Genomic DNA, 144,179 nt, shown 5'->3' on the forward strand with positions numbered 1-144,179 from the left:
TAAAAAGAGAGAGAGAGAGAGAGTCACCAATGGTGATTTGACGACTATAGTTATTGAAAGGTGTTAATCTCTCCATTAGGGAATCCTAAGTTTGTTAGTAAGGGTAATTACGTCTATCGAATTATTAAAATCATATGATATTATTATTTGATCATTGAATATTGGATTTTAATAATCCCTATTAAATGATATTGGCCGATAATAATCCCTATTCATTTTATCGCCACTGGCGGTCCCAAATTCAAAAAAGTTGGCCCAGGCCCCACGTTAAAAATGACTTAACGGCGTTATAGTTTTTCGTGAATTTCAGACCAGTGTTTTAGGGCTTTTGATCGTTAGGAGAATACGAGTCGATTGGTGTAAAACTTAGTGGCGATAAAACGAATATGGATTATTATCGGCCAACACCATTTAATAGGGATTATTAAAATCCAATATTCCTTTGATCATTATAGTTAAATTAATAATTTTGAAGATCATTTAATATTTTAGTAAAAATATTAATCTTAGAATATATTGCTTGAAAAACATCGTATATAACATCATAAAAATTGGTAATTCACTTATTTGATCACTTTAAATATGTGATATTGTCTGTGCAACATTCGATCCCCAAATCGCTACATACACAATGCCATTTACAAAGTATTAGTGTAACATCTCTAAATTTTCAATCCAAATTTGACAATTAAGTAAAGTTGAAGGATTAAAATTATTCCCTAAAATTAAGCGTTGGAAAAATTTAAATAAAGAAAAAAAGATCACTATAAGTAAATAAAAATATTTCATAACTAAAGTTATCTTATGTTAAGAATATGAAATAAGGAAATTTCATCCCACATTGAAAGATACAAGAAAGTGGAAGCATTCCACATAGGTATAAATAAGGAAGTTAAAACTCATCCCGCATGAAAAGTGGTAAAGAAATGAAAGCTCTTTATAAGAAAGAGATTTTCCATAATAATATTCTTATATGCCTAGCATGCACCCAGTGGTCATAGCGGAGGGTGCGAAGCAGCCGACGAGCACGGGAACGGGCACGGGCTCGGGCGATGGGCGCTTTGATAGCGCACTTTGCACTTCGCTCGCATCGCCGCGAGTCGCCTTAGTATTTTTGGACAATGGGAGTTAGACTCGGAAATGACAAGCTAATAAAAGACAAGGGACCAAAAGTGAAAAATGATATTTAGGGACCCATCGCGCAAGGAAACGGCCATCACGTACCGCGATGGTCCGTGATGACTGTGTCACGACCGAGTGACACGTGGCAGGAAGTCAGACCACATGGCGACACGTGTCAGGCCACGTGGCGTCCATGCAGAAATGGCGGCGTCGCGAGACGCGACGGCCAAGGAAGAGTACCCATCGCGTACCGCGATGGGACCCGAAATCAACTGTAAAAGGGGGCTCACGGCACATTCATTCTCACACCAAAAACCATTCTCTCTCTAGAATCACTCTCTCACTACCTCGGTTTCCGTGTCCCAACCCGACAATCGTTACCTCGTAATCCGTGCCATACATCAATGATACCTCGTAATGCGTGCCACCCAAAATAACCCAACATTATATCTCGAAGTACGTGCACGACATGATGACCACATGCCGCCTCGTTTTGCGTGCCAAGTATCATAGTGCGTGTCAATCTCTGAGGTTACAGCAGTTTAAGCTCTAGTACGCTTTAGAGAGTAGAACTGCTGCTCAATCAATCTTAGCAATCAAACTCCGAATACCCGTGTAAGGTAGGAGTTCTGTCTATGTTATTATTTTATTATTATATTATATGACTTGGACCACAGTCAGGGATATAACCCAAACCTTGATCATAAATATGTTTACATAAGCTTTAAGCATACAATGATTATATTAATGTTTCTTTACAATTAAGAAACACATATTTTTCATTCATAAGGATATAGTCAAAATATAGTTTCTTCGCGATTAAGAAACATAGTATTTAACACAAGGAATATAGTAAAAACATTGTTTTTTTATAATTAAGGAACATAAGATTTTATATTTAATACTAGCAATCAATGAATGTTTCTTCTTAAAGAAGAAACAGATTATAGATGTTTATTCATGAAGAAGAAACTCAGCATACGATTTGTAAATAAACAAAAAGACTATAGGTCTAAATATTTCGTTCAAACAAATGATCAATCAAGGTTTAAGGCTATCAAAACCAGACTAAGGGTCTGTAGCCGGATCAGATGACGATCCGGATATTTATATAAACCTATTTTATAATAGGTCAATCATCAATCAATCAATCATTCACAGTCAAGGTTTCAAACGAGATCACCATATCATTCACATCAGACAATCACAGGTGAATACGTTAACCTTTTCAATCAATCAAAACATATTTATACTCGATAAGATAAACGGGTGTTTGTCTAACGAGTCAGTCAATGTTTGGATCCAAACATAACTGTTCAGTCCATCAATCAATGGCCAGGGAGGCCGCGGGCTAACGGTCATAACTAGTTCTCCTTGTAGGGGCTATACGCATATAGCTCGGGGGAACAATTGTGTGTGTGTAGGGGAATGGTACAAAGCCTAGATGTGGTCGTGCATTTGCTGAGTGTTAAAGAAAACTATAATTATATTGTAATTGTCATTCAAACACCACCAACCATGGTGAAACTACTGAATGCATCCGCAACCTCGTTAACGCTGTTTTGGAGCTCCATTGAGTCGGAGGTGCTGCTAAACGACAACTTTTGCATGTAGCACGGAACTAGTATTCGACACCTACACAGTGCTTAATAATTGTTTCCAAAATATGAAACGGCATATTGAGCAAACGGGACTCCCTTGTTGTGCTATAACCTTCAAGGTTAACCGGTCTTACTGCTATCGTGTTGTCCTTGTACTCCTTTTCTTGCATGTTTTCGGAATTACAAGCTTCCAACCTACACAAAATATGAAAACAAAAAAAATTAAAGAAACACTATTTAGACAACAACTTAAAAGATGCACCATAAATTATCTCAAAACGGATAAAAGCAATACGTACCCGTATGCAAGCATTTTCCACACGAGCCCATGGCTTTCTTGCACAATACAAGACTTTGAAGGCAGAGACATGGTTCTATCTTTGACATGGAAGGAGCATATTTGGTTCATGTCATCAAGAATATGTACATAACCCCCAATATTTGAGGCAACTACAGACTTGTATAATGAGTAAGAAGGGTTGCCGTTGGCAAAATCGATGAAAAATGCAGCATCGTTGAGGTCTTCAATTTCTACCAGCTGCATCGAATTTAAACACAGACACCTCAACAGTCCTCTCCGTTCCATACTCAGGGCATGATGCGATGTAGAACAAATCAGTCTGAGATCCTATAAGAAAAGGAGTCACGGAGGGATAATAATTAGGGTTGACCCGGGGTTCTTTTACAAACGGCTGCAGGGTTATGACAAGTTCTTTGCCTTTCACTATAATGTCAACCTGTATGAGAAACGGGTAGCCCGTGTGCGAGTTTATGTCGTATACCTTACCATTGAAGCAAGTTACATTCATAAGGTAAGAACCATGTATACCGGTCATGGTCCAGAGCTGTTTAGCATATGACATTTGAATCCATTTGAATTTTTTTCTTGTACAGTCTAGCCGACAAAACACAAATGTAAACGTTGTGTCCGGTGCTAACAGGAGGACCGAACCTTGTTCACCAGGAGGAGACGACAAACAACAATAGTAAGAGTATTCAATCTCATCATCATCATCATCATCATCATCATCATCATCATCATCATCATTAAACACCAAAGGTGGGAGACGAATTAACTTAGAGGTGAGCGGGTTCCAAAGCGACCACAAGACTTTGTCCGGAGTGGAGAGAATCACCCAGCCATGGAAAGATGCTTGGATTTGTCTCCCCTGTAGCTCTTTCATTCCAAGTTGATTGTGATTATAAGATTCCAGGTTTCGAGCAATAAACGAATCGTACTCTGCGAGCGGGCAAGACGAGTTATCACAACAAGCAGTAATCTGCTTTGGCTCCATGATCTAGCAAATTCTGATCAAGTGTGACTGACTATATTAATTAATAATAAGAAAAGAAAACCAACACAAATCTTTCAAGAAAATTAAAAACAAAAAGGCATTACAAGTTACAATTGTTTGTGGACCAATTTCGAGTTGTTTAAAACAGATTTAATTAGTTACTTGGATAACAGCGGCTAGCGAATCGAATGATTTACCTTACAGTAGGGTACAGAGGTGTTGTCTTCGATAACCAACCAGAGCGATGATGATGGGTTTAAGGTTAAGGGGGTTTACGGCGCAGAGTAGCAAGCAACCCTAAGTCTGGTATCTCTTGTCTTCCACGGGGGTTAATTTAAAACCTTAAAAGGGTGTTTGAGTTGAGATCATTGTCGGTTGGAGATATAGGATGTACTTTACTTTTTTCTTTTGCTTTTATTATTATAGTTAAAATATGAGTAATAATCTGTATCTTTTCCTAAAATTTATTTTTTATAAAAATTATCTAAAATTTCCTTCCGTATTTGAACCCTTTACAATTTTATAATTCTCTCTTATATCAAGATATTAGATAAAAACCTCCTCCTCTTCTAGCCCCACCTCCTTCCAACTTCAATGTTAGGGAGATAGATGCGGTGGCGGATTAGATGTAGGTGGCAAAGAAGGTTGTCGGAGGACATGATGATTAGGTGACATGGGGTGGGGAAATACAAGAATGGTGGTGTGTAGAGGTGGGCAAATAAACCGGTTAACCGAATCGGCTGTTAGGGCATAGAATTTATGCTGAGGATACTCTATCCTTAAGTGACTTATGGATCAATTATCCCTGAGATATGTTCCACGTTGCCAAGGATCAAGGATCCTCGGTATTGTTTGTTTACTAACGATTGTGTTCGAGTGGTGTTGTGATCAATAGGTATAACGGCTCTATGACCAAGTCCACCTTATATCTCGCTACTGGGCACTTCTAGCACGTGGTCAAAAGGCGTTGAAGGAGCTAGTGGAAGAGTGGCGGATTTATAGGGAATATAGTTATAGATATTTTTATTATTTATTGAGATTATGATCAATTAGGTCATTCACTTGTTTACTTCGCACATACCAGATACACTGAGAACTCTCTCTAGCAGTTCACCCACACTTAGCAATCTTGTAAGCATTGATCATAATCTCCACCATTTGTAAACCAATTTTTGATATTAATAAAGTGGTGATAGACAATTGTCGTCACCCGGGGTTTTTGTGCCGGCGATCCAAACAAGATCGAGGGTTTTTCCTCGTAACAAACCCTCGTGTTTGTGTTTACAATTGCCTCATAATCGTTATAATCAACTTAGAACCAAACATCACCTTACAAATTTGGTTACTTGACCCTTAAACGATTTTTGACAAAAACAATTTGGCGCCCAACGTGGGGCGATTGGTGATATAAATCCAATATAATTTGAGCGTTTTAAAGGCGTTTTCGAATCCGTAAAAGGGGTTTTTCAAATTGAACACGTGGGAATGATTTAGAAACATAAATCCAATATTTTATATATTTGAAATGTTCGGGATATAAATCGGGTCGGTTTACGTGATAAACGAATACACAAACGAATACAAATAAAACCCGAAATTGACGAATGTCACATTAGTACAGGAAGAGGATGGAGATCAATCCAATTCCTGAAAGACTCAAGGAAGCCTGTCTATGCAAGGGCTTCTAAGTTTTCCTCCCTATTCTGTTACTTCTTTTTCACACTTAGTTAATTTATTCAATAGCCAATTTTCTTGTAGTAGAAAATTCAAAAAATTAACTAGTGATTTATATAGAGTTGTCCAACCTTATGATAAATCCCTAAGGGATTTTGTTACAAGGTTTGGCAGGGAAGCCCTAGAGATTCCTAATCTTGATATGGCTACGGCTGTTGAGGCATTCAAGATGGGACTACAAAGGGGCTCCTCATTTTATGACAATCTTGTGATGACTCCATGCAGGACGTTAGATGAAGTAAGAAACATGGCACTCAGGTTCATAAGGCTAGAGGATGATAAGAAGGTTCAAGAACGGTTAGAAGCTCCAACAAAACAAGAGTCACCTAATCGGAAACAAGGATCCTCATTTAGGAACAACAACTTGAAGCCTTATTCCAAATTCAACAATCAAAATGTCCGAGCTGTTGAAGAAGGAGACGATGATAATGAAGATTATTCAAGTGTTTCCGAGTATTGCTTCTCTGTTGATACTCATGGTTTGATTTGTGCCATGAATGATCTTGGAGAGAAAGGAAGGTGGCCTCGGTAAAATGAGAAAACAATGACCTTCAAAGGCAAATCCAAATGGTGTGCATTCCATGAAGATTTTGGCTATCAAATCGATGATTGTATCGGTTTAATGAGGGAAATTGGATACCTCCTAAGCAAGGGCCATTTCAAGGAGCTCTTAGGAAGAAAAAAGTCAAGGATCCAGGATCCTGAAGATGTCTCACATAAAGCAACTCCGCCCCCACCAGATGCACAAGTCATCAATTTCATCTCCGGTGGCTCGGATATATGTGCAACTTCCTTCTCCTCGGCCAAAAGGCATGCTAAAGAAACAAAGTTGGAGAATGGGGAGCGACCATTCATCTCCACTACCTTGACGACTAATAAGAGAATCTTCTTTGTTAAAGAGGATAAAACAAGCATCCTGGATTCTCATCATGACGGTTTGATAGTAACTCTTTTTTAATGCTAATCATTATGTAACATCCCCAAAATTTTGGTCGAAATTTGACAACTTAGTAGAGTTGGAGGATCAAAATTATTCCCTAAAACAAGTAATGAGAAAATTTAAATAAAGAAAATAAAACCATTCTATAAGGAAATAAAAATATCCCATAAATAAAGTTATCTTATGTTAAGGATATGGAATAAGGAAATTCCATCACACATTGAAAGATAAAAGAAAATGGAAGTATTCCACATGGGTATAAATAAGGAAGTTAAAATCCATCCCACATGGAAAGTGATAAAGATTTAGAAGCTCTTTATAAAGATATAAAATTCCATAGTAATATTCTTTTATGCCTAGCAAGCACCCAGTGGTCCTAGCAGAGGGTGCAAAGCACCCGACGCTCATGGGCACGAGCGATGGGCGCAATGTGGCTCTTTGATGGCGCACTTTGCACTTCACACGCTCGCATCGTCGAGAGCCGCCTTAGTATTTTTGGACAATGGGAGTTAGACCCAGAAGTGACAAGCGAACAAAAGACAAGGGACCAAAAGTGAAAATTTTGAATTCAGAAAGCCATCGCGCTACGCGATGAGCCCAGGACAAAGGTCATCGCGTATCGCGATGGACCTTGATGAGTCAGCGGACACGTGTCAGCTTGTAGTATGGCGGCGGAGAAAATACGGCGCCGCGATACGCGACGAGTTTACCAAGACCCATCGCGTATCGCGATGGGCTGCGAAATCAGCCTATAAATAGGAGGCTCATGGCTCATTCATCTCTCACACCAAACCTTTCTCTCTTTAGAATTACTCTCTACCTCGATTTTCGTGCCACGACTCAACAATCGTCACCTCGTAATTCGTGCCATATACCGACGACACCTTGAAGTGCGTGCCACCCAAATATAACCCGGCATTATATCTCGAAGTACGTGCACGATAAGACGGCCACCATATGTCACCTCGTTTTGCATGCCAAACATCGTTTTGTGTGCAGAGCATCGTAGTGCGTACCAAGCTTTGAGGTTCCGACAGTTTAAGCCCTAGAACGCGATAAAGAGTGTAAGTGCTGCTCGATCAACCTTAGAAATAGAACTTCGAATACCCGTGTAAGGTAGGGTTTCAGCCTAAGTCATTATTTTATTATTATATTATATGGCTTAGACCATAGTCGGGGTATAACCCAAGCCTTGATCATAATTATGTTTACATAAGCTTTAAACATACAAAGGATTATAGTAATGTTTCTTTACAATTAAGAAACACATAATTTTTCATTCAAAAGGATATAGTCAGAATATAGTTTCTTCTCAATTAAGAAACATAACATTTTATATACATATAGTTGAAACATTGTTTCTTTATAAGTAAGAAACATAAGATTTTACATTCAAAACTAGCAGTCAATGAATGTTTCTTCTTGAAGAAGAAACAGATTATAGATGTTTCTTCATGAAAAAGAAACTCAGCATATGATTAGTAAATAAACAAAAAGACTACAAGTCTAAATATTTCATTCAAACAAATGATCAATCAAGGTTTAAAGCTATTTAAAACCAAACTAAAGGTCTGTAGCTGGATCAAGAAACGATCCTAACATCTATCGCACATCGCTGGTAGCCCAGCCAGTTAAGATCAATTGTTATGGGATGGCAGGTCACGGGTTCAAACCCCTGCCACCCCGTTTTTTTTTGTTATTTATACATTTAAACCATTTTATTAAATATAATAATAATAATAATATGTATTAAATAAATTATTTCATTAAAAACCGACCTATAATATGGGTGTTTCCCGCATCTTTCATCTGTGTATTAATTTTTTAAATATCTTAGTTAGAATTAATTTTTAAAAATTATACGATTGAATATCGAGAATGGTTTTGACTTTTTTTTAAAAAAAAATTTACCATAAAATGTTTGATTTAGTACATACTTTTTTAAAACAATATTTAACTATTTATTAGAACATGATATATTTGTGATATATTTTAAGGTTATAAATGTCCAAAGCCATATGTTATGGACATGTTTTAAAAAGGTTGAAAAAGAAGACCAAATATGAAAATATGTATTCATTTTACCAAATATTTGTGATATATTTTAAGTTTTTTGAGCAAAAATGTATATTAAATCATTGGTCTTTTAACAAGTTGTTGGTTTTGTTTGAGTATGGACAATGAAGGCGGGACAGTGTGTAGCCTTTAATTGACATGTTACAATCAAGTTCTTTGTCCTAAAATAATGGCATGCATGAAAAAGTCACATGCATGAAAAGTTAAGATTCCCATAAATGTTGTACACACAAAATAAATAAAAATAAAAATAATCACATGCTGAATTAATTTTTAAAAATTACACAAAAAGTAAAATATTACATGTGTTGAATTTAAAGTTACAATCTACGTAATTATTTAATGTCTATGCGGATGGCGGATTAGACAGCCACCCATGCCACAACCAACTGGTCTTGGATGTCTTCGTGATTGTACACGTTTAATGTACCTGCCAAAATGATAATGAATGCAAAAGCTGATGTAGTGCCATTATGTAGCTTGGTAATTCATGGAAGTTTTCATCCTAGCTACCGTATATGTTTTCGACGACTTTTTTCCTGGAAGCCCAAGCCTTGCCGTAAGTGATATCAACATTCAGTTTCTCTTTGATCAAAGACTGAATTTGTTTCACAGTATACGATAAATTTGCAAGAACTTGTTGTTGGATGTGGGCTGCTACATTTTTTGATCTTAGGGATCGGTTGTTGTTGCGAGAAACAGTGGTGCAACACGAGTGAAACGGTGTCCATGTTGACATTTTGAAACAATTGGAATCTTTTAATTTTCTTGTCGTGCATGTCCAAAGACATGGTTGAGAGGTATCGCGCTACTGTTTGTTTGCTTGATACTTTTACATTTTGCTGTGAGGACTTTGGGTCGGGTTTCTACCATAAATATCTTTATGTTGTGGTTGATATTCCACATTCTAACGGCGTAATCAACTTGGCCTTTTGAAGTGAAATACATATTTAAACGTATTTCTGGATCTTTTTCGTCCCAAAACTCCATTTCATCTTCCGCAAAATTATCCATGGGAATAGAGTATTCATCCATTCCTCTACCAACAACATTGAGTTCGGGAAAATGGGTAAGTCCCTGACTTTGTTGTTGAGGCAAAGGAGGGAGTGGTTCGTCGTCCTCCGATTCATATTAAGAAACAGATGGTTCACTCTCTGATGTGTCTTCAATTTCTTTAGCAAGAGAGTATTACAAAAAAAAATTTATGTATTACCATTTACAACATTTTATTGAGTATAAAAATAATTAAAAAGGATCTAAAAAGGAAGTATAATAACCTTCATCGTAGTCTTCAATGATTGAGGAACTGCCATGCTTATGTTGTTGCAAGTATGGAACTACCGTCGTCCACGCCACATGAATTTTACAGGTGTAACCATGAACAAGGGAAGCTAGTTGGTATATTAAATACATATAACTTTTTTGGTGAATATGTGCGGTATATGAACCTCCATTGTATTCATAGTAGAGTGTTAACTCTTGATAACAACATTGACGGTCCATTTGAACACATCTACTTATGTTGTCAACCAACTCGGAATAATTGATATGTTGAGTAACTAAGAACGTAGTGCTACGAGTTCACGTAGCACCCAGAACAACCCCTTGTGTGTATGACACTTCTCCATCATAATATAACTGTACTACAAAGGTATTGAATGACAAAGAAGAAGATATTTGATGCTTGAATAAGGAAGTTGAAGGAGGATTGAATTAGAAAGTGGTAGGATGGTGGTATTTATAATTGAATGAGGAAGTTGAAGGAGGGTAAAATTTAGGGTCAAATTTTATTATATAAAATATTTTACTATATAAAAGTAATACACATTATGTAAAATATTTTTATATATGCATACATGTTTACATATGCGTACATACACAGAAGAAAGATGCGGGAAACACCTATATTATAGGTCGGCTTTTAATGAAATAATTTATTTAATACATATTATTATTATTATTATATTTATTAAAATGGTTTAAATGTATAAATAACAAAAAAAACGGGGTGGCACAGATTTGAACCCGCGACCTGCCATCCCATAACAATTGATCTTAACCAGCGACGTGCGATAGATGTTAGGATTGTTTAAGTATATACTGAACAGAAGGAATCCAGGTAAAAAAAATATTCTTAATCCGCTATTGGGAATGGCGGATTAGGAATAAATATTATTATTCCTAATATGTCATTCCCAATAGCGGATTGGGGAATTATTTTTTTACTTGGATTCCTTCTCTGTATATATTTAAACAATCCTAACATCTATCGCACGTCGCTGGTAGCCCATCTGGTTAAGATCAATTGTTATGTGATGGCAGGTCGCGGGTTCAAACCCCGGCACCCCGTTTTTTTTTTTTGTTATTTATACATTTAAACCATTTTATTAAATATAATAATAATATTTATTAAATAAATTATTTCATTAAAAACCGACCTATAATATGGGTGTTTCCCGCATCTTTTGTCTGTGTATTAATTTTTTAAATATCTTAGTTAGAATTAATTTTTAAAAATTATACGATTGAATATCGAGAATGGTTTTGACTTTTTTTTTAAAAAAAATTACCATAAAATATTTGATTTAGTATATACATTTTTAAAAACAATATTTAACTATTTATTAGAACATGATATATTTGTGATATATTTTAAGGTTATAATTGTCCAAAGCCATATGTTGTGGACATGTTTTAAAAATGTTGAAATAGAATATCAGATATGAAAATATGTATTCATTACCAAATATTTGTGATATATTTTAAGTTTTTTTGAGCAAAATGTATATTAAATCATTGGTTTTTTAACAAGTTGTTGGTTTCATTTGAGTATTTGAGTATGGACAATGAAGGCGGGACAGTGTGCAGCCTTTCATTGACATGTTACCATCAAGTTCTTTGTCCTAAAATAATGGCATGCATGAAAAAGTTTTCAATGCATGAAAAGTTAAGATTCCCATAAATGTTGTACACACAAAATAAATAAAAATAAAAATAATCACACGCTGAATTAATTTTTAAAAATTATACAAAAAGTAACATATTACATGTGTTGAATTTAAAGTTACAATCTATGTAATTATTTAATGTCTATGCGGATGGCGGATCAGACAGCCACCCGTGCCACAACCAACTGGTCTTGGATGTCTTTGTGATTGTACACGTTTATGTTCTAGATCTTGACGTTCATCATCACTTGGTGGACTTGAGCCTTCGGGTTGAGTCAGCTGTAAGTCCAAGCTCATTTGAAGCGGAGTTAAATGTTGGTAATGCGGTTGTTGTACACTAACACCAATGTGACTTTCGTCAAAATCGGGTCCCGTTTGTACTCATTTGTATTCGTTTATGATCCATTTATCATGTAAACCGAACCGTTGTGTAAACCGAAACTTATGATATAATCAAAATGATGGTTTTTATGTTACAATATTGTTTTACACTTTTTGGGTCTTGAAAACATTCTTTACGGGCCTTAAAACGCGTTAAAATCACTTAAAACGAACTTCGGGGGCTAACTGTCATTTTTGAAACTTTGTAAAGTATCACTAGACCAAAATGTTCCTTATGTTTCCTTATGTCTCCTTGTTGGTTTTATTGTCCAACGAATCCGAGTTTTAACCCTTAAATCACTTGTTTAACCAAATTTAACTCTTCCTAGAAATACAAGGCCATCTCTAACATAAATCTTTGCTCATAAACTCTTTCATCACTCAAATTCAAGAATCATTCAAGGTTATATTCATGTTTATGTCGGGTTTGACTTTCAAAGTCAAACTTATGTAGTTTTTTCATTTTAACTAACTTACTAACTCTTATTAATACTTGAAGTATATGGCACACCATATATATAATATACACCCCTTGTTACCTTTGGTGGTTACTTTTTCGGCTCCGGTTGGTTAAGTTTCGGGCCTCGTAAGGCAAGGCTTCATGGAGAACTTCGTGTTCTTGATATATATATATATATATATATATATATATATACACTTATAACTTGTTTATACATACTAACCATGTCTAACTCTTGCTCATTTTGGTTTGTACATCATATTTATGAAGTTCCATGGTTATGGGATTGAAGAGACTAGCCTCGGTTTAACCGTAAATAGCTCTCAACCGTAAACTGAACTTTGTTTACTAGTTTTTGCTAAATAATTGTTTAAACATGTTTATTGTTAGATTTAAGTTTCTAAAATCATTTTTATAAATTCTATGGCTATCTAGTTTGTAGATTCTAAACTTGGTCTTAACCCGAAACTAGATCCGAACCGTAACCAAACTTTTGTTTAAAGATTTTATTGTTAACTTTTTGGTTGTAAAACTCAAGTTTTATCAATTATAATTATTATACAAGTTCTTTGATATTTTGGCATGTGGAAACCATCTATGAACTTATTGTGAGATGGAAACCGAACTAAACCGATTTTCACTCGCTTAAGACATACAAGTGTGCTTTTAGCTATCAAGACTTGCATATTTCTTTAAAAAATACTTTACAAACTGATTTTAAATAATTTATTAAAATACCTGGAATGTTGAATCCAACTTGATCTTATAACAAAGTTGGACCGATAAAACCGAACACTCGCTTAACGTGCGTTGTTAGTTCTAAAACAATAGGACTACATACTTGGTTAAGTGTTATTATATTTTATTGAGTTATCTCATAACATTTATTATTCTGGAAAGTTGACTTTGGGTTTTACCAATTACCAAGACCCGAACCAACAACCCGAACACTCGTTAAAGACCCGTTTTAGTATCTTTATTCCAAAGGGACTTGCATTCTTGCATTTTTATTCACCGTATTACTTAACATAGGTTGAGTAAATATTAAGGTTAGATACTTTAACCCGGTTTCGAGCAAACTTACATTTTTAAAGGATTATTATTATAAGCTTCTTAAATAGTTACATTTTAAACCTTTAGCTTTAATTGTTTATATTTCTCAAGCATTTATTTATTAAAAGACTTCTAAAACAACTTTTCTAATTCAAGGCTTTTATTTTATTTTAGGCTTTGCTCGTTAGACCCGTTCTTCCGATTACCCGACTTTTCCGAAATCAAGTTTCTTAAATATATGTGAGTACTTTCATACCCCATTTTCCATCTTTTGTTTTAGGGGGTGACATTTCATACCAATTCAACTAAATGCTTTATACTTGAATCTTAAACCGCAAACGTTATTGTATACTTTACTTAAATAATTGCTCGATTTGGTGTTCTATGCTTACAAGATTATATGCCTATGTGTTTATCGCTTTTGGTTGGTGGAACTATAAATCCTAGTCTATTTGGCAACCCCTTATAGCAAGGTGTCGTTAACGTATGCTATTAACGATAACTATAAAATCCTAGACTATTTGGCATCCCCTTATAGCTAGGTGTCGCTAATGTGTTTAGCGATATTTATTTATCCAAGTTATTGCTATTATTTATTGTTTTGTATACGAGATTTGTGGCTTTTCTTACTATATACTTATATGCTCAAACTTATGAACTGCTCACCAACCTTTGTGTTAATAAACTTTATTTTATGAAATGTTACAGGTTTGCATATAGGTTGACTCGAGATCATGGTGAAAACGTTGTCAAGACCTTTCGGTTATTAGAAAATGAACAATATTTAATTTGCTATGTTTTGTTATATTTTTTTGTGACTATCTCATGAATATTGTTATTTGACATTTTCGATGTTGTGAAATAAAATGAGTTTGTTAAATATCGTCGCTTTAATTAGTGTCATGCGCTTATGGGAAATCGTTGCACCTCGGCATGTTCCGCCGCCTTTGGTCGGGGTGTGACAACCGGAATAATCGTAACTCTGGAAGTGTCCCAGGTTGTTCGTGTAAATCGCAGGGATCATATAACTAGTAGAAGTGCAGTTCCAATTGTTTTCTTCGTTGTTGTTAACATTCGACTGGGTACCTTGTTAAATGCTTGATGATCCATGTCCAACATTTTGAAACGAAGGTCGATAACCGGCTTGCCAATCAAGTGTAGGGCCTCCAAAATTAGAGGGACCCGCCCCATAGTCGGCAGTAGGACGTCCAAAATTCGAGGAACCCGCCCCATAGTCGGCAGTAGGGCCTCCAAATTTGAGGAACCCGCCCCATTATCGATTGATGCCCTTCCGAAATTCGAGGGACCCTCCCCATAGTTGGTTGTGGCCCATCCAAAATTCGATGGACCCTCCCCCTCATCATCATCATCAGTAACAGGGTTTGCCCGAGGTCTATGTCGACCACGACGCCCCCGAGCACGCGGAGCACGTTGGGGGAGGGTGCTATCATGTCTCAAATCCGGTTCATTAGTCTGAATATATGAAGGCTGATCAACATGATTAACAAATTGAATTAGCTGAGAAGCCATGCCTTGGACCCCTCCAAAATTTTCATAGTAATGTTCAGGCCCATGCTCTGCATACTGATTGCTTATTGACTAATGTGACCTAGTCCATCCACCTACAAAACCAAAAATTAATTAAAACCCAAACGCATTACTTATTTATTAAATTTAATTTTACATTAGTAATTATACTAACCAAATATCTTGTCGTTTCACCGTGATCATCGAATCCAGTATGTTCAACACTGGAGACGTGCCTCGGGTCCTTTATATATAACACAGTTTGTCGATGGAACCAGTCATTGTAAGCATGGAGTGCCGTAGGCGTGTTGGTCGGCACGCGTTGCACCACATTTGCGTGTCCATGGTTCCAATTATCGACATACTCGGCATGAAATGCAGACCAGTATGTGTGCCCAGCCTCTCTTTCCGTACTGTCTTACGAGGTATCCGAAGCACTTCATGTGATAAAGAGATATGGTCATGTGACAATCGTCAATTTCAGGTTAACTCCGTTAACTCAACTCCGTCAATTCAAACTTAAGATCACTAAATCTATAACGCACACTTCATTACATTTAACCTAGGGTTTAAATGACGCTTAACACTTACTACATGTGTAGTCTTTCGGGATTTGCACCAAAACGCAAACGAGTTGACGCAAACGATTGAGGAATAAACGAAAAATGACAAAACAGTAATTATGTGATAATTATGTGTTAGACTTATGTGTTACGTGATAACATGGTTATGAACATTAACTCAAGATGTAAACTAGTTAGTTAAGTTAGAAAAACAACAATTGAAAGTGGAGGGACTTGAGTGTAACTTGTATGTCTATAAATATAGCCTTAATAACTTAACCCTAACTTATTATCACAAACCCCAAGCTCCGATCGGCCTCCTTCCTTGTGAACCCTTGGCTGCCGTCCACCTTATACACACATTCAACCAAGAAATCAAGCTTGTGATTGAAGAACTAGGTGCTAGGAAGGTATAATTGATCATCCTATACATTCTTGTTGCTTGATTTTGATGTTGTTGGGTTAACCACAAACCCTAAGCTGCCGATTTTGTGTATGTATATAGCTAATATGATTGTGGTTGATTGAATGATGATTTGATAACTAGATTGAATCTTGTTGCATGTTGATTGTTGTATCTTTGATTTGAGTTCAAACACAAACCCTAATCAAGTATGTAATATGTAATTGATGTGCATGGATGGTGTTTATGGAGTCTAGAGGGTTATATGAATGCATGATAGTTCATAGATTGTTATTATGTTGAGTTTGGATGCAAACAGTTTCTGGACAGAATGTGTATATGATGTTTAAGTGACTGTAACGAAGTGTAAACGTGAAAATTGGTTGAGATTATTGGTACTAAAGTAAACTAGGTTGAGTCTAGTTTCTATGAAGTATGAATTTGTAATTTTTGGACAAGTAGAAGTTAACTTTTATGAATTTACAAAAACATTGTGCAAAGCTGAGCTGTTAGACCTGCTGTTAGGTTGTGTTGTAAATGTTATATCTCATGAACTACGAGACCAATTGGGTTGGTTCCACTTCTGGAAGTTGACTTATTGAGTTAGGAACCTAACCCAAGTGGTCTTGCATTTATTGGATATTTCGTTTAACGGGAATTGCAAATAACATTCTGTTGCGCATGAATTTGACTGTTATGAGTTTGCTGTAATGATTTGATGATTGTGAGAAAACTATGAGGAATAAAAATGTAATAAAATATGTTCTGGAAACCTAAGACATATGTGCTTCTGTGATGATTTTTGGTAAATTAATTGAGATGTTATGATCGGTGAAATAGTACAATCTTTCTAGTAGAATTTCTGTCTCGGTGAAACTAGCTGCTGAGTTGTGTAAAAATGCATGAAACATGATACTTGCTATATAATTGTTATGTTTTGACCAAAATACCCTTGCGGGGAATAATTGCTAATTGATTGCCATGATTTGACCAAATTGCCCTCATGGGGAATAATGGCTAGTTAATTGTTATTTGTTGACCAAAATGCCCTTACGGGGAATAACTGCTGGTAATGTACGTTATGAATACATGACACGTATATGATTGCTTACACATGTGATGTGTCACAAAAAAAAACACTTGTTAAAGTCACACACGATTCACAAACGAAACACGAAACATGTTATGTGCATAGGTATTATGTGCCGGGTCTAGAGACTCGATAATATTCCGACACTTAGAAAAATCTCTTTGTTGTTTTAGAACGCTAGAGAGAGTTTTTCTGTGACGCGCATCTTGGTGATTTAATTTGGGAAATTCTTCGCAAACAGTGAGTTTCACTTTCCCCTCTTTAAACTGTTTTCAAACGCTTTTCACTTGGGGGAGATAACATACTCCACAACGCATTTAAGATTTTGTTATAAATTATATATCACTTGTAAAGGCTAAGTGGCAAACGAAACATTTGAAGTCCTACACATCGAACCGGTTAATATTTTGAATAGCGAGTCACTGTTGAGTAGTACTACTGGGTTTGACAAACCCCACCCAACGCTAAACTCGACTGGAGGTCGAGCGGGTGTAATTTTGGCTAACACGTACCATGGTCTGGAGGACCTGGTGACAAGGCACTTATTAAACGAGTCAGCTTCGGTGTCGAACACTTAGTAATACTTGTTGTATAGACTAGCTACCTATCGATATATAATTGACATAACACTATCTGGTAACGCAAAACGCTGTAACGCTGTAGCGCACAACGCTGAACGCAAACGTTGAACGCAAACGCTGAACGCTTTATTTTTATTTAAACTTGTGAACTCACCAACCTTGTGTTGACACTTTTAGTATGTTATTCTCAGGTAGCCGAGGCGGGCGCGCGGTTTAGGAACATGCATTGCTTGATAAACTTTTAACTATGCAAACTTAATTTTAACTGTTATCCTTGGTTTTAAATCGTCCTGCGTGACGTAACGTTGTTTCTATGGTTTTACGCTTCCGCACTTATTTTCATTTAAACGTTTTTATGGTTTGATTATAACTGATGATTCCGATCCTGTTAGTTCACACCCTCTGACGGTAAAACTCCGTTAGTGGATTTTGAGGGTGTGACAGATTGGTATCAGAGCCATTGGTTATAGCGAACTAGAAGCTGCATGCATACTAGACTATAACCGCGACGACCCATTAGTTATAATGATACGCACTGCATAGGTTTGTGTAGTCTTGTAATCCTATCTCTTTACCTCTTTCACTCATACGCGCGCGCATATACGGCTTACCTGTAGGAATGTCGACGCCACCCTCATCATCATCCGATTCGATGACGCATGCTCACGGGAAGGAACCGCAGTTACCTACCGCATCGCCACCCCGAGTAGTCCCGGAACTCGAAGCTCCCGCACCGAAGAGGTACCGCCTATCCGGAGGCATTTAAGAAAACGACATTAGCTGGGAATGGTACCCTAACATGATCAAACGTATGGTCTATCACGAACAAGTTCCCCCGTTACCTCACCCGAACCATCCTGCTTATCCCAACACCCTACCACCCATAACCGAACCTGTAGAGCGAGTTCTCGCAGCTGTCGTTTCTTGTTTGGAGCGTGATGTGGGTTACATGCGCTATACGAGAGCCAACGTTTCCGGACTGTTGAAGGACGGAACCGAGACTAAGGAGGAGATTGCCCGCATGGCAGCGGCAATGAAGGAAATGCAAGAGGCTAGTGATCAACAGATGATGATTATGATGAAGATGCAAGCCGAGATGATAGACTTGCAAGAGCAACTCCAGGTAGCAAGGACCCGAACCGAGATAGATCTAGAGCATTGCGATGTCTTACAAATGCAACTTGCTCAGAACGCAGCAGAACCTGAGGCAGAGCCTGAGAAGATCCCGAGGAGGAACCTGAAGAAGAACCGGAGGAAGAACTGGCTGAGGAAGAGGCACACTCAGAGGTGTCCTCAAACGATGTGTAAATGTGCAAATTCTTGGATTGGAACTAGCTAACGCTATGAACTGGGAGGAGTTCAAAAACATGATGCGAGAGGAGTATTGTCCGAGAGAAGAGATTTCAAAGTTGGAGTCGGAGTTTTGGTCACTGAAGATGGTGGGTTTGGAAATTGAAGCCTACACTACTCGTTCACACGAGTTAGCGGTGATGTGTCCGCGGATGGTAGATCCGCCGAGTAAGAGGATTGAAATGTACATTGATGGGTTAGCACCGCAGATTCAGGGCATGGTGACGTCTTTCAGACCAGCCACGATTCAACAAGCGATCCGTTTAGCTCACAAACTGACGGATCAGGCTGTGACCCAAGGTGCGTTACCACCTAGGGGTTCGACCACTAAGGCCCGTGACAACCCGAGTAACGACAACAACAGCAACATCAACCCGAGCAGCGGAAAGAGGAAGTTTGACAACGCCAAATCTTCATCCTCGAACCTCCCACCGCAACAGCACTACCGTAAGCCCGAATTCACTCGGAGCTTTAACAACCAGAGTCACAACAACAATAACAACGGTAGCGGGCAGGGTTCGAGCGGATATGCTGGGAAATATCCGAAGTGCAATAGGTGCAACTATCATCATGTTGGCCCGTGTAACCGTGTCAAGTGTCAGAGATGCGGAAAGATGGGTCACCAGGCGAAGGAGTGTAGAGGAGACCTTGCGGCAACGGGTGCTCCTAAGCCACCTATGACGACGAAGGGATGTTTTGAATGTGGGCAGGAAGGTCATTTCAGAAAAGATTGCCCCAAGCTGAAACAGAATGACAACAATGGAGGTAATGGAAGTGGCAGTAGTGGTGGAAGCAATGGCAAGGGAAGAGCGTTTGTGATTGGGTCGGGTCAAGCCCGCAATGATCCGCACGTGGTGACTGGTAAGTTCCCTGTAAACGATTATTTTGCTTCTGTATTGTTTGACACTGGAGCTGATAGGAGTTTTGTGTCGAAAGCCATTAGTCAACTCTTAGACTTAACTCCAACTCCGTTAGATGCTAAGTTTCCTGTTGAATTAGCTGACGGTAAGACTATAGTAACGACTCATGTACTTGCGGGATGTAAGTTAAAACTGTCAGGTCATGTCTTTGACATCGACCTTATTCCTTTTACGCGTAGTAGTTTCGATGTCGTTGTCGGCATGGACTGGTTATCCGAGAACCGAGCGGAGATTATATGCCACGATAAGATAGTTCACATTACCACCCCTTCCGGCGAGATCATTTCGGTCCGAGGTGAGAGAAGCGGCATGACCACCAGCGTCATTACCCTTATGAAGGCGCAGAAGTATCTACGAAAGGGTCATCCGGCAATTTTGGCGCAGATTGTTGAGAAACCCGCGGAGGATAAACGAATTGGGATAAACGAATTGAAGATATACCGGTTGTGCTAGATTTCCCGGAAGTTTTCCCGGAGGATTTGCCCGGACTCCCTCCTATTCGTCAAGTCGAATTCCAAATCGAGTTGACACCCGGTGCAGCACCCATAGCACGAGCCCCGTATCGGCTCGCACCGGCGGAACTTCAGGAGTTGTCCACTCAGTTGCAAGATTTGTTGGATAAGGGTTTTATCCGACCTAGCTCATCGCCATGGGGAGCCCCTGTCTTGTTTGTCCGAAAGAAAGACGGGACTTTCCGCATGTGAATCGACTACCGGGAGTTGAACAAGGTGACGGTCAAGAACCGTTATCCTTTACCCCGAATTGACGATTTGTTTGACCAGCTTCAAGGATCGAGTTACTACTCGAAGATCGATCTGCGATCCGGTTACCACCAACTGAGAGTGCGCGAGGAAGATATTTCAAAGACGGCTTTCAGAACACGGTATGGTCACTACGAGTTTTCGGTTATGCCTTTTGGCCTAACCAACGCACCAGCTGTATTTATGGATCTCATGAATCGAGTATGCAAGGCGTACCTCGACAAGTTTGTGATTGTATTCATCGATGATATTCTCGTCTACTCCAAGAACGAAGCTGACCACGAAGAACACTTAAGGGTAATTCTGGAATTGCTGAAGACGGAACAACTGTATGCTAAACTCTCGAAATGTGAATTTTGGCTTCGCGAGGTTCACTTTTTAGGACATGTGATCAACGAGAATGGTATCCATGTCGATCCCGGTAAGGTAGAGGCCATCAAAAACTGGGAAGCACCTAAGAACTCCGACTGAGGTACGGCAATTCCTAGGACTGGCCGGCTACTACCGGCGTTTCATCGAGGGATTTTCAAAGATTGCTCAACCCCTCACCGCCTTGAATCACAAAGGTACTAAGTACAATTGGGGTGATGCGCAAGAATCCGCTTTTCAATTGTTGAAAACCAAACTTTGTAGCGCCCCTATTCTAGCCCTCCCCGAGTAAACGGAAAATTTTGAGGTACACTGTGACGCATCTATACAAGGTCTCGGTTGTGTGCTGATGCAACTCGAGAAGGTAATAGCCTACGCCTCTCGACAACTACGGGTTCATGAGAAGAACTACACGACCCATGATTTGGAACTTGGAGCTGTGGTGTTTGCTCTTAAGATATGGAGGCATTACTTGTACGGTACCAAGTTTACCATTTACACCGACCACAAGAGTCTCCAACATATCTACGATCAGAAGGAGCTGAACATGCGACAGCGTCGTTGGGTCGAGCTGCTTAAAGATTATGATTGTGCCATCAAGTATCACCCTGGCAAGGCCAATGTAGTGGCCGACGCCCTCAGCAGAAAAGAAACAGATAAACCCAGACGAGTGCGAGCATTGCAACTCACGATTCATGCCAGCTTACCCGATCAGATTCGCGATGCGCAATTTGAAGCTTTGAAAGATGATAATCTCCCATCAGAACTCATGCGGGGCATGAACAAGCAACTTGAAACCAGATCGGACGGGGTCCGATATTTTGAGAACCGGATTTGGGTTCCACGATACGGAGAGTTGAGAACTCTAGTGATGGACGAAGCTCACAAGTCCCGATATTCTATCCACCCTGGCTCAGATAAAATGTACCATGATTTAAAGGCACTTTACTGGTGGCCGAACATGAAAGCCGACATTGCCACCTACGTGAGCAAATGCATGACTTGTGCCAGAGTCAAGATAGAATACCAGAAACCATCTGGACTACTGCAACAACCGGAACTCCCTATGTGGAAATGGGAACATATCTCAATGGATTTTATCACGGGTTTACCAAAGACACCGACGGGATGCGATACCATTTGGGTGATCGTTGACCGGTTGACTAAGTCTGCACACTTCCTAGCAATTAAAGAAACGGACAAAATGGAAAGACTGACTCGCGTCTACATGAAGGAAGTAGTGTCTAGACACGGAGTGCCTGTCTCAATCATTTCTGATCGAGATTCTCGTTTCACGTCGCACTTTTGGAAGTCGCTGCAAAGCGCGCAAGGCACCTGTCTTGATATGAGCACAGCATACCATCCTCAGACGGATGGGCAAAGTGAACGAACTATTCAGACCCTGGAGGACATGTTGCGTGCATGCGTGTTGGATTTCGGAAAAATTTGGGAACCTCACTTACCTTTGGTAGAGTTTTCGTATAATAATAGCTACCATGCAAGTATTAAAGCAGCGCCGTTTGAAGCGCTGTACGGACGGAAGTGTCGATCACCACTCTGCTGGGCAGAGGTGGGTGACAGCCAAATCACTGGTCCGGAACTGGTACTCGAAACTTCGGAAAAGATTGTTCAAATCCGAAATCGCATGGCAGCAGCACGAGATCGCCAAAAGAGTTACGCCGACAAGCGCCGAAAACCTCTCGAATTTCAAGTGAACGATCGAGTGTTACTCAAAGTCTCACCTTGGAAAGGTGTGGTTCGCTTTGGTAAGCGAAACAAACTCAACCCACGATATGTTGGTCCTTACCGGATAACTGAGCGCATTGGTCCGGTGGAGTACCGTGTTGGTACGGCACGCGTTGCACCACATTTGCGTGTCCATGGTTCCAATTATCGACATACTCGGCATGAAACGCAAACAAGGATGTGTGCCCAGCCTCCCTTTCCGTACTGTCTTACGGAGTATCCGAAGCACTTCATGTGATAAAGAGATATGGTCATGTGACAATCGTCAATTTCAAGTTAACTCCGTTAACTCAACTCCGTCAATTCAAACTTAAGATCACTAAATCTATAACGCACACTTCATTACATTTAAACTAGGGTTTAAATGACGCTTAACACTTACTACATGTGTAGTCTTTCGGGATTTGCACCGAAACGCAAACGAGTTGACGCAAACGATTGAGGAATAAACGAAAAACGACAAAACAGTAATTATGTGATAATTATGTGTTAGACTTATGTGTTACGTGATAACATGGTTATGAACATTAACTCAAGATGTAAACTAGTTAGTTAAGTTAGAAAAACAACAATTGAAAGTGGAGGGACTTATGTGTAACTTGAATGTCTATAAATATAGCCTTAATAACTTAACCCTAACTTATTATCACAAACCCCAAGCTCCGATCGGCCTCCTTCCTTGTGAACCCTTGGCTGCCGTCCACCTTATACACACATTCAACCAAGAAATCAAGCTTGTGATTGAAGAACTAGGTGCTAGGAAGGTATAATTGATCATCCTATACATTCTTGTTGCTTGATTTTGATGTTGTTGGGTTAACCACAAACCCTAAGCTGCCGATTTTGTGTATGTATATAGCTAATATGATTGTGGTTGATTGAATGATGATTTGATAACTAGATTGAATCTTGTTGCATGTTGATTGTTGTATCTTTGATTTGAGTTCAAACACAAACCCTAATCAAGTATGTAATATGTAATTGATGTGCATGGATGGTGTTTATGGAGTCTAGAGGGTTATATGAATGCATGATAGTTCATAGATTGTTATTATGTTGAGTTTGGATGCAAACAGTTTCTGGACAGAATGTGTATATGATGTTTAAGTGACTGTAACGAAGTGTAAACGTGAAAATTGGTTGAGATTATTGGTACTACAGTAAACTAGGTTGAGTCTAGTTTCTATGAAGTATGAATTTGTAATTTTTGGACAAGTAGAAGTTAACTTTTATGAATTTACAAAAACATTGTGCAAAGCTGAGCTGTTAGACCTGCTGTTAGGTTGTGTTGTAAATGTTATATCTCATGAACTACGAGACCAATTGGGTTGGTTCCACTTCTGGAAGTTGACTTATTGAGTTAGGAACCTAACCCAAGTGGTCTTGCATTTATTGGATTTTTCGTTTAACGGGAATTACAAATAACATTTTGTTGCGCATGAATTTGACTGTTATGAGTTTGCTGTAATGATTTGATGATTGTGAGAAAACTATGAGGAATAAAATGTAATAAAATATGTTCTGGAAACCTAAGACATATTTTCTTCTGTGATGATTTTTGGTAAATTAATTGAGATGTTATGATCGGTGAAATAGTACAATCTTTCTAGTAGAATTTCTGTCTCGGTGAAACTAGCTGCTGAGTTGTGTAAAAATGCATGAAACATGATACTTGCTATATAATTGTTATGTTTTGACCAAAATACCCTTGCGGGGAATAATTGCTAATTGATTGCCATGATTTGACCAAATTGCCCTCATGGGGAATAATGGCTAGTTAATTGTTATTTGTTGACCAAAATGCCCTTACGGGGAATAACTGCTGGTAATGTACGTTATGAATACATGACACGTATATGATTGCTTACACATGTGATGTGTCACAAAAAAAAACACTTGTTAAAGTCACACACGATTCACAAACGAAACACGAAACATGTTATGTGCATAGGTATTATGTGCCGGGTCTAGAGACTCGATAATATTCCGACACTTAGAAAAATCTCTTTGTTGTTTTAGAACGCTAGATAGAGTTTTTCTGTGACGCGCATCTTGGTGATTTAATTTGGGAAATTCTTCGCAAACAGTGAGTTTCACTTTCCCCTCTTTAAACTGTTTTCAAACGCTTTTCACTTGGGGGAGATAACATACTCCACAACGCATTTAAGATTTTGTTATAAATTATATATCACTTGTAAAGGCTAAGTGGAAAACGAAACATTTGAAGTCCTACACATCGAACCGGTTAATATTTTGAATAGCGAGTCACTGTTGAGTAGTACTACTGGGTTTGAAAAACCCCACCCAACGCTAAACTCGACTGGAGGTCGAGCGGGTGCAATTTTGGCTAACACGTACCATGGTCTGGAGGACCTGGTGACAAGGCACTTATTAAACGAGTCAGCTTCGGTGTCGAACACTTAGTAATACTTGTTGTATAGACTAGCTACCTATCGATATATAATTGACATAACACTATCTGGTAACGCAAAACGCTGTAACGCTGTAACGCAAAACGCTGTAACGCTGTAACGCACAACGCTGAACGCTTTATTTTTATTTAAACTTGTGAACTCACCAACCTTGTGTTGACACTTTTAGTATGTTATTCTCAGGTAGCCGAGGCGGGCGCGCGGTTTAGGAACATGCATTGCTTGATAAACTTTTAACTATGCAAACTTACTTTTAACTGTTATCCTTGGTTTTAAATCGTCCTGCGTGACGTAACGTTGTTTCTATGGTTTTACGCTTCCGCACTTATTTTCATTTAAACGTTTTTATGGTTTGATTATAACTGATGATTCCGATCCTGTTAGTTCACACCCTCTGACGGTAAAACTCCGTTAGTGGATTTTGAGGGTGTGACAGGTCAGAGACCTCCTGAAGGCATCCAAACTGTCTTATCACCCTTTCCACCGGATGATATTCAACGACGTTCCAATAAATTAGAAAACATGATGACCTCCAACTGTTTGTGCCTGTTAGACACATTTGCGGGAGTTTATGCATCACGTCCCGATAAGGCATCCAATCAAACTGTTAAAATAAAAAAATGTTAATATTTAGTATGTACAATATATTTAAAAAACCTTTATGGTTTACGAAAAAATACTTTGGCCTCCCATAGATTTTGTAGTGTTGTCTGGTGGGTCGTCAGCACGTGTGAAGGAGTCACTCTGTTACTAATGTTATGTTCCGCCCACCTACAAAAAGACAATAATAAGTGTTAGAATGTCTACCTATATAATAAACCAATAGATTTTCAACAACCATCTCTATTACTTGTAACCATCTCAATATTTATTCACATTCGTTTTCAGTTTTAAAGCACATCATTTTTCGGATTTAACAACTTGAAATTTTATACTTTTAAAAAATTGAAAATTATAAAAGAAAATTATTGTTTCCATAATTTATTAACTTTGACCAATGATATATCATTTAAAAAGTGACAATCTAATCTACAAATCTATTCCAAATTTAAATCCCATTATTTTAGAATACATAATCTCTAAAGTCTAAACCAATCATATAATTTGAATATGACACATTTTTTTAGTATGATATTCATTGTAAATATTAGTGTAATTTTAACAATGATAACATGAGTAACTTTCCCTAATAATAATAATAATGACAGTTGGACAATGGGAACAATGATTTGCATATATTCATTTTGTTCACTTTGTACATTAAATTTAGATGCAAGCATTAAGAATTAAGATTATTCACATTTTTGTTTATTTTATTCTTTGACCAACCCGTGTATCACACGGGTTCTAACCTAGTTAATAATTATATTAGTATTACAATGGTACGTAATTACCTTGCTCCATATGGATGCCTCCAATCGATTTGTTAATCGACAATTGTGGGTCTCAATGTTCGAATCCGGGTCCATGCCCGTACTTGTAGCAGTGACATTGGGCTACCGACTGCCTTTATTTGTGGTTTGGTTCCCTCATAGAGTTCTCTATACAAACACGCTAGAGCAGCAACACCCCAACTCAGTCGCCCACTAACTTCAAAGTCAGTCAAATGAGTTAATAAATGTAATGACGCGTACCCATTATTTGTATCTGCAAATATGTTATTAGTAGCCACTATTAGGCAGACACACCGGGCACGCTGCATACATTGTGTATCACTAGATTGAGGGGTTATTTAGGTTATCTAACATAAAGTCTACTATAATATTGAGTTTTAAAAATTGATTTTTATAATCAGATTGTTGTGTATGAAAACCCAAATAAGTTAGGCACATTTGCCTATGTTGGTTGTAGTCAAACGAACCCTCATGCCCAGTTAACGCCTCGCCCTCAATGGATAACCCCCATAGAATGTTAACATCCTCCAATGTGACAGTCGCCTCGCCAAATGGCAGGTGAAATGTGTTTGTTTCGGGCCACCACCTTTCAACCAGTGCTTCTATCAATGCTCGGTCAACTATCCTATAACCACAACGTACGATACCGCCAAATCCATAACTCTACCCTTTAGAGTTATGAGCTCGTCTGTGACTCGCGACCAAAATATACCATCCCCACGTTTAAAATCCATTATAGACGTCTCCCCCTCTAGTGGATTGAGGAATAAATTTCTGGCTCGGTGTTCGGCTCCTAGGTACAAGAGACTTTCATCCCTTGGACCCAGGTTGAGATACAAGTTCGTATTTATATAGAATATAGTAGAAGTAAATTATAAATTGTTTTTGTTTTATATAAATTGTAAATTTATAAATTGTAATTCAATGTTTTTGTTTTTTATTTTGTTGAAGTAAATTATAAGAGTTATTAGTTTAGATTTTAAAGTGTTACAATGAAACAAACTATACTTAAGCAAACTAGAACTAAACAAACAAGTTGATTAAAAACAAATAACAAAACACATAATAACTTTATTAAAAACACATAAAAAAAGCATAACAACTTTAATAAAGCATGATTACTTCCAATGACAATCGTCATTTGACCACTCAAAATCCGATGAGCGCTCTTCAGGATACGGGTCATGGTGTACTTCGATTAAACTTCTTTTCTTTCATTTTCATAAATACTCTTCAACACATCTGGGTCTTCTAACAAATCAGGATTCAACTGGTCAAAAGTTAACTCTGGTGAGGAGGGTTGTACTTTTACTTCAGGCTGAGGAAGTTCACACTTACACTAAGAAAACAGATATTTAGTTACTCAATCAAAAAAATATTTGATCAAGAAAATAAATATATAAACATTTACACAATGTAGGATCCACGTATGGCAAATCATACTGTAGAAAGTAGGAGCACGACACAGGTAACATAACTCCTTGGGTATGACTCTTGTTGGACTGCTAGCATATACAACGTTAGGATCCATTATAGTCGATGATGAATTACCAAGTAATATACCAACTAGTGTCACTGATTTATATAATACTTTGAAAATACTTTATACTAATAATATAATATTAGTACGTTATTGTGTGAATATTAGGGTTTTAAATATTTTTCTCCTAATCTGCTATTGAGAATGACGGATTAGGAGAAATAATTTTTTTTTAAAAAAAAACCTAATCAGATTTTTTTTAAAAACCTAATCCGCCATTCTCAATATCGGATTAGGAAAAATACCTTTCTTTTGTTCATCTTCTTCGTCCGTAACCTAGTTTACAGCTCACAACTCACGCGTCTTGAAGGAACAAAAGGATGGTAGCTTTGAACGATGATCAACTTTAATAATTTGAACAAAAGGATGACAACATGTGAAGGAATACAGCTTTGAACAGCATGTGAAGGAATACAGCTTTAATAATAATGTGAAGGATGTCAGCTTTGAACAGAAGGATAGCAGCATGTGAAGGAATACAACTTTGCATGCATGAGAGATAATGTGTGGACACCATTCATCAGCCTTTGCATGCATTATCACTTTGGCAGGTACATTAAGGTGGTAGCAAACAAAGCTTGGTTAGTTAGGGTTAGTTAGGTTAGTGGGGTTAGTTTGTTCGTTTGATTTGTTAACTGGTAACATAACGGGGTTAAATAACATATATATTTTCTTTTTATGTTTAGACTGTTAATCTAGCTGCGATCTGCACACCAGTGGATTACAATACTCGTCTGCTTGACACAATTTACAGTAATTTCATCGATGTGCTCCCTGTGGTACGGTTTATGTTTCTATAGCTTTGATTCGCGTTTTTGTGTATATTATAAACCATTCTACTGTTTTTGATGTTTGATTATATGAAGTATTCAATGATTAATGGATCATTAGTGTCATCTTCGTCTACCAGGTCAAGTACTGTTCAGAGAATAACAAGCGGCTCGTTCACTTTTCCACTTGTGAAGTGTATGGGAAAACTATCAGTGGCTTTCTTCCCGGGATTGATGGTCCCAGTGAGGGTGTTCCAAGAGTTCTATCATGCTTTAGCATTGCACGGTTATTTGACTTATTTTCATCCAGTTCTGTTCAAAGTTTTCATAAATTTAAGCCTTTTGATCTTATATTTTGTGACAAATGTTTCAGAATCTGCTCAGGCATGAGCCTTTGAAGCTTGTGGATGACGGTCAATCACAGAGGACCTTTGTTTATATTAAGGATGCTATTGAAGCTGTTCATTTGATGATTGTATGTTAATGTTACAGGCTTGATTTCCTTTTTAAGTTTGAATATATAGAAATCATATTGTTGGCAGTTGATGGTTTTATTCTCAGGAGAATCCTGCTAGAGCTAATGGTCATATCTTCAATGGTTCATGAAATCGAGTTATTTGTACTTATGATGGGGTTTTAGATGGGGTGGGTTGGTTAATGGGTCGAAGTCCGTACTTCCATGAATTATATTGTTTGTTATCCCTCCAAACGAACCGAATGTTTAGTGAACTGTTTGGTGGAAAGTTTGTTTATGTTTGTTCGCTCAATAAAGGAACGCACAAGAACATAGATTTTTGTTCATTTAGATAGACGAGCAAACATAAACACAAAAGCCGTTCGCTCACCTTACATTCATGAATTTATGCTTGCTCATTTCCGTTCGTTTATATCTGTTTATTTATGTTTTGTTCGTTTGCTATTCATTAAAATTTATATATTACTAGTGTTGATTGTTAAATGATTTGAATTTCATATTTAAAAACCTTTATTATCTTGTTTATTTTTTAAATGCTGGATGCAATTAGCATGATGCTATTTTCGACTTTAATTTGGTAATACTTTACTTCTAGTGGGTATTCATTATGTTCTTTTGTGTTTGATTATATTCATTAGTGTTGTTATATGTTCGTGAACTGAACGAACATAAACAAACATGAACTAGAAGATCTGTTCGTGTACACGTTCGGTTCTCGGTTCGCTTACAAACTTAATTATTTGTGGTATTAGAGGTTTGCTGAGATGGGTGGGGCCGAAACTGGAGTAACGTTTCATGAGCTAACATTTGTAAGTGCAAGTAACTTTTAAGTTTCTACTTAGATTTGACAAAAGGTAACAAACTAACGTGTATTATGTAATCTAAAAAATGTTTGTATCTGAGCTAATAAACTAACGAACGTCGTTTGTTTTCCTGTTAATTGATTAAAATACCCTTATTAATAAGGCTTTGGCAGTTGGCTATACAAACGTCCAGACCCACCATCCAGACATCTAGTTCAACCTATACAAATCGTATAGGGTCACACGACTCGCATGAGTGTCGGTTTTGTATGGTCATACGACTTGTATGAGTGTCGGTTGTCATATGCCATCCACACGACTTCAAAATATTTTTTAATGATATATACTGCTAGTTTTCCAACGGCTATTTTTCAAGTTATGTTTTATGTTCCTATATTTTCCTAATGGATGGTTTAAAACAACTATTTTTCCAAGTTGTCAATGTTTGTTTTATTCAATGTTTAATCTCGTGTCGAGTCAAATTAATAACGAAATCTTGTATCATGTCTAATTACTATATGAGTCCTGTATTCGGAATATTGTATGTGTATCGCGCCAAATAATTTTGTTTTTAATGAGTCGTATGACCTAAGACGAGTCGTATAGGTCATACGACTCATATAAAAGCCCGGTCAACGGAATGTATGAAATTCCCATATGGTGTCAGGCACAGAAAAGTTATTATTCGAGTCGTATGACTGACTATATACGACTCGTATCGAAGGTGTCTCGCAAAAGCTGAGAGGGTGTTTGGATAATAGGACCCAAACTTTGTAAAACTATGCGTTATTTTTAACGGATGATGGAACAAATGTCCTTAGGTTGAAAACATATTAGTATTCACCACAGCACATAACACATATTCTGATAAAAAGAAAAAACATTCTCTATTTTGTAAGGGCGCCATGCATACTGGGCGACAATAATGGGCGACGAGGGGCTATTTTCGGAGGGAACACCGCCCCCAAGCGATAAATGGGCTGACAGGGGGGAGGGGGATTATTATTTTAAGCCTTAGGATCCTCCCACACCACTTGAGATCCTCACACACCATTTTTTTTCCTATACAGCTCGTATAGGGCTATACGGTCATATAGCACATGAATCCTGTCAGTTTGTGTCTAGTGTTGTCGGTCATCGTTTATAGTGTCTCGTATAGCCCTATATGGGTCGTATAGACAATTTTTTTGAAATATTTTTTTGATGACCATATATTTAATATATGTGATTTACGACTTTAACATCATACGTAGCCATCATCCAGATATATTATCTGACTTGCACCATTTTTTTTATCAATTTTAGCCATTCTCCTTTTCGACCCTTTCATGTGTTGTTTCAGTTATATAGAATTATATTTTATATTGAAAAGTTGAATGATATGATATTTAGAATAAAATAAATTGTCTATTAATATTTACATAACATGCTTGGCTAAGTAATAGGTAGTTGTACCCAAAGAACATCCGTTTAAGAATATATTATGTTACACTTTATTATAATCCATACACCATAGTCTATACGGGTGGTATAGCACTATACGGCTTGTATAGTTTTCCGGTAGCGATTAACAGTGGTAAAAACTCAAAAGGCGGTCTGAATTTTTCTACAAATGTATTCTGGTACGGTCGGTTTAGCCCTATACGACCGTATAGGTTTTATGGTTTATCAGGGAGCAATACGAGCCAGTTAATGCCTATACGGCTTGTATAGGTCTGTACGGTCGTATAGGCTGCAAAAAGCTGTTTTTTCCCCTGTCAGTCATTCGTACCCTATACGGCCAGTATAGGCCTATACGAGCTGTATTGATATATGGGGGTGGTGTATGAGGATCACTATTAAAATATATGAAGTATTTTTATTATTTTCAATTTATATCCAAAAGTATGATTGTGTTTATATGTTGTTTTTGTGATTTGCATATGGGCTTATTCGGTGAGTTATGGGCTTGGATGTAAGTGAGAGAGTTATGGGCTTGTAGTGTTCGTGGGCTTATGAAAAGTGTTTGTTGGCTTATAGAAGCATATATACAGATTTTACGAATTATCATTGAATATGGCTTTATCATCTTGTTCATCACTGTCTTGATCGTCAACGTCTCAATCACCATTAATTGTTTCGATCTCGACCAGCCTGTTTTATGTCAAAGTTTTCAAGAGTAATGTACACCACAACTATCATCAATCGTTAACTATCTGTTTTTATCTCTTATAATCACATCTTATTTAGGCATCTTCATATTGATAGTTCTTGTCTAACTCTTTTGTGGTTCTATTGGTATTCTTATGTCTGACCAAATCGTTGTTTTAAGTCTGAATATGTTGTTCGTTTGATTTAGTTTTGTGTTTATTCGAACTCTTGTATTGTTCTTTGGTTAAACAATTGTGATTTGGATTTAATAAGATATGATTCGATGTTTGTGGCAATCACATCCCATATAATACATACTCCCTCCGTCCCATTATAAGTATCTACATTTCTTTTTTTATTTGTCTCATTACAAGTGTTCACTTCAAAATTTATTAGCCAATTTCCAATTTCACCCTTAAACACAAACAACTAACATTAATAAATAATATCGATGGACCCACTTTTCAAGGGCATTATTGTCATTTGGTAAGAAAAAAAAGTAATCATTCAACCCACTTTAAACTTTGTGTTTTTCAAACATGGACACTTATAATGGGACGAAGAGAGTATTAAGTTAAATATTAAATTATATATATATATATATATATATATATATATATCAGGATAATGAGAGAACTATTTTGAAATTGAGAACTTTGAGAACCATTTTAGACAACAAAAAACCCAAAATTTAAAAAAATCATAAAACATAAAAAAACGCAAAAATGAAAAAAGTAAAAAAACAAAAATTCTTATATTTCATTCCGGTTTCATAAAAAAAACACTTCATATTATACACATGTGTGTAATTTCATTTAATCTCTAGTTACGTAATGCACACATATATACATTATCATTTACATTAAATTATAACGATCCTAAGAGAACATTTGAAAATTGAAAACTTTGAGAACCATTTTGACCCACAAAAAAAACCTCTTAAAAATATATAAAAAAAATCATAAAACGAAAAAAAAACAAAAAAATTAAAAATGTAAAAAAAAAAAACAAAAATTCTTATATTTTATTCCGGTTTCATAAAAAAACACTTCGAATTATACACATGTGTGTGATTCATTTAATCTCTAGTTACGTAATGTACACATATATACATTATCATTTACCTTAAATTGTACATATATGTATAAAAACGTGCATAAAATTTAAAAATTAAGTATTATACATATATGTTTAATTTTGTTAAACCGATATTTTTTTTTCATTTTTTTTATAAAACCGGGGTGAAAAATAAAATTTTTGATTTTTTTACTTTTTTTTCTTTTCGAGCTTTTTTTGTTTTATATAATTTATTTTTATTTTTTGTTAAGAAGAGTGTTTTTGTAGTCTAAAATGGTTCTCAAGGTTCTCAATTTCAAAATAGTTCTCACATGATCTTAATCATATATATATATGTGTGTGTGTGTGTGTGTGATTCCAGGGGCGACGACGTTCTTGAATGAAGTCTATCCAAACCGAATTAGTGACAGAGGATCAAAGCAAGGGGAACGAGGCGACCAGAGGGAGGGCGTGGTAGTGTTCGTTGTAGTGCTTTAGGATTCCAATGTACTGTGTCCAAGATCAGAACGAGCTTGCCCTCGGGAAATCCCTTTTCTTAAAACTCTTATTCCCCTTTCATCCGAAGCTGCTGTAACTTGGGCTCTTCGGAATTCTACTGAACAGGTCGATCCTCCTCCCCTATGTTTGGCACTTTCCATACTTGATGGGTGCAACGTCAACAAATTCGCTCATGATGATCTTACTAAGCTAAGAACCGGATCTCCTTCAAATAAAGTCAAAAGATCTTTTTTATGGCTTATATATGAACTATAAAAACAATTATAGACATGTAAAATTAATTAAGAAACAATAAACGAGTATAGCCTGAGCCAAACTCGAGTTTGAAAACCTGCTCACGATCCGAACTCGAGCTTCAGATATAGAGATCGAAACGAGCTAAGCTCGAGCTCTATGCATGTTAAATGAGCCGAGCTCGGGCTCGACCTGGCTCAACTCGCTTGCACCCACAGTCTAAACCAACCATGGCCTTAAAACAACCAGGCCGTTCCTCATCAGGCTCACTTAAAAATTATCAAGCAATATTAACCTTTAAAAAATATAGCATTAAAAACATGTAGAAATTAGTGAAAAATAGAAAATACTCCGGTGTTTATAAACCCTAATTCCACAAATCTAAAATTTCAATTTTCCACAAAATGAAAAGAACCCTGTTAAAGATTTATCTCCATCTACCAACTCATCTGTCTTCCTCAGTCACCACTTCAATTTCTCAAACCCCAAACCCTAATATTTTCCCCAAATTTTCCCGCCAAGCTTCATTATACACCATCTTCAAGAAATCAATTAACACTTCATCCACTGATCAATTGGCGGGTTTGATCGATACCCATTTCAATTCACCAGAAAACAGTTCAAACCCAGAAATTAATTTTCAAAATACGCCCAATTTGGAAGAAGAGTTTGCAGTCTTGCAGGGTACGTTATCGGATAAAAAGGTTGAATCTTGTGAGTGTTCGGATGCGGGTATGATATGTAATGCGGTTAAAGATTATATTGTGGAGTTTAGGAACAAATCCCATAAGTTTCTTGGTAAGTTTAGGGAGAAATTGAGTGAGACAGTGGTGCTTGATGTGTTGAAGTTGCTTCCAAATGCTGAATTAGGTGTGAAATTTTTCGTATGGGCGGGTAGACAAATCGGGTATAGTCATACGTTAGCGGTGTATGATGCTTTATTAGATGTAATGAGATGCGATGAAGGGAAAATACCCGATAGTTTTTTAAGGGAGATTAAGGATGATGATGATGAAGTACTTGGAAAGCTGCTTAATGTTTTGATTCGAAAGTATTGTCGAAACGGGTCGTGGAATGCAGCGCTGGAGGAGCTCGGTAGGCTTAAAGATTTTGGATTGAAAGCTTCTCGAGTGACTTATAATGCTTTAGTTCAAGTTTTTCTTGAAGCGGGTAAATTAGATTCGGCTGATCTTGTTTATCGGGAAATGAGTGATTTAGGTTATAAAATGGATGTACATACGTTGGGTTCTTTTGGTTATTCTTTGTGTAAAGTTGGGAAATGGAGGGACGCGCTTGATATGGTTAAGAAAGGAAAGTTTGTTATTGATACTGTGTTATATACTAGAATGATTGGTGGGCTGTGTGAGGGTTCGTATTTTGAAGAAGCTATGGAGTTTTTGAACCGAATGAGGTGTGATTCTTGTTATCCTAATGTTATTACTTATAGGACGTTGCTTTGTGGGTGTTTGAATAAAGGAAAGCTGGGTAGATGTAAGCGAATTCTTAGTATGATGATTGCAGAAGGGTGTTATCCAAGCCCTAAAATATATAATTCTTTAGTTCATGCTTTTTGTAAGTTAGGAGATTTTGCTTATGCTTATAAGTTGGTTAAAGATACGGGAAAATATGGTGTGCGGCCTAGTTATGTAATTTACAACATTTTTATTGGTGGGATTTGTGGAAAGAACGAGATGCCGAGTACTGATAATTTGAATTTGGCTGAAATGGCTTATGGTCAAATGATAGAGGGTGGATTTGTGTTGAATAAAGTCAACGTTACTAATTATGCTGAATGTCTTTGTGGGGCCGGGAAGTTTGAGAAAGCTTATAATGTTATTCAAGAAATGATGAAAAATGGTTTTGTACCCAATAATAGTACGTATAATAAAGTAATTAGCTTTTTGTGTGACGCCACTAAGTTTGAGAAGGCGTTTTGGTTATTCAAAGAAATGAAACGGAACGGTGTTGTTCCAAACGTTCATACGTATACAATGCTGATTGATACCTTTTGTAAAGCGGGATTAATTCCACAAGCGCGTATTTGGTTTGATGAAATGGTTACAAACGGTTGTGCTCCAAATGTGGTCACTTATACTGCACTTATACATGCTTATCTTAAAGCTAATAAGATAACCGAAGCTAATGAGTTGTTTGAGGTGATGCTATCATGTGGTTGCTCTCCAAACATTGTCACAGTCACGGCTCTAATTGACGGTCATTGTAAAATCGGTCAAATCGAGAAAGCATTGCAAATCTACACAAGAATGAAAGGTCAAGAAATCCCCGATGTAGATATGTACTTTAAAGGATCAGAAAGCAACACGTGGGACCCAAACGTTGTAACATATGGAGCTTTGGTTGACGGTTTGTGTAAAGCACATAACGTTGACCAGGCGGTCAAACTTTTGGATGTGATGTCTAGTGAGGGTTGTGAACCTAATCATATTGTGTATGATGCTCTTATTAACGGGTTGCTGAAAGATGGGAAGCTAGAGGAAGTGGAAGATGTGTATTTGAAAATGTGTGAAAATGGATATAATCCAAATGTTTTCACTTACGGGGCTATGATTGATAAAATGTTTAAAGATAACCGTCTGGATCTTGCTTCACGGGTATTATCTAAGATGCTTGAAGATTCTTGCCCGCCTAATGTTGTAATTTACACGGAAATGATTGACGGGCTTTGTAAAGTCGGGAAGACAGACGAAGCTTATCGGCTCATGGAAATGATGGAGACAAAAGGGTGTAAACCGAATGTTGTTACTTACACAGCTATGATTAATGGATTTGGAATGACGGGTAAAGTGGAAAAAAGTCTTGAACTTTTTAAACAAATGAGTAGTAAAAAATGTTCACCAAATTATGTTACTTATAGTGTTTTGATTCATCATTGTTGTGCTTCGGGCCTTTTGGATGAGGCTCATGGGCTTTTAGAGGAGATGAAAACGACGTATTGGCCCAAACATATGGCGGGTTATCGGAAGGTTATTGAAGGGTTTAATCGGGAGTTTTTGGTTAGTATTGGTTTGTTGGATAATATAAGTGAGTATGATTTTGTGCCGGTTATTCCAGTTTATAAACTTCTTGTTTATAGTTATAGAAAGGCGGGAAAGTTGGAAGTGGCTTTGGAATTACTTAAAGAAATCGACTCGTTATCTCCTTCGGTTAATAAGAATTTGTACTTTTCAATGATCGAGAGTCTTTTGGTTTCACAAAGGGTCGAGAAAGCTTTTGAGTTATACGCGGATATGATAAGTAAAGGTGGTGTTCCCGAATTTAGTGTTTTGGTCAACCTGGTCAAAGGTCTTGTAAAAGTCAATCGATGGGAGGATGCAATGCAGTTATCACACAGCCTTTGTTACACGGTACATGTTTCTCTAATCGCCTGTTTGTTTAACGTTTTAAAAGTTGCAACTTTTGTTTCTAATTGTTACCGCTCATCGATTCTTGACAAAAAGGCAGTCTTTTATGAACTGTTTAGGTTTCTTCTAGGTATTTGGTTGATAGTTAGTTCTAATGAGTATATTTAATATCTTTCTTTATTAAAAATTTGAAAATTTATGGTATGTGAACAGGATATACAGTGGCTTTCTTACAACCACACAAATGATAAGTAGAAAAACTGAGTTAATTCAGTGGGCAACATTTTGGCTCGAATAGCGGTCCATGTCAGCATGGCAGGAAGATGAAGCGATGCGCTTGTGAGGTTATATTCGTCAACGGGATCCATTTTCAGTTATGGTAAGCGTAACTGTAATTACATATTTGTTTCGTTTTGTTTTATAACGACCCGCCTGAAAATTGTGGCTGATGCTGACGTGGCGGCGTTTATCGATGCGTGCAGAGGTGGCAACTATGACAGCAGATCTACCAGTATGAGCTCATATATCTTGATAAAGCACTCAAGTCTCACAGAAATACCAGTTTAATGAAGGGGTATGTATGTTATTTCAGATCATTAGAATGACTCTGGTGGGACTGGGACTCAGCAGCTGGTGTATATTATTTACAGGAATTTTGGTACGGATGAATTGACAGTTTTACCCTGGGCAAAGTGGCTGGGAGATGTGTACAGAATGAGTTTTTAGTTTTTACACAGCGATACGAACATGACCTGTTTTAGAGAAGTTTTATGTTGTTGCATGTTAGTACTTTAATGTTAATACAAGTGTATATGAAATATTATTCATAATATAAAAAACAATTTAAAATTACTGATTTCTTCAATTATATAGTAGAGTGGTATTGAGCTGAAGTAAGAGTCGGTGAATGGCTTTTACTCTTGTTATACACGGGATTGATCGTTGGGCATTGATTGTTCGACGTATTTCTAAGCGGGAGTTGGGTTGGTAACTAATATTGTTTTTAACGGTAAAATGGTCATTTAAAAAAACTAACTGTTCAAAGTTGATGCACATTTATTCCATGGATGAAAAGTGTGATGGTTGAGTGGAAAGTAGAGACCATAGCCGTAATTTTTAAACCTAAGAATGAAAGCATTATGAAATGATTTTATTAAATAAACGATGGTATATTTTTCGTTTCAAAAGCTTTATAGATTTTGAACGATGCCTCGTGAAAAAGATATCAATTAATAATATTTTTTGTTTCAAAAAATATCGATTAGTTTCAAAGTTGGGCTTACCAATATGCTCTTCCAATCTCGGTGGTTTGTAGTCATGCTCAGTTTTAGCCCTCGTTATAAATTTCCCTCTCCATACTATTTTAAAAAGAATACTAATCGAACTGGACTACTTTTTTAACAAAACTAATCGAATTAAAAGACTTTTTCAACAAAAATTAATCGGACCAAACTACTTTTTTTTAACAAAACTAATTGAACCGAACTACTTTACTACTTTTTTTTTACCAAACTAATCGAACTAAACTATTTTTTTAACTAAACTAATCAAAGGTAAACTACTTTTTTTAACAAAATTAGTAGAAACGAACTGCTTTTTTAAACAAAACTAAATGAACAAAACTACTTTTTTTTAACAACTAATCGAACTGAACTGATTTTTTAACAAAAATTAATCGAATCGAACTACTTATTTTTTTTACGAAACTAATCGAACCAAACTATTTTTTAACTAAACTAATCAAAGCCAAACTACTTTTTTTAACAAAACTAATCAAAGCCAAACTACTTTTTTTTAACAACTAATCGAACCGAACTCCTTTTTATAACAAAACTAATCGAACCTGAGTACTTAAAACTAATCGAACAAAAACTAGTTTTGTTCGACTAGTTTTGTTAAAAAGCTAGTTTGGCTCGATTCGTTTTGTTAAAAAAAGTAGTTTGGTTCAATCAGTTTTGTTAAAAATATAGTTCGGTTCGATTTGTTTAGTTAAAAAAGTAATTCGCTTCGATTAGTTTTTTTCAAGTACTTTGGTTCAATTAGTCGGCTCCATACCAGATTTTTATTCATCCCTTAAAACACTCATTTTCTCCTCATTTCTACAATTTGTCTTCCAAACACCCTTTGAAGGGAATCAAATAAATGACTTTTTATAACACACTCATTAGCAACTCACGGTCCCAACCCACACTATTGCTCCGTGAAGGACTTTCACTTGAGAACGTGTGGCGTTTTTTTAACTTCCCTTGCCACTGAAGCGCCAACTAAACAATAAGCGAGTTCATATATCTTCATTGAAGATGATCTAATGAAGATTACTCTAAAAATAACTTGGGGTATAATGTAAGCACAACCAACAAAAAAAAAATTATATTGAAAACAAAACTAATAGCACATAGTAAAACATAAATAAAGCAATACATTCACACAATAACTAATCTCCCCTTTCATCATACATTACAACCTTTATTACTATGCCACCGGCATGCGGTCCAACCGGGTTGAACACCCTAGCAATCCTCTCGGTCGGCACCAATGGAAGATAACTAGAAACAAGTTGTAGCCTTTCTCAGCCGTCTGCTGCACGGTCTGGTTATACTTGTCTGAACAGTAAGCTGCAGTGGGCACCACCACCTTAGCCACCTTGGGAAAGACCGGAAGCTGGTTCAAAGACTGCCAGGCCGAGGCAGCATACCGTTCAGCCACTGGCTCGTATTTCGTATACAGCCCTTTAGCAGCCGGTTCAAGCTTAGTATACGCGGTTTTGACCACACCAGCCGACAGGTTCTTGGTTTTAGCTGAAACTTGGGTATCGAACTTGTTAACCGACTCGTCTAGTTTGCGATCAACAAACTTTAGGAGCTCAGCTGGGACATGATGGAACTTATTATATATGTTGGGCCGACCGCGGTCTTTAGCTTGCCCTCCATGGTCTCAACCTGCGGTTTAAGTGGACCGGAGTTGTTCTTGGCATAAGCGTAGGCTTTGGAAGCGTAAAGAAGTGCATGAAGAGCTGTCATTTGTACAAATTGAAGGTACTTTAATCTCTGTTCTTCCTCCCTCTCAACCTGATTGTTTTAACAAAAGTTATCAAAAAACCAAAGTTAAAGAAATGAAAAAATATAGGTACAAATTAGGAATAATCATAAGAAAAGAAAATAAATACGAACCTATAATTAGTGGTAACAGGAACATTGTTTTCGGCCATGATCGATCGAGAGACTTTAACTTAACTGCTCTTATCAAGTCAAGAACTGCTTGCTGGTTGAATCTCAAGGTGAGTAGTATTTTGTTGATGGATCAATCGATGGATCTGTATTTATACAGAGTTGAAAGCGTGTGAAGTATTAATCTAAATTGTTGAAATAACCCCTTGCCATTTTAAATTGTCCCTTCAAACCCCTTACATTTTCAAGTTTGAGTGACTAACTTTATCTACACTTGTGGTTCGTATTAAATCAATAAGATTCAATTATATTATATATAATGTTCTTTCAGCGTTGACCTGTATGTATCTATCTAACTATGCTTGTTACTCTAAACTAATTTTAATACTATGCTTAAATTAATTATGGTTGCGCATCTCATATCCTTAGATCAATAACGTACTAATCTACGTTCAATCTATCAAAATCATACGATTTGAGAGGTCATGGCTTCCGGTTTTGAATGAGAGAATTTTGCCAACACTCCTTACAAGATTAGGAGCATTGGTTGTTCATAAAATAAAAAAAAAACAAATCATACCATTACTATTCGTATATAATGAAGCATCCAATATTATATATGTATATGTGTGTGCTTTGAGTTTTATCAAATACGTTTTTTACAAAAACGGTTAAGTGACAAATACGTTTTTTACATGACTTTGTTGTTATTGATATATTTGTCTGATGCGTGTACATTTTACATTTGTCAAAAAGCTTCTTTGTATTAATAAGAATTGTTTCACTTTCATTGGCGAAGTTTAATTGGGGCCGAGGGTGGCCCCGCACCCCCTATTTTTTTGCGCAACAGTGTAAATTTACCTATTTTCGGCCGAAAATTTTTATACATGGTATAAGTTTAGCCTTTTTTGGCTTAAAATTTGAGCCCGGCCCCCTCGTTTGTGAAATTTTATATACATTTTGAGTCTCCCCTCCTCCCCCTTGGTGCCTCAGTCCAAACTTTGTAACTATGTTAAGTTGAACATATTTTAATGCATTTAACCCGTTTTTTGGGATAATATCTACTTTGAGACTAGTCTTATTTATTAATTAATGTATTCAACCAACTTGAATCATATTAGTTTATATAAGCATTCTTTTAGGAAATGTAGTGGTCATGTGCAACATATAAAGAGAATATAAGGTGTGTATTGTAAATATTAAAGTTATTGACATCCTTAAGTTTTCTTAGCTCTTTGTACATAAAACGAATTCACACACAAGGGGGCAATCTAGTATCAACACGCACACGCAAATGAAACGTGTTCTGCACTTTTTTGCTTCCATCTTTCTCATCATCTTCCCCTGTACTCAGGTAAGTTCTTTACAGGGTTTATTTCGGATCATAACCGCTATTTGTTCACCGGAACGTTAATTTTTGTCCCCGTCTTCTATAATTTTGTGACCAGGCTTCAAATTAATCAAGCACACTGAATCTTCGGTCTGTAATGTGCCTATTCAATTCTCAATTTTTAGGGTTTAACTGGTGGTATTTGTTTACAATTTCTGATTCTTGCAGGACCACTATTCGCAGAAGTTAGCCAAACGGGACCGATCGTTTGCGGTACGTCACCTGCCCTTTACCATTGCCTTCCGATTTACCCTGTTTCACTGCATGTTTTTAAAAAATTGTTTTACCGCATTTTTGTTTTGCGGTAACATGGTTGACTTTTCCGTTTTTCTCAGTACGTTTGCTTATTTTGCCTTGGCTTTGACAGCTTGGTTTTTGTTTTTCTAAATGTTTCAAGTGGCCTAATAACTCAGTCATTGTTTGTCTCCAAGGTTTACCTTTGCTCATGTTGCTTTAATTTACGTGCTATACACTTTAGCTTTGGTTTAAGGTTTAATTTACACACTTTAATGTTTTCTATGTCTTTTGCATCGCACTTTGACTTTTCCTGAGGTTTAAGTTGTAATTTATAGCTTGCTTTTATTGTTTGTTTTCAAATTGTTTTAGTTCCATAAATTCATGCACCTGTTTAGTTATTTTGTTTGGCGTTGATGTCGGATAATAATACTAGGAAGCGCGCATGTAATTTAATTGAATCTCCGCAATATGTTGCCTGTACGTCTCGAACAGCGTTTAGGCGTCATGCTTCTTCATGTGCACCTATTTGCATTTCACTTTCGTCTCACGCATCGAAACATATACAAATTGCCACAAAACAATACAAACGTAGACACAAATATCCCCACGCGCCGCAACGCACGGGTCAACAAACTTGTTTTTTTTAAGGCCAAACTTCATTAAAAAATAAAGGAAGGAAAAACAAGAAGAATAGCAATTGGAAGGTCTGATCGATACCCATTTCAATTCACCAGAAAACAATTCAAACCCAGAAATTAATTCTAAATAAGCCCAATTTGGAAGAAGAGTTTGCAATCTTGCAGGGCACGTTATGGGAGAAAAAGGTTGAATCTTGTGAGTGTTCAGATGCGGGTATGATATGTAATGCGGTTAAAGATAATATTGTTGAGTTTTGGAACAAATCCCTTAAGTTTCTTGGTAAGTTTAGAGACAGTGGCGGATCCAATAATTTTTTCTAATGGGTTCATTTTTTTGGTGCTCGATTTCATAGGATTAGACATAAAAATTGTCGGGTTGATGCGATGGTTTGGGTCAAGTAAGGTTAACCACATAATAAAAATACGATATAATAATTAAAAAAAACGTCTCCATTAAAAATCAAAGAATAATCCACATGCCTTTGCCATTGGTGTAACTTTACGAGTGGGCTGATGACCGCGTCTTTTTCTACAGTTAAATCTACCATAAATTTCCTCTTAATTTTACAAGTCAAAAGCAGATAAAGTTTCATAAAAATAAAGACAAATGCTACAATTGCATACACCTTTACACTTAGAACAATCCTATTTGTTTAATTAGGCCACATCTTCATATTTTTTCCTCATATCTAAATTTATACTATCCAGTTGCCCGCGCGATGCAGCGGTGTATGCGTAAAAATAACCGGTGTTAGTACGTTTGTAACCTCGCAACGGTACGTGCGTAACCCGACGATGGTATGCATTTAACGTGACATCGAGTGTGTAACCAGTGCCAGTAAGCGCGACATCAAGCGAGCAACCCGGTATGCATAAACAATGCCATCCACGTAACTGATGCTTGAACGTGCAGAACTGATGCCATCCACGTATCTGCTCCGACCCGAAAACATATTAACCTAAAGCCCGTTTTGACATTAACCCTTTCGATCTAAACCCATCCCGACATGAACTAAATTAACCCTTTTGTATTAACTTGTTCCAACCCTAACCCATTCCAACACCATTAGCTGAACATGCAAGACTCATTGCCGGTAAAAAATGGTAATCACGTAACATGTTAGTCTTCAAAAATTAATAAACTATAGCAATACCATACTCAAATTAAAGATAATAAAATGTTCGTTTTTATGGTGTAGTTTTTTAGACAAAATATTAACGTGTGAAAAAGTTACGGCCGTTAAAAAGTCGTGGGGTAGTTGGTTATTAATTAGGGGGAAAATATGTAACTATTTAGTACATTAACAAAACTTGATTGAAGTTGAAGAACCATTATTGTATATTGTTTTTGAATATGCAAAGACTATTTTACCCTTAAATTTTTAAAATTTTATGCATTGTTACTTGTATAATGTGCAACAAGAATGGTACCTCTTAAAATTTAAGAGGTCATTCACTCATATATTATATATAGTGTGTATATATATATATATTGTAACATCCTAAAATGATTCTAGTATTAAATAAAGAAAGTTGCGTTTAGTTACCGAGTGTTAATAATTAATTTATGCTAAATAAAGAAAAGATCATGGATTGGGATTAAATAAGATGGATTAAAGGGTAATGGGCTTTAGGTCCATGGGCCTTGGGGAATATAAATATCCTCCTAAACCACCATAAAACACTAAACCTCATTTCATTCCATCTTAATCTCTACACACTCCAAACACACACACACCATACGCGGCCGAGCGTGAGAGAGGTGAAGTCTGAGCAAGAAAACGTGATTCAAGATTTATACAAGATCCAAAGTTCATAAGCTAGCTAACCGAGAACAAAACGAAAACATAAAGGTATGATTTCGATCTTAAAGTTCATATTTTAATAGACGGTTAGCCATGAAACTTGAAACTATAATAGATCGGGTCTAAACGAAACGTAAAGTAACGAACTTGATGCTAGGACGAATCCAATGAACCCATAAACAGATACAGTTCGTATAGGATAAACCGTAAATCTTGTATTGAACGTTTTTGAACTTAAAGGTCCAAACTTTACGTGTTTTCAGGTCAAACCTTATCCAAAAACGACCATAGGAATGATCGCGGGTTAGTCAAATACCATACCCATGGATTTCTCGGTAAAACGATGATGATTTTGGGGATTAAAGATGAACAGCGGCGGCTGCTGACAACTTCGCCTACAAGCGAACTTCGCCTGCAAGCAAGTTCGCTTGCAAGCAAGTTCGCCTAGCTGATAACTTCGCCTAAGGCCAAGTTCGCCTAACTGATAACTTCGCCTAAGGCCAAGTTCGCCTAACTGATAACTTCGCCTGGTGATAAGTTCGCCCATGATAACTTCGCCTGGCATATGTTCGCCTAGGGTTAACTTCGCCGATCACTAACTTCGCCTATGTTTAAGTTCGCTTATTGTTAAGTTCGCTTAATGATAAGTTCGCTGGAGTTAGCAAATTAGAAAATAAATTAAAAACCTAATGAAAAATGTGTTAAGACAGTTAATGGAAATAAAATTTTTCCAAGCTGACCTGGCAGCTCGACCCCAGCCAGGGGCTCTGCCCCTTGGACCCGCCCCTAGAACCCTGCTGCCAGGGGCGCTGCCCCCGGATCCCCGTTCGTTGTGGGTAGTAGCTAAGACTAGAAAGATGATATGAGTAGTAGTAGTTAATTGATACATGTAAATATTATACAGATAGCCGTGCACAGCTCAAGAAGGGAATAACGATTAACGGAGAGCGTAACAGGATTCAGGTGAGTTTCTAGCCCCATTTATGTGTTATGTTTTCGGGGCTGTGTGCATACTCAATATGTTTGTTAATGCGCTTATCCTAAGAGATAAGTGTATGCCTTATGTGAATAATGTGAAATGCATGAATGATTGCTTGATGGTACGTGAACGATCTTCGGATATTGCACGTACTGTCAGGTTGTAACGCTATGTATAAGGTAAGTATGATATGTATGCTTATGTGTATGAATGTGATAAAGTTAATAAAAGAAGGAAATGATGGTTGTATGGTTGTATGGTTACGAAGAGGGTACCGGGCCCTAATAATACTCGAGGTATGATGTATGGTTGTATGGTAACGAAGAGGGAATCGAACCCTACTAATATTCGAGAACTAGGGAACCGAACCCTACCAATATTCGAGGAAAGAGGGTACCAAGCCCTAATAATACTCGAGGAAAAAGGGTACCGAGCCCTAATAATACTCGAGGAAGGAGGGTACCGAGCCCTAATAATACTCGAGGAAGGAGGGTACCGAGCCCTAATAATACTCGAGGAATGTAGGGCGTAATGCTCTTTATAACGTAAGATATGAAAGCAAGTAATACAAAAGAAAGTATGAAAGTATGAATGAAAGAATATAAGTTTGTGTGTATTGTATAATGTATGATTAACTAGAACTCACTCAGCGTAGCTGACTTTTAGTATGCACGTAGGTGAGTAGGATGAGGCAGCTCGCTTGAGGAGACACGTGGCACTGAATAAGAGGCTGGCATCGGAAGACTCAAGACGTTTAAGTTTAACGTTTTGTTTATTTTGAAAGACAAGATGTTGTTTTAAGACAAGATGTGTTTTGTTATGAAATGTTTTATGAAAGCTTTTATATTCCGCGAATGTTTTAATTAACTCTGATATTAGAATTGCGTTTATGAGTAAATCCAACACGAAAGTAGGGCTACCGGTAACGGGGCCTTACATATATATATATATATATAGGGTAAGGATCCTAAGAGAACCATTTGCAAATTGAGAACTTTGAGAATCATTTTGAACCACTAAAACCACCTTTAAAAAAATATTTAAAAAAATTATAAAACAAAAGGTAATAAAAATGTTAAAAAGGTAAAAAACCAAAATTCTTATATTTCATTCCGGTTTCATTAAAAAAAATAAAAATAAACTAAAAAAAACAAAAAAAAACGTCGTATTATACACATATGTATAATTTTATTTAATCTTTAGCTATGTAATATACACATATGTACAGTATTATTAATCTTAAATTATACACATGTGTACAAAAAAACATGTAAATGTACATATATGTATATATTATACATATGCGTATATAATTTAGCTAAACCGAGTTTTTTTATGAAACCAGGATGATAAAATAAGAATTTTGGTTTTTTTTACTTTTTTGATTTTGTGTTTTTTTTATTTTATGATTTTTTTTATTTTTGGGTTTTTTTTGGTCCAAAATGGTTTTTATAGTTCTCAATTTCAAAAAGGTTCTCTCATGTCCCTGATCATATATATATATATATATATATATGGGTGGGCTATAATAAAAAGAAAAAGTTTTCTAGAAAGAGTAAGAATAAATCTAAGCCATTGGCTCTATGATCTAGTGGTTGAGATTGGTATTTTTCAAAATAGCAAATAGTTTCTTAGGATCTAGGATTTAGGCTATATAGTTCCCTAAATAGGTTAATATAGTTTTCTAACTATAAAATTTATGTCATTCCTACTTTTTCTACAAAACTATGTATTTTTATTTTAACCCTTATATATATACATATATATATAAAGCATATAAGTCGATACATAAATTATTAAACCATAAATTTTGTCCTAAATATTTAAAAAAAGCATTAGCACAACTACACAGCAAACAAGAAAGCTAACATGAAGGAAGTTGTGATGGAGAGTGAAAGAAAGAAACATAAAATCTGATTTGAATAAAAAAAACATCAGAAAACATACAACAAGAGAGAATTGAACCTGGGTATCTTCAATTACAAAGTACAACCTTAACCACTAGAGCATTTGTCCAATTTGCTTCTGCGTTCACTCTTTATTTTATATATGGGTTCACTTTAATCTTTTCATATAGGCATTCTACAAAAAATCCGAAACTCAATGGGTTCCCGTGAACCCGGTGAACTCAGTGGTTGATGTGTTGAAGCTGCTTCCAAATGTTGAATTAGGTGTGAAGTTTTTCGTGTGGGCGGGTAGACAAATTGGGTATAGTCATACCACTACTACAAAAACAACCATAAGCTACGGTGATTTTGGCCAAAAGGTGCGGTTCTAGAACCGCACCAAATAGCATCGAATCTTTAAATATAGAAACCACATCTTCTACAAAACCGCATCATCTAACCTGTATAGTCATAGCCGCACCTTTTACATCCTAAACTGAATAACCAAACCACATCTTTTAACGTAGGAACTAATCGCACCTTTTAGCTTAAATTCTTTTTTTTATTAGCTGGAAACAATATATATACAAAACCAAATGATATATATATATGTATAGAGCTGAAAATCTTCAAATATACATCTACATACACATATATACAGTATTTTGTAGATGCAAAACCAAATAATATATTTAAAAAAGTTTCAAAATATCCAAAATCATGTTTCAAAGCACCACAAACGCAATCCGCATACAAAAATCATGTTTCAAACATTCAGTTCACAAATAAATGTATCACATATTTATTTCTTCTATTTTAAAACGACCCGCCTGAAAATTTTGATCAATGTCGACGTGGCATTGTTTATTGATGCGTGCAGAGGTGGCAACTATGACAGCAAATCTACCAGTTTGAGCTCCTCACTTATCTTGAAAAGGCACTCAAGTCTCACATAAATATCTTCATCATTGAATTTTCCCGGTTTAATGAAGGGGTATATATGTAATTTCAGATCATTAAAATGACTATGGTGGGACTGGGACTCTGCAGCTGGTGTATTTTATTTACAGGGATTTCGGTATGGATGAATTGACTGTTTTACCCAAGGGAGATGTGTGCAGAGTGAGTTTTTAGTTTTTACACAGCGATACGAACATGGCCCGTTTTAGAGAAGTTTTATGTTGTTGCATATAGGACTTTAAAGTTTAAAGTTAATACAAGTGTATATGAAATATTATTTTTTTAAACTATATAACCTGATTCTCATGTTGTATACATATATCATAAATCATAACATAAAAAACAAATTTTAAAATTACTGATTTCTTCAATTATATAGTAGAGTGGTCTTGAGCTGAAGTAAGAGTTGGTGAATGACTTTTACTCTTGTTATACACGTGATTGATAGTTGGGCTGCGATTGTTCGATGTATTTGTAAGCGGGAGTTGGGTTGGTAACTAATATTATTTTTTAACGGGTAAAATGATCATTTAAAGAAAACTAACAATGTTCAAAGTTGATGCACATTTATTCCATGGATGAAAAGTGTAATGGTTAGAGTGGAAAGTAGAGACTATAGTCGTAATTTCTTGAACCTAAGAACGAAAACATTATGAAATTTATGACTTTATTAAATAAACGATGGTTTATTTTTTTATTTCAAAAGCTTTACAGATTTTGATTTTGAACGATGGCTCGTGAGAGAAAATATCAATTAATAATAATGAATAGTGTAAACCTACTTATAATATATTAAAGAAATGATCAAATTCATGATATAAACTTATTATAGAGTTTGTTCATATATTTTAATTTAAAATTTACATGTAATAATTTTTTTTATTAATAGTCAAATGCAATAAACATAAGTAAATTACAACCTAACAAAAACAAAATAAAAAAATATTAGTTTAAAAGATGTTGGTCCATTACTTTGCAGCTTTTTCCTTTTCACTTGGCTTTTTTTCAAAAGTTTCTTTTACAAATACATAAAAACTCTACATAAAGCCCGTACCCTAGGCACGTGTGTCCAGTCAGAGCTATAACTTTATACAAAAATAGGGTGTAGTCATAAAGCCCCATCCCAGGCATTATACGTCACGTGGCGCCCAGTCACTTTACACTTTTTTTTAATTTTTATTAAGAATAATCAAATAACAATAATATTTTATTAAACAAATATTACATTAAAATAAAAATAAAACTACGCGTCGTTGTCTTCCTCGTCGTCTTCGCCCTCTTCGTCCTCATCGCCTTCGCCCTCTTCATCTTCATCGTCTTCGCCCTCGTCGTCGTTGTCTTCATCGTCTTCATTTATATAGTGAAGTTTGTGTGAAGAAATATAGAGTTGAAAGAGATATTTTATAAATTTGATGAGTTTTGATTGGAAATGAATTGGTTTATTATATAGAAAATAATTTTTTTTAAATATTCCAACGGCTCCAACGTAAACTTAACGGCTAGTTTTTGATTTTAGTGCCAAACCCCGGCGTTTTGTGTATAACTTGCAAAAAAAAAAAAAAAACCCATAACTTGGAGGGGGCGGTGTTCCACAGAGTTATGGGCCATAAAGCCTCCCAATAACTCTCCACTACGGATGGTTAATATATAGTAAAAAAGAACATGATACAAATGGCATGTAACCTAAGATTTAGTATGTTTTCCTTGACTATGAGTAGTCATAACTCTTCACTCATAGGCATTATGGGTCACGTGACGCTCAGTCACAGTTATGGTTTTTTACAAAAAACAGGGTGTAGTCATAACTCTCCATCCCCATGTGTTATGCGTCACGTGGCGCTCAATCACTTTTACACTTTTTTTTTAAATATATTGTTTTTAAGCCAAATCAAACCACACCCTCTTATCTCAACCACAAAACACAAATTAAACACTCCCACCTATATCAAATCTCAACCACAAAACACAAACACAAACACTCCCACCTCCACCAACCAGACCTCCACCAACTGGAAGATCGAGAAGCTACTGATTGCCAGCAGAGGCGAGAAAGCTCCGATCCTCATCTGCCTCAACGAACTCCGATCCTCATCCTCATCTGTTCATCCTCATCTGTTTAACGAACTCCGATCCTCCACCAACAGGTATATATCTATATATATATACACACACCGGATATATCCTCAACGGATACTTTTTTTGGATTTCGAGCCATTTATCACGTTACATAGAAAACGATGGAATTTTTTTTTTACCCAAAACGCCGGGGGGGGGGGGGGGGGGTGCCCCCGACGTTATACCCCAAAACGCGGGGCATAAAGCCCCACTACGCTTGGTCTTACAGAAATGAATGAAAAAAAAACGCACCCATGAGGCTAAATTTAGTGCAAGACCACATTCATAGGGTTTGAATAGGAATGAAATCGGTACCGTTAACAAAAATACCTATATCTAGTTTGAACAATTACGAGTACTGAATATATTGGTTCGATACCGGTATTGGTATTTTGGTAAGGTACCCGCTTTGATACAACTCTCATTTAATTGTTCTAATATGCATTGATCGTATCAACATCATTTGTAACCACAGCATGAAACTATAAATCGTATCAAATTCATTCGTAATCAATAAAACATTATACTAAAACCTAAACATACAAAACGTCTCATGAACCATATCAATTCCTATAGAAAAGTAACAAAACAAAAGGTACATATACCAGCACCTAATACCAAAGAAAAACTAACATCGGAAAATATACAAGTACCAATACCAAAAATACGAAATATAGAAAAAAGTACTAACAATACCCAAAAATTGTGTTCACCAACAAACCATATATGACGAAAACTTACTAGCACTCAAAAATTTCCTCTTATATGAATATAGTATAATAATATTGTAAACTACCACATTATGTATCTATAAATATATAAACGAAAACATAAAAATTATAGGTGTCTCGATGTAGTCGCTCCCTCTTTTTTTGGAGTCACCAGATTTGTTTGATTTTTAAATGGGGGTTTCTTATACATTTGACCCGAATTCACGGGTATGAGTCTTACCAAACCCATATATTTCTTAAACGGGTTATAAAATCCCATTAAATTAAAAATTATTCTCGCCAAATTATTGATGTGAAAATCCTATAAAATAGGATATACTAAAAATTATTATATGATTTAAAAAAAACAATATTATTTATAATTAAGAAACAATTTTATTGTAAAAAAAATAAGCGGATCTTGGGTCTCACCAAACCAAGATAACTTTTAAACCGGGTTCTAGCACATCTTATTTGTTTGTGAAACCCTTTTATCATCAAACTTTAAGTATATTATAACTTTTCTTACAATAAATAAAATTAAACTCCAAAAAAATATATAAATATTAAAAACGAATAATGTAAAACAACCCCCCTAATACAGAGGATCAAAACTAGTATTATTATATTTATGATCCAAGTGGTCCCTGACTCACTTTTCCATTCCAAATAAGCCGTCAAACCTCTTCTTCTCCTCCACACACACCACCATCGAATTTAATACCCAAGAAAAAACATATTGATACCGATTCGAATACTGAATTACAAAAAAAAATGTCAAAAGTACCACACAAATTCACCAACAAACCATGAATGGAGCAATATATGACGAAAACTAGGGGTGTTTGGAATTCCTTGTGGGAAGTGTAAAATATATTTTTCTTTCACGTCAAAAGCAATTCCAACAATCCTATTATTTTAAAAACCGGATTTTACTTATACCGGATTTGATTTAAAAATGATACAACTGATTAAACCGGAATATACTGGGAAGCTTAACTGTATGCAATTCCATACTAATACAACTTCAACTCAATAAATAACCCAGAAGTACATAAATAAACATCATGAACAATGATCGAGTCAAATAGTTAGTTGGTACTTTGTATACGAATTTAATCAATTACAAAGATGTAAAGAAATCAACATTGGATTTGCAAGATACAAAATTGGTTGATTAACAAATTGTAATTTATTGTGTTTAGTCGTTTCAATTTTATTTGCTAGATTAAAAGTCATTTTTAAAAAACATGTGCCGAAATTAAATATCAAAAATCTCTTGGGTTTAAAACCGGTTTGTCAGTTTAAACCGATTTTTTTACAAAACCAACAACACGATGTTTTATCAAACCGCCAAAAAATACCGGGTGTCTTACCAAAACCCGTATAACCGGTTCAACAGGTTGGTACATTCCGGATTTAAAACATTGAGCAATCCTAAACATTTTATTACTTTTTAAAAAGTTAATAAGTTATAAGTCGATGAAAATAAACAATCTCAAACATCCCTTAATCTATTCGCTATGGCCGTTCAATTGGGGTGGGGTTGGGTTTGAACACTGCCGAGGGGCGTCTTTATATGGGGGTTCCCGGGGGAGGGGGCTCACAAAAACCAGCACAATGGAGGGGTTTTAGTGGGGCCATGTTTTTTTTTCTCTCTCTATCCATCTCTCATGCATACAAACACATACATAAATATATGATATATATAATGGGGCGTTAAAGATGCTTTAAACCACAGCTAAACAAGATGTTATGAGAAAAGCTTCGAAGCCCTATATTCTACGTGGCGATGACATAAGTCCGTGCATAGTGAGGCATACAAAAGATTACCTCTTAGGGGGGGGGGGGGAGGGGTGGTGTATGTGATGGCATCACTCATCACACACCCCACCCAATCAAATGGTGCCACATCACCAACCCCAAATCCATCACATGTGATGGTTTTTTACTAGGGGTGGTGGTGTGGTGTGGTGTGATGGTGTGTGATGGTTTTATTTTAATAAATACTAAATTAAATAAAAAGAAAACAATATTACATTAACTAAAAAAAAACAAGATTACATTAAATAAAGACAGCTAAATTAAAAAAAACGACAAAAAAAAACCTACGACCCTTCCCAATCCCACTTGTCGCATATCTCGCGTTTGCGTTGAAGTTGAAGTAGGAGCGATTTAAAGGGTTCCTCAAGATGTTCGTGCGGTTGTAGGAGGAAATTTAGATCGGCGTTTTTTTGTTTTTCATTCAAATGGTTGATATACGTCTTCTCACGTTTCATTTTTAAAATACGAGCCTATTTCCTTCGCTCCTTCGTCTCGGCCATTTCCGCAATCTTAGCCGACTTGTATTCGATGAAGTTTTCGGCCACCGCTTCCTTTCCAAGTCTTGACGGTTCCCCACTTTTCTTGCGATTCGGCCGTGTGGGTGTGGGTATGTCTTCGTCGGGATTGTCTTCGGGTTCCTCGTTCAAGTTCATGTTTGGCATGTTGCATGATAAGCCGCCGGTAGACGTTGTGTAGTCCCCGGACTCGGAAGTTTTTGATCTTTTTGAAGATCTTTTCTTCCTTGGAGCCGTTGGTCCGTTCAAATCGACCAACGAAATCGGTTCCCACTTCGGGTGATGTCTCGCAATCTCCCACGCTTCCAAGTGGGGAAAAATCCCTACATTTGTAAGCTTGGACATATTCGGCCAAAGCGTTCTTTATGATAGTCACCTCGCTCGCTCCGCTTTGTGGAGTTCGGGACTACAAAACATTTAGAAAAAATATATATATCAAATTATAAAAACAAAGTAATAGATTATAGAATAAATAAACTAAAATAGTTACCTCTTGGACGTAACAAGCATTAAATTTTGACATTTTTTTATTCAAATCTCCCCACTTGCCAATCATTTGATCCTTGTTTCGTTCGGTTGCGCCGGGAAGTTTCGAGAAATGTTCTTTAACACGTTTCCAAAACGCTTCTTTTCTTTGTTGGTTTGAGTGTTTTTATTATTCGGAGCAATGTAAATAAGCCTTGGTCAAGGCGACCTCCTCATCGGCCAACCAACGCCGATTACCTCTTTGATGCGGCTCCTCATCCGCGGAATTATCTTCATCCAAATTTTGCACTTCGTGACGAAAAGCACTTGCAAATTGATGTATAACATCGTTATCGTCTAGAGGATCGACGGACATTTGAGACGGTTGAGATGGTTGAGATCCAATCGCTTGAAATACATTATGTGGATAATTTTGGATAGAAAAAGGTGGAATATAAGGTCAGTTTTGATACGATTGGTCTTGGGACGGTTGATAATAACGTTGTTGTTGGGAAGGCTTTTGATAGTTTCCGACGGTTGAAAAGGTTGTGGATAATAAGGTTGTTGTTGGGAATGTTGGTTTGTGTCGGGTTCGTCTTGTAAGCGAAATCTCGTTGGTTCGCCAAGATTTTGTCGAACCTTTGGTCGGGTTTGGGTTTTCTTTGAACCCGAACCACGTTTCTTAGAACCCTCCATTTGATATGTTAAAAATGGTGTGTGTGGTAGAATATTTTGAGTTGGATTTGTGTATGTTTTGAAGATATATTGTAGTTATTTATATAGGTAAAATATGTTTTTTTTTATTTTCCCTACCCTCAACTCAACGGTCATCTCCCACACCCCCCCAACGGATATATTTCTTGGTATTCACCCATCACCACGCGTGATGGCCATCACGCAGATGACCTCCATCACACTTGATAGACGAGCGGCGGCGGCGTGCAAAATGGCATCACGCGGTGCCCCGGGTCCTCTTATGAATAATAAATAATATAAAATCCACATTATATGTATATTATTATTATCTAATATAATAATAGTAATAATACTATTTAATGGTCCAAGTTGGCACAGACGCACTCTTTGTTTCTTCCAAATAAGCCGTCAAACAAACATCTATCTTCTCCTCCACACACACACACACACCACCACCACCACCACCACACCCATGGCGGAGTACATATCCCACTCACACACCCTCACTTTCCACTCTCCAACCACCACCACATCCACCACCCCACTCCGTACACTCCTCTCCTTCAAACCAAAACCATCATTCACACTCTTTTGTTCCCACCGCCCACCCTACACTCCCAACCACATTCCAAACCCTAACTACATCCGCATCTTCGACACCACTCTCCGCAACGGCGAGCAGTCTCCAGGTGCCACCATGACCACAAAGGAAAAACTCGACATTGCTCGTCAGCTCTCCAAGCTCGGCGTCGACATCATCGAAGCCGGCTTCCCGGCTTCATCCCAAGCCGACCTAGAAGCCGTCAAGCTAATCGCACGTGACGTTGGGAATGCGGTTACAGAAGTCGGTCACGTGCCGGTGATATGTGGACTGGCGAGGTGTAATAAGAATGATATTGATAAGGCGTGGGAGGCCGTCAAGGAGGCCAAGTACCCGAGGGTGCATACGTTTATCGCCACCAGCGAGATTCATATGAAGTATAAGCTTAAGATGAGTAAGGAGCAAGTGGTTGAGAAAGCTAAGAGTATGGTGGAGTATGCTAGGAGTTTGGGGTGTGACGACGTCGAGTTTAGTCCCGAGGATGCTGGCAGGTGTGTTGTTAGTATTTTTAATAAATTGAGTATGATCCATGGTTGTTTAGGATTTAGGAATATGCTTATTAATCGGTTTCGGAATTAAGATCAATCTGTTGAATAGTTCTTCATGTAAGCATAGAAAACATGATAAATACTAAACCTATGAACCTGTTACAGCAGAGAGAGTAGTAACCGCAGCAATGAAGATTGTAGACAACATGGCTGTCAGCTTGGTCGAGTTTCCCTTTAGTATGTATAGTTAAGGATGGTTATGGGTTCTTGAGAGGAACCCGGTTTTAGAAGAGAGGAGACACACAAAATTGTTGTGTGTGTGTGATTAGTTATGAGTTTATGGTTTTGGGTGTAAGGGTTAGGGGTATATGATTTATGGTTTTGGGTGGAGATTGTAAGGGTTAGGGGTTTATGGCTTTGGGTGGAGATTTGCCAACCGGCTTAAACGAGCTCATATTTAACTCATTTTAGCAACTTTTGAACCGGTTCGTCAGAGTTTAGCTTTTGGGTTTAGAATTAGGGTTTAGCTTTAGATTTAGGTTGGGGTGTGAGTAAGGAGCAGGTGGTGGAGAAGGCAAGGAGTATGGTGGCTTATGCTACGAGTTTGGGGTGTGATGGCGTGGAGTTTAGTCTTGAAGATGCTGGCAGGTGTGTTATTGTTAATGTTGTTGTTGATTGTTAAGTATGGTTTATGGTTGTTTTTGTGTTTAGTTTGAGGATTGGTTATATTAATCGGCTCGGAATTAAGATTGATCATTATGATTTTGCCCTAATTTGCTTTGATTGGTTTTGATTTTTCCGAATTCCATTTGTAAGGGTTAGGGTTTATGGTTTTAGGTGGAGGTTTACTGGCGAACCGGCTCAAACGAGCCTCTATTTAACTCATTCCAGCGGTGTTGGAATCAGTTCATTGATTTCTAAATGTATATATTTGGGATTTAGCTTTTAGGGTTAGAGTTTAGTTTTTACGGATTAACTTTCGGGTTTAGGATTTAGCTTCAGGGTATAGCCTTCAGGGTTTATAGTTTAGATTTTAGGGTTTAGCTTTTGGGCTTAGAAGTAGAGTTTAGCTTTAGCTTTAGGGTTCAATGAGCCTGTTTCAATGCCGTTGGAATGAGTTGAATTGGGGTTCGTTTGAGCAGGTTCCTAGTTTTGTGGAGTTTCCCTATGAATCCACTACTATGGTTTTGCAGTGCAAGTTCTGATGAACTATGGATATGTGTAATGTAAATAGGTCAGAAAGGGAGTTTTTATATGAGATATTGGGTGAGGTTATAAAGGCCGGTGCGACGACTCTTAATATTCCCGATACTGTTGGTTATAACTGGCCTCGTGAGTTCGGTCAACTTATTGCGGACATTAAAGCTAATACACCGGGGATTGAGAATGTTATTATTTCTACGCATTGCCAGAATGATCTAGGACTTTCAACTGCCAATACTTTAGAGGTATACGCATATAAATTGTCAACATTTTTTTGTTTTGTTGCATTTGCGTGCTGATATGACATTATGACGATCTTAGGGTGCTTATAATGGTGCAAGACAATTAGAAGTAACAATAAATGGGATTGGAGAACGAGCCGGTAATGCTTCTTTAGAAGAAGTGGTGATGGCTTTAAAATGTAAAGGGGAACTATTAGGCGGTTTATATACAGGGATCAATACAAAACATATTGTCATGGCTAGCAAGATGGTAAGTTTTTATGTCTTTTGCTTTAGGAGTTTGATGATTATATTGCTTAGTTTGAATATTATTGTTTAGGTGGAAGAATACAGTGGACTGCTGGTGCAGCCTCACAAGGCTATTGTTGGTGCTAATGCATTTGCTCATGAAAGTGGAATCCATCAAGATGGAATGTTGAAGAACAAAAGTACATATGAAATCATGTCTCCTGAAGATATTGGACTTTATAGATCTAATGAATCCGGCCTTACACTTGGAAAACTTAGGTATTGTCGTTAATTACAGTTATTTGCATTTGGTTTTTGAATATACATAAGTCTAATGTTTTTCAAATGTTTTTATACAGTGGGCGCCATGCTTTGAAATCTAAACTTCTCGAGGTAGAGTGTAATATACTAATATGTAATATTACTCATTGTTTTTCAAAGTTCATTGTTCGATCAACTTATTATGTTTTTTTTTGTTCAGCTCGGTTATGACATTGATGGGACGGAACTTAATGATCTTTTTTGGCGGTTTAAATCTGTTGCTGAACTGAAAAAGGTTATTACTGATGATGATTTTGATTGCATTGGTTTCAGATGAGGTTTTCCAGCCTAAAGTTGTTTGGAAATTTGGAGATGTACAGGTATGTATACGGGCCCACATGCATGCGTATCGCTTGTATTTTTCAAACTAATTGAATCTGATTATAATTTACAGGTTACATGTGGGACTTTAGGTCTATCTACAGCGACAGTTAGGGGGTGTTTGGTAGAGGGAATTGAGGGGTGAGAAATGGAATTGGAAAGAATTCTCTTGTTTGTTTATGAAAGAAAGAGGTGAGAAATGGAAATAAACCATTTCCATTTCTCTGATTTTGTTTCTCTAAAAAAAGCGGAGAATTGAGAAATGGAAAGAATTCTCTTCTCCCTTGCTGAATCCCTAATTAACCAAGGGCTTTTATCCGCCGCCCAACGCGTAATCCAACGCCTTATTTTACACTCCCCGACTGTCACCGATGAGCTTTCTGTCATCGATTTTGCCGTCTCACGAGGCGTCGAGCCCGAACTCCCCTCTTATTCTTCCCTAATTACTAGACTAGTGAATGCCGGTGAAATTCGTGTAGCTGAAGATTTGTATATCGATAGAATACTGAAACGAGGGATTAAGCCGGATGCTTCGTTATTAGGTTCCATGATGATTTGTTACTGTAAATTGGGGGAAGTTAAAGACGAATACGATCATGTTCGGAAGCTTGTTGAGTTGAAATCGTCTTCTAGTGTAAGTGTCTTTTCGGAGCTTATTAAAGAGGTGTTTGACCATAATAGGTTTCTTGATGCGTATGAGTATTGTGTTAGGATTAATGACGCTGGGATTTTGCTTGCGGTTTCGTGTTATAATATGTTGATTACTGGATTGGCTTCTAGAGGGTATGTTGATGAAGCCCGCCAAGTGTTTGATATAATGCGTGAGAGAGGCGTACCGCCTGTTTGCCACTTGTGGAAGTCTCTTGTGTTTGGTTTTTGTAAGATGGAGAGAGTTGAAGAGGCTGAGTTGTTGAGTATGGAAATGGAGTCGTATGGTTTCTTTGTTGATAAGGTTATGTATACTAGTCTTATTAACGGGTACTGTAAAAACCGGAAAGTACAAATGGGGATGAGAGTGTTTTATAGAATGCTTAAGATGGGTTGTCAGCCGGATACTTATACTTATAATACATTGATGCAAGGGTTTGTTAATTGTGGGATTTTTGATAAAATGTGGATTTTACACGGGCAGATGATTGAGTTGGGACTTGAACCTGATGTGCTGACTTACCAAATTATGATCAAAAAGTTTTGTAAAGAAGATAAAGTTGATAGTGCTTTGGCCCTGCTGAATAGCATGTCTGGTAGAGACCTGATACCCAATGTTCATTGCTATACATCCATTGTTCCTGCACTTTTTAAAGAGAACAGGGTTGAAGTTGATGAGGTGTACGAAAAGATGCTTGATTCTGGTGTGATTCCTGATCAAGTTATGTTTTTTAAACTAATGAAAGAGTGTCCAAAAGGGTATGAGCTTCATCTTACACTCAAGTTTTTGCATGCAATTGCTAAATATGGTTATGGCATTGACCCTTTATATTCAAAAGCCTCTTTTGGACCTACTGAGAGCATTCAGTATCAAATTGATCATCTTTTAGGCAGAATAGTGGAAGTTGGACCTCATTTGGCTAATATGGCTTATAGTATATACATTGTTGGATTATGTTTTGGAGGGAAAAGTGATGCTGCTTTGCATAATTTGGTTTTCATGATCAATCTTGGGTTTCAGCCATTGATCTCAGCTTATAACTCGTTGGTAAAGTGTTTTAGTCAAGAAGGGTATGGTGGGTGAACAACTTAGCAAAGAAGGTATGGAGGCTCGTGAAATCTATGAAAAGGTTAGTGATGAGTTGAAAGCTTTACTAGGTATCACTACGAAAAAACGGTTCAAAGCAGCTCATTTGATTGGTAAAGATGTGGATCTAGGACGTTCTTTTCTTGCGTTGACAATAGAAGAGAAAATTGAGATGGTCGAGTTGTATACCGATGGTTCAATGGGATAGTTGTGTATGGTTGAAGTATGTTTTGTATGTGAATTGGTTTTAACTATGGTTGATGTTTTTTGCTTAAAAACTATGTTTTGTATATGAATTGGTTTGATCAATGCATATTTTGGTTGGAATTTATGCATCTTTTTATATGTTTTTTATTTTTTAATAAATATTTGTTATGAAAAAAATACTTGTGCTAATGATAAAGTTGATATAATTCTCTGTTTATTTCCTATGTACCAAACAAGAGAAATGATTCTCAGCTATATTTCTCTACTGAAATCTCTGTACTACCAAACAGAACAGTTAATTCTCATTCTCCAGACCAATTTCCTTTCTCTGCAATTCCATTTCTTTGCAATTCCATTTCTCTACAATTCCTTCCTCTGTACCAAACACCCCCTTAAGTTAATAGATGATGATGGGAAAGAACACATTTCTTGTTCTACTGGAACTGGACCAGTTGATGCAGCTTATAAGGCGGTTGATTTAATTGTGAAGGTTTGAATTATTTAATGTTACTTTCTTATTGTTACACATCCAATTATCCAAACTAGCTGAATATATCTGATTCTAGTATATGTTTTACAGTCCCCTATAAAACTTTTGGAGTACTCGATGTCGGCAGTTACAGCTGGCATTGACGCGATTGCCAGCACTCGTGTGGTGATTGCTGCAGAAAACGACCACACGACAACTCATGCATCTGGAGAACAAGTTGCAAGAACGTATAGGTATATAAATATATGTATCTTTTAGCAATGTGTTTTGTGGTCCTAATGTTTTATGAGACTTCTTCTTAAAGAGGGTCATTTGGTTGGTTAGGTAAGAAGTTAGGTACTATGCACTACAAATAATAATTGCCATAAATGCATCTACTTAAAAACCCAAATACACTTAAAACGTGCATTCTGAACTTACCATTTTAGTTATATGTTTGCACGAGTCAGATGGATTGTAAATGGGTTAAAATCAAGCTGTAAATGTATGAACTGGGCTGGAGGGGTGTATTAGATCGGTTAAATAGGCGAGCCGGCGTGCCTTTTGTCAGTTGGCTTGTCATTGAAGGATGTTAGCCAAATCAAAAGGAAACCTGACACTCGACAACCCAAAATCTGATTATTTTTGCGTCACATCAGAATTTCCATTCCTAATTTTACTTGTTTTAACAGTTGACTTATGTATGCTATTCGTATGTGTTGGCAGTGGAACCGGTGCATCTATGGATATCGTGATCTCCAGTGTCAGGGCATATGTCGGTGCCATTAACAAGATGTTAGGATTAAAGAAGCAGCAGTCAAATTGAAGCACAAGAGGTTATAAAGTGGTTCTCTTGTAGTAATTAAGGCTGGGATTGAAGGTTATTTTTTAATAATTCTGAAACAATTTTGAGAAACTTGAGTTGTTAACTTTCACTTTCACAAAATGTTTAGTAAAGCCACCTATGTACCAATGTTAGAAAAAGAAAATCATTTAAATAGCCATGAGCCATGAACTTGACCATCAAGTATCTACTTTTGCTCGTGTTCCAGACTATGACTATAATACCTACTTAAATGCATGTGATATGCGAAACCTTGGCATTTAAGCTTTTTGTTTGCATGTCATCAACTTTTTACTCATGTGTCATCGGTAAATACTTTCATGACAAAGCGATGCGTTGTAACTTGTGTAGTATCTGCAATTTCATGATCCTATAACATACAACTTAAGATCTCAAAGAATCGCTTCATTCAAGAAGAGGCGAAGATTACAATTCAAATCATGTGATAAAAATGAAGGATACATTTGAGAAGGTGATATGTATATCAAAGTTGTAGTGTATTCTTGATACTTAAGAATTCTTTGAATCAAATTGTTTACTTTAAACAAAGAAAATCTAACATATCCATATGACCGTATGATTTTAACATGCATCTAAAATCTACATATCAACAATATAATTACATCATAATACTAATGCTGTACTCGCAAAATAAGTACATAACAAAATACACAAGTATGGTTACACTTAGTAAGGTTTATTTTTTTTTAGGTTACTTTTTCCATACCTACAAGTGTTGAGAAATTTCTTTTGAGTTCTAACTTTTAAGTTCATTTGATGATCGTGAGTTAAGGAGACTAGGTTTCTATAACTAGAACTGGTTTTAAAAAATTAGATTATCCTGAAGAAATTTCAAAGCACATAATTACAAATTTTAGAAACATAATATGAAACTATAATCTTTGGGTTTGGATTTTAATATTCTAATATCAAGGTCCAAAAAGCTTTCAGAGAAAGCTCTTTACAAAGAGGCGTGGAGTGTGAACCTCTTATTTAATTGACACATTAGTAAAGTAAAGGTAGTGAAGACATGTGTTCAAAATTTCTTTTTTTTTATTATATAGTACGAGGACTCCACCCCAGGGATGAAACAATTATATATTTTAATGCCCTGAACAGTCCGTTTATGTGAACACATGTCACATGATTATAAAATTTGTAAAGTTTCAACTTACATAAAGTAAGCAAATACTAAGGTAGAAGTGTGGAATAGTGTTTTTAATATTTAAAAGTCAAAGATATGTTCCTAAGTTTCCGTATTTAATATTAAAATTGATAGAATCCGAAATTTGGCGATAAGTCTACTTCTATAAAACAATACCTAAAATAATCCAAATTTTACCAACTACGGTACGTATAAGTTGTTTAATTACAATGATGCGTAAATATTTGTGTTGAGAGTTAAGTTGTTCATATGAGACACTTGAACAAAATGTGTGAATATAATGGCGTGCCTAAACTATTACAACGGTGTTTTAAACACTTGTATTTTAAAGGAACATATCATTGCCTTAAAATAGATATGTCGATGATTACATAATATCACATTTTACATGAATCATTGTGTCTGCATATATTTTATTGCCCAGGCAATTATAAAAAATATTGAGTTTATAAAAACATGTTTTTTTAGAATGAATCTATAGAATATTATACATTGAAATAAAAAGGTATCGATGATTATAATACTTTCTTAATAACTTTTTTAACATTTAAAATTTCACTTTATGTGGTAGTGTGTTCAATTCATGTATTTATATGTTAATAATATACTATATGCATAGATAATGAATAATAAGTATATCCGTTGTACATATTGATGATTAACAATGAAGTGCATTAATATATTAATGACTATATAAACACTGAACCAATGGTGTAACATTCCTTCCATTTATGCCTTTACAGTTCGAGATCTTTTGACCCTACACCAAAATGTGCATTTACACGAGGAAGCAGTTCATGCAATAATTCTAGCAACGTGTTGTTGCATTTTTTAAAGAGTTGCATTATATTACACTAAGTCATGTTAGGGGGTGTTTGGGATTGCCAATTTTTACCAACTTATACCTTATTAACTTTATGAAAAGTAATTTGGTGTTTGGGATTACTTATATCACGAGAGGAAAAGTTCTATAAGTTACACTTTTGTAACTTATTAACTTAATGGAAAGTTATAAGGAGGTAAAATAAGGAATCTCAAACATCAGCTTAGATGCTAATGAATTATGGTTGATGGTACATCATTCAATTCACTGTTATAACTCTTATTATGACACGACCTACAAACACGATATGACTCGATACAAAGTTAAATAAGTTAGAGAGTTCATAAACCGATAACTCATCTACACAAATAACAAATTCAGCTGATTCTGTTGAATGGATTAATAAATCCACATAAAGAAGCAATTTCAAAGGGCATGATACAAAAATCAAAATGATTTGATCTTCAAGATGACTTTTAATTTTGAAGTTGAACACCACCAATAGCACTTTGTTTATATTATATTTTAATCAATGAACTAAGGAATCAAAGTGGACATCACATCAACACATGTGAAATTTTTATTAGAGATATAAAATACTTGCATTATTTTCTTAAAAGAAAAAAGAGAATACCAAACTATAAGTCAGCCTATCAACTAAGACTTATTCAAGTAAAAAAAACTCAACCTAAAATACAAGGTTTAATAACAAGCATTTCACATTATGCATTTTGACCTCCCACTCCCATAATAAACCAACCAACGCTAAGTTGCAACAGTTCGAGTCCTGCTTAGACGCTTGCGCCTTGCTCTTGGAAACAAAAGCTGTTGGATCTGTTTTTCTGCCGCTGTTTCTGTTGTCGCCTGCAAAAATTAAACACAAAAATAACATTTAATTACATGAACATGTTTAAATGCAACTTACTTTCAACTTTTAGTCACAATCTGTATTTATAAATTTTTATTACCATGGACATAATACTGTTTTGGTTTATTGCACCAAATTGTAATTTACTTTCATTTTCTTATCATTGCATGTAAGAAAAACAATATAACATACTTTAAAACTAAACCAAATACAATCTAAACTAATCGCATTTTTATAATGTGGAAATAATTACCCGAATCTTGAAGGGAAAACGATGCGTTCGGACTTCAAGCCCGGTGAAAACCCTAACATCCATGCCAAGACTATCAACACCGATTATATTCGCTTCCTGTGAAGTAAAAAAAAATACTCTATATTAAATAAATAGTTTACTAAAAATATATATTATAATTGACAACTAAATAAGTGCATACCTCAACATAAAATCCATTCTTTTTGCATAAAGATTTAAGAGCAAGATTAAAATCCATTGTATCGTCATCAAAGTGTGCAATGATATCGGGAATCGAGTGTACAAGAATATCTGGCTCGGCGTCTCTGAAATCTTGCAAATTTATTACTGACTGTACAAACAAATAAAAATAGTTGCAATAAAAATAAAAAAATACCACTCAATAGTGACAAAACCATGGAATATTTTAGACCAAAAATGTATCGTTTCATGGAAAAAAACGTATACTTGCCTGAACACCATAGACGGAGAACAACTCTACTCTCATAATTTCCAATCTGTAAAAAATTGATGCACTGTAGTTTGTGTCTTCTTCTGCAAATTGGAATATTAGAAAATTTTAAGATAAATATCAAAAAGACGTTTTTTTAAGTGGAATTTTTGAAATGGAAATAAACGTCTCTCAAATTAAATAAATTTATTTTCTTGTAGATGTTATAAGTGTGTGCATAAAACCGAACAACCCGATCTGTAACCGTAACAACCGAACCCAAACAAAAACCAACAGTTTAGTTTTATGTTTTCCTAAAACCCGAATTTTCGGGTTGCTTTTGCGTGTAATTGAAACCAAACCGAATTTTTGGATTTTTATTTTAATTTTGTATGTTTAGTAATTTATAAATAAATTATGTAACCCAAATATTTTTAATAACGCAACTCAAAATATTTTAGCCTAAGCGTATAAAAATCAATTACATTATAACAAAAAATTTTAGGCCCAATTTCATTATTTTGGACCAATTTTTTGGCCAAAAATTTCAAGCCCAAATAGCAAAACAAAAAAAAAACCGAAATTGAATGGTTTTAAGAAACTCAAAAACAGAATTTTTGGTTTTTGGTTCTGTTTGGGCCCAAAACCGACCTATGCACACACCTAGTAGATAATCAGTATCAGTTCTTGTTGTAGCTTGTATGAAACTGATTATCTAAAAATGATTATCTAACCCCTAACTGATCATTATAAAAAGGGCAATAATCTTTAAAGTCAAAACCTTTCCAATTTTGGTCATAGCTGTCACCGTCTTCAATACTGAATAACCGCCTTAGATATAATTCTTCATCGACATAAGCAGGACTTAAACATCCCAAAACCGAAACCCCGTTTGACGGATGATCCATCTTTTTAGAATATTCAATATTAGCAGCCTACAAAACAGGTAGATATATATATATATAAAATAAAATAAACTAAAATAAAATAAAAAATTTTAAATATATAATTTATTGAATCAAGTTATATTTTATCACCTTTGTCAAACACTTGGCAAAATAAATGGGGTGGGACCCAGCAGAATCAATCGGTACACCCCATTCTATAAAGCCACCCGGCATATCGGGCATGTCATCCTAATACAAACAATAATAACTAATAATTATACAAAATTGTGTATAAAACCGGTAGCATAACCATAATATGGTTGACTCGTTACCTCATAATAATCTTCAAAGAAAGAAATATCAGGAACAGATAACTGCTTATTTTCCAACAGTGGAAGATCCATTCCAATCAGAACATTCTGCAAATATGCAATAAGTTATATATTAAAAGTTTAAAACATATAAAAAGTTGACTGAGAGTTTGACTAATCTTATGTCTTACCACCGGGTTACTTGCTTCAGGATCTTGCATAATGTTTGCATCATCAGGGACCCTGAAATATAAATCTAACAAAAACAAAAGAAAACAAAAATGAAAAACTTACTATATAATAATTTGTGGAAAAATATAATTCCAAGAAATAACAGTGAGAAACCAAACCTCCACCATCATCGATCACATACGGATATTCCACCCATGAGATATGTTAATGTGGTTCAGAGTGCACCGTACCAGGAAATATCACCAATGCACGATTGTTAGCCTAAAACAACAAAACCAGACCATAATTTGAGACTGTTTATTTGATATTTTATTAAACCGTTGTGAAGGATTTAAAGAAAAGAACCTCAATAGTTGTCTTTGCGATCTCTGCACCCGTCAGTTTAGTTTCACGAACTCTTTTCGAATTTTTAATTTCTTCAAGTTGATGATATCCATTATTTGGAACATAATTAGAAGATTCCGGGACAGAATCTGGATAATCTGCAGCAACTGAAACTGTTGGCAGACAATTTTTTCGACCCGTAGGCCACCATTTAATTTGAGTGTCCCCGAGAAATGGATTCTTGCATTTAAATCTGTGTAAAAATATGTAACCGATTTAGTTGATATACATTTAATCCATTTAACCGATTTGGATTATACCTTGATTCTGAATTATCCGAAGATCTCATCCAGTTGTTACAAGTGACTCCATATGATGTGGAGCAACCAATGGCTTCAGAATGACAAGATCCGCACCATGGACCTAAAAATCAACCAACTTTTAAAACTAAGCACAATAATGTGACATCAAGAATCATATAAACCCTATTCTAGCTTATTACGTTATGTAAGTTGGGTGGACTGACAAAAGCAAGTACTAATAGAAGCAAAGTATCAACATTTACCACACAAATTCACAATTTTAGCAATGGTTACTTAAATTCAACAGAATATACAACTTAACATATTTCTTTTTTGGATACTGTCATAGTGGAGAGGTTCATCACAAAACACTAAATTACTGCAAGAACAAAAAGCACAAATTTAAATCGTTTATTTTTTTCTATCAGTGGTTCATATTTTTTTAAAAACTTTCACTTCCTACAAACAAATGTCTACGTTATGTATATAAAAAAACAATTAAACTAATTTGTTCCTATGTTTATTTCAACATTTACCTACACATAAGTAAGTTATGTGTAGGAAATATACCCTACAAATGATTTGCGAAGATTTAGGTCTATATATAAATGAATGCTGCATAAATATTTTAGACCGTTAAAAACAGAAACATTGCATTTCAACCATTTCCTTTTATTTTAAAGTTTTTCAAGATTAAAAAAAATTGAATTATTTTGCTTTTTGTACAAATCATTCAACACCAGATTTTCTTGATCTTCATAAACTGGAAGCTTTGTTCTAGTCATAAAATAAGAATACCCTTTTTCTTACAAATTTGTTTTCTTTTATCACATAGATAAAACAACTTGACCCAGCAAATCAATTAAGGTTTCCTCTGTATTACATATAAACACAAGTACTCTGCATTCTTGGAATAAGCAAATTGATCAAATTGACAAATTAAACAAATGATCAATAACCCTCTGCATTTCTTGTATTACTTGTATGATCTAATTGGTCAAAAGGGTATCACACAAAAACCAATTTGGGAACCCAAACCAAACTCAATCATTGACCTTTTGTTATGCAAGCAAACCATTTGATTACATACATGCAGAAAACAATCAAGAATATATACAAAACAATAAATTTAAAGTCTTGAATCATTTCTTTGAGTTATCGATGCACCATGGACCTTAAAATCAACCAAATTTGAAAATCAAGCATAATAATGTGACATCAAGAATCATTTTCTTGATCTTCATAAAGTTGGAAGCTTTTTTACAAATCATCAAATGAGAGCACCCTTTTTCAACAAATTTGTTATCTTTATCACATAAATTAAACAACTTGACCCAACAAATCAATTAGGGTTTCATAAAACACAAGATTTGATAAATTAAACAAATAATCAGTAACCCTCTGCATTTATTGAATTAGTTGTATGATCCAATTGATCAAAAGGGTATCACACAAAACCAATTTGGGAATCAAAATCAGACTCAAGCAATCAGCTTTTTGTTATGCAAGCAAAGCAATTGATCACACACATGCAGAAAACAAACAATCAAGAATATATACATATATACATACAACAATAAATCAAGAGTCTTGGAATGTTTATTGGAGTTACCAATGGAAACAAAGTGAGGTACTGCAATCACCATGAGTTAATTGATTGACTGATATGGGTTTTGTTAATAAATGTTAAAGGTTGAATCTTGCAGCAAATTTCATGATTAAAAGGTGCAGAAGAAAGAGGGATTTTGTTGGTGTAGAGAGAGATGAAAAGAAACAAGTCGTTGTCAAGCCTGTGTGTGCAGTGCAGCTCTTATTATTATTAATCTACTTGAGTTGAGTGACTAAAGTAAAGGCCCATTTTGATTGATGTACAATTGTGCAACTCTATCTGCACAAGTACTCATCTTTTGATCCATGTTATTGTTTTGGATCAAGAATTTGTTTTTTTTTTCTATAAGAAAAGTGTATAGTTATTGATTTCTATATAAAGTTTTATCAAATAAAAAATATTAACAATAGTGCCATTGATGCTAATTAAGTAATTATGGATTCGGTTAACCCACGTTTTACGGGGTTCAGGCGCGTAGTGTGGATGAGCTTCTGTTATTTATGATAGTGATGTATTATATTATGATGAATAAGACAATTGTAGACACACAACGTCAAGTAAACAAAACATGCGTAAAATAACGACAAAGATTAGGGAAAGATAAGGCAAATGTCAAATTAAAAGAATATAATAATAATAATAATAATAATAAATTAAATAAAAAAATATTAACTACAAAAATACAAAACTTGTACCCTAGGTCCACCCACTGGTAATTTGTTTTCATACACCCTATATAGTAAACATATACAATTTTTTTTCTATAAATTGCAGTTTTACATAAAAGTAAAATGAAAGTTTGATATATTAAAGTCATTGAGTTTGTAGAAAGTACATGAAGTTAGTTTATCCCCTAGTATATATAAAAACTAGAACCCGTAATTTTTCCCAGAAAAAAAAAGCATTAATATAGTTTTAATATATTTAAGTCACTGGGTTTTTTGAAAGTATAGAAAGTTAGTTTACTTCGTACAAATTAAACAAATTTATGGATTTATTATACAAAAAGTAATTTTTATGTGAACTTTTTATAAGTGGAGGAACTTTGAAAAATAAAAATTAGACTGAATCTTTTTCACAAAAACAAGAGCTTGCAACACAATTAATTGATTTTATCAATAAATGATATGTTTCTATGTTTCACCTTAAAAACTTTAACATAAAATACTTACACTAAAACCTTAAATACTATATTCCAATACATATGTCCGTCAGGCCATCACTCTTTCTCTCCTTTCCATATACTTTATGTAGATATCGAACGTGATAAAACACCTCTATTGATTATGCTTTAAGTTGATGATTACAAAATCTTCTCACACGCATAGTTCAAAATAAGTGTGATACAAATACATATACAAAACAAGCTTGACTAGCCAAGCATAACATGATAACATTTCACTCTAGATGTATGATCTGAAAGATACATCACATTAAAATATACCAAGTGAATACATAAAGATTTTTGTTAGGATCATATCCAATGCAAAAAAATAAAATACCAATGTTTTCACTTATCCTTTAAAAACACTTATTTTATCTCCAACGTTATATTCTTACTAAAAATACGCGTTTTTACAATTTTCATCTCAATGTCATATAAAAGAGTTAATAGAAGTGAACCCGGCCCAATCTCAACCCCATCAGTATTCGTGGCTATGGATATCGATTCCTACCCCCCATCTGTTTCTTACAAACACAGGGCTCCGACGCCCATCTGACTCCCGACTAGGTGATCACAGACTCATAGTTATCATATCTTGAAAGGTATGCATATGTGACATAAACTCATAGGTAAAATCACAATGGTAAAAAGTTGTTGCCTTCACCACCAGTCAAATAAAAATATCAAGAAAATATAAACTTCTTAACCAACTTAAAAATGATAATCTGATAAACCAACAAATAACAAAAACAAAAGTGAGTCCTCCATTATACTTATTAACAAACAATACATGTTCCAACAATCAACATAACACAAAACTGTTCTATAAGGCAACCTGAGACTGGTCATGTCCTCCATTGTATACAAACTTCACATTTCACAACACCTACAACATCAAAACCACATCAATATTACACCATACAATCATACATTAAAGTGAAGTATATCGTCACAATAAATCTTTCGGCCCAAAATAATACGCGGTTGAATCATGCCTTTGTACATATCTGTGTAAGATCACTCTTCTCCCCTTCTATTCGGTTCCTACCACAACGTTGACCAGAAAGACTTTTATCTGTAACCACCATACGGCTGTTGACCATAACCATAACCACCGCCACGACCCATCATCGGGTTGTAAGTTCCAGGTTGTTGCATCTGGAATTGGCCCATGGGCTGGTTCATGGCTCCATAGCCTGGCGCTGCACCGGGCCCAGCCATGCTGGGACCCATCATGGGGTTCGATTGTGGCCTGAGTGCGCCCACACCAGCTCGTCCAATTCCCGAACCAGAGCCCATGGCCTTACCCATGGTTGTGTTAGATGTAACCGCGGTTGCACTTGGTTTCTCCATTCTTTTATCCTTCCTGTTCAAGGCTTCAAAGTCGACCCCGATGTCAGATAACGGGTTTGTTTTAGCTGCACATGTAAAAACATTGGTTAGTATTATCAATGTGAAAAGAATATATAAATTTGAATAAACCACAAAGCAACTTACATCCAGCTATATTCAGATTCACTAGCCCGCGGTTCAACGTATCAGCCCAAACGGTGGATTTAGTCTCGAATTTGGCGGGTTCTTGAGAAGCTAATACCAGAGCACCGGTTAAGGCGTTTAGGGCAGGCCCAGATTGAACCGGTGGCTGTTGATAGAGAGTTGAAGTGGTGGTAGGTTGAGGAGCCACATGTGCAACCGGAGTTGAAGAACCCTGATATACAGGTTGACCATTGGAACCAGGATAACCGGGGCCCATTTGAGATGGATATCCGGGCTGTGGCATATATTGACCACCTTGAGGTGGAAAACCAGGCTGTGACATAAATTGACCACCTTGAGGTGGAAAGCCCGGCTGTGGCATGGGTTGACCGCCTTGTTGACCAGGGAAAGTTGACTGAAATGAGGTCTGGTTCTGTTGACCCGGGAAACTTGCTTGTGATGGGAGTTGGGCCGGAGGAGCTTGAAAACCCATCTGTGAAGGTCCAGATGACGGGAGAAGATCTGCAAGAAAATCGGTAGTCGGGTCATACCCGCCATGCCCAGTATTATTCACTGGGTCTGCTGTTGGGGCGGTTGATTGTGGCGGTTCAACACTGACAGTAGTTGTTGACTGGGGTGGGGCTGAAAACCCGTTTGTAGATGGGGCAGCTCTAAACGGGCCGTCACCAAATGGATCATCAAATGACTGCATAAAGAACACAACAAAGAAGTATTCAAGCAATATTGAGAAGAACTAAAAAGGGTGTTTTAGGTATATCTGTGACTGTTTGTGAAGCTCACCTGGGCAGGGCCACTGGATGCTGATGACACAGCCACAAAGGTTTGACCAGGAGCATCAGGTTCAGAAGTTGGAAGTGTAACAGGAACGAGAGCCAATGAATTCAAAGAGAATGGGTCTGATGAAGAACCGAACAGATCAGTTTCAGTACTGCCCGATGTTGGTGGGGCCGGGGCTGCTGTTTTTCATGCCAATTATAAGTTTAAACTCATGCATTAAGCATAAAGAAAATGCTATAACTGGAACTAAAAAAATAGCTTTTTTTACCTGGAAATGAACCGAATGATCCACGGGGATCAAATTCATCAAACCCGTTAGTTTCATCTTTCGGGGCGGAAACAGGTACAGTTGGTGCAGCAGCTACTGGCGGTGGAGCAACTGCAGGAGCCGCCGGAGGGCCGCTAGGAACTGTAGTTTCATGACTAGTAGTTACAGGTGGTGGAGATACAGGTTTCGTCTCTGCATCCCTTCAAATGTTGAAAGAGAGAGTCAGATAATAAGTCAAAATTTAAATTACTCATCGTCACCGATGATCTATTACTAAATAACATTGACTTTGACCCGCTCAAAAGGAAACGGGTCAAAACTGCCACCTCAATTTATACCTCTCATTATAATTGGGGCTACGACTGTCAGCCACAGCATCTTCATAACTAGGAGGCACACCGAGATTTTGTTCAGGAGACTTTTGCTCAAACTGTCTGCTCAAAATAAAAATAAAATAATACAATAACTGACTATACTAAAATATTGGCCTAATTTAGAGTGCTGTTAATATATAAATAACTATGTTACCTTCCATCATGAGATTGATCATCACCATAAGCTCGTTCTCTGTCTCTATCAGCGCTTCTACTTCGGCCATAACTGTCACCATCAACACTTCTTCTACCTCGGTAATCATCATCACCATAACTGTCCCGACCGTAACGTTCTTCACCGTAACGATATCCGTCTCTTTCTTGCCCGTACCCGTTTCCGTTTCGGTAGTCATCTCTACTTCCATAACGGCCTTCAAATCGATCATCATCATAACCTCCTGCTCCAGGATACGATCCAGGCCTGTATTTCGAGCTTCCCGATGTGTTGTGAAACCTGATTAAGAAGTTAAGTTTAAATCACATGTCTCGTTAGGGGTGAGCGTAAACCGAGTAAGACCCGAGAGAACCATCACACCTGAACGGCTGAACCTGTGAAACCCATTTATAGTTAACTAGCAAGGGTTATAATTATTATATTTCTAGTTATAATAATTAAAAACCATCTCATATCAAACAAACGGGTTGCATACTAACAATCGGTTCTTGGACCGGGAAAACCCGTCTAGGACCCGAATCGATTATTAACATTAGGGTCAGTTCTCGGGTCTTGTCTTTACTATTAACATTAAGTGACTCACTTGTCCCAGTTGGCAGCAGCCTTCTGCCTAACTTCCTGTATTTTTTCTTTATCATTCACCAGATTCAAAAGATTTTGTGACTTCTTTCTAACATTGTTCCCCTGATCTTTCCCGTGATGATCAAGATACTGAAAATCTGACAGTGACTGCCATATAAAAGAAAATGCATACCGATTAATATAGTAAATGATAATCTAATGATAAAGTTATTAAAAGAAAAGTTATAATACCTTTATTTGGTAAGAATGTTCCCTAATCTCATCTATGACACGCTCTGACCCGTTTGCTACAAGGTATTCAAGAACAGTCAAACCCTGGTGCAGAAGCAAAAAAGTCAAACACGGATTACATTTTATGTTTGATAATGATCATCAATAGGAAGAAAATTCACTATTAGCTTTAGATAGTAGTGCCAATCAAACCATTTACTTATGAATGAGATGATTTGGGTCAAACGGATGTACAAAAAGGGAGAACCGATCAAGCAGGTCTAAGAGGCGATTCATATCTGAAGTAACCAAAAGTGTTTGAAACCAAGCCAAGCTGTACGGTCCAAACAACTCGTGGCTCAGAGCTTGCTCAGAAAAAGCTCACTTGAAAAGCTCGTTTGAAACCGAACCAAGCCAAGCTGACTCGGTTTGTAAACCAGCCAAGACCAAGCAGGGGTGGCTCGCTCATTAGCTTGCCTTGGTTTGGTTTGCTCGGCTCGGTTTAGCTCAAATCCGAGCCGTGCTGAAACCGAGCTCGCCCTGACTCGGATCAGCTCGTGAACAGCCCTAATTTTGCAGCCTCTAGCATAAAGAAAACAACATTTTGGTTTAGTTACGTATATGAAGAGTCCAAACCTTGTACACATGGCGCCAATTTTTCCCAGTATCATTCACACGCTTCCAAATAATTGACATGATCATTTGGTATTCATGACTGCATATGCATAAGCAAAGATGAATATTTACGGGCCAAAAAAGATAGTTTAATCTCCATATTTTAACAAAAAAGAACATATCATACTAGTTTCTTGAAGCCATCGCAATATCAGCAAGAAGTGATCCATGGGGACCCCACGTCTCGTTACTAGTAGCATCAAGAACCTAGAAAAACATTAATAAAAAATTAGCAAAGCATTAATATATAATTCAACCGCGTATAGTATAATTTATAAGAGAAAAAAGAAGAAAAAGATCCACCTTCTGTTCTATTGAAGGAACTTTAAGAACTTTCTTGTTAACTCCTCTCTTACTGCATTGAATAAAATTATTATAAAACTAAAAAGTTATAAAAATATAAAACCAAGCACAATGAGGCATTGAGGTTATGCCTGTAAACGAACAAAACGTTCAGTGAACCGTTAGTGACATTTTCTCGTTTCTCTAATAAACAGCATGATTACATGTGTCCCGTTCGTTCATTTATGCTTCTTCATTTAAGTTCCTTTATGTTCATTCATTTACCTTTGTTTATGCACATTAAATTATGTTTATTACATATCCATTCAGATTTAGTTACTGTTAATACTAATTAAAACCAATATGATTTCCAGATTTTAAGAACCTTTAGTAGTTTAGCTTATGCTTGCTTGTGTAGTTGTGTACATAACTACATATATTTTGTGTACGCTTATGATCGTTTTAAATATTAACTAACGAACATAAACAAACACAAACATGTTCATTTTCCTACCAAACAAACACAAACAAGAAACTCTGTTCATTTAAATAATCGTGTTTGTTCGGTAGCTAAACGAACAAACACGAGCGAGCTCTACAAACTTAATTAAACTTATTGGAAAACAAATCGATACGATACGTACAGATCCCTGACAGTTTGATCAAAGGCCTTCTTCATTGTCCACAGCAAACACTTTATAACTGAAACAATCAAATAATATTCATGTAATCTTCAAATACAAGCAATCATGATAATTGATCCAACCCCATACCCACTCTCAATTTCTCATGATCTTAATCAAAACCCTAACAATTAACAGTAGAAATAAATAAAAATCACTAATTTCTTTACAACGATAGTAAAAAATCAAAAACCCATTTCACAAAAATGTTTAATTTTGCAAAGAAACTCAAAGAACAAATCAAGATCCGAAACAATTAGCGGATCAATTGGGTCAAACCTGGTCAAAATTGAAGTGGGTGGATCTGGGAAATCGGTCAAACAAAGGAACAGATCAAAATTGGACTCAAAAGAGTTGTTGAATGGAAGATTGAAGATGAATAATAAGAAGAAAAGATGGAGGATTTGTTGTGGGTTTTGTCTGTCAGCAGAAGAAGAAATTATACGGAGAAATTTGGGGATTTTGTTCAAGAAAGAAATTGATGATTCTTTTTTATTAATATAAAATAAATAAAAATGGTTTATTTATTAATTATATGAATGAATCTTGAATTGTATTTTGTTTTTCTTTTTTATAAGTTTGTTTGTAGGTGGCATGTAGCGAGTCTTTGCTGGTGTCTGGCTGCTATCATTTCATTTCCCTTCTGGAATAATAATCATAAGAATAATTATTAATTATTATTATTGTATTTTTTTATACGGTAAAATGGATCATTTAAATTTAAATGTGCTGCTGACTATATTTATTAAATTAGGATGCCCTCGGCTTTTGATTCGGGAAAAACTCTCAACTAAGATCAATGTCTATGAATATTCGCCCGAAGGCATGACAATACGGTGAGATTAAACCCTTTCAATTTAAGGATCCAGCTATTGAATGTCAACCTATTTGCTTAGTATCACATGATCACCATGTGCCGTCAAAACTAAATGATAGTGGCAAAAATCAAACATGAGTTACATGAAACACCAAATTTCTTCCTTGCCACTCGACCACTAGCTTTTTTTTTAAAGGCCAATTTTATTAAAACCAAAAGAAGGACCACTTACAAGATAAAAGTAGCCCAAAAACGAAAACAAAAACAAGAAACAAAATCAAAACATACATATTAATAATCATATAATAAATTATTACCAAAAATAATTCTCAGTATAAATTTCTCGCGTAGAGATGTACAAAACCCTTTCCTTTTTTTTTCTTTGTTTAAACCTATGTGGGTTATAAACCGAACGGGGGTGGTTAACATGTTATAAAATTCGGTTTGTGAAAACCAGTCAGGTTATAAACCAGTTTAGGAGGAAAAATGTTTGAACCTTTCAAATCGAGTTGGTTCGGGTTATAAACCGAACGGGGGTGGTCAACATGTTATAAAATTCGGTTTGTAAAAATCGGTCAGGTTATAAACCAGTTTAGGAGGAAAAATGTTTGAACCTTTCAAATCGAGTTGGTTCGGGTTATAAACCGGTTTAGGAATAAAAAACGAATTTTTGCATGCTTTTCAAATTGGGTTGGTTCCAAAACCGATTTTAGTGAATGAGAACGAACTAGCAGGTTGGGTTGGGTAGGATCGGATCCAAACTAGTTTTGTCAAAATCGTTTTTTATTAAGTGGGCTAGCTTAGAAACCAGTTTACCGATAAAGAGACTGATTTTATTGTACATTTCTAGTTATATGCATTAAAATAAGATAATACAGCTTTCTACTCAAAGTTGTTTATGGATCATACGATAATATGATATTGTAGTCTATAGATGTAATTTTCATTTGACACAAGTTTTTGATGAAAAAGTCATTGGTAATAATTGCATGTGACAAACCACCAAAAGGTGTTTAGACAGTTATATTTGTGTCTAAACTAGGTTTATAACCCGTCGCTTTGTGGCGATGTTGATGTATGCAAGTGTATGTGGAGCGGAGGCATATGTACATGGATACCGTGTTTTTTTTCAAAGGAGTCCAACGATGCAGCATGGTTTACATAGCAAAGTATTTCATATTCTAATATTCCATGATTCCCATGGTTCTTACAAAATGCCTAGCAGGGTTTACATAGCAAACTATTACATATCCTAGTACCCATGTTTTTTACAAAAGAAATGATTGACTACTGGGTGGTACCCCCGTGTTACTTACAAAAGGCTTAACAGGTTTTAGCTACTTCATATCGTAGAACCCATGTTTTTTTTACAAACGTCATAATAAACTACTGGGTGGTTTTAATTCAAAAAATTTGGCATTGTGTTGCCAATGTTGTTTGCTTGTTTTCTTCAATGCATTTTTTGCTTCTTTTCTACTGGATCTGTAATCAATTTTTAGTTGACATTAGTATCTTGATGTGTCATAGCAACTGGATTTGTATTAATACCTGTTGTTTGTTGTGTTGGCCTTTTGTATTTTGGGTCTGGTGTTGGGGGTGGTAGATTTGTTTCAGCCGATGAAGTTGATTGACCTATGTTTGGCGGTAGTTTTGAAATCCTGGTGATGATAACTGACCTGTGTCCCCTCACTGTGAGGGTATAGTTCATGGTCATTCCTATCAATGTGGAGATAGTTGATGGTAGTTTTTTCGAGTCGTAGTACCCCATATCTTCTACCATCACCTGGCCGGTTTTGAGGTAATCCAACATTGTTTCATTGTAGATTACAGCATCTGTTGTGTCAGTGTCATCAGTGATCTTTGCGTTAAGGCAGTACCTGTTTTGTATGTCAATTAGTATTTTGTTGGGTTATTTTATTTCTTTAGGATAATTGGTTATGATACTTACTCGAAGTGTGGGGTGAGAATCTTGTGGTTCTGCGAATGTTGGTTTCCCGTTATGTTGTATCTGCAGTGTTCTTTTGCATTCAGAACATCGTGCGAAATACCAGTTTCGGTTGGTCTCAACTTCAAAGATTCTTGCGTTGCAACTGTATTTAGTTCTTTGATGCTGCATAAGTGTTAGATGTTGTTATGACATATATAGTTAAAGAAGAAAATCGTTTGGAGATTCATTTATATTGTTTCATATGTGTTATTATTTGATATGTCATTAAATTACAAATGGTTGATATAACATTACAACTAATGCAGGTTACTTAGTTATACATATTTTGTGTTTCACTAATATACTATGAACTTTTAGTAAAATAGTTTTTAGTTGTCAATTTGATACGACCTTTGTGAGGTTTATTGTGTTTTCGTTATGTAATTTTTACCAGGCTGTATTGAATAATCCAATTAAACCCAACATATATTAGATGTTGATAGTTATATTAATTCTGATATTATGGTTGCTATAGAGACAGCTAATCTTAATCTAAATTCATTCCCAAAATTTAATAAGGATATCTTACCGGGTTGTATTAAGGTGGTTTCAGCAGCAGCTGACGGATTGTTGTAGGCGTTGTGTGTTCGTTGTCTTGTCGATCCAGTGGAAGCTCTAACAATCTGCATTTTTTTGTCAACTTTGTGTCAGTTTTGAACGTTTTGTGGTTGAGAGGGATTTATTTGTTGGTTACCTGTCAATATGTTGCTGGAAGTAGTTTCCGGTTGGGTTGACAATAATGTCTGTGATATTTGTTGACTCGAGCTGTGGCGTACTTGTTTCAATAGATGAATGACGTTAAGCCTTCTGTATGTATCAGTGTTATATTTAGTTTTTTTAGTTTTATTATATACCTTCATAATCTGTGACTCTTGCTGATGTGATTGCGATTATATCCCCGAAGGTAGTTGTTTGGTCAAGCAAGTCTTTCTTTTCTGGCCAAAGGGTTATGAGAACATTCTTGTTGTTGTTTCACATGAGAATCAAGTTAGTTACATGTGTTGTTGCTGTTGTATATAATGGTTTGTAAGAGTGTTGGAGTTTACCTTGTGTCTTGTATGTTTATCTTTCTCACGACTGCTTTGTTGTTCCTTATGTTTACCTCTGCCAGTTTGTTCGTGATTACGCGTCCAATGTAATCTTCTGGAATTTTCCGTTAACAGTGGTTATTAAGGGCTGTATTTTTTGAATTTATTTTTATGATGTGTATGTTACCTGTGAGTATCTCCCATGACCCAACACGTTGCTTTAGGACGTCATGGTTTACGAAATCGAAGTAACATTTCGGGATATTGTCATCAGATGTGAGTTCGAATTCAGCCTTCAGTCCAATTTGTATAGAAGCAGTGTGTGAAGTAACTGACATTGACTTTCTGGACCGGATTGCGACATAGTCGGTGATCTTATAGCATGATTGAAGCTTAAGCAATGATTCGAAGTATGCCTTGTTATCTAAGTCTGCTACGGCGTCTATTGCATCAGCCTGAAACGTAATAACAAATTTGATTATTTGGACTCGTGTATTATATGAAATAATGAATTATTTAAGTTGTTTATTACTTACATTCTCATCAACAAATAGGTAGCACAGCTCTGAACGTTTGCCTTTTGATATCCATTGTTTTAGTACCCGAACATTGATGATTCCTGGCTTCTGTCCTTCTTTTATGTCACATATACGTATGGGTGTCATATCTGTATGAATGAGTATTTAAAGTAAGAAAATATGTATGTCAGATAATATAGTTGTAGTTTGTATGTTACGTTGTATGTATTTCATCTAGGTAATCGGTATAAACTACGTTTTTGGTGATTTGTGGTTGTTCATTGTCTTGTGGAACTATTAAAATTTTTAATGACTGTGGTGAGGTTGCCCTTGACAAAGCTACGTATAGTCGTCCATGAGCAAATACTAGATGTGGTAGGTATATGCCTATTTTGTCTAGAGATTGCCCTTGGCTCTTGTTTATTGTCATTGCATAGCAAAGTCTTATCGGGAATTGTGTTCGTTTAATCTCAAAGGGTAACTCGTTGTCTTTGTGTGTTAATGTTATCCTAGGCAGATAGACGCGACGTCCTATAAACTTTCCTGTCATGATGTGTGCCTCAATTATTGTTGGTAGGAGTTGTGTGATGATAAGTCTTGTACCATTACATAAGCCGTCAATAGGGTTTAGGTTCCTAAGAAGCATTATTGGCGCGCCGATCTTTAGTTCAAGAATGTGTGGTGGTAAACTGTTGAGGTTAAGAAGATTTAGATATTCAACAGGATATAGTGATTCGTGGTCGTTTTGGTCACCTGGTTGTGCGACAACCGAGTCGAGACTGAGGTACGTTTGTGTCATTCCTAGGCTGATGGCAAGGATTGATGAGTTTAGTTCATGTACTGTTTCGTTTTTAGGACAGACGATAGCTTTTGATGACAACGAAGTCGCTGATGGTTTTTCTAAAGTTTCATTATCGTAGATAAACTTTATGAGGTCTGTTAATGCACCCTCTTTGTATGGTACCAAATATTGTGCAGGGATTTCAATAACTTTTGTACTGTTTGGGTCAGCGGGTCAATTGTTCCTACATTCCCGTCACCTATGTCTACTAACCATGACGAAAAGGAGGAGATAAGGTCTCTTTGTTCAATAGTAAGGTTAGGTCTGTGAAGTCGCATGTTTTCTGTCAGTTTGAATATCTTGAAGTGTGGCCAAAGGTGTGATCTTGGAAGGGAGGATGCTATTATAGTTGTTTTTGGTGAGTTAGGTACGATCGGTAACGTTTGTCTGAAGTCGCCACCAAGTAGCATGGACTGGCCGCCAAATGGTAGGTGATTGTTGTTGAATATGTCCCTAAGAGATCTGTCTAGTGTTTCGAAACACTTTTTGTTACTCATTGGCGCCTCATCCCATATGAAAAGAGTTGTTTCGTTAATCAGCTGTGCAAGTTGGGTGTTCTTTTTAATATTGCATGTTGAATCATCTGTCATGTCTAATGGAATTTTGAACCTCGAGTGTGTTGTTCTCCCTGAAGGCAATAGTAGTGAGGCAATACAGAGGCAGCAACCGCTAGGACAATTTTGCCTGTTGAGCGGAGTGCAGCAATAATGGTTGTCCATAAGAACGTCTTGCCTGTTCCACCATGACCATATACAAAGCATAAGGTTTGTTGTCCTGATGAAATAGAAAGCATGACATGATCATATACCAACCTTTGTTGCTGATTAAGTTGTTGTAATGACGACATGTGTTCAACAGCTAATGATTGTCGGTCGTAGTTGGTTTCGTCCATAAGTATTTTGTTATGAAGACGTTGAAGCATGTTAGCGTTAGGCATTGGCAGCCCATAATCTTTCAATGATTTGCAATAGGGGCTTGATTGTAGTAAAAGCTCTAGTTCATACAGAACATACTGGTGTAAATCATATTCGTTACGGATGTTGTATGTATGTTGGCCATCGTCTCCCAATTTTTGCCAGTGCTTGTTAAAAAGTTCAATTGGGTTTGAAAGATCACAATATAGAAGCATTTGGACAAAAAGAGCTCGCAACTCTGACGCGGATGCCCAAGATGATGCCTCGTCGCATATGACCATTCTTTGTCATCTCCTAGGAGGCCTAGAACCTCACATGCTTGACGAAATGTTGGATAGCAATTACCATTCACAGTGCGTATGCAAGCGTAGGATTGTGAACCCTTTTGATATCCTAGCAGCATACGCAAGTAGAAGGTTTCGTCAGAGCTTGGGTGTATGTAAATAAGTCTGCCAATAGTGGGTTCGGTGTCTAACGATCGTATTACCCAAGATTTTGTTTGTGGTCTCCATGAATATTCCGTGACATAGTCTATGTATCTTAGGTGATGGCCGGAGTTGTCGTACCTGTTGTTATGTAGCCACGCTGTCAATGTGGTTCGACTGACAAAAGTGTTGGACGAAACATTATGTAGAAGGTCGGTGTCCTTGAAGGTAATGTTTTGCATGTTCTCTAAATGAACAGCGAGGGACTGAACTGCTGGGTTTCTTTCATGAATGCGAAAGTTGAAGATCCTCCAAGATGCTTCATGTGGGCATATGAAACGACCATCAAGGAAATTTTGGATCTCATTTAAACGTGACAGTTGTTGTTGTGAAATGTCTGTTGGGCATTGCGTATTTGTTATTGTGTAATGGACACGATCAGCACCCTTTGATATGTATTTGAAAAGATACTTTATAAGCATGCTCCAGCCACAATATTCAACATTAATGTGAGCCATGAAATGTAAAGAAAGAGTACGATTATAAGGAACTACGAATCCATTGTCGACTTTTACACCGCTTTTGACAATAGTGGGATCCTCTGATGGACGTTTGTAGTGCACGTAACTGTTGTCGTTAATTGACGTGGTTTCTTGGTACGCTTTAGGGAAACTCTTGGTGCAAGTTCCAGATGACATACATGGGGATGTTGGCTTTAACAAACCACATGGGCCATGAATCATAAGGTCAGATTCGATTTGATACAGGTGAGGATCAATGGAAGGGTCTGGAATTTGGGCAGAAATATACCGGTCGACATCAGATTCGTCCCTAATTTTGTATGCAGGAGTTACCCACAAAGGCAGGTGGCAATGGGGAAGACCTCTTTTCTAGAACTCAATCGTGTATACGTCTATTATATCATGGAAAAGAAGACTAAGTTAGATATAATTGTGTACAAAAGATGATACATAATTTAAGAGTGTACGTATAGTAATAGGAGCAACTGACCTGCAGCCACAGTACCAAATGGTTTTTTTGTTTTTAGGAACTTGACGAAAGATTTGACTTTCATTTGGAAGACCCTAGCAATTATGTCCGGACGATCTTGTGGTTTAGGGGTCGGAAATTTTGACATGTGTCTTTTAATTTCTGGCCAGTTCACATTGCATGTAAGAGTAATGAAATATTGTGGAATTCCATGTACTCTACAGATAGCCAATGCGTCTTGATAATGCTTATACATATAACGTGGGCCTCCGGTAAACGAAGATGAGAGGAATGTGCGTTTACCAACATCTCGAGCTTCAGTATCACCACGTTGTACTGCATCATGTATACCTTGGAGGAGGTCACTACGGAACAAATTTTGGTTGTTTCTTATATAATCCAGCCTGTTCTACTCAATACACACGTACGCATCAACAATGTATTGTTGTGTCAGGCGACCACCCTCAATGGTAGTGTGTATATATTGTGTCGGTCATGCAGGACGTAACTCTAGTACATGTTGACAGTGAGTCTTTTTTCGGTTGTACCTTCAGGAAGACGTAGACAAAGTGTCAATGACCATCCACTATCACTATATGGGAGAGCAATGGGTATTGGAGTGGCATGTACAACGGGTGTAGTTTGCTTATTCTTTGTACCCTGTCATCTTTATGACGAACGACAATGTCATACTGATGACATGTTGCGTCATCATCAGAAATAATAGCCCCCAGCGTGCCATTAGATGGCCGGTCGTATGAACGATTCTTATTAGAGCCATAAAGACAGACACTAAAACTTGGGGTATCTACAGAGGAAATGAGATCCCTAGCTGTTCGGAAAAGTTTTACTAACTCATTGCAATGTCCAAGAACGTTTGATAATGCAACTATAGTGCCAGCATTTAAACGACATTGACTGTCATCAGTGAAAGCATGAAGTCTATTGCAGATTTCATTCTCAGTATCGTAAATATACATTTGTAAAAAACGTGGTCTTTGGTTTGGAGGAGGACAAAGAAAACCAAACCAGTGATGAATCTGGCCAGATATCTTAAAAACATAAGGACCAGATCCTTGGTTGATACTATTATCAACCTTAGCACCAAAAGAAGTCAAAGAGAAGGCGGAGTTGTAAGCCCTAATGTTTGTCATGAATTCAGACTGCTGGAAAAGATGGACAATTGTTATATAAGGTGTTCTTGGAAGTGGGAGAACAACGGTGCCACCCTTGCAACACTGATTATACTTGACATTTTGACGTGAAGATCTTGAGACTAAACGCTCATCATACCAGAACAAAGCACCACATGAGGCACACACGTATTCACAATCGCCATTGTCAATGTAGAAAGGTGACAAAATATCAAGATGATGATCATTAGAAGTTCTAACTGAAGAGGGGTTGGAAGACTCGCATATATTGTCAACTATGGGTGTAAAGGAGGTCGATGGTGATATTTGACAATCTGAACGTTGTCGTTTATGTTGAGACATGTTTAGCAGATAACTTAATTGCTGATAACATAAGTAGGTCGCGTTTAAAAGGAGTTGTTAACAAAAGTTTTTTATTTAGTCTAGAATATCACTACCTGAGTATAAACCAAAAAGGAATACATACCTGATAATGCAGTTAATCCTCTTCGACTACAACCACCAGTAGCCATAACGCGTGATAACAGTTGAGCCCAAAAAAAAATGAAGTTAAACATTTTGAAGAGTTTACATACAAAGTAAGTTGATTGTAAAAATTAATCAGAAGGGAAACATAAACAAAAATTGAATAAGAATTCGTAATCGAAGGTAAACAGCTTCCAATAGAATTTTAAAAAGCTGGTCTAAATTTTGAGTGCAATTAACATTTATCAAATTGGATGTCGAACATACATTTAACAATTTATATTCTTAAAAGTTATTTACATGAAAATGTCAGTAATGGCATTGGTAAATTCAAAATATGTGAAAATCAGAAATAGAATGTATGCTGATAAAGTTAAAGAATATAACAACATTATAGTTTTAGCAAATGGAAGTCGGACATTTAAAATTGAAAGTCAAAGGATGAAAACGTAAGGATTTGTTTATGTAAATCTTAAAGGGTTTTTTTAGCGTATTTACTTCTGTTAAGACATATATTTCATTGTGCTAAATTGCGTCGCATTATTGCTGGAAATTTGAAGAATGCGCACCTCCCGTTCTTTCACATCGCCACCCGCATCAGGTATGTTTGTCTATTATGTCTTAGTCACCGTTTTTTTTGTTCTTATCGTTGACAGTAAGTATAGTTGATGTTGCAGTTGCTATTATCACATGAGTTGAAGAATCCTATAGGGATCAGTAATTCAAATGTGGTCGTCGTTGATGGTTTAATGTTTTTTAAAATTCCTATTGCTGAGGAGCAATAATTTCATTATGCCTTCTAAGTTTGAATATAGGATCTGGTCATCAATATTAAATTTATGTTTAATTACCTTTTTGAAGATTTTAATATGTTGCCTTTTGATGTGAATATTATATACAGCCTGCGTTATTATGGCAGACGGTGGCTATCGTGGTTGTTCATGGTGGTGTGAGTTTTTTTTGCGTGTTTTTATCGTAATATGTTGTCTTTTGATGTGAATGTTATCTGATCTTTACTTTGTTTGTGCAGACAATCTTTTATTCATTTATATTTTCTGTGTGTTGGGGGTGTAAAAAGTTTTTCAAACCTTAGAAAGCACAACTTGCAATATGGATACCGTTAATTTAAGAGTTTCAAAGGACACCCAAGTATTCATTTTACAAAAAACTTGTTCTGTATAATATTAGTTTAGTGTTAATATTGGTGTTGCTTTCATAAGTAAATAGACATCGTTGTTTTTAAGCTTTTGTTATTAGCAGTGTCATTCAATCCATTTCAAATGTATGATGATTATAAAGACCTATTTAAATTGTGTGTGTTTCCGAGTCATTTTATCCCTTTTAATTGTGTTTTGGTTTTGATGACCAATTTAAAGTGTGTCCGGGTCGTATGGATTATATCAAGGGTATTTTGGTCTTTAACCGGGGGAAGGGGACATTTTTGTATAATCAGGTATGACTTCTGGATTGTCTAAATCCGACCTAAAACCGACTTGTTATTCCTATACAACAATCACAATTGGCTGAACACCTGAGAGACAACAGAAAAGCAATAAACATGTATTTTTAAGTAATCCATGTTGTGTTCAAGACTGTCTAAAACAAACCCGAACCCTAATAGACTGTTTAAAGCTGGCCCGAACCCGAATAGTCGTCATCCCTAAATAACACAAACAATCGACATAACACCTAACATGCAACAAATAAGCAATGAGCATGTAAAATGAAAACAGACATTTGATCATACAGTTGGTGTGCATAAAACAAAAACAAAAGCAGATACCAAAACCGAATGAGCATGTAAAATAATCATACAGTTGGTGTGCATAAAACAAAGACAAAAGCAGATACCAAATGCGACCCGAATCCGAATAGACTGTTTAAGCCGACCCCAAACCGAATAATCGTCATCCATACATAACACAAACAATCCACATAACAACTAACATGCAACAAATAAGCAATGAACATGTGAAATGAATACATGCATTTGATCATAGCAGCAAAGGAAGACCAAAACAAATACCATACAACAACTCACATATAATAATAAAAGACGACAACAACAAGCATTTGTACCAACAAAAAAAAAAGCCTGAAGAAAATAAACCAAATTAAAATTACCTTTAGATGTTCATTAGCTCTGATGAAAACAACGTTCTGCTGGACAAAAAGTGGTGAGAAAATACATTGTTGAGAAAGTACGTGGTGCTTGCCTCACATAGTGAGAAGAACAGACACGTGCTATGGTAGAGACACGTGTATCCAAATCAAACTCAGTAAACATTGTATAACAAATAAAGCAATAAAAACAACATGTTGAAGCAAGTTTCTCCCGCTTTTATAAATATATAAATTGTATAACTTAAAGTGCCATGTGATGATCAATTATATTTTAAATTTTCACATAAAATAGAATAATAAAGAAATATAAAGAGATTAAGACATTAGTTATCGTTAAATTAAAGAGCGTGTAATATACTTGTTAGGGTTGTCAATTTATACACGAGATACGAATAAACAACACGTACCTACACGACTTTAACAGGTAACAGGTATGTGTAATATCACGTAAAATTCGGGCAAAAAATGTCAAGTTTTCAAAGTCAAGGGACCAATTCTGCCAATTTCCAAACTCCAGGGATTAAAATGAAAAATCTGTTTTCTTGACCCATCGCGCTACGCAACAGGTCAAGAGAGACACCCATCGCGTACCACGATGGGGTGTCTGACACAACGTGACACGTGTGCCACGTGGCACACGGTGGCAACGCTTGCCGCCACGTGTAGAGGCGCCTGCCACGTGTCGCGACGTGGCAGGTCTAGGGCCTGACTCACCAAGCCTACGTCGCGGTATGCGACGGGCTTGCCAAGGGACCCGTCGCGTACCGCGATGGGACCCAAAATCAAGTCTATAAATAGCGAGGTCCGGCTCTTCACTTTTGCATACCAAAATTCACATACTTAACTCTCTCACTACTCTCTCTCTCTAAACCTCAAAATACGTGCCATCGATCCGTCTCGATAAACGTGCACCGAAACCTCGTAATACGTGCCATCCCCCGAAGATATCACAAACAAGAAAGAGGTGCTGTCTCGACATCCCAACGATTACCTCGAAGTGCGTGCCAAGAGTGTTGGTGTCTCGATAAGCGTGTCAAAGGTTGATCCAACGTGTGTTGATAAGAAGGATAGAGTTGAAGTGTTGCCCGAGTGAGAAGGGAATATTAAGCAAGCAAGGTAGGCATAATGCCCGACCAAAATAATAATAAAATATTGAAAGAGGCTTAATACCCTAAGTCGAAATTATTCTCGATAATCAAAGAAAGATATAACAAAGAAAATAAAGAAAAGAAAAGATAATATATATATATATATATATATATATATATATATATATATGAATAGATATATAACTATATATATAATTGTCTATCATAAAATCTTATGTGTCGCTCTCAGGTTGTTCCCCCTATTCTCTAGAGCCACCAGATTGCTTGATTTATAAATGAAGGTTTCTCATGCATTTGACCCGAATTCGCGGGTATAGGTCTCATCAAACCCGGATAGTCTTTAAATGGGTTATAACATCTCATTTAATTGTAAAACTATTTCATAAACAAACAATAATTTTCATGGGTCATGGGTCTCACCAAACCCGGATAACCCTTAAACGAGTTATAACATCTCATTTATTTGTGAAATAACCCCTTAATTATCAAAGAATAATTTTCATAGGCTATGTATCTTATCAACCTCTAATAGCCCTTAAATGGGTTATATGATCTTATTTATTGATAAACACTTTCATTATTAAACCATAATTTAATTTATTTGCTTTACATGTTCTTCGTTGCTGGTCTATCATCTCCATCGTCGGTTGATATGAGCCAAATTATATATAAATATTATAAATATTCCCTACACTTTTAAGCCATGTTTTTATTGGAATATCATTCGTAATTGGTTCATATATGGAGTTTTAAGTTTCTAAGAGATAATGAGCTAAAATTGATTTTTACAATACTTGAGACCGACGAATGATACTCGCACAAAAGTTACTAAATATCTGTTTAAACTTAAGCTGCATAATTAAAATTAAATGTCTGTATATTTAATATATAAGATGGTGAGAGTAAAAGAAAGCTAAGACTCAATCTAGACTTTGATATTTGAATTTAATATGAGAATTAGAAGTAACGTTGGTTTGTTCAATGATTGTCACCAAAACTAAAAAGGAGCAAAACATTGACTTGAGTGAGACATTAAAGAAATTGTGTTTTAACGAAATACCACAGGAAACAAAGAAACTTAAATCAAGCATTGATGGGTCAATGGAGTGGGCCGGCTGAATTGGACAAAACCCTACGGACGGAAATAAGAAGGGATCTACATAAGGGTTCAAAAAAAAAGGAGAGAGTCGCAAGAAGAAGAAAGAAAGAGAGAAGGCCGTTGGTTCGAGCGAAGAGCGTTTGGGTCTAACACCTACCCAACCAAGCATCGTCGGTTTGAATTTATTATTTTACTTATGAGCTTGGTTGTTGAACTTAGTTATATTTGTTTATTTGATTTTAAGATGCTAGGCTAAACTTATTAGACTGCCTAGGCTTATAATGAACCATTGTTGAAGTTTGATTTTATTTTGAATTTGCTTTTCGTTATGGTTTTATGATTCGGTAAATTGTTTGGTTTATTTGATTGATGCGTATGCGTACTTGGTTTTGGTTGTTCTAGTTTTATTATTCCACAAAATTCTTGGTGATTGTTTCATATGATAGAATTTTGTTAGGTCATCTACTACGTGTTTTTGACTAGTTTATGATTGAATTCGAATAAGATCATAGGAATAATATTATTAGTCAAACGAATAGGTTATTGCTAGATCTTTGTTGATTGAGATTGCTAGATTTAGTTCTTCGTAAGGAGTCCGTCTAGGTTTGATTAATTAATATTGTCTAGCGAGTCAATTAAGTTCGCCAAATTACCTTTGATTTCCGCGCTGTAAGGTAGGATTTCACTATAAAGGTACTCTATCATAATTAATTAGATAACTGTAAGGAAGTCTAATATTAAAATTGGTGTTTTTAAGAACTTAATAGAAATCCATAGGTGTCTTCTTGAAGGGTTAGGGGTCTTGTTCGGGTTTTCTTTTAAGTGATTATTTTATGATCCCAATTCCATAACAAGCATTTTCCTAATAATTGATAACTGAAACTTTGGGGATTCTAGCCTAGGTGGTTTTTCATCGTCATCTGATTTAAACTCATAAAAATATTCTTTTCGTTTTTACTTGCCTTTTATTAATTATATTTTAATATTAGTTTAATTAATAGTATTATAATAAACCCCCTTAATATATAAAATAAATAGTCGTATCAATAGTTAAGTCTAAGTTAGCTAGTTAACGTAATTTAAATAGTCTCGTGGGTTCGATATCCGGACTTACTTAGCTATACTAGAGTCGACCGGTTCACTTGTCGGTTAGTAGTTTTAGTTAAGTTAAGAGTCTAGAATTATTACTTAGTGTCTAGATTAGCTTATTTTTATTTAATAATTATTTGACTACTTCAAGCACATCATCGGTTAAATTCCAATACTACCCACCATCATCAACTAAATCAACGTCTCTTTTTTCATTAGACAAATATTTGTGTTCATGTTTGTACATTTAAAAAAATCAACATGCTCGTGTTCGTTTATGTTTGTTCATTAAAAATCTAAAAAAACCTAAACATCTCAACTGATAAAACCCAAACGTTAAAAAATATAATAACAAACTAATATATATGTATTAAATTAAAACAAAACTACGTTAAAAAATAGAATAATCATCATAAAATAGCAAAACGATTAAAAATAAAACTTTAAATAAATTCTCGTAACACGGGATGATCAAACTAGTATATATATATAAGATTATTATTTGTTATGAAATATATTATTTAAGTATAATGAGTATACTTAAATAATAAAGAAAAGAATACGTTTCTTAAAGAAGAAGAAACGTCAGGTTTATAAATAAACTAAAGGTTTATAAAGATTACTTTTTAACTAAAGGTTTTAAAGTAAAAAGAGATTACGAACTAAAAGTTCATCGAGATAAATAAGACTAAAGGTCTTAAGCCGGATCGTGTATCCGACTAATGAATGTTATACTCGTACTATAGGTGCGAGATAGCGAAGGAAAGACTAACGGACGGTGTTGGAAGCCGATCCCATTGAAAAAGTGAATACGCCCCACTTTTACAAACTTGTTTTCAAGCAATCAAACGTGTTATGTGTAAAACTTTACATGAGGCTACGTGTCTCTAAAAACATTATAAATAAGAGTATAAACATAGCCCTCAGGCTGTGGTATACGTTTGTTTGGATCCTTACATATGTGATATGCGGTGGGCACATCGCACCACGCCTGGTCACGACCTCCAGCCACGATGGGCCGAACCAAAGTATGTTCGAGTGAGAATGACCTTGTGTATATTTATGGTACCTAAGTACGTCGAAACGCTGTGGTGTTTTGCTGGGGTGACATAGTGTAGAGACTCGAATTTATAATGATGTTATTGTAACTCGATTATTCCTAAGCCAAGATGGGCCGAGGCTTACATGGTCTCGAGGGGTAATTAAGTAAATAAAATATTTTTAGCGTCAACATATTCACCAGCATTCGTTGCTGACGTATTTTATTTAACATTTTGCATGTAACCAAGATTAGAGCTTGAAGGACGAAGAAGCTCAAGTATCCGATGACTCGGATAATTTTGTGTAAATATTAAAACATGGTGATTTTGTAAACTTATAAACAAGTAAAACAAATCGAGACTTTCGTCTCGTATTTTGTAACGTAAATATTTATATTATCGATCCTTATGTTTTTATAAGACTTCGGCTAATAACCATAACTCTGATTTATTTACAAAAATGGTACCAACTATTGAACATACTCCTAGGCCTAGATTGGGATTGTGACATAATGCCTTAACAGGTTCCGTGTACTAAACAGGTAGAATTTATTTGTTAATTTTCGTGTCTAAATAGGTAAAATATATGTTTACCTGTTAAGTGCATGTTAAGTACATAATTATATTTTTATAATTATATATATATATAATTATATGTTATCCTAAACCCTAAATTCCTAAAACATTCTCGCTATTTGTTTCTCAACCGTCACCACTCATGAACATTCCCTCTCCGGCTTTTGTTTCTGTAACATCCGAATTTTTCAGATAATAATTATAATAACCGGACTTTCAAGATATTAATTGTTATAGTAGTTATAGATTTATAAAATTTTATTTGAATTTAAGTTTTCGTTGAAAACACAATATTTAGTCACTTTAAATTTGTATAAGATTAAACTAAAAGGATAAAATAACTATATAGGATAATCAGTTCATAATTTGAAATAGCAAGATATCTATCAACTCTAAAATATATAACTACCTTATCTTTTGCATCCTATTTAAATTCTAATTCGCTTAACATCACCTTAGGAATTTTGATTTGTTTATCATGCTTCATCGTCACGAAGCCCTACCAGCTCTTATTTGCGCATCACCTTTGTTTTTAGTTACTACCATCGCATCACACCACCACCATTAAATAAGCCTCATCCTCCGCTGCCGCCGCAGACTGCCTCCGCCCACCGCCGTCGTCTTCGGTCACTATAGACAAGCATCGCCTCCGCTATTGTTGGTTGGATGGAAGCCTCCACCATCACCTTCTGTTGTAATTAAGTAACGAAGTCTCCGCGCAACTAACATTCTGTTATAACCGGATTCATAACCATCACACGCTCGTGTACTTCATCCGCTCTTGCTCTTTGATACGTTCGGTTTGTGTTCTGCTATATATTGAGGTACCGAATTAAAACCTTCGTCTGATTTGAATTTAAAGATATAAATTTTGGTCTTGTTTCGATTTACATCGATTCTGTTCAAAGGTGTGGGGTGGTGTGCATGGTGATTGTGTGTATATATATGGAGTTATATCTAGGTGTGTGTCTCCTTGTGTGTTTTGGTTTTCTACATATATGATCAGAGTAAATAATGATAAAATAGTTTATTAAAAAGCACACTTTGATCAACCATCAATGTAAAGATGAATTAAATTGTAAAGTTTTCAACCATCATAGCAAAGTAAAGATTTTAAACGCATCAGTCGCCGGAGCAAAAGATACCAGCGAAAATAAATTAAGTTTTTATAAATTTAATTCAAACTATAAAAATGTAGGTGTTAGTATAACTTAACATGGCTCGACTTTGCGTGCTTACTTATTGACTACTAAGGTACGATTTCTGGTTTCTTTCAATCATAGTGCATATTGTCCTTTTTATTCCGTATTCGTATTGTAATAGAAACTTAACTTATTATTAGTTATTAGACGAGATTTTACGAAAAAATTGTTCGTAAGTTTGTGGAGAGAACAAATCCTTTTTTCAATACTCACACTTCTTATAAGTTAATAATTCTAGTGATTGTATTTATATGCTTATTCCTGATAGGAAATACAATATTCAAAATTCAAATAAATGGTTTTTCGTCGAATGACTATTCATCTATTGTATTTTCATGCAAATATGGAGCAATAAAACTATATGAAAAGATGTTGGTTCAATTCGATCTTATTTAAGAAGGAGTTCGAACACAGATGTAGGCTAAGTAAATCAACGGGCAGTCTTGGTCCTATTGAAATTGAAATTGAAATGCCAGCGAAAGTCAAGATCCAAATATAGTATTGATTATATTCCGTTACTTTGTAGTACGGATTTTTGTTACGCGTCAGTTATATTTTTAGTTCAGTTATTTTATATAATATATATTTTAGTTATATGTTTTTAGCTTTTGTACTCTGTTACCCGAGCATTTTCTGACTTGTCGTTGGGGCGTCAACGACATGACACTTGTCGTGACAGTTTGTAATTAAAGTTCACGGCGTCTCTATATAGTACTTGTGAAGTATTAGGGCCACTTAGGGGTGTATGGATCGATCATAGTTCTGTTTCTGACTTCTGATTTCTGGGGGATGGAATAATGCGTGTACGACCATCTCATTGGTGCATAGATTAGCTAACTGTGTACCCCTCTGTTTCTGGCTCTGGGTGTTTCTGTTATAGTTCTGATATGTTTTAATATGTTTATATATACCTTTGATTATGTTCCAATTGTGTATCGGATTATGGTAAGTGTATGTTTCTGATTTGGTGTTGGTTTCGAGTTTATATTCGAATCGATTTATGGTGTCAACTTAGTTCAGTTTCAGTTCAGTATGTATATTTTCTTTACGTATGTCCGTCTTTACATGTACTATTGTTCTTTTCGTTACTGGGCAATTTTTGGCTCAGCCGTGTTTTCTTGTTTTGTTTTTCTTATTTTGTTTACAGGTAATTCGGGACTCGGGGGAGTTAGTGGTTGAGAGAGAATAATGAAGTTCAAGCTTTTAAAAGTTAGTTCGTTTTGGTTTAATAATATGACATAGGTTGCATTGATTTTTGTTGTGTTTTGGATTGTGGCATTAATTTGATATCTGTAATGGTGACACGTCAGCCCGGGTGTTACAGTTTTACTAAACAGGTTGTCAAATATATGTTTCTAAACAACTCTTATCGCGTATACCAGGTGATAACAAGTTTGTGTTAGTAATGACTTCGTGTTTAGGATGCAGGTACACGATAAGTTTTCATGTCGTTTACATGTATACGCCTTTCGTGTTCGTGTCTTATCATATACGGGTATACATACACAATATGCCAACCCTAATACTCGTGTATGGTCTCTTATGAATGATGAGAGCTAGAAACTAGAAAGAGAGTGACAGATGTTTTTATGCATAACCATTTTATTACATATTTAAAAGCAAAATTGAAGTATAATATATGTTTTTGAAAAATAATTCTTTATTTAAAATACTCCGTAATTTTTATATTGAAGTTTGTGTCCAAGAGGCGGCACGCTTTCCCAGAGAGTAAATTATTCCGAAAAATAAATGTTTGAGCTCGAAGATTCAAAACATGGCGCATCCTCATTCAAGTGCTGACGGTTTTGAAAACATGTTAAAAAAACTTAACGCGTTGTTAAAATCTTGACGTACCATTAAATGCACTCGAAGCATGTTTGGAATTTAGTTTGAAAAGTGTGTATGGCTTTTCAAAAAGCCATTTTGAAAAGCTAAGATTTGAGGCTTTTCGAAAACTGCTTTTTAACTCTTTCAAAAAGCTAAAATAGAAGTTTTTAATGTGATTGCCAAACACCATTTAACTTATTGGCTTTTTAAAAAGTCACACACACTTTTCAAACTCAATCCTAAAATCACTTAAAAACAATAAACTCTCAACCGTTGAATCTTGTATGATATCCTCATGTGAAACTAAAACCACTTCCCTAATCATGATTTAGTAAGCTTTATTCTTTCCACACAATCCAAAATCTTGAATGTGAAAAATAGTTTGTTTTCTAAAATGGACTTATTTAAGTGCAACCTTTTGTCTAAATTCCCAATATTCCACCACTAATCAGAATTTAGTTTCTGGATTTATGCTCATACACTAGTGGCTTGCATCTTGTTGAATTCTTGAAACTTTTTTTGGGGGGAATTTTAAGTTTTGTAATGATAAATGTTACACTACAAAGAATTTTCACCTGATATGACGAAAATTATACCCCCTATGAGAAGTCGCCGTTACACGCAACCTTCAAATAAAATTATGTCACACTCTATTGCAACGACAAATCGTTGTTATACTTGATCTATAACAATGACATATCATGTGAAATTTTTTGTAGTGTTACAGCAAATAGCAAATTTATTAAAGTTTGAAAACAAATGGGTAGCTATCCTCTCCCCACAACCTTCGAGTACCAAGTAATCGTCTCGATCAAGTCCTCATGAGTCGTGACCAAGTCTTCTTATTCAACACTCATCTTAACAAGCATTATTATGTGATCCAAAATGATATTGAATTTGAGTGGGTTTCTTCAAACATGTTTTTAGTTTTGTTTTTCAGTTTGACATTTGAGTTTACTTCAAAAGAAACAAATGTGTATTATTGGTGTTTGTACATGTAATAGTAATAATAATATTATGCAGGTTTGACCCACGTGTTTGAATATATAACCGCATGTCCGTAATTTGTTGCATGAAATAGAAGTTCTCATATATGATTGAATATAAATATGGTGATATAATGCATCATTGTATATACAATAATGTATCAAATAACATTACAATGAAGCATAAGGGTAATTTAAAACACAGTTGTAAACATATTCATGTATAATGTTTTTTTCTGAACGGCGGCATTATATTCACACGACAACTAGTAAATAACTAGAAGCCAACAAAAACAAAGAGAAAGCTTACATGTTTGATACATCGAAATTATACCAGTATACATATCGACCCAATCGACTCCTATTGATATTCCACAAGAAATACTTCGTAACCCCACAATATTTAAAGTGAAAAATAAATGCTTCCAAATTAGTTCAACCTCCAACCAACCTCTAAAATCACCCCTCTCAATCTTGTCTAGTAATAAAATACAACCATCAGTTTTATTAAAAATGCTAAACAATACAAAATTTCTCTCTAATATCAATCAGGTTATAACTATTCACAAGGATGTGTTCGTCAACGTAGCCCGAATGATCTTACGCTAAATAAACCGTCTCTAAACATTCATTGGCCCCGTGAACTTTTGACTGCAGATACAAACTCCCATTTGTCATGTTTCCTTCCATATGGATTATCGTATTTCTGGCCAATAACTAAAAAAAGTGACAAAATGGGCCAGGTGGAACATGTTGGATTGTTGGGTAACGAGTTCAAACAAACAATTAGTGTACATGTCAAGTCGGGTTGTGTTGACCCGAAAAATATTTTGACACAAACCTTACAAGGTTACCATCTAGGCGACTTTCAACCACCTTGAGGAGTTTGCTTTTTAGCTAACTTTTTTTAGTTTTACTCGTTAACCGATCACCATCCTGTGTGAATGAATTTCATGATGTGACTAACTATACATACGTGAGGCAATTTATTTATAATAGAGGAAAACCAGGCTTCTGTTTCTCCACTCAGCGTACAAATCGGTGAATTTTCTCTTTATATGATTTCGTTTCTTTATCTAGATCACATGAGTGCAAAAAGAACACATGCCTGAGTGATCTAAATTCAAAAGATAGCTTGACACAATCCAGAAATGGTAAAGTGATAGAGGTAGAGTGACATCAGTCCGAAAGGTAGTTCAATGCAATTATTTATCTAAGCCTAAATATCATCATGACCATTGACAGCCATGATGCAATGTAACAATAACTTTAAAAATGATTTGAAAGTTGGTGGGTAGACAAAAGTAATATGGCATGCAGCAATAACCTTTGTATATAAAAATAAAAAACATAATCTGTATTCAAGAACTCAAGAAGCCATAATGATCAAATTTGCTAGAATCTTGGAGGCCTGAGCAAATAAGATTATGATGTGCGTTAATCATTGAACTCGAATATGGTTAAATTTTGCAAAACTGGCAAGTTGAACACGTTTATGAGTATTCTCAAATATTGTAATTCGTTTATATATCAATAATATTTAATTTTTTATGGCTAAGTTAAACTAATTGTTTCCAAACGCGGGAAGTAACGTCCACTACGTTTTTAGTTAAACTTCATATGATTCATTTTTAAAATATTAATTCTATTGGCCTGTCATGTACTACATATACCTGCACCACCCAACACAAAACAACTACCATGTTTATATAGAGAGAGAACTTTGCAATTATGCAAACAAAATGTCAACTCTAAAGTCTGAACAGGACCACCATTAGGTGTACTACCTTGTGCAAATATATAAAAATAATAATAATTTAATATTCTGTTGATGTTATATGTGATTTATAATATAAAACTTATGTGTAGGTATATCTTGTTTGTTTGAAGTTTGTACAACTACTTCAATCATATGTAAGGTTTATGGCATGTCTATTGTTTTATACGTATGCAGACAGCCAGACACACATGTGTATGACCGTATACATGTGTCACACACGCACGCACGCACATAGGAAACATTTAGCTATGTTTGTAATCGTAGTTAACACATTGATGACATTGAATTTTGATCATTTACGACTCGAATAACTTTTATGTGCCTGACACCATATAGGAATTTCATACATGTCGTTGACCGGGTTTTTATATGAGCCGTATGACCTATACGACTCGTCTTAGGTCATACGACTCATTAAAAACAAAATTATTTGGCACGATACAGATGTGATATTCCGAATACAAGATTCATAAAAGTAATTAGACATGATACAAGATTTCGTTATTAATTTGACTCGACACAAGGTTAAACATTGAATAAATTAAACAAACATTGACAACTTGGAAAAATAGTTGTTTTAAGCCATCCATTAGGAAAACATAACTTGAAAAATAGCCGTTGGAAAACTAGCAGTTTATATCATTAAAAAATATTTTGAAGTCGTATGGATGGCATGAGTTGTAAGGAATCGGTCAACAAATTCTGACAAAAACCGGCACTCATACGAGTCGTATGATCCTAACAAAAACCGACACTCATACGTATCGTGTGACCATAACATAAACCGACACTCATGCGAGTCGTGTAACCCCATACAATTTATATAGGTTGAAGATGTCTGGATGGTGGGTCTGGACGTTGTTTGTTAGCTCAAATATTAGCAATTATCATCAGATTACCTTTTGTCAAATCTAAGTAGAAACTTAAAAGATACTTGCACTTAAAAATGTTAAGCCACTTTATTTAACAGTTCGTATTAGCTAACATTATATGACGAATTCGGCCACATCAATTCAACATTTAACAAATAACTTATTTAATTATGACAAGGTCTAGACAAGACCTAACGAAAGAATACGACACTTTCTCTCAAGCAAAACATAAGAGACGAAAAATGACACCAAGCTCACCCCATAGCACACTGCCAGGGGAAGTAGGTATCATTGCGATTATACAATAAGTGGAGTTCCCTTACTACACATTAAAGTCTCACACGACGAAATAAACCAACACATGATCAACAGTTTCTACAAAACTCTTACACAGTAGGACTGGACTGCACACAGATTATAAGAACCAGAACCACACTTCTAGTTAGCTAGTGGTTTTGCAATGTCCTGTTCTATAAAACTAATAATACCATTCATGAAACGTTACTCCAGTTTCGGCCCCACCCATCTCAGCAAACGTTTGTTTATGTTCGTTCAGTTCACGAACATATAAGAGCACTAATGAATATAATCAAACACAAACATAATGAATACCCACTAGAAGTAAAGTATTCCCAAATTAAAGTCGAAAATAGCATCATGGTAATTGCATCCAATATTTGAAAAATAAACAAGATAATAAAGGTTTTTAAATTTTTAAATATGAGATTCAAATCATTTAACAATTAACATTAGTAATATATAAATTTTAATGAATAGCAAACGAACAAAACATAAATAAACAGATATAAACGAACAGAAATGAGCTAGCATAAATTCATGAACGTGAGGTGAACGAACAGCTCTGGTGTTTTATGTTTGTTCGTCTATCTAAATGAACAAAAAACTCTGTTCTTGTGCGTTCCTTTATTGAGCGAACAAACACAAACAAACTTTTCACTAAATATTCGGTTCGTTTGGAGGGCTAACAAACAATATAATTCATGGAAGTACGGAGTTTGACCATTAACCAACCCACCCCATCTAAACCCCATCATAAGTACAAATAACTCGATTTCATGAAACGTTACTCAAGAAACAAGGATAAAGTGAGCTAAGTACCTAATTGTTTGTTTATAATGGTCATGTCTGGAATCCTCTTGTCACTGTCATCATAAAACTCTTTCGAACTTACATCAATGGTTGGGGTCTCTATCGAATCTTCTCCACTCGCTTTTGCATATACCTGCAACAAGCGACTAAATTAGACCAATAACATTTTGATCTATAAAGTTACATTTGAGTGAAAGATAATGTTACATTACCTTGGTCATCATTTCAGCAAGTTGTCTAACAGTAACTTCATTGCTAGTGTTACCAACATTGAAGATATGACCATTAGCTCAAGCAGGATTCTCCTGAGAATAAAACCATCAACTGTCAACAATATGATTTCTATATATTCAAAACTTTGAAGGAAATCAAGCCTGTAACATTAACATACAATCTTCAAATGAACAGCTTCAATAGCATCCTTAATATAAACAAAGGTCCGGCCGCCATCCACAAGCTTCAAAGGCTCACGCCTGAGCAGATTCTGAAACATTTGTCACAAAACATAAGATCAAAAGGCTTAAATTTATGAAAACTTTGAACACAAATGGATGAAAATAAGTCAAATAACCATACATTGCTAAAGCATGATAGAACCCTTGGAACACCCTACTGGGACCATCAATCCCGGGAATGAAATCCAACCGAGGACCGATCCAATTGAAAGGTCTGACAATGGTGAACTCGAGACCGTTCTCCGCACCCTCGGCTGCAAAGAAATGAATGTAATTAGAGCATGCCATGTGGATATTATCAGTGCATCACTAAACGAGACAAAAACGAGTATGCTCACCATAGATGAGCCTCTCGATCAACTGTTTTGCACATGCATAAGGCCATCTTTGTTTCCCAACTGAGCCAATAATGCAAGGGGATGTGTCTTCTTTCAGAATGTAATAAGCAGGATCCTGTAAGTGGATGCAACTCGTTAACTAAATTAACTACCACAAAATGTTATATACTACTCTGAACAGATGCTTATCAACTAAATATTATAAACTAGGTTCACACTAGCATACTACCATGAATTGGATCCTGATTTGTGTTTGCGTCAAAACACAATTTTAATAAACAACTAATCATAACTAGTAATAATTAATAATAAGTTAAATGAATCTGAATCTTTACCTGTCGCAGAGGGCTATCTTGGGGAAGAAAGCTACCGATAGTTTTCCCATACACTTCACAAGCGGAAAAGTGAATGAGCCACTTGTTATTCTCTGAACAGTACTTGACCTGGCAGACGAAGATGACACTAATGATCCATTAATCATTGAATACTTCATATAATCAAACATCAAAAACAGTAGAATAGTTTATAATATACACAAAAACGTAAATCAAAGCTATAGAAACATAAACCGTACCACAGGGAGCGCATCGATGAAGTTACTGTAAATTGTGTCAAGCGGACGAGTATTGTAACTCGCTGGTGTGCAGATGGCAGCTAGATTAACAGTCTAAACACAAACAGAAAGCAGTATGTATCAAATGACAGATTAATCGTCTAAACATGAACAAAAAACAAATGAAATGAGTAGCAACTCACCGATCTTCGTTGTATATGTTACTCCGCATAGTCTAAATCAAACAAGCACACTAAAAGTAGATGTTATTGAAACAAATCAACAATAAAGCTAGAACAATATATTTATCTTATGTGAAAGAAGAAACATACCTTCAGAATACTTTGCAGTATGATATTACGTCTTCGTAGTCAATGATTATCTGTAGTAACTGTCGTTTTTTCCTAACATATATTGAATTTCTGATTTCCAATAATATTCTAGTGTTTAATTCGTTTGTATTAATATTTATGTAACAACACCAAACAGTTTTTATCGTTTTCGTTCATCAATCATACATACAAAAATAGAGGATAATATCACTAGCTAGGTCCATAACATAATATACCGAATACTAAGAAAACATTAAGCATCAATCAAACGCGCACGGCTATAGTAATACTATTATCATTTACTTCTCCGTCAATTACACCAACCAAAACAATTGCAACTCGGATCTCTCGTCTCTCTCGATCTCTCTCCAATTAACTAACTAACTAACTAACTAAAAGACATCCAGTCACAATTACACAATATATCTCAAGTAAAACCCTAATATAACGATCTATTTTATTTCTTTTTATAAAACTACCTCCTAGTTGTTGTTGTTGTTGTTCATGTTGTTGTTATTGCCGGCGACGGCAGCACCACCGTCAGCGGCGGCGACCACACCCTCAGCAGCAACAGCATCAACCACAACCTCAGCAGCAACAGCATCTGGTTCACCCATACAAGTACCACCGGTTACATGTGCGGCGAAATCAGCCTCATCAGAAGCATCATAGCCTCAAATGCATTTGCAGTAGTAGGTAGCCGTCTTCCCCGCATTCCGTGAGTGACGCAACGGTTGACCAGACCTCCATGCAGTAGGAGGTTTAGGTTTAGACGAAGCAGAGGATTTCTTCTTGTTGCGTCTCCTCATTTGTGTGTGTGTGTGTGTGTTGTGATAGAATTGGAGTAATAACAACAGTCAACGTCAGTCTTAGTGGTAGGGAATATTATATTGTTGAGAGGGCTCACAATATTCAAATTTTAAACTAAAAAACAAAATTAATTTTAGATTTTATAATTAAAATGTCACTCCTTAAAATGTAAAGTAAAGTATTAATATGTTTAAAATAAATAAGCAAACAATAAAATAAGATTTCGGGTCAAATGGCTCGTGTTCCCGTCAGCTTGCAAATGCGTGTGTCATTTCAATTTGGACCCGCGAACATGACCCGTTTTATAATCAAGGTTGCAAGAGCTTAAAGTGGATCGAATACTAGGCTACAAAAAATTTGGTTATACGTTGATATTTGTTCTTGGCTCTTGGATAGTAGGGATGCTAAGAAACGTATTTTAGGGGCATGCAAAGCCCATGACTTGGGCTTATTTGTTGTTTGTTTTTTGGGCTTCGTTTATGACTTCATGTCTCTAAAATATGGAGTTGAAACTTCACGCGGTTTAACAATCGTAGGATGTTAATTATTAAACCATGGATTATAAATTTCCTAACTTGTTATTAGAAATGACTCCACATGGACCACATGGCCATGTTAGTTTATGTTGAGTATAATGATTCCTTAAATAATATTCTTCACAATTGAATTCGGCTTAAATAAGCATCTAGTTGTCTTTGTTTACTTTAAATTTAGAGTAAAGTGTCAAAATCGTCTTTGAGGTTTGATTAATATTATATAACTTTATTCCAAATAGCTTTTTTATGCAAATGGACCCTTCAAGTTTCTCTCTTCTTGCCAATTACGTCCAAATCACAAACTCCATAGATATTTTAAGTTAAATCAAGGGTATTTTTGTACTTAAAAATATTAATAAAATAAAAAATAAGTCAAGCGGGTCCCACTTGTACTCCGTTGCATCTTCCCGTCAGAAAAACGAGTTCATCACTTCATACTCAACCTTAGAGGTGCACAAATTGGGTTTTTTAAATACCAGGGTTCGGGTATGATCGGGTATTGGTAATACCCGGTTCGGGTTCGGGTCGGTATAGAACCGGGGATTCTAAAACCGGGTATTTGAATACCCTATTTTCGGGTATTAAAAAACCCTATTTTTTGGGTTTATTCGGGAATAGATTGGATTTTAAAAGTTTGCACCTTTTAGGGGTATTTTTTCAGGCATTTTTTAAGTATTTTTCGAGTATACATCGGGTATTTGAAAAACCCGGTTTCGGGTATGGAAACGGTTCGGGTTTCGAGTATTACCGGGTACACATTGGGTCCGGTTCGGGTTCGGGTTTTAATACCGAAATGCATACCATATATGTACCTTACGGGTAGGATCGGGTACGGGTATTAAAAACTCGGGTATTAAAAAAACCGGTTCCGGGTTTTTATTTCTGGTCCGGTTACGGATTCGGGTTTTGTGTACACCTCTTCTCAACCTAGTTCAAACCTCTAGTCTTTTACCTAAAATCCTCATAGCACCCAACAAAATATTGATCATCTTTGTATTGATATTGTTTGGTCCTCTTTTGTGTTCATAACATGCATGTAAAGACCTCACCTTTATACCTTCATCACCGAATTTCATCTTTAAAAACAAACCCTAGTTCCAAGTTGCAGGTTAACGATGTTAAACAATCTTTGTAAGATAATTATATAACTCATTCATTTATATAAATTCTTATATTAATTCAATAAGCCTTTTGTTGATACATGACAAACATGCACGTAATAGAATATCGTACAATCCTACAAAACTATAAGAATCATCGTCAAATTAAAATTTGGATGATCTTTAGATTCTAGTTCAAATGCTTGCATCAAAATGCTAAACTTAAATACATTAACTGAAATAAACTTCATTTAGGAAACAATTGAACGATTTCAAGTATATCAAGTTCACATCTCAACAACTAGACTTGAACCATTGTGACAACTATGTCAAAATCGCATTGAAGTGTGACTTTATCTTTAAATTAATATAGTTTAACACAAGTACAATTGCTTGTATGGTATCATTTAACCTTTCATCATTACTATATAATTTAGGTCAAGTTATATTGAGACTTAAAATAAGATATGCATACGAATAACTGACAACGTGCCCATTCCAAAATCCGATCCTTTTGGAGTTTGGTGATGCATTTTATTTTATTTAAAGTTTCAATACGTCAGTGGCGAAGAACAGTCTGATTGAAGTCACACTTAGATCAGTATATAATATCTATGGAACCATTATTGTTTAAACATAAATATTTAAAATATGACTTTTAATGAAGAGGTAAACCTCAAAAGGAACATTCATAATAAAATAATCAAATTTATACAAATGAAAGTATAGTTAACAGAATAAACTATTTGTTCATTACAAGTTGCAAAACAATAAAGTGTACTTCGGCTTGGAAGACAATTATATGCTTCCGCTACGAAAGCATAAGTTCAAAACTTGATATCAGTTTCTTACTATTCTCGATTCCTACACATTTCAATAAACGTAGATTAAAGCAACATTTATCGCATACGTATAAATTGAGAATTGTAACAGCTCTATCGCATAAATATCTGAAAGAGTAGTCTCACTGCCTTCATTTGTTTCAGCTTATTTAAACAAGATTGAAGTTTTGTCTTTAGTGACTAATTGACTACAATAATCACATATGTCATATTCAGCTATACTGTCACCACAATTAGCTTGATGCCCGATAACATTTCATTTTCAGTTTGTCATTGGCCTTTAATTTGAATTTTTGTTTTCTTTTCTTTTTGATTTCACACGTTGAGTCCTCTTAATAAGTTGTAAAGGATTCAACACAACAAATTATCCTTGAACTACTCAATATGTTTACAAAACCTCTTCATATCAAAACTTTCATGCTATATTTGATGTAGAAATAATAATTTCTTTGACGTTTGAATGTCGTAATTTTCTCTCAGAAAATTGTTCTTATCAAATTTGCTATTTATCAAATCATTAAGATGTTTCAAAAAGTATCATGGCTATTTTATGGGCTTATATCAAACAGTCTTAAAGTATAAGATTATCTAGCATGCATAATTTCCGTTTGTACATAAGTCGACCAATCGTTACATTACAATACCAAACGAGGAAAATTAAGTTATTATAAATTATCCTTCGTAAGGATAGATCGCATCGCATTATTAGACGATTGACTTTAATGTAGAATAAAATATCTACAAATATGACAAGTCTAATTATTAGTATTTTCGATATATAATCCTTTAATAATTAATTACCCTTTGATTTCATTTATTAAAATCATTAATTGCTTAAAGAATAAGATCCATATTTCACTCTCTCTTGGTTGGCGAAGGCACGTCTCACAAGGTAAGAGCTATTTAGGTAGGTAATCGAATACCAATTGTATCAACCATACAACTCCTAGATTTATAGGATCATTAGATAACATTTTATTAGTTTGGCATGTATAATCCCATCTATGCCAACTCACTTATAATTGGCGGAGGTCGAGTCTTAAGTCGTCCAAGTTAAAAACATGCAATAGTCGGCCCAAGACGGTCATGGAAATCGCGAGCATTACCTCACCCCACTATAGAGTAATCTAAGTAATTGGCGAAGACACTTCTTTACAAGGACACCCATATGATGCGTAAGTGGTTTCAAGGTGGATTGCATAGACTTAAGGTTTTATGAGGGTTGATATATACATTAAGTATATGCACATATTTGTAAAATCATATTTTAACAAAACATTTTTGCAATGAAACTTTCATGCACTAAATATCATTACATTATAGTAAAGCTATAATTTACTATGTCGTTTTGTATTTTATTAAATCTTCATTTTAATATTTCACAACGCGTCCAATTTTAATATCTCATATTATCTACGTGTGTTTGATCCGCATTTGAACAAAATTAACTTTTGATTTAATAAAATGATTTATTAAATTCTTATCTATTGAGTTTGCATAAAATTTTAAACTCTAAAATTTAATTATTCCAAAAACTCAATTTTGTATTCTTTATAGAGATAATAATTCTTGCATATTGCAAGTTCTTTATAGTTCACTATTTTCTTAACTTGTTTATTTGTGTTGATACGAGTTTATTTTAAAATCACCATTTTAAATAAACTTATTATGTAAAAACGAGTTTCTTAAAATTACCATTTTAACAAAACTCGTTAATTGTGTTATATGATATTTTATAAAACCGTTATCTAACAGGTAAAAACTATTTCAACCACGCAATATAACACAAATAATAACAACGCTTAACCAAGCCAAACTAATAGGTATTTGTGAGCCAATACAAAGTGACCTCGGGTTGGCGATGTGATCATCATTGAATTCCCACTTGCTTCAACACCCGGTGTTGGCGATGAACTCCTCGGGTTGGATAAGCGTCTTGATTTGGCATGTCTTTGTTTTGATACTTTTTACAATAATATATAAAATTAAACAAACTAAAGATCTATTTACTATTACATACCATTTATGAAATAATAAATAACAACCAAATTGAATTTCAACCACATATCACAGCCACAAGGTCTTAAGGCTTGGTATGCAAATATCAACACAAACATGAACGTATCATCTTGACATTTAGCAACTAGTTATCACCACACGTTAGAGTGTATGGTGACAATATATCAAAATATATAAATAAGAAAGTTGCTAAAAAATTATACATTTTTCTTATTTAAAAGAAAAACATATATTTTTCGGTTTGAAATAACAAAATCGATTTATAAATCTTTAACGGATATTTCTTAAGACTTGCAAAAATGGCACCGATACCACTGCTGGGATTTGTACACGGGGTTTTAAAGTTTTAGTCAATGGAAGCGTGAACGTATACCACGATTTAAAACAATTTTATATCTCCCACCAAGGATCCATTTGCAAGTAACTCAAGAAATCATTCACAACCATAAGGCGTTAGAGATTACAACCTTTGTAGCGTAGTGGTAGATCGAGTTGTTGTAGATGAAAGAACCGGGAGCTTCGCTCTACAAGTATCCACACTGAGCATTTTCTTTTCAAGTGGTGCTAGCCACCCAACTCCAAAATAACGTCAAGATTGTAATATGTAACTCAAGAACCTAATCCTTAGCTTCATATAAATACATATACAATTATATGTAAGCAAAAACACATAAAAGGTCCACAAACCATGCCTAACATATTAGAGATGCATAGTTGTAGTTCTTTGGTGTTCTACCCTCTTCTCCATGGCAAAACGTGGTTGTAAACTGCTGTCCAAACAGCCCCAAAGACTTGGATAAAACCAGTAGGAAATGACCCTTAAACGAAGAGAATTTACAACCAAAACAACTCATGTTGTTGTCTTGTACACCAACTTAATTAACCCTATTATATCTCAAGTTTTCTCTCACTTTTAGCAACCCTTTTCTTGTTCTTTTCTTTGTCGATAGCTATGAAGCAACATCAAAACTCATTGTTTTTCTCTTACTACCAAAGAACTAAAAGGGGTGGTTAAAAAGGTCTTGAGTTAGAGACATATCTTGTATTCCCAATACAAAAGATAGAAAGATCTTCCACGTGCTTGAGTATGGTGTGTTGAATAATGTATGTTATGATAAGCATTTTGACTTTTCAAAATTGATCTATACAAGAAACCCATGACCAAATCGGTTTGCAAATCCAAAACAAGTATGACATTGTGAACTATTTATCAATTATTTGTACTTGTCTTTAAATTTAAAAACCACCACCACCACCACCTTTATCCTCAACCACATGTTCTCTAAGTAGATATATGTTATGTGTGCATAGAAATTTTGCTCCTTGCAAAGTTTATATGAAAACCAATGTTTAAATAAACTGTATATATAAAAAGATAGTACAACACTTTTCTTGCATGAAATACATAAATCTCCATTTATATATACTAGGCTTAAATCTGCTGCGTTGCGGCGACGGCTTAACGCAAATTCGGTTGGCATTAGTTAAGCTCATCACGACACCTGTACTAAATCAAAAACTATAACTTTGTGAACACCCAAAACAGTATCGGTACACTTACAACTTAAAATCAAAGTGACACGAATGTGGTCGCTATCAGTGAGGTTCATACTGATATATGCATTGAACCTAAAAAATAAATTCGTAAACACGAAAACACCCATAATAGTAGTGACACTCGTATAACCAATTATCAAAATATTAACATGTTTAAAACAAAAAAAAGTCCGCTACGTTTGCTATGGTACCAGAATTAAACCAATAAAAATTTCGTCAAGTTAACATGTTAAAACACGGGCGCAACAACGTCGAGTTGACGCAAATTTAATCGGTATCAGTTAGGTTCATTACGGATACGAAAACTAAAACTAAAAATAATTCGTCAAGTTATCATATTTAAAAGAAATAAAACATGCTTTAAAAACTGAAAAGAAAAAAAACACTATCAAGCAATCAAAAAATACATATATACATAGAAATATTGAAGATTAAGCAAAAATAATAAAATGTGTCGAGGGAGTATTGAACTTGCATGGATCACATTTCAAAGTCTATCTAGGGCACCTTGAGCCATCATATCAAATGAATAGATTGTTAATAATTCTAATGTATATTATCTAAAACATCAACAGAAAATATCCTAAAAAAATTTGTGGCATCGTCATTTGATTTTTATCTATATAGATAATATATGCATGTTCATTTATCTTGAATATATATCGAAAATATAATTATTTTTTCTTTATATGATGATTATAACAATTTGGTACATATATTATTATTTCAACTAAATAATAATATGTTTAATCTTGACTAAGTTGGTTATGTTTAAACACATTTAAACATGTTTTTGATAATTGTGCTCAGTGTGCGACCCTATAGGATTATATGTCTTTAGCAACGTTGTTATACGTCGTGTCTTGGGCATATAGATCTAACATTTTTTTCCGATAAACTGGGAACCATTGTCACAAATAATTTATGAAGGAATATCAAATCTAGTAATAATGTTTCTTTTAATGAAGGATATCACATCTTTTTCGCGGACTTGTACAAAAGCTTCAGCTTCTATCCACTTTGAGAACTAATCAGTCATGGCGAGCATGAACACTTTTCCTCCTGGTGCTTTAGGTAGCTTACCCACGATATCTATGCCCCACTTCATGAAAGGCCATGATGAGGATATAAGATACATAGGCTCTGCTGGCTGGTGCAGAATGTTGTCGTGCCTTTGACATGAGTCACACTTTTTTGAATACTCCATGGCGTCTCTCTTCATAGATGTCCAATAGTAACCTTTTCTCAGAATCCTAGAGAATAGGGCTCTACCTCTAGTGTGATTACTACAATATCCTTCGTGAAAGTCTTTGAGCACCTCTTGAATTTCAGGATCTTCGATACACCTCAAGTATGGACCTGCAAGAGATTTCCTATACAGAATATCATGTAATAAAATGTATTGTGATACCTTAAGTTTGAAGGATTTGAGATTCTCTATGGCGGGAATCTCTCCATTTTGAATAAACTTCTTAATCGGGAGGGATCCAGGATCCTTGATTATTTGAGTATAATGGATCCCAAAGCACAATCTCCTTGTTAGTTGTTATCTCCATAAATTCTTGTTCTCCTATTGCTGGTGAGAGTATATGAATGATTGGGATCTTCGTAACTTCTGGAATATTCAAGGACGAATCTAAATTTTCCAAGGCATCTGCTCCAACATTCTTTTCCCTTGGTACCTGTAACACCCCCAAAATTTAGATCCAAATTTGGCAACTTGGTAAAGTTGAAAGATCAAAATTATTCTAAAAAAAATAAGTAATGAGAAAAATTAAAATAAAGAAAATAAAATCATTCTATAATGAAATAAAAATATCCCATAAATAAAGTTATCTTATGTCACACCCCCGTCTAGGGCCTAGGAGTGCGACCCATAAGTTGGTATCGTGTTTGTAAATAGATCAGAGTTTCATTACGTTGCGGAAGACTTATAAAATTTTAAGGATCGAAAATGTAAATTATATATATATTCAAAAGACGGGAATTATAAAATACCCGTTTAGAGTTGTTAACAAAAGATTACTTGTTTATGTTTACAAACCACCATATTAAACTATACAAAAAGAATCCGAGCCATCGGATATTAGTACTTCGTCATTTCCAAGCTCTAACTTTGTTCACCTGCAAAATGTAATAAAATACGTCAGCAACGAATGCTGGTGAACAAGCTGACGCAAAAATATTTCTTTTACTTTATTACCCCTCGAGACTACGCCTGCCTCGGCCCAACGTGGCTTAGGAATAACAAAGTCAAATAACACATTATAAATATGATCCTCTATGCTAGGTCACCTCAGCAAACACCGCAGCGTTCGACTTAGTTAAGTACCCGTAAATATACACAACGGTCGTACTCCCTGCAGGAGAGCATCCTACGACCAAGGGTGGTGAGATCATGCCCATACATTGCATAGGATCCAGACATACGTATACCACAGCCTGAGGGCTAGATTTATACCCTTTATTTATAACAGTTTTAGGAACACATAGTTCCTTGTAAACAATTTCACAAAACAAGTTGACTCATTTTAAAGTAAGTAAAAGTTTGGGGGCGTATTCACCTTGTCTCTTTAGGATCGGCTTCACTCACCGTCCAATGGTGTTTCCCTTTCTTTATCTCACACCTATAGTACGAGTATAAATATTTGTCAGTCGGATACACGATCCGGCTTAAGACCTTTAGTTTTATATCTCAATCCTCGATTGAACCTTTAGTTCAATTCTTATTTACTTGAAAACCTTTAGTATAAAAGTAAATTATAAACCTTTAGTTTATATTAAAACCCGACGTTTCTTCTTCTCCAAGAAACGTAATCATTTTCTTTTATTATTTAAGAATACTCTTTATTCATTAAATAATATTTCATAACAAAGAATATTTACATATATACTTACACACATATATACGTATTCAACAATATTCATAATCTTATTTTCATTCGTTTCTTTGTTATGTTTTCTTTTCTTTTATCGAGGTATCGAGTATAACCTCGACTTAAGGCTTAAGCTTTGAATATAATATTAAATTATATTGAATTCGATATTACGCCTAACCTTAAGTGGCGTATAGAAACTCTAGGGACTCGAGCAGCACTTCAACGCCGCTTAATCTCTTTGGTCGTCAACAGATAACGCCAAACTTCAACTCTCGACAACACGCTTATCGAGATTCTTTTCCATTATAACAACACCTTCTTGATTGAGTGTGGGTGGAGGGTGGTATAAACTTCAAGGAAACGTTGTACACAAACGAGAAATCGTGGCACGCTTATCGAGACAAATCGAGGGTCGGTTTTATAAAACTTAGAGAGATGTTAGAGAGAGAGAGAGAAAAGCTGAGTTTGGGATGTGGAAATGAGCAGCCCTTGGCCGCTATTTATATACAAAAACTTGGATCCCATCGCGTACCGCGATGGGTCCTTTGGCTGGCCCGTCGTGTACCGCGACGTAGGCCTGGCCAGTCACACACTATACCTGCCACGTGTTGACACGTGGCAGGCGCCGCTCCACGTGGCGACACGTGGCGGTAGTGTTGCCACGTGGCGGCAGACGTTGCCACCGTGTGCCACGTGACACACGTGTCACACCTTGTCAGACACCCCATCGCGTACCGCGATGGGTGTTTATTTTGACCCGGGCGCGTACTGCCATGGGTCAAGAAAACATAATTTTTTATTTTTAACCCTCAACTTTAGATTTTGGCCATTTCAGTCCCTAGACTTTGAAAATCGACACTTTGAACTCGAAATTTTCACGTTGTTACACCTCCCCACCTTGAAACAAATCTCGTCCTCGAGATTGCTTTACTCGAACAAGTGGGGGTATTTCTTTCTCATTTCAGATTCGATTTCCCAAGTATATTTGGGCCCTCTACGCGAGTCCCATTTTACTTTCACTATTTTCAATGTTCTTTTCTTTAACTTCTTTGTTTTCGAATCTTCAATTTGAATTGGACATTCTACAAATTTTAAGTTCTCATTTATTTCAACGTCTTTTAATGGCATAGCCAACGATTCATCGGTCAAACACTTACGCAGATTCGAAACATGGAATACATTGTGTATCCCTTGCATTTCCTCAGGCAGTCGCAAACGGTATGCAACAGTGCCGATTCGTTCGAGTACCTCAAAAGGTCCAACGAATCGAGGACTCAATTTTCCTTTCTTACCGAAGCGAACAACGCCTTTCCAAGGCGAGACTTTCAATAACACTTTGTCACCGACATTGAACTCTAACGGCTTACGACGGACATCAGCGTAACTCTTTTGGCGATCACGTGCCATCTTAAGTCGTTCTCGAATTTGAATAACTTTGTTGGTGGTTTCTTGGTCTAACTGGGGTCCAGACAATTGATTGTCTCCGGTTTCAGACCAACACACTGGCGTTCTACACTTTCTTCCATACAACGCCTCGAATGATGCGGTTTGAATACTTGCGTGATAACTATTATTGTACGAAAATTCCATTAGGGGTAAGTGGTCATCCCAACTTCCACCTAGATCGATCACACAAGCGCGGAGCATATCTTCCAACGTTTGAATCGTCCTTTCGCTTTGCCCATCGGTTTGTGGGTGATAAGCAGTGCCAAGGTTCAACTTTGTACCGAGAGCTTGTTGGAAGCTTTTCCAAAAGTGAGACGTAAAACGACTGTCTCGATCTGATATTATAGGCAGCGGTACTCCATGCAAAGCAACAATGGTGTTTACACATATACTCGCTAATCTATCCTTAGAGTACGACTCATTGATGGGTATGAAGTGTGCGAATTTCGTCAATCGATCCACAACTACCCATATTGCATTATGTTGTCGAGTCGTCTTCGGGAGTTTGGTAATGAAATCCATAGTAATCAACTCCCACTTCCAAACAGGAAGTTTGGGTTGCTGTAGCAATCCCGAAGGCCTTTGGTGTTCAGCCTTGACTTTTAAACAAGTCAAACATTTCGCAACATGCGAAGCGACATCCCTTTTCATCCCATTCCACCAATACTTTGCTTTAAGATTGTGGTACATCTTATCACTTCCGGGATGTATCATATATTTCGACTTGTGAGCTTCGTTCAAGATTTTCCCACGCAATCCTCCAACGATTGGTACCCAAATCCTATTGCCAAGTCTAAGGATACCATCATCACCCTTGACTAGCGAGTCAATGGTGCCATTTCGTTTTTCGTTAGAGATTTGGTTTTCATTGATTGCTTGAATTTGAGCAGATTTGATTTGTTCGAAAAGATCAATTTGAAGCTCTAGACGTACCGCTCAAACTCTTTTTGGTTTCTCGTGCTCTTTACGACTTAAGGCATCGGCCACAACGTTGGCCTTGCCTTCATGATAGACAATCTCGCAATCATAGTCATTAAGAGTCTCCATCCATCGCCGTTGGGGCATGTTGAGCTTTTTTTGATCAAAAATATGTTTCAAACTCTTATGATCAGTGTACACGGTAAACGTACTCCATAGAGATAGTGCCTCCAAATCTTAAGTGCAAATATTATGGCGCCTAACTCTAGATCCTTAGTCGTGTAATTCTTTTCGTGTACTTTCAATTAACGAGAAGTGTAAGCAATTACCTTCTTGCGTTGCATTAGTACGCATCCCAAACCCGAATGGGACGCGTCACTAAAGACTACAAAATCCTCAGTACCTTCTGGCAAAGCCAAGATAGGTGCTTGGGTGAGTTTTTGCTTGAGTATATCGAACGCCTCTTGTTTCTTCGTTCCCCATTCATACTTAATGTTCTTACGAGTTAATGAAGTTACGGGAACGACGATTCGAGAGAAATTTCGATGAACCTACGGTAGTAGCCGGCCAAACCTATGAAACTTCGGATCTCAGTTGGCGACTTCGGAACTTCCCACTTAGAGATAGCTTCAATCTTAGCGGGGTCCACTTGAATACCGTTTACATTAATGATATGACCAAGAAATTGCACTTCGTGCAACCAGAACTCGCACTTCGAGAACTTGGCGTACAACTTCTCGATTCTTAGAACTTTAAGTAACGTTCGAAGATGAATTTCATGATCGGCCTTTGACTTTGAATAAATAAGTATGTCGTCGATGAATACGATAACGAATTTATCCAAGTAAGGCTTACAAATACAGTTCATCATATCCATGAACGCGGCCGGAGCATTAGTAAGTCCAAACGGCATAACCGTGAACTCATAATGTCCATACCTTGTTCGGAAAGCAGTCTTTGGAATGTCTTCGGATTGGACCTTAAGTTGATGATAGCCGGAACGAAGATCGATTTTTGAAATAAGCTAGCACCTTGAAGTTGGTCGAAAAGATCATCAATACGAGGGAGTGGATGTCGGTTTTTGATTGTGACTTTGTTTAACGCACGATAATCGATACACATCCTCATAGAACCGTCTTTCTTCTTGACGAATAGAATTGGCGCTCCCCAAGGTGACGAACTCGGTCGAATGAAACCTTTTTCAAGAAGTTCATCGAGTTGTTTCTTTAACTCCTTCATCTCTGTTGGCGCTAAGTGGTACGAAGATTTGGCGACCGGAGCAGTACCGGGAACCAGATCGATCCTAAACTCTACTTCACGATCGGGAGGAATACCAGGGAGTTCCTCAGGAAAGACGTCAGAAAATTCGGAAACGATAGGAACGTCTTTGATTTCTTTTGGTTTAGAATCTTCAGTGACGTAGACCATGAATGCGAGGCATCCTTGATTCAAACATTTAGCCCTAATCATGGAGATTATGCTAACTTGGCCAGCGTCTTTGTCCCCTTCAATCCGAATCGTTCGTTTATCGGGGGCTTGAAGTTCAACAGTTTTGCTATTGCAGATAATACGAACATGGTTATCGGATAACCAATCCATACCAAGTACAATATCAAAACCAGCCAAACTCATGGGCAACAAACAAATAGGCAACAAATAACCAGCTAAAAGGATTTTTCCGCTATCAAGGGCTTCGGAGATCTTAATGATTTCACCGCTAGCAGTCTCGACGCTTAGAGTTTTATCTAATTTTGTTAATGGTTCGTTTAATAGACTACAGAAACTATAATCTATAAAACTCAAATTCTCACCCGAATCAAACAAAACTCTAGCATAGGTGTCGTTGACTAGAAACGTACCGGTTATGGTTTCTGGCACGTCAGCGGCCCTTTTTGTGTCGAGTACGAAGACTCGAGCGTTTCCTTTCTTGTTTTGACCACTTCCACCCGCACCACCAGCAGCGGGCTTGTTCTTTGGGCACTCGAAACTTAAATGGCCCATTTCCTTGCAATTGAAGTAAGTCATCTTCTTTTTTCCAGCAATTGGCAGTATCATGTCCCGTACGGTTGTAAGATTCACATACTTTAGGAGATGGGGCGAAATTGCATCGGCCCTTGTGGTATCTCCTACATGTCTTGCACTGCGTCGAGTTGTTTCGGTTTAAGCCTTTGCTTCTAAAGTTGGAACCTCCTCCAGTCTTTCCTTGAGTAGCCGTTGTTGTTGGCACCTTCCTGTCCTCTTCTTTATTGCGGACCATGCCGCCCATCAAATAACCAGCTAACTCCATTGCAGAGTCAGCGGTTTGAGGTAAGTGAGACCTTACCATGTCGCGGATTTCCCGCGGTAATCCCCATATGTATCTTGTGACTTTGCTGGACTCAGGGTTAACCAGCTGGGGAACAAGGCGACAATACTCAAGGAATTTAGTGTTGTATTCCCGAAGGTTTGTCCCTACAACCTTGTGATTAAGGAATTTTGTTTGGATCTGGTGAGTTTCGTGCATAGGACAAAACTTTCCTATCACCTTGGCCTTGAATTCTTCCCATGTCAGGCCATGCATCACATCTCTTCCCTTACTCATCAACAGCGCATTCCACCAATCGTGCGCTTCACCCTTGAACATCAAAGCGGAATATTGGATCTTTTCTTCCTCAGAACACTTACCCGTGATAACAATGGTTTCCATTTCCTCGAGCCATCTCACGGTTGTGATGGCCCCCTTGTCACCATGGAACTCTTTCGGTCCATAGTATTTGAAGTCTTTGAACGAACAACCACTTATTTTGAGTTTCTTGAACTCATGTCTAACTCCTCCGTTAGACTCATGTACACTCTCTTCGACACGAGACGGGTTCAGACGAGATTTTTCGGTTTTTTAGAGAGGGATGAACGGAAGGATTAGCAGTTCGAGAATGTTTAGATTGTCTAGATTGAGATCTAAACACGGATTCTTCCCTAACAACATCTTTAATCATCTTTTGAATTTTATTCATATATCTCTCGGGAATTTCTTCCTCTCGCTCGTTCTCGGGGCCTTTATGTCACACCCCCATCTTAGGCCTAGGCGTGTGACTCAATAGTTGGTACCACATTTGTAAGTAAATCAGAGTTACGATTGTTAGCGGAAGACTTTAAAATATAAGGATTAAAGCTGTAAAAGATTTACATTACAAAAGTCGAGACAAAAGTCTCGATTGATTTACTTGTTTATAAGTTTAACAAAAACATCATATTTTATATTTAAACAAAATTATCCAAGCCATCGGATTCTTGAGCCTTCGTCCTTTAGCTCTAATCATGGTTACCTACAAAATGTTATAAAAATACGTCAGCAACGAATGCTGGTGAATATGCTGACGCGAAAACATTTTCTTTTACTTTGTTACCCCTCGAGGGTTACGCATGCCTCGGCCCATCTTGGCTTAGGAATAACAAAGTTAAAACAACATCATTATAAACTCGAGCCTCTACCTAGGTCACCCCAGCAAGACACCGCAGCGTCCCGACGTACTTAGGTACCATAAATATACACAAGGTCATTCTCACTCGAACATACTTTGGTTCGGCCCATCGTGGATGGAGGTCGTGACCAGGCGTGGTGCGATGTGCCCACCGAATTTTACCACATATGTAAGGATCCAGACAAACGTATACTACAGCCTGAGGGCTAGGCTTTTACTCTTATTAATAATGTTTTTAGAGACACTTAGTCTCATGTAAAGTTTTACACATAACACGTTTATTTATTCGAAAACAAGTTTGTAAAAGTGGGGCGTATTCACCTTTGATCGGGATCGGTTTCCAACACCGTCCTTGCGTACTCTTTCTTGCTATCTCGCACCTATAGTACGAGTATAACTTTTATTAGTCGGATATACAATCCGGCTTAAGACCTTTAGTCTTATTTATCTCGATGAACCTTTAGTTCAATAATCTTTTACTTTAAAACCTTTAGTTTTAAAAGCAATATTTATAAACCTTTAGATTATTATAAAAACCCGACGTTTATTCTTTTCTAAGAAACGTATTCTTTTTCTTTTATCATATAAGAATATCCTTATTACTTATATAATATTCATAACAAAGAATTATATATATTTCACACACATATATATACACACACACACACTTCCATATTTCTTTATTTTCTTTTCTTTGTTATATAATTTCTTTCCATAAACATCGAGCATAATTCCGACTTAAGGCATTAAACCTTTATAATATTTTATTATTATTTTAGTCGGGTAGTAAGCCTTACCTTTTCTCGGCTTATAATTCCCTAGATACTCGAGCAGCACTTCTACGCCGCTTAGCCTTTTCAACACTCGCCTTGATCGCCACTTCACTTCGGCACGCAAATCGAGACACCCAATCTACTCGGTACGCACTTCGAGGTGATCGTCGGGTTGTAAAAACGGCACCACCTTCTTGCTCGTGACGTCGTTGGGGAGTGGTACGAATATCGAGGTATGGCACGTTTATCGAGGAATCGGGGCACGGTTTTTCGAGGTGTATCGATGGCACGAATTTCGAGGTTTAGAGAGATGTTAGAGAGAGGTATGAGAGCAGGTTGTGAGGTGTGAAATTATCAAACCCGGACCTTGCTATTTATAGCCATATTCTGGGTCCCATAGCGGTACGCGCCCGGCTCCTTGGTACCCGTCGCGTACCGCGACGTAGCCTTGATGAGTCACAACGTAGGTCTTCCACGTGTCACCACGTGGCAGACGGTGTGCCACGTGTTAACACGTGGCACACCGTTAACACGTGGCGGACGACATGCCACGTGTGGCCACGTGTCGGGACACGTGGCGACCGGTGTGCCAAGTGTGGACACATGGTGAAAAGGTGTCAGGCGTGTCAGGCCACGTCATTGCGGTACGCGATGATGTAGGCTCAATGGCGATCGCGTATCGCCGTTGACATCTTCTAGAAAGTTTGACCAAGCCCCATCACGGTACGCGATGGGCTCATTCACTGACCGGTCGCGTATCGCGATCAGACAAGAAAACAGATTTCTTATTTTAGCCCTTGGAGTTTGGAAGTTGGCAGAATTGATCCCTATACTTTGGAAACTTGTCATTTTTGGCCCAAAATTCCCGTGATGTTACACTTTTCCCTTGTCTTTCATTTCTTTTTCTTTACGAGCATTCTCGTTATTATTGTTACTTTGTTAAGACATCTTTTCTTTTATTATACATTGATATATATATATATATATATATATATATATATATATATTTCATAATACACACACACACATATATATATCGTTACAACGATATATATAACTTGTCTTATCATTACAAGAGAACGTTTCATACGTTCTTTATTTATACACATAACATACAAAAACTATTTTACACATATAGCTTCACATCGTATTCCCCCATCCTCAGCCCTTCAAGAACTTTTTCACAACCTTCGTTAGTTTTTTGCACTTACGAAGGAGTGCTTCTCAACCTTTATGCTTTTTCTTATCTTTCTCATCTACCTTCTTCCTCCAGTCGTCGGTCTCATGCAATGCATGATCCAGATGTTCCTCATACGACTGCGGGACTATGTTGGGGTATCCGTACTGCGGAGGTGGGTCGCGATAACCCAGCGTTACCATCTCGTAATGGTTTCTCGGCTCCGGATACGGAACATAAGTCTGGTCAGATGCAAGGTAGAGGTAGGTCTTGGCGGATTGGTTTTGCTCGTGAATTTCATCGGCTTGTTCTTGAATTGAAGGAATTCTCCCTTGAAATGGTGGGAAGCTTGACGAAGTTTGTTCCTTAGTTGCTCAAAATATTGAACATACGGATCGACGGAACCGTAGCTTGGATTTCTGGAAGTGAGTGATCCATTCATTGAGCTTGTCATCTCGTTAGAGTTCTCAGGATGCTCTTCTTCCATTTGTTCCTCGGACTCCTCTACAGGGTCTTCATCATCTTCTTCGGGATCTTCTTCTTCATTGGGATCCTCCTTTTCATTGGGTTCTTCTTCCTCTGGTTCATCTTCCTCCATTGGTTGTGCAGTTTCGTTCTCCATTGGTGGCATCTTGAAACTTTCGTAGGGCATCATTACCCTCATTTTGGGCTTGCGGGACGGCCCTTCGATATTGTTGGGTTGCGAGTTAACTTCGTTCATAGTGGAGCTCCCAGTAAACCATCGACATGGGTCGGAGTGACACTGCATCCAGTCGGAGGATGGGCTTTGTGGTTCTTCCTTTACGGGTCGGTTTGAAAGGAAGGTATAGGATGGGTGTGCACTTGGGAAATATCCAGTGGGATAGTTTTGTGTTTTTTGTGATGGTTGATAAGTGGGAATTTTTGAGGGATGATATGTCGGTATTTCGGATGGTTGATACATCGGCATGGTTGGTGGGTGATAACTGGAGTGTCTTGGTGGTTCGACTCTTGGCTTTGGTGGACTATCGGGTATGTTTATCGGGTAATGCCTACTTCCGGGGTAATATAAGGGTTTGGACAAGTCTCGTTCCACGTCTTGATCAAAGAACGCTTCATAATACCCATCGCTCATGTTGTCTTAGGGATAAGGTTCGGCTATACCGGCTTCTTTGGCCTTGCGAATAACATTCTCCATAAGAGATTTGAATGACATCTAATAATTTGGGTGGTTTAGAATGTAGAGAGGGATAGAAAGGTTACCAGCCTATCTTATCTTTAAAACAAATAATCAATTAATTCCTATACTTGGATCGAAGCTTGGGTATTGTTTTATGATACCCAATTCCCTAAGATCGATGACTCTGATACCAACCTGTCACACCCCCATCTAGGGCCTAGGAGTGCGACCCATAAGTTGGTATCGTGTTTGTAAATAGATCAGAGTTTCATTACGTTGCGGAAGACTTATAAAATTTTAAGGATCGAAAATGTAAATTATATATATATTCAAAAGACGGGAATTATAAAATACCCGTTTAGAGTTGTTAACAAAAGATTACTTGTTTATGTTTACAAACCACCATATTAAACTATACAAAAAGAATCCGAGCCATCGGATATTAGTACTTCGTCATTTCCAAGCTCTAACTTTGTTCACCTGCAAAATGTAATAAAATACGTCAGCAACGAATGCTGGTGAACACGCTGACGCAAAAATATTTCTTTTACTTTATTACCCCTCGAGACTACGCCTGCCTCGGCCCAACGTGGCTTAGGAATAACAAAGTCAAATAACACATTATAAATATGATCCTCTATGCTAGGTCACCTCAGCAAACACCGCAGCGTTCGACTTAGTTAAGTACCCGTAAATATACACAACGGTCGTACTCCCTGCAGGAGAGCATCCTACGACCAAGGGTGGTGAGATCATGCCCATACATTGCATAGTACCACCTATGTAAGGATCCAGACATACGTATACCACAGCCTGAGGGCTAGGTTTATACCCTTTATTTATAACAGTTTTAGGAACACATAGTTCATTGTAAACAATTTCACAAAACAAGTTGAATCATTTTAAATTAAGTAAAAGTTTGGGGGCGTATTCACATTGTCTCTTTAGGATCTGCTTCACTCACCGTCCAAGGGTCTTTCCCTTTCTTTATCTCGCACCTATAGTACGAGTATAAATATTTGTTAGTCGGATACACGATCCGACTTAAGACCTTTAGTCTTATATCTCAATCACCGATTGAACCTTTAGTTCAATTCTTATTTACTTGAAAACCTTTAGTATAAAAGTAAATTATAAACCTTTAGTTTATATTAAAACCCGACGTTTCTTCTTCTCCAAGAAACGTAATCATTTTCTTTTATTATTTAAGAATACTCTTTATTCATTAAATAATATTTCATAAAAAAGAATATTTACATATATACTTACACAAATATATACGTATTCAACAATATTCATAATCTTATTTTCATTCGTTTCTTTGTTATGGTTTCTTTTCTTTTCTTTTCTTTTATCGAGGTATCGAGTATAACATCGACTTAAGGCTTAAGCCTTGAATATAATATTAAATTATATTGAATTCGATATTACGCCTAACCTTAAGTGACGTATAGAAACTCTAGGGACTCGAGCAGCACTTCAACGCCGCTTAATCTCTTTGGTCGTCAACCGATAACGCCAAACTTCAACTCTCGACAACACGCTTATCGAGATTCTTTTCCATTATAACAACACCTTCTTGATTGAGTATGGGTGGAGGGTGATATAAACTTCAAGGAAACGTTGTACACAAACGAGAAATCGTGGCACGCTTATCGAGACAAATCGAGGGTCGGGTTTATAAAACTTAGAGAGATGTTAGAGAGAGAGAGAACAGCTGAGTTTGGGATGTGGAAATGAGCAGCCCTTGGCCGCTATTTATAGACAAAAATTTGGATCCCATCGCGTACCGCGATGGGTCCTTTGGCTGGCCCGTTGTGTACCGCGACGTAGGCCTGGCCAGTCACACACTATATCTGCCACGTGTTGACATGTGGCAGGCGCCGCTCCACGTGGCGACACGTGGCGGCTGTGTTGCCACGTGGTGACACGTGGTGGCAGATGTTGCCACCGTGTGCCACGTGGCACACGTGTCACACCTTGTCATACACCCCATCGCGTATCGCGATGGGTGTTTCTTTTGACCCGGGCGCGTACCGCCATGGGTCAAGAAAACAGAATTTTTCATTTTTAACCCTCAACTTTAAATTTTGGCCATTTCAGTCCCTAGACTTTGAAAATTGACACTTTGAACTCGAAATTTTCACGTTGTTACATCTTACGTTAAGGATATGGAATAAGGAAATTCCATCCCAAATGGAAAGATGTAAGAAAGTGGAAACATTCCACATGGATATAAATAAGGAAGTTAAAACCCATTCTACATGGAAAGTGGTAAAGAAATGGAAGTTCTTTATAAGGAAGAGAATTTCCATAGTAATATTCTTTTATGCCTAGCATGCACCCAGTGGTCCAAGCGGAGGGTGCAAAGCACCCGACAACCACGGGCACGGGCGAGGAGAGAGGAAAAGGACGATGGCGATGGTGACGGAGAGCAGGGGTGTTCAAAACTATCCGAATCCGTATCCGAATTATCCGACTATCCGTATCCGAACTATCCGAATCCCGGATATCCGAAAATTCGGATTCGGATATCAGTTTTTAGATTTTTCGGATATCCGAACTATCTGAACCATCCGATATTCTAATTTTAATATTTTTTAATTTTATTTTTATATAAAACATAGTAACAAAACCCTAGATATGCCATTAACATATTAGCATAACATTAGCCATCATCGATTCAACCACCATCGTATGTCAGGTACTTTTCTCCTATTCTCTTCAGCCACTCTTCTCTTCTCCTCCTCTCTTCAACCACCATCGACCGTCAGGCGTTATCCAACGTCGTCCGTTAGCCACCATCGTCCGTCTCCTCCAACCACCACCATCGGCCGTCTCCTCCAGCCACCATCGTCGGCCGTCGTCTCCACAGTCGCCACACGTCTCCAGCCACCGTCAGTCCCCTTTTGGTTGGATTTGGAAACTTGATTTGTTGTGTGTTTGATATATTTGGATATGGAAACTTGAATTAATGATGTATGATTTCCAGTATTAAAACAAGGTTGTTTTTTCTTTTTCGGATATCCGAAATTTCGGATATCTGAACTTCGGATATCCGAAGTTTCGGATTCGGATTCGGATAGTTATTTACAATATCCGAAAGGTTGAGATATCCGGTTTTGAACAGCCCTAACGGCAAGGGGCGTTGGGCCCAATGTGGCGCTTTAATGGCGCACTTTGCACTTCGCACGCTCGCATCGCCGCGAGCCGCCTTATTGTTTTTGGAATATGAAGGTAAAACCAAGATGTGACCAGTTACATAAGACAAGGGATCAAAATGGAAAAATTGACTTCGGGAAGCCATCGCGCTACGTGATGAGCCTAGGACAAAGGTCATCGCGTATCGCGATGGACCTTAATGAGTCAGCGGACACGTGTCAGCATAATGTATGGCGGCGGATAATTTACGGCGCCGCGATACGCGATGAGATAACCAGGAGCCATCGTGTATCGCGATGGGTTGTGAAATCAGCCTATAAATAGGAGGCTCACGTCTTATTTCCATTTCACACCAAACTTTTTCTCACTCTACCTCGGTTTCCGTGCCCCAACCCGACAACCGTTACCTCGTAATCCGTGCCATATATAGACGATACCTCGATGTGCGTGCCACTCGAAGATAACCAGACAATCTATCTCGAAGTACGTGCACGACACGACGGCCATCATATGTCGCCTCGTTTTGTGTGCCAAGTATCATAGTGCGTGCCACGCTCTAAGGTTCCGACAGTTTAAGCTCTAGTATGCGTTAGAGAGTAGAAGTGCTGCCCAATCAATCTTAGTAATCAAACTCCAAATACCCGTGTAAGGTAGGGGTTCTGCCTAAGTCATTATTTTATTATGGCTTAGACCATAGTCAGGGGTATAGCCCAAACCTTGATCATAAATATGTTTACTGATGTAACACAAAGTGTACACCTTTTAGCATCAAATTATCCTCTTATTTTGGTAAAAATCCATGCAAATCCGTTGTATTTAGTACTTAATTGAGTTATTTATTAATTTGCAGGTCCGGGCGCCCGCCTGAAGAAGAAACGAAGAAAAGATGGCGCTTTTTGGACAAAAATCAAGAATCTGCCAAAAGTGCATGACCATGCTAAGAAAGTGCATGACCATGCTGAACAGGTGCATGACCATGCAAAGGAAGTGTATGACCATGCTGATCAAGTTGCACCATCATGCGCTTTTAGTGCACCACCGTGCACCTTTATTGGAACCCGTGCACATCTGATATCGTGCCAAAAGTGCATGACAATACTGAGAAATTGCACCATTATGCGCTTTATGTGCATGATGGTGAACCTTTATTGGAACCCGTGCACATCTACTATCGTGCCAAAAGTGAAACTGCACCATCATGCACTTTTTGTGCACCACTGTGCATTCCCGAGGGCACGAGCCCGTGCACTATCCGATGCCGAGGACAAGACACATCAATTTTGAAAGTGCACTAGCTAGTGCTGGAAATGCACGACCATGCCCTTTTTGTGCATGACCATGCACCTTTTTGGAACCTGCAACTCTGAGCATCCGAAAGTGAAAGTTTGACTTACCCAAAATAGTGCACGACCATGCACTTTTTGTGCATGACCGTGCACTTTGCCCAGAAGCTTATAAACACTCATTTTAACTTCATTTTGGGGTGTGGAGTATTGGGAATTCTCTCTCAACCAAGTGCAGCATTTTTAGGGGATTCTTGGAGGCTTCCACCAACACAAGATTCATCATTCCATCCTTCAATCCTTGCTTGATCTTAGTTTGCATTCATTTGTTCTTGAACATGTTTTGTAAGCTTATTTCTAGTTTTATTGTAGTTGTATTAAGCCTTATAGGCTAATTACTTTTGCTATCTAGACAATGTTGAAACTCTCGTTAATGTGATATATTATCTATGCATGATTTTGGTAAAGTGGTGTTCTTTCAAGAATATGGTTGAGTTTATAAGTTGATATTGATGGTGTTCATGCTTGTTATAGTTACATAACCTTGTTAGTTTTGCAAATGTTTAGGCATTCATGTTGGAAAACTATGTTCTAGATGTTTGTTTGTAAATTTTGAATGCTCATGAAATCTTTGTTTACATTACTAAGTTAGGAATGACTAGTAAAAATTAACTTGGTTATATAATTATTGATGAGTATGAAACCCTACACTTATTATTGGAAAATTGATGAGTGTTGTTATGATTCTTGACTTGGTGATGACTTGCTAGTTAAAGTTTCATAAGTTTATATTAATTTCATGAATTTGGCTACTTTAGTGTAATCTTAGGTGGTTAGAATATTGTTCATGCTAGCTTTCCTTTGATTATGAGACTTTGTTGTATTGACAAACAAGTTAGTCTATGTTTTTCTTTTGATTGAAAACCCATAATGATGATTATTTTCTAGTATTAAGTTGCTTTATTGAAATCTAGTATTTATGTTTAGATTCATGATGTTTTGCCATATCATTGCTATTTTGTCATGTTAGTAGAGTGGATTCTTGTCTAGGTAGTTTGTTGGACTGATTGTTTTTCTTGTATTTTTATTTGCTTTGTTTTCATTGTATGTTAGTTTAATTATTTAAATATTTAAATCAATATTTATTTGTTCGGTTGGTATTTACAAAGATTTAGTACTAGAAAGTTGCCGTGTCCATGGATTGATACTCGGTTCTTGCCAACACTTTATTACAAACGATAGGTACACTTGCCTTTCGTGTGTGGTTTAGTTGTAGGTGAAAACCTATTTTAAAACCCGATTTGTGTGGAACTTTTACTTAAATATTTATATATATATTCACACACGTCAAGTTTTTGGCGCTGTTTCCGGGGACACGGTGACTTTTCAAGAACGATCCAAGTATTCGATTTAGCATTGTTTATATTTTCGATCTATTTTATTTTACTTTATTTCGTTTTTATTCATCTTATTATTTTTTTTTCAAATTTTAGTGTCTTTTACTTGTTTAGTTACCTTTTTTATTTCCGTAGCCACTTTGTGTATATGTGTTAATTTTTTTTTTATATCTTTTGGTTTATTCATTATTTACTTTGTTTTTCTTCATGTATACTTGGTGTCCGTGATCCTTTTGTCTGAGTGCTCCTTGCTGTGATACATATGGAGCAGCACTACTATGGAGATTATTGTGAAGGATACCATTATGATGACGGGAATTATCACATGGAGGTTTGGTGCGAGATATGTGGGGAACCCCATCACACATATGATTGCTATTATTCACCTGGGTGTCCCATCGATTTTAATGAAGAACCTTACCCTTATTCACAACCATTTGAGGGTCCCAACATACCACCTTCCCAACTCGATCTTAGCACGAGATTTCTAGAGTATTGGGCATGAAGAATGAAATATTGGGACGCGATGCTCGAAAAACGCATGCAAGATATTGGGATACCTCTACCAATACTCGATGCTCATGAATCCGAGGAACAACTCTGTAGATTAGAGGCCCAAAGTAGTTATTAATGAACTTTATGCTAACCATCGACGAGAGAGTTTGCCTTGCTACACGAATAACAATATCTATTGGGATGATGAGGATGAAATTAAAGCACCACAACCCTCATCCATTGTTGTGTTGGAGCACACTCAAGAACCGGAGACCATAATGGACAAAGTGCAATTCTCAAGCTCACAAAGTACCGCAAAAGTCCCACCTCCGGTTCGTATTATTCCATCGTGGGAAGATGAGTTTGGGGATGAATTGTCAGGTATACCGCTCATGGAAGTGAATTGTAACATCCGGCCCCTCGAACCACCAATATTGTCCGCTCTGCCCATGAAGAGCTCACAGATTTGTTTTGGTGATTGAAGAGGCAGGACATTACTTATGAACCAGTGATCTCTCTTGTCCACGGCCGATGTGGGATAGCCTAAGAGTGGGACAATGTTGTGTTTGCCAATGGTGTTACAGACAATCCCCCTTTGGACTCATCGTTCTCGATGAGGTGTGTCCCAACATCCCGAATGACACAAGAGTGGCTTTGATACCAACTGTAACATCTGGCCTCTCGCACCACCAATATTGTCCGCTCTGCCCACGAAGAGCTCACAGATTTGTTTTTGGTTGCCCAAAACGCGTTGGTGATTGAAGAGGCGGGACATTACTTATAAACCAGTGATCTCTCTTGTCCACGGCCGATGTGGGATAGCCTAAGAGTGGGACAATGTTGTGTTTGCCAAGGGTGTTACAGACACTGTAACACCCCGGCTAAAGCGGAATACGCCCGAGTGTGACGTACAGATTGCCCAAAACACACGTGACACTATTAAGTGACAATATTATCATTAATTAATTTAAACATCAAGTACACAAGTTTGTAACAATAAGTACAAGGAAAATACAAGAACAATTAACAACGTGCCAATTTATTAATATAACCTAAGTTCTAGTGTCTTCTCCGTTTCATCCTCTAATAATTGTACCTGTAACATATATATAAAATAAAGGTCAACTATATGAATAGTTGGTGAGTTCACACAAGTTTTGATTTAAGTACATAAAAATCTACAATTCCATAAACAAGTGTAAAAGAGCAAGTAATGTCCTTTCCAACTGGGATTGTGCACCAGCATACTCAGATAAGCGCAAGTAAAGTCCTTTCTTGTTGGGATTGTGCACCAACGTACTCAGATAATGAGGCCCTTTTCCACTCATAACAACAAATGTCTTGAGCGCAAAGGGGGGCGTATGATCATACTATATTGAAGTAATCCATGTGCAAGTAATTTTGAGCAAGTAACAATTAAACACACAAGTCTATGTAGCGAATTGTAGTTTGTAAATAATGAATAAACGAAATTGTAATTTGGAAAGGATATATATGCTACCCCCAAAAGTAGTAAAAGAAACTCACCTTGATGTTGAAGACAAACTTGAAATAAAACTGAAAGTACGTAAAGGAATTCGAAGCAATTGAACGTCACGAACTAGAATTAAAAGCATAAAAATTAATATTAACTGACGACTTATACAAAGTAGATATTCATACAAGCACTATAAGTATTTTCTAAGCGATTCCTAGAATCCTTAGTATCCAAACAATCCCACGGATTATTAAAAGTTTGACCAAAGTTTGACTTTCCGTTGACTTTGACCAAAGTTTGACTTTCCGTTGAGTTTTGACCAAATGGTCCAACTTGTTGACCGTTGACCAAAATATTGACCGTTGAACGAAATATTGACCGTTAACCCTAAATGTTGACCGACGACCCGTTGGTGACTTTTGACCAATTATCTAGACTTAAAATAGTCATAAGATATTCATAGTCGCAACCTAACAATCGATCATGTAATTTGCAGTTAATCATTTTTCATGCAACCCTATAACTAAGTCACACTTTTTACCAATTTCATTTCTCATAAGTAAGACCAAACATTTAGTCAAATAATTTCAAGTTGACCAATAAAGTCAAATTCCAAAATAACACAACAATCTTTGTACAAACGACAACTATTTTTACCAAACAGCATGCTGGACAAATGTGGACAGGTTTTAAGTCACCAAAACCTATTTTTCTAACCAGTCAAAACATGCAAATAATTTACCAAATAATTACCACATATACTTTCAAGTATTAGGAACAACATAAATTTTTCTTGTAATTTTTCAACACTCACAAACATCATGAAAATTCATACACTACAGCAACCTATTTTAAGTTACCTTATCAGCACAACAGAATGTAAGTATTTTCTAAAACTTACATATATGTCCAATTGATGCAAGACCAATTGGGTTGGATTCCTAATTCAATTTATAACATTCAAGGAGTGGAATCACACAATTATCCATTTTCAATTACAAGTTACACAATTTACAAAACGAATCCGAAAATTACTTTTTCAATCAGAATTGCAACCCGATTTTGTAAATTCATAAAAACTAATCAAACTTAGTCCAAAATTATGATTTTTGGCGTTTTGAAAACTAGACCCAAAGTACTTGACCGTAGCCTCAAAAATCAACCAAAAACACTAACATATCAACAGGTTATACAATTAACAACCTAGGTTACAGAATCTGTCAGCAAGCAGATCTAAGTATATGTGAACAACACTCATGATTTTCATATCTATATGATCCTAAATCACCAATAAATCATTTTATGAAATCAAAACTCATGTTTTTCCATTATTAATCTAGATCCATAAAGAATATATATATATATATATATATATATATATATGGTTGATATCATTTAAGAACTCTAAAAAAGTTAAGAACTCTAAGGAACCCTTAACAACCAAACATTTTAATTTTTTTTATATATTAACATTATTTAAGAGTAGTTTTATCATATTTTATATAAATTTTTTTGATTACATATATTAATCATAAGTTTACATATATGTAAAATTTATGTACTAACAAATTTACATAGGTGTCAAACAAAACATAGATATGTATAAAAACTAATTTTCAAAATTGTAATTATAGATATAGATATAAAAAATGATAAAACTAATCTCAAAGAACATTAACATACAAAGTTTTTTTATAAAAAATATTAGTTTTCAAGTGTTCCTTCAAGTTCTTAAATAATTTTACAGTTCTGTAATGATAATCATCCTATATATATATATATATAATATTCAAACTTTTATACCAAGACACAACAAACACTTTTAACCAAATCAAACTTTGGTCATTCTTTATTTATCTTTATAATCCAAATCATTTGAATACCAATATTATGTTTCTAAGATAAAAACATAAACAAAAACATAAAGCAAATATATGTTAAATATGATTACCTAGTTGCTTAATCCAAAGATTCAATCATCTTGCTTCCAAGAATCACCAAAACAATACTTGTGTATGAGGATAATTTGAAAGAGTTTTTGCAAAAGTTTTTTGTGTGTGTGTGAGTTATAAACCAAGAGGGATGAAAAGGAAAGGGAAGAGTTTGATTACCAAGAGTTTTTAACTCCTTATTGAATTAATAACAAACCTTTAATCTCACTTTAATAAAATTCAATCTTAGGTAACTTTTATATTAAAATAGGTGACATGATACTAATTTTTAAACCATTTCTATGTATTATATTGTCTAAGATTTATGGGTCTAGCTAGGCAACATAACATGTAACATATCATATAATGTAACAAGTTTAATCATCTTTCTTATAAATCACATAAGTATATAACAACTAGTCATGTAACATATTGATCATATAACACATTATACCTATCGTATAAGTTACATGTAGCATATTATCATTATAACATGTGTAACAAATTAATTTTGTTTAGGTCACCAACGATACGACTAACTCAAATGTATGCATACATGACACTACATGCATGAGAGTTCATTAACATAGTTAACAAAACTAACTGGATTTACTGACACAGTCAATAGGACTTAACTGGGTTTGTTAACGGGAGTTAACCTGAAAATGTCGGGTGTCACATTGGGGATTAGAAATGTTGAACGTATATTTTATTATGGAGTTGGATATTATAATATGTTTTTATACATATATTTATAAATAAAAACCGAAAATTTAAAACGGGTTGGATTTTTGGGTTCGAAAAGTAACGATTGTTACATGAATGAAGAAGACTTCGACCCGGTTGGTGATCTTAATGAATTGGAGGCATTATTATTTGGAATACCAACCGTGGAAGTCAACAAAGAACCGCACCAAGAAGAAAATTTGCAAGTGAGTTGGTTCACCAACAAACCAATGACTATGGTGACATCTGATTCACTACCTTGCAATAAAGAATGTCTGACCATGGATGAGCATGATGGTGGATCGCCACCCAAATCAAAAACACCACGGGAGAGGGCATGGAGTGTAACATCCCCAAAATTTCGATCCACTTTTGACAACTTAGGAAAGTTGAGGGATCAAAAATAATCTCAAGATAAGTAATGAGAAAATAATAAATAAGGAAATATAAGAAAAATAAGAAAATAAAAATATTTCCTAAGTTAAGTTTACTTACATGAAAGAAATTTCATCCCACATTGGAAGATGTAAGAAAGTGGAAGCATTCCACCAAGGTATAAATAAGGGAAATGGAATCCATCCCACATTGGAAGTGGTAAAGAAATGGAAGCTCTTTATAAGAGATAGAATTTCCATAGTAATATTCTTTTATGAATATCATGCACCAAGTGGTTCTAGCGGAGGGTGTGTAGCACCCAACGCGCACGCGCACGGGCTTGGACGAGGATGATGGCGACGGCGACGGCCACGGCGAGGGGCGTTGGGCGCAATGTGGCGCTTTGATGGCGCACTTTGCATTAAGAGCCGCCTTAGTATTTTTGGACAACGAGAATTAGCCTAGAAATGACAAGCTATCAAAGACGAGGGGCTAAAAGTGAAAAATAATATTTAGGGACCCATCGCGCTACGCGATGAGTCCAAGAAGACGGCCATCGCGTATCGCGATGGGCCGTGATGACTCAGAGACACGTGTCACACTTTGGTGACACGTGGCAGCAGGGCGTGACACGTGGTAGACGTGTCAGGCCACGTGTCAACACGTGGCGGGCATGCAGAAAGGTGTATCGCGACGGTGTTGAAAATGGAACCCATCGCGTATCGCGATAGGATCCAAAATGGGCTATAAATAGGGCTCGTCATGGCATTTCTCATGCACACCTCCCACTATCTCTCTAAAATAACTTTTTCTCTCTACCTCGGTTTGCGTGCCAAACATCGTTTTGCGTGCCACCGACCCGACAAATAACACATCGTAATCCGTACCATAAACCTGGAGTTTTCCTCGAAGTGCGTGCCACCCAAAAGTAACCCGACATTCCGTCTCGAAGTACGTACACGACCCGGCGACCGAACATTGCCTCGAATTGCGTGCCGAGGAAGGTTGATCAAGAACGTATCGATAAATGTGCGTATAGAGTAGAAGTGCTGCCCGTATAAACTTAGGAATATTTAACTCCGAATACCCGTGCGAGGTAAGGGGTTCTGCCTAAGTTATTATTATTATTTTATTATAAACGGCTTAGACCATAGTCGAAGTTATAGCCCAACCTTTATTACGATTAAGAATAATATAACTTTTCTTGAGCAAAGGTTATAGTCAAAATAGTATTTCTTTATGACTAAGAAATATAATACAAGAGATTATAATAATGAAATTAATGTTTCTTCTTGAAGAAGAAACTCAGTATAGACGTTTCTTCTTGAAGAAGAAACGTAGCATATAATTGGTAAATAAAGCAAAGGACAAAGGTCCAAATGTTTTAAAGAAACAAATGATTTTATCAAGGTTAAAAGCTATACGAAATAGACTAAAGGTCTAAAGCTAGATCGTTGATCTAGTTATTTATACAAAGGTTATTCTCGTACTATAGGTCCGAGATAACAAAACAAGAAGGCAAGAATCAGAAAACAGGAATCAGTATCAGAAACTAATTATAAATAAACAAGGTGAATACGCCCCAAACCTTTTATATTGAGTCAGAATGTTTGCATAGGATTTACGAATCCTTAAAACTTTGTGTACAATAATAAGAAACGGACACTTTGATTAAGAGTATACATGTGTCTGGATCCAAACATACATGGTGACTCGGCATTTATCCGAGGCCATGCATATCATCAACATGCCTCCGAAGGTCTACGGGACTGTTCAGAGAAATGATATTGTGAATATAATTAATTGTACATGGTACTTAGGGTAATTTGATCCCAATATAGTTGGGTGCCTAATGAGTAGTCACAAAGGTATTATTGTTGGTTTCACAAAGGTATTGAAAAAGAGATTTTAGAGTCAGCGTTATTCACCAGCTTTGTGCTGACGTATTTTCCCACCCATGTTACAGGGAAACAAGAAAGGTTAGAACAGACAAGCAAGAAAGAATAGAAGATTGGAGTTATAGTCATTAGATGCTATCTGATGGCTCAGATATTTAATTCAAAATATTATAAAAGAAATATGTTTTCGAAAGAAATGTATTTGAAACATTGAACGGGTATTTAAACCCTAGAGTTTAATAAGTTTTCAAAGTAATAATATTTTATTAAAGACTTCCGCTGAAATAAAACCTGCAACTCTGATTTATTTACAAAACATGTACCAACTATTGGTCACACTCCTAGGCCGTAAGTTGGGGTGTGACATGGAGAAAGCCGGACCAACCACAGTTCAAGGCGTGTCAATGGTCATATGAACACATCAAAATTATAAAGAAATGCCAAGATGATCACCTTCTTCACTACATAATTTGTATCAGGTTTGGTCCGGGTAAATTTAAGTGTTGGTGGCATGACCCGTTTATTTATTTGTTCTAAAACACTTTTATGTTTACCATCAATTTCTTACAACCCCATGGTAAACTCATCAAACTAAACGGGTCGTATAACAATTTTCAATATCAAAAAGCCACCCGTTAATAAGGGGTTGTGAGTCTAGCTATCGACTATTGCGAAATGTAGCATGTTATGATTTTCATGTGTTTTGTTTATGGTTGTATGTAGGGTTGCACCGTTTTCCCTCATTGGTGCAACCCATTTGTGTGTTTTTTTTAATTACCTTATTTTGTCGCAAACTATATATCGATGGTTTGGATTATGTTGGTTTTAGGATGATGTTCGTTGGATGCTTTTATTATATATGATGGGTTTATAATTTGTTTGTTAGTATGTCAGTGGCATGTTTTGGTTTCTTTGGTTTTCGATGCTTTCACGCGTTGCCAAATCTTTGATTTTGGCAGATTTCTGGATTTCAAGGGAGTTTTTCTGTTCTCTCTTTTGCACTTACTTTTATAGTTTTTTGTTGTACAACGAGGGCGTTGTACAATTCAAGTGTGGGGAGGGAATTTGAACTTTGTTTGTCTAAAATTAAATTTTTTTGCAAAACTCCTAAATAAATTTTTGTGACAAATAAGCAATTTTTAATTCAAACTTTAATTGCATTGTCCTGAAGCACAAATCTTTTAGACATTCAAGCCGAAAATCTTTAAAAAGACATACCTTTAAACATGACAAACAAAAAGATTCACATTCTTACTTTGCAAAAATTACCCATTCCGCAAGTTTCCGTGAGTTAGCCTCGTTAGTTGTTTTTGCTCATGTTTTTGCGGGCAATTGAGTGAGCCGGGTGATTATTGCAAACCAGAACTTGTTTTTGGCATGCATTTCAAACCATATACATATACATAGTATAAACCATTTGAGGAATTTAGGATAAACCCATTGTCACACCCCCATCTTAGGCTTAGGAGTGTGAACCATAGTTGGTACCACATTTGTAAATAAATCAGAGTTGCGGGTTAATGCGGAAGACTTAAATAAACATGTGGTTTTAAAGTTAACATATTTATATTACAAAAGACGAGACTAAAGTCTCGTTTAGTATTTACTTGTTTATATGTTTTTACAAAAACATCACATTTTAATATTTAAACAAAATTATCCGAGCCATCGGATTCTTGAGCTTCTTCGTCCTTTAAGCTCTAATCTTGGTTACCTGCAAAATGTTATAAAATACGTCAGCAGCGAATGCTGGTGAATATGCTGACGCAAAAATATTTTCTTTACTTAAATACCCCTCGAGACCACGTAAGTCTCGGCCCATCTTGGCTAAGGAATAATCAAGTTACAATAAACATCATTATAAATTCGAGTCTCTACACTAGGTCACCCCAGCAAAACACCGCAGCGTTTCGACGTACTTAGGTACCATAAATATACACAAGGTCATTCTCACTCGAACATACTTTGGTTCGGCCCATCGTGGCTGGAGGTCGTGACCAGGCGTGGTGCGACGTGCCCACCGCATACCACATATGTAAGGATCCAGACAAACGTATACTACAACCTGAGGGCTAGGCTCATACTCTTATTTACAATGTTTTTAGAGACACGTAGCCTCATGTAAAGTTTTACACATAACACGTTTGATTTGTTTGAAAACAAGTTTGTAAAAGTGGGGCGTATTCACCTTTTGATAGGGATCGGTTTCCAACACCGTCCGTGAGTTCTTCTCTTGCTATCTCGCACCTATATTACGAGTATAACTTTTGATAGTCAGATACACGATCCGACTTAAGACCTTTAGTCTTATTTATCTCGATGAACCTTTAGTTCATAATCTCTTTTACTTTAAAACATTTAGTTTTAATAGTATTTTATAAACCTTTAGTTTATTCTTAAAACCCGACGTTTCTTCTTCTTTAAGAAACGTATTCTTTTCTTTATTATTTAAGAATACTCATTATTCTTAAATAATATATTTTATAATAAAGATTAATCATATTCATATATATACTCACATATTTGTTTTCATTTTTCTTTTCTTTATTTTATATGTTTCATCGTTTATCGAGAATAACTTCGACTTGGGTATTAAGCCTTTATAATATTTTACTATATTTTGGTCGGGCATCATGCCTACCATTGTTGGCTTAGAAATACCCTAGTTACTTGGGCAGCACTTCGACGCCAATTGCTCTTTTCTACTCTTGGCACGCTTCTCGAGACACCAACACTTCTAGGCACGCACTTCGAGACGATTGTCGGAACGTTGGGACAGTACTTCTTTCTTGTTTGGAATATCGTCGGGGAATGGCACAAATATCGAGGTTTCGGGGCACGTTTATCGAGGTGGATCAATGGCACGCTTTTCAAGGTTTAGAGAGAGAGAGAGAGAGAGTAGTAAGAGAGTAATATGTGTGTTTTGGGATGAGATGGATCTGAACTCGTAGCTGCCTATTTATAGGCTGAAATTGAATCCCGTCGCGGTACACGACGGGTCCTTTGGCAAGCCCGTCGCGTACCGCGACGTAGGCTTGATGAATCAGTGGGTAGACCTGCCACGTGGTGACACGTGGCGACACGTGGCAAACGTGTTGCCACGTGGTGACACGTGGCGACAAACTTTGCCACTGTGTGCCACGTGGCACACGTGTCACTGCGTGTCAGATACCCCATCGCGGTACGCGATGGGGCTCTCTTCTGATCCATCGCGTAGCACGATGGGTCAGGAGATTTAGAATTTTCATTTTAGCCCTTTGAGTTTGGAATTTGGCAAAATTGGTCCCTTGACTTTGGAAACTTGACATTTATGACCCAAAATTTACGTGATGTTACATCCTCCCCACCTTGAAATAAATCTCGTCCTCGAGATTGCTTCATGAGAATAGGTGGGGATATTTCTTTCTCATTTCGGACTCGAGTTCCCATGTGAACTCGGGCCCTCTTCGGGAATCCCATTATACTTTTACGATCTTCAAAGTTCGCCGTTTAAGTTTCTTTAATTTTGAATCTTCGATTTGGATTGGACATTCTACGAATTTTAAGTTCTCGTTAATTTCTACGTCTTTTAATGGCACTGAAAGAGATTCATCAGCTAGACACTTTCGTAGATTTGAAATATGGAATACATCGTGTATCCCTTGCATTTCCTCGGGTAGTCGCAAACGGTATGCGACGGTACCAACTCGTTCAAATATCTCGAAGGGTCCAACAAATCGAGGACTTAACTTCCCTTTCTTGCCGAATCGAACTACGCCTTTCCATGGCGAGACTTTCAAAAGAACTTTGTCACCAACATTGAACTCTAACGGCTTACGACGGACATCGGCGTAATTCTTTTGGCGATCACGTGCCGTCTTAAGTCGTTCTCGGATTTGAAGAATTTTATCGGTGGTTTCTTGGACTACTTCGGGTCCAGATAATTGATTATCTCCGGTTTCAGACCAGCATACGGGCGTCCTACACTTTCGACCATATAACGCCTCAAATGGTGCGGTTTGAATGCTCGTGTGATAACTATTGTTATATGAAATTCCATTAGGGGTAAGTGGTCATCCCAACTTCCACCTAAGTCTATCACACAAGCTCGGAGCATATCTTCCAACGTTTGGATTGTTCTTTCGCTTTGCCCATAGGTTTGTGGATGATAGGCGGTGCTAAGGTTTAGCCTTGTGCACTTTGTAAATAAATCTAGAGTTTGTGGATAATGCCTCCATATCTTTAGTGCAAAGATTATGGCGCCTAACTCTAGATCGTGAGTTATGTAGTTCTTTTCATGCACTTTGAGTTGTCGAGAGGCGTAAGCGATTACTTTCTTTCGTTGCATTAACACACATCCCAAGCCGGAATGATATGCATCGCAAAAGACAACGAAATCTTTAATACCTTCTGGCAAGGCCAGTATAGGAGCTTGGGTAAGCTTTTGTTTAAGTATATCGAATGCCTCTTGTTGATTTGTTCCCCATTCATATTTAATGTTCTTGCGAGTTAAGGAGGTTAAGGGAACAGCGATTCGGGAAAAGTTTTCAATGAATCTTCGGTAATAGCCGGCCAATCCTAAGAAACTTCTAATCTCGGTTGGCGACTTTGGAATTTCCCACTTAGAGATGGCTTCAATCTTAGCGGGATCCACTTGAATACCGTTTTGGTTAATGATGTGACCAAGAAATTGCACTTCGTGCAACCAGAACTCGCATTTCGAGAACTTGGCGTGCAACTTCTCGGTACTTAAAATTTCAAGTAAAGTTCGAAGATGATTTTCATGGTCGTCCTTAGACTTAGAATAAATGAGTATGTCGTCGATGAAAACGATCACAAATTTATCTAAGTAAGGCTTACAGATTCGGTTCATCATGTCCATGAACGCGGCTGGTGCATTAGTAAGTCCGAATGGCATAATGGTGAACTCATAATGGCCATACCTTGTCCGAAACGCGGTCTTTGGAATGTCTTCAGATTGAACCTTGAGTTGGTGATAGCCGGAACGAAGATCGATTTTTGAAAAGAAGCTAGCACCTTGAAGTTGGACGAACTACATCATCGATACGCAGAAGTGGATAACAATTTTTGATTGTAACTTTGTTGAGAGCTCGGTAATCGATGCACATGCGCATAGATCCGTCCTTCTTTTTGACGAATAGTATCGGTGCTCCCCATGGTGATGAACTTGGTCGTATAAAACCTTTCTCGAGAAGTTCGTCCAATTGCTTATTTAGTTCTTTCATCTCGGTTGGTGCGAGGCGATACGGAGCCTTGGCGATCGGAGCAGTTCCAGAAATAAGATCGATCCTAAACTCTACTTCATGATCGGGAGGAATACCAGGAAGTTCATCGGGAAAGACATCAACATAGTCGGAAACAATGGGAACGTCTTTGATTTCTTTGGGTTTAGAGTCTTCGGTGACGTAGGCCATGAATGCTAAGCACCCTTGATTCAAACACTTGTTAGCCCTTATCACGGAGATTAGGCTAACTTGGCCAGCGTCTTTATCCCCTTCAATTCGTATGGTACGTTTATCAGGGGCTTGAAGTTCAACGGTCTTGCTATTGCAAAGGATACTAGCATGGTTATCGGATAACCAATCCATACCCAATACAACATCAAAACCAGCAAGAGTCATTGGTAGCAATTGAATAGGTAAAACATAACCAGCTAATAAGATTTTTCCGTATTCTAGAGCTTCGGAGATTTTAACAATTTCGCCACTAGCGGTTTCGGCGCTTAGAGTTTTATTAAGTTTGATTAAAGGTTCGTTTAATAGACTACAAAATTTATAATCTATAAAACTTAAATTGGATCCTGAATCAAACAAGACTCTAGCATAGGCGTTGTTAATAAGGAACGTACCAGTAATGGTTTCCGATGTGTCAGCTGCTTTCTTTGTGTCCAAAACGAAGACTCTTGCATTGCCCTTCTCGTGCTCGTTCTTCTGACCGCTACCACCTGCACCACCAATCGTAGGCTTATTCTTGGGACACTCAAAGCTAAGATGTCCCATATCCTTACAGTTATAGCAGATCATCTTCTTCTTCCAACAATCGGCCATGGCGTGGCCAGGTTTGTGACTTGAGTCACAGAGTCGCGGAGTTAAGTGGCATCTACCCCTATGGTACTTTTTACAAGTTTTGCATTGTGGGATGTCGGGGTTGAAGCCAGACCTTCGTTGGTCAACTCCTTCACCCTTGAATCAGGTATTTCCTTCTTTTCTCGAGTCGTGTGTTTTCACGACGTTCTTATCTTCCTTTTTATTGTAGATCATTCCGCCCATCAAATACCCAGCCAACTCTATCGCGGAGTCAGCGGTTTGTGGCAAGTGTGACCTTACCATGTCACGGATCTCTCGTGGCAGTCCCCAAATATAACGTGTAACTTTGCTGGATTCTGGGGTAACCAGCTAAGGTACTAAACGACAGTATTCATGAAATTTCGTGTTGTACTCAGAAGGTTCGTTCCAATAACCTTGTGAGCCAAGAATTTGGTTTGAATCTGGTCCGTTTCATGCATCGGACAAAATTTCGACATCAACAATTTCTTGAACTCGTTCCACGTCAAACCATACATCACTTCCCTTCCTCTACTCATAATCAATGTGTTCCACTATTCCAAAGCCTCGTCTTTGAACATCAGTGCAGAGTATTGGATCTTTTCTTCTTCAGAACACTTACTTATAACCACAATTGTTTCTATCTCTTCGAGCCACCTTACAGTATTGATAGCTCCCTTGTCACCATGGAACTCTTTTGGTCCATAGTACTTAAAGTCTTTAAATGAACATCCACCAATTTTAAGTTTCTTGAACTCTTGACGAACCCCACCATCAGCGTTTGATTCATGTACGCTTTCATCCATACGAGAGGGTCTAGTACGGGGTTTAGAGACAGATTTTCGAGAAGGATGTTCAGATTGTGAATGTTTTGTTTGTCTCGATTGGGATCTAAATTCTGATTCGGCCCTTACGGCGTCTTTCACTACTTTTTGAATTTGTTTCATATATTTGTCGGGAATCGGTTCCTCTTTTTCGGGACCTTTTCCTATTTCTTCACGTCTTTCGGCTTCCTTTCGGGAGGCCTCTTAATTAACACTTTGTCGAGACATTTTATCTTTACTTTTTAATCTTTTTCTTTTTAATCTGAAATTTATCATATTTCTTTTCTTTTAATACACAATTTTTTATTTATTTACAAACATATATATATCACAAAATGATATATATCATTACAACATTCTTATATATCGTTTATGCGATATATAAGTTCCTATCCTTATTATATCATATATACCACATAAACTATTTTACACATAACTCCATATCTTGAAATACACCATCATCACCGTCTTCTCAATCCTTCACAAACTTCTTAACAACTCTTGTCAGCTTATTGCATTTATGGAGAAGTGTTTCTCCCATCTTCTTCTTCTTTTTCCCATCAACAGCAATCTTCTTTCTCAAATCATCGGTCTCATGCAAAGCTCGATCCAGGTGTTCCTCTTGTGACTGGGGAATATTATTGGGATAGCCGTAACGAGGTGGTGGATCACGGTACCCCATCATCACCACGTCAAAATGATTCCTCGGATCTGGATACGGGTAAGCAGTCACATCGGATTGGTAGTTGAAGAAAGTGTCAGCAGCCTCATTCTGCTCTCGAATTTCTTTTGCTTGTTCTTCAACTGAGGGGATCTCGCCAGTGTACGGTGGGAAGCTTGACGATGCTTTGTCCTTGAGTTCTTGAAGAAATTGCATGTAAGGGTCAACGGAACCATAACCTGGGGTTGTTGAAGAAATGGTTCTTCCACCGGTTTCATCTCTTCATTCGGGTTGTCGGGAAATTCTTCTTCCTCAGGATCTGTCTCCTCCTCAGGTTCCTCTTCCGGATCTTCTTCATCGGTTATTGCAGGCACGTGGATCTTTTCATATGGCATTGTCACTCTTATCTTGGGCTTGTGAGATGCCCCTCCTTTATGTGAATTGGCAGAGTCCATCGTTGAAGTGCCGGTATGCCACTTTCGTTGATCGGAGTGGCATTCCATCCAATCGGAAGAAGGAGATTTTGGTTCCTCTTTGATTGTTCGGTTAGAAAGAAAAGCATATGACGGATGAGGATTTGGCGGTAGCTGTGTTGAACCTCCAGATGGATAATATGACGGAATCTCCATGGGTTGATAAGTCGGAATCTCGGAAGGATAATACGTCGTTACCACAGATGGTTGGTACATTGACAGACTTGTCGGGTGATAACTTGAGTGTCTCGGCGGTTGGTACACTTGGTGTGGAGTATTGTCCAAATGGTAAATGGGACTTGATTCGATGTTGGGATGTTGGCTAGGTCCTTCGTTGGAATTGAAAAATGACTCGAAGTAATCTTTACTCATGATGTCTTTTGGGAACTTATAGTACTTCCTTGCTCTTCTTGCTTCATTATCATAGTACTCCATTAATTTTTCATAAGACATCTTAGGTGGTTTAGAATGTAGAGAGGGAAAGAAAGGGTTACCAACCAATCTTATCCCTATTCAAATAAACAAGTAAATATTTCCTATGCTTGGATCGAAGCTTGGGTATTGTTTTATGATACCCAATTCGCTAAGATCGATGGCTCTGATACCAACTTGTCACACCCCCATCTTAGGCTTAGGAGTGTGAACCATAGTTGGTACCACATTTGTAAATAAATCAGAGTTGCGAGTTAATGCGGAAGACTTAAATAAACATGTGGATTTAAAGTTAACATATTTATATTACAAAAGACGAGACTAAAGTCTCGTTTAGTATTTACTTGTTTATATGTTTTTACAAAAACATCACATTTTAATATTTAAACAAAATTATCCGAGCCATCGGATTCTTGAGCTTCTTCGTCCTTTAAGCTCTAATTTTGGTTACCTGCAAAATGTTATAAAATACGTCAGCAACGAATGCTGGTGAATATGCTGACGCAAAAATATTTTCTTTACTTAAATACCCCTTAAGACCACGTAAGTCTCGGCCAATCTTGGCTTAGGAATAATCAAGTTACAATAAACATCATTATAAATTCGAGTCTCTACACTAGGTCACCCCAGCAAAACACCGCAGCGTTTCGACGTACTTAGGTACCATAAATATACACAAGGTCATTCTCACTCGAACATACTTTGGTTCGGCCCATCGTGGCTGGAGGTCGTGACCAGGCGTGGTGCGATGTGCCCACCGCATACCACATATGTAAGGATCCAGACAAACGTATACTACAGCATGAGAGCTAGGCTCATACTCTTATTTACAATGTTTTTAGAGACACGTAGCCTCATGTAAAGTTTTACACATAACACGTTTGAATTGTTTGAAAACAAGTTTGTAAAAGTGGGGCGTATTCACCTTTTGATAGGGATCGGTTTCCAACACCGTCCGTGAGTTCTTCTTTTGCTATCTCGCACCTATAGTACGAGTATAACTTTTGTTAGTCAGATACACGTCCGACTTAAGACCTTTAGTCTTATTTATCTCGATGAACCTTTAGTTCATAATCTCTTTTACTTTAAAACCTTTAGTTTTAATAGTATGTTATAAACCTTTAGTTTATTCTTAAAACCCGACGTTTCTTCTTCTTTAAGAAACGCATTCTTTTCTTTATTATTTAAGAATACTCATTATTTAAATTTTATAACAAAGATTAATCATATTCATATATATACTCACATATATGTTTTCATTTTTCTTATATTTATTTTATATGTTTCATCGTTTATCGAGAATAACTTCGACTTGGGTATTAAGCCTTTATAATATTTTACTATATTTTGGTCGGGCATCATGCCTACCTTTGTTGGCTTAGAAATACCCTAGTTACTTGGCAGCACTTCGACGCCAATTGCTCTTTTCTACTCTTGGCACGCTTCTCGAGACACCAACACTTCTTGGCACGCACTTCGAGACGATTGTCAGAATGTTGGGACAGTACTTCTTTCTTGTTTGGAATATCGTCGGGGAATGGCACAAATATCGAGGTTTCGGGGCACGTTTATCGAGGTGGATCAATGGCACGCTTTTCGAGGTATAGAGAGGGAGTAGTGAGAGAGTAATATGTGTGTTTGGGATGAGATGGATCTGAACTCGTAGCTGCCTATTTATAGGCTGAAATTGAATCCCGTCGCGGTACGCGATGGGGCTCTCTTCTGATCCATCGCGTAGCGCGATGGGTCAGGAGATTTAGAGTTTTCATTTTAGCCTCTTGAGTTTGGAATTTGGCAAAATTGGTTCCTTGACTTTGGAAACTTAACATTTATGGCCCAAAATTTACGTGATGTTACACCCATGTCTAGCCATTTTTCACTTATATTTTCCTTAGCCACATTATTCCCCCTAGTAGTCCATGTTAGCCTTTTCCCGTGTTTTTCTTTTTAGCCCACTTAGCCATAAAGCCTTTTATTTTTCACCCATTTTTGGTTAGAAATCCGGTTCAGCTAAGTTAGTTTGTTTTTCATTTCATTTTCATGTATTTTATCACTTGGGAATATTAGAAGCACAATGCTATCTCCCAAAGTGTTTTATTAGTTTGTATTCATTTGTATAGTTTTCATCAAAAAAAAAGGAAAAAAGAAAAAAAAGAAAAAAAAAGAAAGAAAGAAAAAACAAATGTCGCAAGAAAATAATAAGAAATTTAGTTCATCATATATTGATGAAGTTTGATTTCAAAGAGCAATTTTTGGTTCGTTAGCTCTCGGTTTGTTTAGACCACTTGGTTTAGTTAGTTTTACTTTTATAGCTAGCTTAGTTCCGGATTTTCTAACCTTTTAGCCACTTTTCCCAAAAATTCCTCACCCTAACCCTAAGCCAAATTACAACCCTCAAGTACTCGTGTATTATGCTATGTATGTGTTGGTTAGATTTGAGCCTTAAACAAGGACATGCTTTGTTTTGTCATCGTCTTGGCATCGAGTGTCCTCAACATACAATATTACATGTATGATCACTAAATATACCGGAGTGTATGAGTGAACATTGTGAGGTTTGCAAGGTGGGAATGTGATGGCAACAAATGTAATGTTCTTTAGACTATGTCTTCATTTTTAATAGGCTTGTTTGGAAACATCAATAGTGCTTGCTTGTAAATCTTTTAAAAACTTTGAATGATTATTGCTTGCGGGTTATTCTTGTTTTTGTGGAGTTTGTTTCATTTGCTTGAGGACAAGAAAAGTTCAAGTGTGAGGATGTTTGATGTAACACAAAGTGTACACCTTTTAGCATCAAATTATCCTCTTATTTTGGTAAAACTCCATGCAAATCCGTTGTATTTAGTACTTAATTGAGTTATTTATTAATTTGCAATTCCGGGCGCCCGCCCGAAGAATAAACGAAGAAAAGATGGCGCTTTTTGGACAAAAATCAAGAATCTGCTAAAAGTGCATGACCATGCTAAGAAAGTGCATGACCATGCTGAACAGGTGCATAACGATGCAAGTAAGTGTATGACCATGCTGATCAAGTTGCACCATCATGCGCTTTTAGTGCACCACCGTGCACCTTTATTGGAACCCGTGCACATCTGATATCGTGCCAAAAGTGCATGACGATGCTACGAAAGTGCATGACCATGCTGAGAAATTGCACCAT

At 36.5% G+C, this 144,179-nt stretch overlaps 3 protein-coding genes and 4 pseudogenes across 6 annotated transcripts; 3 read left to right on the forward strand and 4 right to left on the reverse strand.

Moving 5' to 3' along the window:
• Positions 1–15,426: 15,426 nt before the first annotated feature.
• LOC143543542 (UDP-D-apiose/UDP-D-xylose synthase-like) lies at positions 15,427–29,662 on the forward strand. The gene is made up of 5 exons (XM_077035847.1): positions 15,427–15,522; positions 28,973–29,065; positions 29,153–29,377; positions 29,430–29,531; positions 29,618–29,662. The coding sequence occupies exons 1-5, from the start codon at positions 15,427–15,429 to the stop codon at positions 29,660–29,662; spliced, it is 561 nt and encodes a 186-aa protein (XP_076891962.1).
• A 4,856-nt stretch (positions 29,663–34,518) lies between these two features.
• LOC143543560 (uncharacterized) lies at positions 34,519–38,012 on the forward strand. The gene is made up of 2 exons (XM_077035855.1): positions 34,519–37,638; positions 37,849–38,012. The coding sequence occupies exons 1-2, from the start codon at positions 34,678–34,680 to the stop codon at positions 37,888–37,890; spliced, it is 3,003 nt and encodes a 1,000-aa protein (XP_076891970.1). The 5' UTR covers positions 34,519–34,677; the 3' UTR covers positions 37,891–38,012.
• A 2,057-nt stretch (positions 38,013–40,069) lies between these two features.
• Positions 40,070–40,843, reverse strand: LOC143543544 (stress-related protein pseudogene; annotated as a pseudogene).
• Positions 40,844–55,469: 14,626 nt separating this feature from the next.
• LOC143543561 (2-isopropylmalate synthase A-like) lies at positions 55,470–62,041 on the forward strand (annotated as a pseudogene). The gene is made up of 10 exons (XR_013137091.1): positions 55,470–56,114; positions 57,346–57,559; positions 57,636–57,806; positions 57,876–58,063; positions 58,144–58,177; positions 58,266–58,425; positions 58,500–58,550; positions 60,766–60,858; positions 60,949–61,091; positions 61,564–62,041. The product of XR_013137091.1 is annotated as a 2-isopropylmalate synthase A-like (transcript).
• A 1,994-nt stretch (positions 62,042–64,035) lies between these two features.
• On the reverse strand, positions 64,036–69,031 carry LOC143543553 (uncharacterized protein At3g49140-like; annotated as a pseudogene). Its single transcript, XR_013137090.1, has 12 exons — positions 68,849–69,031; positions 67,255–67,357; positions 66,956–67,187; positions 66,769–66,871; positions 66,610–66,674; positions 66,440–66,526; positions 66,258–66,356; positions 66,002–66,155; positions 65,238–65,324; positions 64,972–65,117; positions 64,791–64,886; positions 64,036–64,533 (listed from the first exon to the last, which is right to left on the reverse strand). The product of XR_013137090.1 is annotated as an uncharacterized protein At3g49140-like (transcript).
• A 1,715-nt stretch (positions 69,032–70,746) lies between these two features.
• Positions 70,747–75,958, reverse strand: LOC143543562 (clathrin interactor EPSIN 3-like). The gene is made up of 13 exons (XM_077035856.1): positions 75,813–75,958; positions 75,495–75,552; positions 74,872–74,923; positions 74,696–74,775; positions 74,530–74,608; positions 73,915–73,998; positions 73,685–73,830; positions 73,081–73,380; positions 72,891–72,986; positions 72,553–72,752; positions 72,288–72,463; positions 71,508–72,192; positions 70,747–71,428 (listed from the first exon to the last, which is right to left on the reverse strand). The coding sequence occupies exons 2-13, from the start codon at positions 75,527–75,529 to the stop codon at positions 71,082–71,084; spliced, it is 2,280 nt and encodes a 759-aa protein (XP_076891971.1). The 5' UTR covers positions 75,530–75,552; positions 75,813–75,958; the 3' UTR covers positions 70,747–71,081.
• Positions 75,959–99,101: 23,143 nt separating this feature from the next.
• LOC143543545 (UDP-D-apiose/UDP-D-xylose synthase 2-like) lies at positions 99,102–119,334 on the reverse strand (annotated as a pseudogene). Its single transcript, XR_013137086.1, has 9 exons — positions 119,130–119,334; positions 101,692–101,837; positions 100,854–100,946; positions 100,615–100,722; positions 100,280–100,394; positions 100,063–100,195; positions 99,878–99,970; positions 99,699–99,791; positions 99,102–99,619 (listed from the first exon to the last, which is right to left on the reverse strand). The product of XR_013137086.1 is annotated as a UDP-D-apiose/UDP-D-xylose synthase 2-like (transcript).
• Between the last annotated feature and the right edge of the window lie 24,845 nt (positions 119,335–144,179).

Source organism: Bidens hawaiensis, unplaced genomic scaffold (genome assembly GCF_021521415.1).
Source record: "Bidens hawaiensis isolate Kalapana, Puna unplaced genomic scaffold, B.hawaiensis_p1.1 tig00013186_1, whole genome shotgun sequence".
Classification (NCBI taxonomy): domain Eukaryota; kingdom Viridiplantae; phylum Streptophyta; class Magnoliopsida; order Asterales; family Asteraceae; genus Bidens; species Bidens hawaiensis.

Coding starts and splice junctions, on each gene's coding strand:
- LOC143543542 (XM_077035847.1), top strand. CDS start 15,427: ATGGAGTGCCGTAGGCGTGTTGGTCGGCACGCGTTGCACCACATTTGC. Junction 15,523..28,972: donor TCGGCATGAAATGCAGACCA/GTATGTGTGCCC, acceptor TTTTATGTTTAG/ACTGTTAATCTAGCTGCGAT. Junction 29,378..29,429: donor TTCATCCAGTTCTGTTCAAA/GTTTTCATAAAT, acceptor CAAATGTTTCAG/AATCTGCTCAGGCATGAGCC.
- LOC143543560 (XM_077035855.1), top strand. CDS start 34,678: ATGAAAAGAACCCTGTTAAAGATTTATCTCCATCTACCAACTCATCTG. Junction 37,639..37,848: donor CACACAGCCTTTGTTACACG/GTACATGTTTCT, acceptor GTATGTGAACAG/GATATACAGTGGCTTTCTTA.
- LOC143543562 (XM_077035856.1), bottom strand. CDS start 75,529: ATGAAGAAGGCCTTTGATCAAACTGTCAGGGATCT. Junction 73,999..74,529: donor ATTGGCGCCATGTGTACAAG/GTTTGGACTCTT, acceptor CTTCTGCACCAG/GGTTTGACTGTTCTTGAATA. Junction 72,464..72,552: donor ATCATTCGGTTCATTTCCAG/GTAAAAAAAGCT, acceptor CATGAAAAACAG/CAGCCCCGGCCCCACCAACA.